Source organism: Salvia hispanica, chromosome 6 (assembly GCF_029641045.1).
Source record: "Salvia hispanica isolate PSC_SH4W2 chromosome 6, Shi_PSC_v1, whole genome shotgun sequence".
In the NCBI taxonomy this organism is placed as follows: Eukaryota; Viridiplantae; Streptophyta; class Magnoliopsida; order Lamiales; family Lamiaceae; genus Salvia; species Salvia hispanica.
In genome coordinates, this window is record NC_142697.1 from 16,304,185 (window position 1) to 16,413,921 (window position 109,737).

General features: G+C 37.3%; 10 protein-coding genes, 1 long non-coding RNA gene and 3 pseudogenes across 19 annotated transcripts; 8 read left to right on the forward strand and 6 right to left on the reverse strand.

Moving 5' to 3' along the window:
• Positions 1-2,471: 2,471 nt before the first annotated feature.
• LOC125204574 (small nuclear ribonucleoprotein SmD3b-like) lies at positions 2,472-4,696 on the forward strand. The gene is made up of 5 exons (XM_048103260.2): positions 2,472-2,912; positions 3,983-4,035; positions 4,112-4,178; positions 4,257-4,313; positions 4,412-4,696. The coding sequence occupies exons 1-5, from the start codon at positions 2,754-2,756 to the stop codon at positions 4,472-4,474; spliced, it is 399 nt and encodes a 132-aa protein (XP_047959217.1). The 5' UTR covers positions 2,472-2,753; the 3' UTR covers positions 4,475-4,696.
• Positions 4,697-8,652: 3,956 nt separating this feature from the next.
• On the forward strand, positions 8,653-10,490 carry LOC125207977 (transcription factor bHLH14-like). Its single transcript, XM_048107505.2, has one exon. It carries the CDS (start codon positions 9,403-9,405, stop codon positions 10,417-10,419), a length of 1,017 nt encoding a protein of 338 aa, XP_047963462.1. The 5' UTR covers positions 8,653-9,402; the 3' UTR covers positions 10,420-10,490.
• Positions 10,491-11,770: 1,280 nt separating this feature from the next.
• Positions 11,771-13,085, forward strand: LOC125204068 (uncharacterized; annotated as a pseudogene). Its single transcript, XR_016133010.1, has 2 exons — positions 11,771-12,129; positions 12,814-13,085. The product of XR_016133010.1 is annotated as an uncharacterized LOC125204068 (transcript).
• A 2,692-nt stretch (positions 13,086-15,777) lies between these two features.
• NTT (C2H2-type zinc finger family protein) lies at positions 15,778-17,549 on the forward strand. The gene is made up of 2 exons (XM_048107301.2): positions 15,778-16,333; positions 16,944-17,549. The coding sequence occupies exons 1-2, from the start codon at positions 15,833-15,835 to the stop codon at positions 17,373-17,375; spliced, it is 933 nt and encodes a 310-aa protein (XP_047963258.1). The 5' UTR covers positions 15,778-15,832; the 3' UTR covers positions 17,376-17,549.
• Positions 17,550-34,042: 16,493 nt separating this feature from the next.
• Positions 34,043-44,763, forward strand: LOC125203206 (uncharacterized). Of its 3 annotated transcripts, none has more exons than XR_007173309.2 (4): positions 34,043-34,998; positions 35,134-35,275; positions 44,334-44,405; positions 44,501-44,763. It is a non-coding gene; the product is annotated as an uncharacterized LOC125203206 (long non-coding RNA). The 3 variants fall into 3 exon arrangements; XR_007173311.2 differs by having other exon boundaries at positions 34,043-34,995; XR_007173310.2 differs by having other exon boundaries at positions 34,045-34,991.
• A 178-nt stretch (positions 44,764-44,941) lies between these two features.
• LOC125206290 (protein FAR1-RELATED SEQUENCE 5-like) lies at positions 44,942-46,980 on the reverse strand (annotated as a pseudogene).
• A 2,561-nt stretch (positions 46,981-49,541) lies between these two features.
• LOC125203965 (Peptidase S41 family protein) lies at positions 49,542-52,581 on the forward strand. Its single transcript, XM_048102495.2, has 12 exons — positions 49,542-49,989; positions 50,181-50,262; positions 50,347-50,477; positions 50,553-50,639; positions 50,794-50,872; positions 51,084-51,172; positions 51,285-51,317; positions 51,415-51,534; positions 51,607-51,693; positions 51,805-51,954; positions 52,032-52,139; positions 52,220-52,581. The coding sequence occupies exons 1-12, from the start codon at positions 49,648-49,650 to the stop codon at positions 52,466-52,468; spliced, it is 1,557 nt and encodes a 518-aa protein (XP_047958452.1). The 5' UTR covers positions 49,542-49,647; the 3' UTR covers positions 52,469-52,581.
• Positions 52,582-55,020: 2,439 nt separating this feature from the next.
• LOC125207634 (serine/threonine-protein kinase Nek6-like) lies at positions 55,021-59,440 on the reverse strand. Of its 2 annotated transcripts, XM_089061758.1 has the most exons (15): positions 59,058-59,440; positions 58,840-58,964; positions 58,244-58,310; positions 57,802-57,867; positions 57,662-57,705; positions 57,499-57,544; positions 57,329-57,409; positions 57,207-57,249; positions 57,069-57,118; positions 56,906-56,987; positions 56,772-56,821; positions 56,609-56,682; positions 56,471-56,522; positions 55,815-56,390; positions 55,021-55,727 (listed from the first exon to the last, which is right to left on the reverse strand). In XM_089061758.1, the coding sequence occupies exons 2-15, from the start codon at positions 58,956-58,958 to the stop codon at positions 55,302-55,304; spliced, it is 1,776 nt and encodes a 591-aa protein (XP_088917884.1). In that variant the 5' UTR covers positions 58,959-58,964; positions 59,058-59,440; the 3' UTR covers positions 55,021-55,301. The 2 variants fall into 2 exon arrangements, with proteins under 2 accessions (XP_088917884.1, XP_047963013.1); XM_048107056.2 differs by having other exon boundaries at positions 55,021-56,390; positions 59,058-59,435.
• Positions 59,441-71,718: 12,278 nt separating this feature from the next.
• LOC125203522 (zinc finger A20 and AN1 domain-containing stress-associated protein 8-like) lies at positions 71,719-73,984 on the forward strand. 2 transcript variants are annotated; one of them, XM_048101889.1, is made up of 2 exons: positions 71,719-71,855; positions 73,207-73,984. In XM_048101889.1, the coding sequence occupies exon 2, from the start codon at positions 73,228-73,230 to the stop codon at positions 73,726-73,728; it is 501 nt and encodes a 166-aa protein (XP_047957846.1). In that variant the 5' UTR covers positions 71,719-71,855; positions 73,207-73,227; the 3' UTR covers positions 73,729-73,984. The 2 variants fall into 2 exon arrangements, with proteins under 2 accessions (XP_047957846.1, XP_047957847.1); XM_048101890.2 differs by lacking the exon at positions 71,719-71,855 and adding an exon at positions 71,875-72,007.
• Positions 73,985-78,208: 4,224 nt separating this feature from the next.
• On the forward strand, positions 78,209-81,343 carry LOC125204133 (Leucine-rich repeat receptor-like protein kinase family protein). Its single transcript, XM_048102695.2, has 2 exons — positions 78,209-80,751; positions 80,829-81,343. The coding sequence occupies exons 1-2, from the start codon at positions 78,468-78,470 to the stop codon at positions 81,188-81,190; spliced, it is 2,646 nt and encodes an 881-aa protein (XP_047958652.1). The 5' UTR covers positions 78,209-78,467; the 3' UTR covers positions 81,191-81,343.
• On the reverse strand, positions 81,309-82,673 carry LOC125206291 (beta-D-glucosyl crocetin beta-1,6-glucosyltransferase pseudogene; annotated as a pseudogene).
• Positions 82,674-83,573: 900 nt separating this feature from the next.
• Positions 83,574-88,251, reverse strand: LOC125207171 (uncharacterized). Of its 3 annotated transcripts, none has more exons than XM_048106397.2 (8): positions 88,094-88,251; positions 86,142-87,193; positions 85,775-86,060; positions 85,297-85,506; positions 84,907-85,080; positions 84,580-84,777; positions 84,390-84,503; positions 83,574-84,057 (listed from the first exon to the last, which is right to left on the reverse strand). In XM_048106397.2, the coding sequence occupies exons 2-8, from the start codon at positions 87,167-87,169 to the stop codon at positions 83,710-83,712; spliced, it is 2,358 nt and encodes a 785-aa protein (XP_047962354.1). In that variant the 5' UTR covers positions 87,170-87,193; positions 88,094-88,251; the 3' UTR covers positions 83,574-83,709. The 3 variants fall into 3 exon arrangements, with proteins under 3 accessions (XP_047962354.1, XP_047962355.1, XP_088917865.1); XM_048106398.2 differs by lacking the exon at positions 88,094-88,251 and adding an exon at positions 87,678-87,971; XM_089061739.1 differs by lacking the exon at positions 88,094-88,251 and adding an exon at positions 87,361-87,605.
• Positions 88,252-92,666: 4,415 nt separating this feature from the next.
• Positions 92,667-93,252, reverse strand: LOC125208102 (uncharacterized). Its single transcript, XM_089060045.1, has one exon. The coding sequence runs from the start codon at positions 93,209-93,211 to the stop codon at positions 92,876-92,878; it is 336 nt and encodes a 111-aa protein (XP_088916171.1). The 5' UTR covers positions 93,212-93,252; the 3' UTR covers positions 92,667-92,875.
• A 5,068-nt stretch (positions 93,253-98,320) lies between these two features.
• On the reverse strand, positions 98,321-102,441 carry LOC125207434 (transcription factor bHLH48-like). 2 transcript variants are annotated; one of them, XM_048106774.2, is made up of 7 exons: positions 101,707-102,441; positions 101,511-101,633; positions 101,332-101,397; positions 99,670-99,738; positions 99,182-99,250; positions 98,675-98,888; positions 98,321-98,584 (listed from the first exon to the last, which is right to left on the reverse strand). In XM_048106774.2, exons 1-7 carry the CDS (start codon positions 102,127-102,129, stop codon positions 98,577-98,579), a joined length of 972 nt encoding a protein of 323 aa, XP_047962731.1. In that variant the 5' UTR covers positions 102,130-102,441; the 3' UTR covers positions 98,321-98,576. The 2 variants fall into 2 exon arrangements, with proteins under 2 accessions (XP_047962731.1, XP_047962730.1); XM_048106773.2 differs by having other exon boundaries at positions 98,321-98,888; positions 101,707-102,440.
• Positions 102,442-109,737: the final 7,296 nt, after the last annotated feature.

A 109,737-nucleotide genomic window follows, 5' to 3' on the forward strand; every position in this document is an offset into this window, starting at 1 on the left:
CCTACTCTCCACTACCACTACTTACCATATCCATCTCTTACTTTATCATCTTTTACCATTTTTTATTTCTTCTCTCTTAACTAAGAAATAACATCTCTAATAATTTATCCCATCCCTTAACTTTTCATGCTTCTTTATTTTATTTTTTCCAACAAATTTAATTTCAATTAAACAATATATTTAACTTATTAAAAGGACATTTATATTAGAAATAAAATTGAATAATTAAAATACTAAAATTACCACCTATTGAAAGCAATAAAATACTACATAATTTTCGTGGAATCGCCTATTTGTTGCCAATTCTTGCTCAAATGTGTTTGACTAGATATATTTGATGAACCGGAGGATAACAAAAAAAAATAACAAAGAAACAAATGGTAATAAACGGTATATCAATATTTTTCTATTTTTTTCAAATTTTGCTATTTTTATAAAAACAATAAAAATTTCAACGGTAAAAAAAATTCCCACTCGCGGGAGCGATTAGGCGACGCTGCCCTTTCCATAGCGCGCCATGTGTGCCGGGTGCTAAGTCTCCCCAGAGAATTTTCCGCGCCAGCGGCTCGTCCCGCTGCGACTAGCGATCTCGCTGCGGAGACCAAGGGGACACTTTTTTTTTTGGCAAATATTAAGGTCAAAACTACTTGGCCACTTGCGCATGACGTTCTAAGATAAATATAGTCATATTTATGATGATTGACTTAGTTGTATGTACTTACTAGTAGTGATAAAATCTTTTCGCCGTCTTTTAAATTTTATTTTAACCCCAAACTATTTTCGCAGTCCTTTAAACTTTATTTTAACCCCAAGTCAACCATTAAAGCAACGACTAATTATTCAAATTGAGGTAGTACATTGATTCCAGTTCAAATATCTTCATTCATTATTTTCGTTAATTACGTGGGAGTAGTACATTTCCTATTTTTCTTTATCGAACTCTATGATATTAAAAACTTAGCAATAAAATGGAAACTTAATTTATTTACTCTTGTAGCATCACTTGCGTATATCTTCTCAAATATCTTTATTCTTGTAGTATTATGTATTCTACCACATTATATACTCGTAGTGATCTAAATCAATATTCGTAACACTTGAATAAACCAAAAATACAATTTTTTATGAAATACTAATATCTAGTATTTGGGCTTTTATCTATTTAACTAATGAATAAATACTTCCAGTTAAGAATTGATAGTAGCGGTATACTTAGAGTATCTCTAAGAAGGAAAAGTAAATGAAAGAAATATATCATCTATTTACCTTCTCAAAAAGTGAAATATATCATTCTAAAAAAATAACACATTCATTTTCAATCAATGGAGAATTTTGTTGATCAACACTATTCGAAGCATAAAGCCGCAACAATAAGTTTAGCTACAACAATACTTATCTGGAAATTAAAAGACAAAAACAACAAAAACCGAAAGCTAGAGTTTAGCTAATTTATCATAAACGTAAAGTAAGGACAATAACATATGGCTCTTAATACCAATTGATGTGAACTTGACTTTTCCATTGCAAAATCGAGCCTCAAAAGAATTGTCTGAATTTGCTTTTGCTCTGATAAACCAAAAACTAAAAGGATACAAGAGGTTCACCCAAAAAAAATGAATCCAAAAATAAGAGGATGAAGACGGAAAAAGTCTTTAGAAGTATGGAATTTCTCAGGGGTCTTGGACCTTTTCCAAAAGATGAAGACCACCTATCAATTACTTCCGCCGTAACAACTCACCTACATTCGTTCAAGTACAACTAATAACACAAAACATACATTTACTCAATGCTATTATAAATAGTACAAGCAACCAAGTGATATTCACTAATAAGACAATATTGTTCATACAAGTCTTCTTGAAAAATGAAAATTCAAAAGTCCAATTTATGCATAGAAGTGTAAATGAGGTGAAAAGTCACAAAAGAAGGTAAAATCCACCCTCGGTGTGTCACACCCGGTTGGGTAGCTAGTGCGCAATGAGTCACCCGGTCAGGCAGAGCCCGCTGCAAAGTCCGTCTGCCATCCAATCGGGTTGCTTGGAGTCTCAAGCCACACCCGACCAAGTATACCCCACTAACGCCCCATTCTTCGCTACCTAGTCGGATCTTTCTCACTCGATCATCTGACGTCTCTTATGAACTTGATTCTTAGCATTTCCCTTTGCTTATTGGTCCGTAATCTATCTATGGATCTTTGATACAATGTGACACCCGGCGCCAATCACATGTGTTCGATCGTTGACGCTTTGATAGTATAATTATAGTACTCTCTCAGTCTCACTCAAAATATCTATCTTTTTGGCAAATCACCTTCAAGATTTGAATTTCAATTTCTATATTTGAAAATAAATTACTGTCTCCTCTATCCTTATTAACATAAGTTCAAATTTATCCCTTTAACTTCCAAAATTCGAATAAAAACCACAAACTTCCATTTTTTCCCCCCGAATATTTTCAAGATCTCATAGTTTTGAAATCGCTTGAATTCGAATACCAAAAACTCGAATAAAATATGCAATAGATAGAGTGCAAATTCACAAACAACAGGGGTGTGCCTGAAATTAACATAATTTAAAAAGGAAATTCATATAAATCTACCCGCCAGCCATCCTCCCCGATCTCCGCACCTCGCTTGCCCTAATTTGAGCGTAAAGAAATTCAAATTCATAAGGCCGATTTTCCTTTCCCCCCGTGGTGTGCGTGTTGGAAAATTTTGTAACTGTTTATAATTAAGAAAGAAAGCATAACGGAGAATGAGTCGGAGCTTAGGAATTCCGGTGAAGCTACTGCACGAGGCGTCGGGGCATGTGGTGACGGTGGAGCTGAAGAGCGGCGAGCTCTATCGAGGAAGCATGATTGAGTGCGAGGATAACTGGAATTGCCAGCTCGAAAACATTACCTACACTGCTAAGGTAACACTTATGAGCTCTCTGTGTTTTACCGCATTTTAGTGAATTTGTTGCTCGATCAGTTTACTTTTTCTGTTTTTTTTAAATTTCTGGAGGCTATAGCTCGTTGGTAATTGATATGATTGTGGTTTATGTTGTGCCTTCTCAAACCTTAGATAGTGATTAGTGTGCTAAACGCCTAAACCCCGATGAAGATTATATAAATGGAGGTGGTAACTGTTTTCCTCCTTCCTTCGTTTGCATTTGATTTTGTAGGAGCGGAGAAATATCTTGATCTTAAAACCTTGTTGGTTAATGGAGCTTGGAAAAAAAAATCTTACTATAGTTGTTATTTGGTTGGTTTGTCTGCTAAAAGTATGTTACAGTGTGTTTCTATTGCTAGATTTCAGTTTTAAGTTTGCCGTTGTAATGTGTTTGGTGAGTGGCAGTTTACTCTTGTAACTCTAGGCTTATTCCCAATAAGATTTTCAGTATAGATGCAGTTTTGATGCAATCTTAATTCTTAGGTGAATGTGAAAACTTGCAATGCTATGTTTTTCCTGTTTTGCCACAATGAATGTTGTTATTTGTTCGATTTTCTTATATTAGTTGCAGTTAATACGTACTACTAAAGCCCTGAGTCTATCTAATAGATGCACACTGTCGTTTCTGTTTGAGTTGATTGTTTTTCTTTATTCTCACTTTACCTGGAGACTCTTTTGGTTTCATATTTGGTGTTTGGTCACCTGGGAAAAACCTGCGAAGATGTCCTGAATCTCTTTTTATGAGTTTAATTTTGCTGGCAAAGGAAATAAAATTTTGTACTATAATATTCAGCCCCTTTTTTTATGAGTTAGGGAATGGGGGGAGGGGAGAGGGGGAGGATTCTTACACTAGTCTCAAAACTTGGTGCAGCATGCAGTGAATACACTATCTTCTGTCTTTATAAGGAAAAAAGACTGAAATATTTGTATCTAGCATTTGAAAGATTGAGGATGCAGTATGCTGTTTGAATCCCATCACCAAATTTGATGGCTAAAGTCATCCTTGCATGTATTATTAATATTTTTTGTATCTCGACTACCTTTTTACAGGATGGGAAGGTCTCACTGCTAGAGCATGTTTTCATCAGAGGCAGCAAAGTCAGGTATATGTCTATCTTGGAAGTGTTCGCTTGCATCAATTTGCGTGGTGATTACTAATCCTCAATCTTTTTCTGCTAGGTTCATGGTTATTCCGGATATGCTCAAGAATGCTCCGATGTTTAAACGCTTGGAAGCTAGGATCAAGGTACACTATCGACCTGACATGTTTATTCTGGTGTCTCCTGTCTAAATATTTACTCATCCATTCTATTTCCACCTACAGGGTAAGGGCTCAGCTCTTGGAGTCGGACGTGGTCGTGCAGTATTTATGCGAGCTAGAGTAAGTTACTTCTTGTTGTTGAATGACACGCTCTGAGAACTATGCTTGATGTATGCCTTAAAATTTCATATGGTTGAATCGCGAATTCTTTTTATCAGGCCCAGGCTGCTGGCCGTGGAGCTCCCCCTGGTAGAGGTGCTGCTCCACCTGTGCGGAGGTGATCATGTGTGGTAATTAGCATAACAGTGGCTCTATTACTATCTATTGGTCATACGATGCTTGATTTCAGTTTCTCTGTTTCCCTGCTTAGTAGTATTGTAGACTGGAATGATTGATATATGCTGGGAGGTGGCTGTTTTTCCAACGGCTGTAATTGCTGCTATTGCTCATGATTTGTGTAGATCGTAGATGCAATTCATGCCTTACTATGGCGCTTATGTCTATCTTTCTGCCCTCCCTCTCTCAAGAGTTTTATCACATTGGGTCCTGAAGAATGTGTTTCTGCAGGTAATAGTATGAAAAATCATTGAGTCTATATCTCTCTATAAAACTCTCTCCATCTCTATCGCTCTTCAAATCCATGCTAAATGGTCCATTATCTCGTCGACGACATCTATTTGAAGTGGCTCACCTCCGTGAACACTATTTTTGGTCCCAATAGGCCGAAAAAGTTCATTCGCCCTTAGAGCGTCTCCGGTGGCGCCCTTCCCACTAGGACTTCCCACAAAAACCTCCTGCCACGTCATCACTAGGACTTCCCATTCCACTGCTACATCACTAGGACTTCCCACTAGGACGTCCACTAGGACTTCCCGCAATAAAATTAAATTCACAATTGAAATTAAAATTTACGGAATTAAAATTCGACACGAATACGAACGGGGAAATGCGAATATTTCATTAAAAAAAAACATACATCATAAAAGGAAAAAAAAAATTACATAGTAGATAAAAAAAGCAACCACATCAACGAACCTTATTTATAGAGTTTTTTTTTTTTTTTAAATTTTTTTTAAAACTCGGACGTCCGACTGTCGCTACAGTGGCGGACGTCCTCCCGCCCGTGGGTCGGACGTCCAAGCCCATCCAACGGGCATATGGGACAGGCGTGTTCGCCCTTCGTCGCCACTACGGCGGACGTCCGGGACGTCCTACTGCGACGTCTGCCATTGGAGATACTCTTAGAATGCACAAAAACCAAAAAGCATTCAATATCTTATAAACCTAAAAAGTTATGGATGTTAACCTGGCTAACACGTTTGAGTTGTCAAGCTATCAGGCTCTCACTTGGGTTATACTCTCTCCGTCCATTAAAATTTGGCACCATTTGACCTAGCACGGGTTATAAGTAATGTAATAGAAAGTGGACTGAAAAAGTTGGTGGCATATGGTACCTACTTTCATATATTAGTTTTAAAATAAAATGTGAGTGGGGAATGAGTTAGTGGAATGTAGGGTCAACTACCAAAAATGGTAAAAGTGAAAGGTGACGAATTTTTAGGGATAGACCAAAAAGGAAATAAGTGACAAATTTTCAGGGACGAAGGGAGTAGTAATTTGTTTTGAGTTATAAATTGTCAACCTTAACCTCATGTTTGTGTTTGGGGCTAATCCATTGAGACAATCGAATTTAAAAAATTATTAGAGTATGAATTTTTAACTAATATACTTATGTTGATAATATAAGGGATGTATTCATATCTTTTTTTTCATCTTTTGTTCTATTCTCCTTCTCAATCTCGGTCCTCCACTATCAAGATCTGATGGCCGAAATTAGAGCTTGATTTATTCTATTTTATTCATTAAAAAAATCGATAAAGGCCTTTTTGGTATACACATTTGAGTAGGTTATGGTAAGTTGCTTGATTTTCTCCATCAAAAGATTGCGGCGGTTTTTTCCAACGCTTCTAGAAATCTTTTTTCTCTTTCATCGTTTATTCTCCTAACATTCTCCATTGAAGACAACTGTTGTTTTTCAATTTCTGGAGAAAATTTCATTGGTTCTTTCTTCTCGTGCAAAATCCTTTTATTGGAGCAGTCGTGTATCGTTTTCGTTTTCTTCAACAATGGATGAAGGTAATCTATGTGGTTTCTATATTGATTATTAATCTGATTTGTTGACTTGAAAATCGTTTTGGTGGTGGGGTTTTCATTCATTGTAATAAGGTTTTCTTAGCCTTTTTTGTTTATTTTTGTTATACAATCCTAGGGTTTTGTTTACGATTTGTCGTGTTTGATTATTTGGCGCACGTTTCATTTATTTCCCAAGGGTTTAGCAATCCTTGGGGCTAGGGTGTAGTTAGTACCACAACCGTTTCCAAAGTGAACGAGTTTAGATAAAGTCTCGCCTAGGGTTTAGATATCGTCTCTGATAGGGAGTAGTTTTAACTGATAAACATAATGTATATATAGTACTGTGTAATGGTTATTATTGACTAATTAATGAACGATTTCTGATCTATGATAAATATGTTTGCTGAGACGTTTTTGTTGTGATTTTATACAGTTTTGGTTTTACTTGATTGTTCTCCAGAATTGAAACCTGTCGTTGGTCAGAAGTTCCAATTCCTAGATTTTGCTTTCGCGTTTTACGATGTATATGCCCGCGCTGTTGGTTTTGATACGCGCAAACAAGGAATGAGGAAGACGGACGGTGTTACTACTTGATATTATGTTGTATGCAATAGGGAAGACAACAAGAAGTCGAACGAGGATGACCAAGTGAATGCACGTTCTGGTTTTTCTATGAAACGCAGACGGTTATCCAAGCGTTGTGGTTGTAAAGCGAGTATATCATTCAAGTTCTTCTCCGAAGGAGGACTTCCAGGTTATATTATTCAGGAGTTCAACGAGGTTCATAACCATTACATGGTTGAATCAATGCATCAGAAGTTTATGTCACTTAATCGAAAGTTGGATGATGTACATCACCAATTCATTCTTGATTGTTCTAAGGCTAATATAGGCCCCACACTTATGTTCAAGGTGTTGAAGGATATTCTCGGTGGATTTGATCTTGTTGATTATTTTCAAGGCTCCTCCTGATATCCCCAACATTGCAACCAATAAGATCAAATCCACCGAGAATTTCCTTCAACACCTTGAACGTAAGTGTGAGGCCTATATTAGCCTTAGAACAATCAAGAATGAATTGGTGATGTACATAATCTAATTTTTGATTAAGTGACATAAACTACTGATGCAGAGTCAACCATGTAATGGTTATGAACCTCGTTGAACTCCTGAATAATATAATATGGAAGTCCTACTTCGGAGAAGAACTTGAATGCTATACTCGCTTTACAACCACAACGCTTGGATAACCGTCTGTGTTTCATAGAAAAACCAGAACGTGCATTCACTTGGGCATATACATCGTAAAACGCAAAAGCTAAATCTAGGGATTGAAACTTCTGACCAATCAGGTACAACCAAAACTGTATAAAATCACAACAAAAAAAGTCTCAGCAAACATATTCATTATAGATAAAAAATCGTCCATTAACTAGTCAATAATAACCATTACACAGTACTATATGTACATTATGTTTATCAGTTAAAACTACTCTCTATCGGAGACGATATCTAAACCCTAGGTGAGACTCTATCTAAACTCGTTCACTTTGGAAACGGTTGTGGTACCAACTATGTACAACACCCTAGTCCCAAGGATTGCTAAACCCTTGGGGAATAAATGAAACGTGCACCAAATAATCAAACACGACAAATCGTAAACAAAACCTGTGATTGTATAACAAAAAGGCTAAGAAAACCTTATTGCAATGAACGAAAACTCCACCACCAAAACGGTTTTCAAGTCAACAAATCAGATTAATAATCAACATAAAAACCACTTAGATTACCTTCTTCCATTGTTGAAGAAAACGAAAACGATGCACGACTGCTCCAATAAAAGGGAATTTGTACGAGAAGAAAGAACCAATGAAATTTTCTCCATAAATTGTATAATAGCGGTTGTCTTCAATGGAGAATGTTAGGAGAATAAACGATGAAAGAGAAGAAAGACTTCTGGAATCGTTGAAAAAAACTGTTGTAATATTTTGATGGAGAAAATCAAGCAATTTACCATAACCAACTCAAATGTGTATACCAAAAAGGCCCTTATCGATTTTTTTAATGAATAAAATTGAGTAAATCAAGCTCTAATTTCGGCTATCAGATGTTGATAATGGAGGGCCGAGATTGAGAATAGAACAAAAGATGGAAAAATGATATGAATACATCTATATATATATATATATATTAAATATGGATTGTGATCAAATGCAAACTCTAAATATTGTACAAATTCCAAACTATGATTTGGACCGTTAGAAAATATCAACAGATGATAAAATAATAGCAACAAAAAATGTCACACAATATCAACGGTTGATGCCGTGTTGACATCAAAATCTTGAAATTTTACACTGTGTTGATATTGTGTAGAAAAGTTTGGAGCTTGTACAATATATGAGTTTGCATTTTATCACCACCCTATTAAATATACTCCATATTTTTTTTCGGTTTTTGAAGTTCGATTTTCAGTTTTTCGGATTCGGTTTGGATTTTGAACTAAATTCGATTTTTCAGTTCGATTTGGGCAAAAAACCGAACCGAAACCGGAATGCTCCCTCCTATTTTATACTACTACTATTTTAAACATATGTCATTACATATATAAAAGTTTAATTTTCATAGTTAAGATTGAATTTTATAATCCGTTAAAATTTTTGGGTCCCATAACCCATACTTGCAGGCTGAACATAAATGAATCAAGACTAGTGAAGTGGCTCCAATTTACTCGTACACATTTGGAATTTGATATCGTTCTCAACATCTTTTAGCTGTGTTGAATTCCTCTGTACTTTTGACAAATGTTAGTTAGGTTGCGTGTTGGCATGTGATTGGCTCACAAGCACATAACAGATAATCATCCGTCAACAATAATTGGTGTGGCCTTTTGACAATGCTGATAACTTGAAGTTCTTCCCCCTTTAATCGCTGCTCAATTTACACATGATAAATGTTTATATCTATCTCTAAAATCTTTGTACTTGCAACTCAACTCCAATACGGTCTTACGTCCTATATATATAACAGTAAATCAACCTACACACTAGTTTAAAATTTATAAAAATCAATCTTAATGGAACATAATTATCCGACTCCAGACTCTCTCCCGCTCCAAAGCCAGCTCCAGCGCATTCTCCAGAGCCAGAGTGAGCGGTGGGACTACGCCATCTTCTGGAGCGCATCGAGAGGCGTGGACGGCGTCTTCCTGTCGTGGGGCGCCGGCTACTTCACCCCTACAACCACCAAGCCTGAATCCGAGTGGTTCTTCATGGCCTCCATCACCAGACTATTCGCGGCCACCGAAGACCTCGTCTACCGAGCTCTCGCCACGGCCTCGAATATCTGGCTGGTCGGCCACCAGCAGCTCAGCCTCTGCGGCTCCGAGAGGGCCAAAGAAGCTGAGCTACATGGAGTCAGAACCCTCGCTCTCGTACCGACTTGTAACGGCGTTGTCGAATTAGGCTCCTCTGATTTGATCAAGGAGAACTGGTCGCTTATCTACATGGTTGCCAACTCTTTCGATCCTCAGATTCAATCCGCCTCATCAGGGTCGTCTGAGAAAGAACAGACTCCGGAGATTGACAGATCTCCAGCTGCCGAAAGCCGAAAGGCAAAGGTTCCGGTGAATCATCAGGCGGCGGAGAGGAAGCGCAGGGAGAAGCTGAACCAGCGATTCTACGCTCTGAGAAGCGTGGTTCCGAACGTGTCAAAGATGGACAAGGCCTCGCTGCTGGTTGACGCGGTCACCTACATCAACCACCTCAAATCATCGGTCGCTAGCTTGGAAGCAAAATGTGTCAAAATTAGGAACACAGCAGCATCATCCGCAGCCAGGAGCAGAGCCTACAAAATGGAGATTGAGGTGAAGATGTTAGGAGCGGAAGCGTTGATTCGAGTCCAATCCGACGATGTTGATCACCCCTGCGCGGGAGTTATGGACGTGCTGAGGGAGTTGGGGTTGAAAGTGAATCGAGCGAGCTCCTCAGCAGTTGGAAATGTTATGTTTCAAGAAATTGTTATTAGAGTTAGTGATGGTTTGTGTAGTGAGGAAGCTATTAAAGCAGCTATACTTGGGAAATTCTTACCCTAAAACCTAAAATCTACTGCACATCTTATGTAATTCAATGTTATATTATAGTACTATGACCTCATGTTTCATTCTATCGTTGGATTAATTACATGTACTAATACCGTCTTAATTAAAAGAATTGAAATTTTTGGTTATTAGCATCACTAATCACTATTACCATCATTTTCTAGTCAATTTCAGTAATATTAATATTGTGTGGACTTATTCTACTGTAAGCTTTTATAGAAGATTTTGTTAAAATAATATTGCAGTAGCTAGCCCATTCAAAAAATACGACCACGTATGATTTTACATTTAGGTTGAAAAGTATTTTTTCCATAAAAGTGGACTATTTTTGTTCCCAAAATTTTGTTGCATTTTTTAATACTTATCTTTTCACCTACAAAACAAGACACAAAATAACAAGAAATCAAAAACAGCAAAACAAAAAAAAAATTGAAAATGGAAAGATACAGAGTTGGATTGCCTCACAACAAGTAGTGTTAATTAAATAACAAGATATCAAAATCAGTAAAGCAAACAAAAAAATGAAAGGTACTAAGTTGGATTGCCTCCCAACAAGTAGTGTTAATTTAATTCAAGACATTAATTAAATCCAAACATCAAAATCAGCAAGGCAAACAAAAAAAATGAAAGGTACTGAGTTGAGTTGGATTGCCTCCCAATAAATATTACTCCTCAAAACAAAACACAAAATAACGAGCAATCAAAAACAGCAAACCAAGAAAAAATAAAAATAAAAAAAATACTAAGATAGTACTGAATAGCCTCCCAACAAGTACTACTAATTTTACGTTGTTTGTTAGCTTAACGAGTGCATGATCATGAAGACATACCAATGATGAGGTTTTGAGCCATCTTGGCTCTGCTTAAGTTCATATATAAGTCCTATAGGAATCAAGAATAAAACAATATTTAGCTTAATATAACTAATCGTATCACAATATCAAAAACATGAAAATAATCCTAGACAATGATATTGCCAAAAAAATGATACACTATTTATTACTACTAAGTTATAATTTTATTACAAGTGGAGAATACAACTACTCCATAATATAGCAATGATCACTAAAAGTTCATATCCACAACCTATTTATACTATCTAGATGACACATTCATTTTTAAGTCATTCCATATATATACTATGTTCACATTATTTTACATCAATTTTCAACTCACTAGTCACTAGTACCCTTTCCCAAGTCAAAGCTGATTTTCCGATTAAAATTGTTCGTACACAAAAAAATCTTGGGCTCAGGGCCCATTAATCAGCAACCAATGTGTGGGCCCAATAAAGAAAACTTGCTGAATACTTTGGCCCAATGAGGAGAGTGTTATACCCTTGTAGGTAGGGTTTTGGCAGCAAGAGAGGGAACCGGAGCGCGACGAACATTTTGCAGCGATTCCACCACAAGCAGCAGCAGCCATGGCGAGCACCAAAGTTCAACGTATTATGACCCAGCCAATTAACCTGATTTTCAGGTATCTTCAGAGCAAGGCGCGAATTCAGATTTGGTTGTTTGAGCAGAAGGATCTGAGGATCGAAGGCCGAATTATCGGGTTCGACGAGTACATGAATTTGGTGCTGGATGAAGCTGAGGAGGTCAACATCAAGAAGAACAGCAGGAAGCAGCTCGGGAGGATTTTGTTGAAAGGGGATAACATCACGCTCATGATGAATACTGGCAAGTGATGCTCAATCTCCAGGTACTGAGTGTAATTTGTTTTTTTGATTTATTTACTTTTATTTGTTCTGGTTTGACGCGGAATTGTTAGGGTTTATGATGGTTTCACGTGGCCTGTTTGGTACTGTCAAAGTGTTTGATGAAATGTCCCAATTGGGAATTGCAGTTACATGGTTATTGAACTGTACTTGAGTAATGGTTGTTTGTTAGAATGGCTTATTTATGGAATACCTCATAGTTGGCATGGTGCGTGCGAACTGTTAGTTGTGGTAAATTTGTTTTGGAGAACTGGAAACAGGGTTGTTTTGAGCATGTGGCACCCCAATGACAGTAGTTTTAAAATTGCCTGCATTAGAATTTAGATATGGGCGTGTAATTATAGCTAGTTTGTATAGGATGATATTGTGTTGGATCAGGGTGAGTTGTTTCTAAACAAAGATTAGAGAGATAGTCATGTCTTTGTGTTAATACTAAGCAACCAGTCCTAAGACATGATCATTTTTCATCATTTAACTATTTTGTCCACTAACTCATACTTCCATGCTTTGAAGGTCTTACTATGTTTGAGCTGTTAATGATTCTTACTATGTTTGAGCTGTTAATGATGCCATTTTCTTTTCCAACACACTTGGCTGATTCATCCCTAACATGGTTATTGGTTATTGTGATGAATATGACATAGGTTTTCACTCTCTTGAATTTGCAGGTTAAAAGACTAATGAAGGGGCTGGGTTCTTGTAGTTCTTTCAGAATGACTTCGTCTGGATTTGTCCCGTTAGGGTGTCTGTTTACTTATCCTGGATTTCACCCCACCTCGTGCATTATTTCTCTCGCTATCCTACTGTATGCTACTGTGTTTCTGTACCGAGATTTACTAGTATTTGAAGTTGGATATCCTGTAAAGAATAGAATTTGCTTGAATCTGGCATTGAAGAATCGGAAGTATTCATTCACATATTGGACCCTTGTCCAGTCTAATTTGTTGTTTTTTTCTCATAATATCCTTACCTTATTGAGATGATTCTTCATGTTATGCTCGTTGATGCTAACAGTATGCTGCCAATTTGATTGGAGCCATATGCTCATAATATGACTTGATAGTTGATATGTAAAGTTGCTACTAACCTCAGATAGCGATTATGTTCAGTTTTCCTAGATGTGAGACTGTTTGGTGGCCCTTGACCAGACTCCCTTGAATTTAGAATCACACTTTGCTGCTTATAGCAAATAGTGTGAATGATTATATCAGGGTGAGCATGGAATGTTTGTTTTTTTACTGCTATGCTACTTATTTGTTGTGAATGTTTTCTTCACTGTCCAAACATATCACACTACCAAAACTTATTTAATCCCTACATCTTCTCTTTTAGAGTCTTTCATCACATGGCATGTTCTGTCCATCACTAATGTGTTTCTTACCGAAGTCTGTATTTCATGAACGTGTACTGTCGATTATCCTAATCCCTAGGAAAGCCGTCTTTATTCTTGCAATCATGCTAATTTCGTCTACCTCGAACTGTTTCATACTCTTGCTTTGTGAAATTTACCATTTTAGGAACTGTTTATTAAGGGTCTTGTTACCCTTAGGTTTATCTGATTTGCAGTTTATACATGAATTTTTTGTGATTTTGCAAATTTAACCCCCTCCCTTATATTTTTCCAGCCCTAGTTTAGAATATAACGATGTTATACCTAGTTTTTGAGGTGGTGTTAATAATTTTATTCTGAGTTATCAAGCCTTGTTTACCTCGATTTAATATACTCTACGTTTTGATATTCAAGATGCTACTGACATTTTATAGAATGGTAAAAATTAAATTAGGCAATATTGAAATTTTACAGAATGGTAAAAATAAATTAGACCATGATATGATGCAAGTGTGGTTCCATATATGTTTTTTTCACAAAATTTATGATAGATATGGATTGATCGTTCTCGTTATAAACCATATGAGTACTTGATATGAGCGCTCTACGTGAGGCCAAAATTTAATGGTTAATGGAGTGAGATAATAGTAACTTTAGATCAATGAATCAATGGAAAGTCTATGATTAAAGAGAGGGTAGATAGCATTTATTCATGAGGTTGTTGGAAAGATTATCCTAACTTTATTTATTTTCATGTTAAATGGCTTTTTGTTTGACGTTACCCTTAGAAAATGACCATTATTCTTGGTTAGGATATGCAGGAAAACGTCAGGACTCGATATTTTAAGTATTCCCTCACACCAGATAATTTTATTCATTCTTGCACTCTTGCAGATTTTTTTAATATACTTTGTACATACACAAATTCACACGTAATTTGATTCCTCCTTAATAAGTTTATCAGTCGCTTACTTAGGAAAATATGAGGACAAGTTCAATTTGGAAATGAATAATGTAATGTTTTATTGTTGAATTATTTGGAGTGTTCATTTGTAAGGGCAGAAATGCGATTTTAAAAGAGTTTGACAAAATTATTACAAATTAAAGACTATGTACGAAAAGAAAAAACTTTGAAAAAGACTTATACTAGTTTGAATACAGACAAGTCAAATTTAAGAGGATATATTAAAAGCATCGTAAATGCTTGATTGAATTGAATTGTATTGTTACTATGTGTACTTAGTATTACGATAAAAAAAATCATTACAGAAGTATAGTGTGTATTAAATCCGACCTAAAAAATGAATGATGCATGGAAATTGCTGACAGCAGAATTTACCCTATAGTTCAGCAGACAATATTGGAAATGTTTGAAAAGACTTTCTTTTTTGGTTCTTACAATCGTATTATCTACAGTCAATGTTCACATTAATGAATAATACAAAATATAATATCTAGGTTAAAGAGAAATCAACTTATATCCAATGTCGTTGCCCAACAATTTGAATAGGTTTTGCAGACTTTTTAAATCAAACCAAGTTGCATGGACACATATACTAGTATAGTAACCCATCGTCCCGCAATATGAGTCATATTTGGTTGTAACACGAGATTCAAGAAATATAAAAAAAAATTGTTTGAATAAGTTAGTGGAATATGAGTCTCACTTTTATATATTAGTTTTGCAATAAAATGTGAGAGGCATAAATTAATAGAATGTGAAGCCTACTTACCCTTTATGGTAAAAGTAAAATAACACTTTTATCGTGGGACGGACCGAAATGATAAAATAAGACTCTTATTATGGGACAGAGGGAGTAGTATATTTCTATCACAAAACATAGTACTATAATATATTCTATTTATATGTTACTTCTATAGAAATGCATATTTTTTTTTACCATTTATGATTATATTTATACTAATATCTTTGTTTTTCTAAATTTTTAAAGATATTATAGTTATTTCATATGTATGTATATTTGTATAATGTTAACTTTTTTTTTTCCTCAAAAGGGTGATAGTTGTATGATTTATCCATTTCTTAATATATATGTATGAATTGTAGTAAAATTTTGTTGTGATCAAGTCACTGATCTTTTGGAATGATGCAACACTAATAATACAAAATGGGGATACATAAAGAAGGAAATCCAATGATTTTCCCCAGTTATGGGGTAGTAATAAAAAAGGTGCATCCTCAATACTCTTTTCTTAAATTTGATTCTTTAAATCTAATCATGTCCCAAACATCACCTTTAAATTACATTATATACAACATATCTCTTCTCTCTCTCTCTCTCTCTATAAAGGCAAGGTCCTCCAGCCCACCATTTTCCTCTCCCACCTTTTTCACAATGACTGATCCCCACTCAAATCTCTATGCTCAATGGCTCTTCAAATACAACCATTTCCCCACCTCCAATCCTCCCCACCACCACCACCACTCCTTCCTCCACAACTACGGCGCCGCCAATAACGAAACCCCTCCTCCCTCCCCTCCCCTCCGCGAGGCCCTCCCTCTCCTCTCCAGATATGAGGAGCAGCAGCAGCAAGAGCCCTCCTGCTCCGGCATGGATCTCGACAAGATCACCAAACCCATCCCAATTGATGATGATAATGGTGTCACCGTCGCCCTTCACATAGGCTTGCCAAACCCTAGCGCAGCTGATCTCGCCTCCATCTTGGTCTCCGCCGACAAGGATCAGGAGGAGGAGGAGGAGCCCTCCGCCACCGCCATCACCAGGCTCAACAAGGGCCAGTATTGGATCCCCACTCCCTCGCAAATTCTCATTGGCCCAACCCAGTTTTCATGCCCGGTTTGCTGCAAGACCTTCAACAGATACAACAACATGCAGGTTTTTTATTCAATTCTCACGTGCCTATCCATTCATTTCTCCTTTTTCTTTCCTCAATTTCTTTTAAGTTTTCACCTTTTTCGAATTTCTTGATTTCTATTAGTAGTATAGGAGTATTTTTTTTAAAAAAATACTAATAATATGTATATGTGAATGAATATGTGATATATTGGGGTTTATTTATTTAAAAGAGATTGGAAATTGAATTATATTGCATGGGTTAAGGTAGAAGAAAATTGAGTTTGTGAAGTGTGATGGTGATCAGACTTCATTTATGTGATTGAACAACTCAGGCAATGTTCCTTATGCTTTTTGCAAATTACCCCTTTGAAATCTGTGCTCTGGAAAATTGGTAACTGTGTTGAACTGAAACTTCAACAGTTTCTAGGGATTCAGATTTGATCACTCTCTCCTTCCACACAGTCACACTCACTCAACTGTGTGAATCTCAATCCCATACCTAAACATTGATACTACTCCTACTCCTCCTACTACTACTACTATCATCTCAAAATTAACAAGACTAGCCCAATAGTCTTGTTAATTACTTTGGGAATTGTTGCTACTCCTTTTTTCAACATTTTACTTAAATTAAAATTGATGATTACAGATGCACATGTGGGGCCACGGGTCTCAGTACCGGCGAGGCCCGGAGTCGCTGCGGGGGACGCAGCCAACGGGGATGCTGCGTCTCCCGTGCTACTGCTGCGCCCCCGGGTGCCGCAACAACATCGACCACCCGAGGGCGAAGCCGCTAAAGGATTTCCGAACCCTCCAAACGCACTACAAGAGGAAGCACGGGATCAAGCCCTTCATGTGCAGGAAATGCGGCAAGGCCTTCGCCGTCAGAGGCGATTGGCGCACTCACGAGAAGAACTGCGGCAAGCTCTGGTACTGCATTTGCGGCTCTGATTTCAAGCACAAGAGGTCCCTCAAGGACCACATCAAGGCCTTCGGCACCGGCCACGGCGCCTACGGCCTCGACGGCTTCGAGGAGGAAGACGATCCTGCCTCTGAGCTTGAGCAAGATGATGACTCTTGAATTAAGCAGTAATTTTTTTCTAGGGTTTTTTTTTTTTTTTTTTGGATTTGGATATGTTTGGAACTCTAATTTTTTTTTCTAAGATGGGTTTACACCAGCTAAGCTTATGTAATGATGTAAATCGTTGTTTTCTTTTCTAGCTAATGTATCTCAAAGAGAACCTTTGAATGATCATGCTAGTGTTTGATTAGTCCTAGAATATTCTACCATGATAATTAAGAGACAATTAATTATGATAATATTTTGATTGCACACACTTCTGGCTAAGTTTAGAGACAGTGGACATGGGAAACATAGCCCCATAAAGTGCGGGAAAGTATATGCATTAATTGCGGTCTAGGCAATTTGATCAGTGAGTTGTTTCAAGATACAAAAAAATCAGTAGAATTTAGGTTTTTTATTTTCAAGATTTTGTCACTAGATCATGAAAAATTGTTCATATATATATGAGTCAAGCTTTGATCGGATACGTACTAGCTAGTGGTTGAATCTTTGTTTTAGGGTTGAGGATATGTTTGTTTTATCATGAGAATCATGATCAGATAGTCATGGGGTTTCATTTCAATTCAAAAAGAGAAAGAGAGAGAGAGTGTGTGTGTGTGTGATGATGATGAGGTGTTTCCAGGTGTTATGTCTTTCAGTTATTCTGTTTGAGAGTCTTCACTAATCCAAAAAGAATCAAGGAAAGATGAAGAGAGAGATTATATATATGCCCTAGAAAAATGGCCATAATGTGGATAGGCTTTTCATTCTGCAAAACACACACCAGCTTTTGGGGTGCATATGAATATGATGCCCTTTTGATTTGGCTAGTGGGAGATATAGGTCTGGTCATGGATGGAACATATACCATTTCAGATTCACTTCCTTTAAAATAATGCAAACCAAATGATTAGCCAACTCTCTCTAGGTTTCTCTCTCTCTTTGTGAAGAAAGAGAGAGAGAGAGAGTCATGATTTAAATGTAGATGAAATTGATCAATAAGAGTGTTTGAGATGTGGATAGAAAGATTTAATGTACTACTACTAATGTTTAAAGTTTAGATGGAGTTAGAATGAGAAAGATAAGATGGAACAAGAAAACATATATACTTTGGGAAAAGTATATCAATCAATCAGTGTACATGAAATTCATAGTTACCCTAGCTAATTTGATAAAGAAAAACATAAATTTGTTTTGCAGTATACTACTTATAATAAAAGAGGGGCCATATACTGTTATATTCTTATACTATAACTTTCAACTGTAGTTGAGGGTATTTATTCAGAATGTAAGTCTATATGAGTATCAACTGTGCTACATTAATCAACAGTGCCATTAAATGGATATTGGTGGGAAGGTATGAAAGATGAGAGAGAAAGTGAGAGCATGGGCAAATTAAGGTGAAGAAAATAGCTAGTTCAGACAACTTTAAATACTGTGGAGCCAAAGCTTCTATTTGTTGAGGTTTTATGTAAAAGCCTCCAACAAAAACACTGTAGCCCCCAACAGATTGCCCATACAATATAAATTAAATTATAAAAATTGAACTGTAGATTGAAACGACATGTCAATGACTCTTTTGACCGCTCTCTCAATATCTCACACACAATCACAGTTGCATTTAAAAACAAAAATATTGGTGGGGAATAATACTCCCATGAAGTAGTACTAGTACTTACTAAAATGCATTTACACTTTCTCAAATTAATAACAGAAGATAAAAACAGCATCCCGGGTAAAGATATCATGCAAATTCAATTAATTTATTTTTCATGGTGTGATATGGAAATGGTTCGATCGATGATCACGATTGTGTTTTGAAGTTCGAAATTACGGTATGAGGAAAAAATAAAATATTAGTACTAATATTTTTTGAGATACAAGGGAAGGTACCATGGTGTAAAACCATTAACCCTTTTTGAACGCTGTGTGTACATCAATCGAGTTACTGCACCATAAATCAGCTGTAGTTTTTTTGTTATATTTGATTGTTATATATTTCTCTGATTGAAAATAGTTTCTCTATATGTAGCATATATTTTCACCTAAGTTAAAAGCACTAGCTATCCTTGCATTCCAGTCTTTATCTGAGCACTGTTTGGACCGACCCTTTTGTTCATTTGTCTTTATGTTGGGTCAAAAGAATTTCTCATGAAACAATTAATTTAGCTCACATTAATTATAATCATCTACCCAATAATTTGCATTTTCTTTTCCCATTTGCTCATCTTTTTTTTTTACTATTCAATCTTGAAGTAACAAAGTAAAGTCTTCCTCTTCATCTCTCAACCTAATAAATATTCTCAACGTCCTATTCATTTTGTATTTTCTCACAGTCTTAAAATCCCAATGAGCATTGCTCTATTTTCCTCATGGCCATGATCTTTTCCCATGTAAGATTGTGTGTGTATTTGTGTTGACATAAAAAAATGTACATGGGAATGAATGCAGGGAGACCAAGAATCCGAACAAGAAGGAATTATGCGTATATGTTTTATCCTATCTTTGTATTCATATTCCTCTACAAAGGAGACAGCTTTGTCCCCTCACACCCTCTAAAATATAATTATTCTATTATTTATTTTAACTCAATCCCAAGATATAGTATATAAAGCTCACCCCCCACAGAAAATATAATATACTAATACTAATGTATATTTATAGTACTAGTATTTATTTGTTTGTGTGTGTGTACTTACACACGAGTGGTGTGTTGGGTATGTGCCTTGATACACGCACGGGTGCATATATACAATATGACATTGAATTCCTTTTTCGATGTTTTGAATTTGATGTAACAAATATTGTTGTGTATGGATACACTACTATTTAAATAGCACAGGCAGGAAGTTAAATTGGTGCGTGTTCATATTATGTCGAACATATGTACTTATATAATATAGTTCGTATGATTTAATTAATTGAAACTTGGTCCTTCAATTTGTTCTTCAATTTGCATGGATGAAGTTCAATGGTTCACATTTTATGTCCTACTTTTATAGTAGTATACATCTTTTACTAATTTCACTTTTAAATTATAATCTTGTTTGTTTTAATTGGATTTTGTATATTGCACCATATTATGTAATTATTTTAAAATATTATAGTAGTAATTTATAGTAATAAATATTACTCCTATTAAAATAACTAATTTACTAATGAGAGGTAAATGAGACAATAAATAAAGAACACTAAATCACATTCGATAGTGCATGGATAAAGAGATCTCATAAATCAAATAATAACGCGTGTGTATAATTGGTGTCCTATCATCTAAAAAAACTAATAAAATTTTGTTCACTATTATATTTTTAGCTTATTTCTTTAATTTATTTTAACCTTAATTCTATTTGCCTTTGTGGTGGGAAATATGTAGTAGTTAAATAATCCCTGTTTGACGTCGGTGGTTATGATCATATATAAGTAATCATAATATTAATTAATTTTTTTTGGGGTATGCTTCGAATAAAAATTTATAACATCGTAAATACTATAACTAGACATTGGCTGGTTGACACGTAATAATAAATATAATAATTAAGGCATTAACTGTGCATGAAATATCAAAAATGCCCCGTAGCATAATTCATGAAAGACACCTTTAGTTCATAGGCCCCGTTGGAGAAAAGATAAAGAGGTAAAGAGAAAAAACATTTTTTTGACTCATGATTCACCTTTGAAAAAGAGAAATAATAATATAAGTATTAGTCGTATAAGTATTAATACCCATAACGACAATGCCATATTTGATGATCAACTGTTAATTAGAATTTAGAAAAGCACGGCATAATATAAATACATACTACATATTTATAAAAGAAGAAGAAAATATTTGTTTTATTGGACTAAATATCCCCCAAGATCTCCTTTCGCACTAATCATTATCCATGAAATATGCCTTGCATTGATTGATTGATAAAGCTATCTATCTTTGATGTTGTTTTGGAGATTCTCCAATATATATAATTTGTATTACATATTACATTATCTTTGTTGTAGGAATATTTATGCAGATAAAATCTTCATTGTGAAGATACACACACCCTTTTGTGTGTGTAGTGTAGAGATAGAGAGAGATGCAAAATCTAGGTTTTTCTTTCTGCATAACTATAAGGATATCTCATGGCGTAAGATAAATAAAAAAAAAACATGAAAAGAAGAAAGTGTGATTTTAGGTTTATTTTTTGTCTGTTTTATGATGTTACAACGCGAGAATATTAATTGTGCATTTATTCGGCTTGTATAATTGTATATATATCGACCGTAATTAGCAGGTCACTGCGTACCCTGATTTAACACCCCTCACAATACCGTCGGACCAAAATATGAGGGGGCCTTTAGGACTGGAGTTTCAAACTTTTTTTTTATGAGTATAATATTGTTCATAATCTATCTTACACATACTAATTAGTAATTACTACTTGCATTGATTATGGTTCCAGAAAAAAGTACTATAAATTAATTGATGAAATTTCATTTGTGACTTGGCATTATATTGTTTCTTTTGCAACAAAAGAATATATATATGTGGAGAAATTTAAAGGATGTGGTCGAGTGACATGAGACTCATTCATTTTTAATTAGATATTTAGGAGATTTTTGTCTTTGAGTATGAAGCAGCTTTAAACTCTTGGGTCAGCTATCCCATTCTCCGAGATATCCTTATCGAATAAAAAAGAAGCTAGACTATATGTAGTGTTAATTAGCTAGTCTCAATTAATTTGGAATGAAAACAATTGTTAAGGTATTATATAGTATGAACTTAATTATATGTTTTTCACCATGTCTTCAACAAAAGAATATCATATGTGGGCTTCATGTTGTATGTTATTTTACATAATCACACCTATCATTCCCATATAACCGGTCATCATTTTTGTACTCCAAAGAATTCTAAAGAGTAGTATAAGATTTAGCTATATATGGTGCTTCATAATTCATTGTTGTATTACTATCATTTGATAATATCTACAAAATATGATTAATGTTACAAAATACTATTAAATAAATCATTATGTTAGTCAACATAACCACTAGAGATAACAATAAAACAATCATTAAGAATTTTCTTTGTTATATATCGATCAAAATTACTTTCTTTAACTTATTAATGAAACTTTTGGTGGACCATGATATCTATCAGTATTACAGCTTTCTATGGGTTTTATAAATTATAAAGTATATGATTATAAAAAATAGAAAAATCACCAAAGTTTTAAAAAAAATTAAAGGGGAAACTTTTCCTTTTCACAAAAGAGCACTTTCATCAGTTTCTTAGTAGGATCCTCTTTTTCCTCCTTATACATCTAGTGGATGATGCATGTCACCTATAATTAAATAAGAAAAAGTTTATAAAAGTAATTTCATTCACATATATCTCGACATGTCGTGTATACTAATAAATGTATTTAATTGGAGATATAATTAATTGGAAACAATTTCTTCACAATCCTGATTGTGTATTACCTATATCAGTGGTTCTGGTGAAAACATTTTAAAACATAAAATAGCTTAGAAATATATATAAAGAAAAAAGGACCAGTTGATCCATAAATGGTGAGAGACAGTAATTAAAATTAAATGCATGAAGTTATGATCTTAAAATTTAGTTACTTGAGTTGTGAGATTCATCTCCTTCACATTCTTGGAAAAGGCTGTCTATTTTTATCGCCTTTATTCCATTCTGTTCATCATATAATTCCCCATGCAATGTGCCCATACTTAAATATTGAGAGAATTTCTATCATTTTTCTGCACATAAATCCCCTTTGTCAGTTGTACTGCTTAGACACTTTCAGATGCCACTTTTAATGCTAACATTCACAGGGTCAGAATCTTGATTCTTTGCCCACTATTCCCACCTTTTGGATTATTTTCATTTTCTTATTTTATTTTTACCAACAACATTAAATACGTACATTTTATGAGTGTGTGACGTATAGCGGTAAATCAATGGCAAAAAAAAATAAGAGGGGGGCTGGCCTAGCCTGGGGGTTAAGTTGTTTCATTCACAATTAATGGGCGAACCAAATTGCAATCACTTTGCAAATGACACGGTTATCTTCTCGACTGCTGATGCCAAGGTACTAAACAATTTGATGCCAGGGCTTAGAGTTGATCACTACAACTTGGCCCTCGTCCCTTTGAATTGTGAGAAAAATTGGATTGAAGATACTATGAGATCCTTGAGATGTGGAATGTCCAAGCTATCGATTACGTATCTAGGCATTCCCCTTGTTGCAAACCCAAGAAAGAGCTAGACACGGAAGCACATTATCGATTAGTAAAGAATTGACTGGCCCTTAAGAAAGCTAGGAATTTATCAGGAGTAAGAAGACTAGTCCTAACCAAAGCAATTCTTGTTAGAATCTTATGCTCGGTCAAAGGACTTTGACAAATAATAATTTCAACGAGACATTTAATTTTGTGAAAATTAAATGATATAGCGTCGATCTACATTCGGAGTAGATGACCGTGGTATATTCATTTTCTCAAATCCGATTTTCGGTGAGTGAGAAATAATGGATTAAAGTTGTGCAAAATTGCGAGCTATAAAAATGAGCCATACGAGAAACTATGAGATTAATTAAGAGAGTTAATTATCTCACATTGAAAGTAACAAGCTTATTAAACAAGTACTCCCTCCGTCCCATAAAAGTTGAGACAAAACTTTTGGGCACGAAGATTAAGAATTTATATTAAATAAATAGGAGATATGAAAAAAGTAGGAAAGATGAGAGAGTAAAGTAAATGATGGAATAAAGTAAGAGTGATTAGATGCTTTGTCTTTTGTTAAAAAAGGAAATGACTCAACTTTTATGGGACAGACTAAAAAGTAATAAGACTCAACTTTTATGGGATGGAGGGAGTATTTAATATGAAGGATTATTACATGTAATAATTCTAGTGGACTAAGATGGGCTGTAGAGCCCACACGCGCGAGCCCGTGCCCATGTCCTTGGACTATTCTTTGGGCCTAGTCGTGGGGCTCAGTGCTTGTGTTTGACCCGAGGCTGGTCTAGTTCTTTTTAGACCATTACCGTTTCCACGTCAGCGAGCCAAGCGGGATGACACCTTGTCAGTATGACGCGGTAAAGCCAACGTGGCTGACACGTGATGAAGTCCACGTCGTGAACGAACCTAGACGCGCAACGTGTCCCGATACATCATTCCAGGATCAGCCTCTCCAGCTCTGTAACAGTTTGTAACGCCTTGTAACGCTCGGCGGTTACTGACTCGCAATGATGACAACCATCATGGAGCTGGGGTTTGGTGCCACTTGCACATCGGAAGACATGTACAAAACAAATAAATCAGACACGGATCTATTTGACCGATTATGCGATTAATCAATTCACATGTTAAACATATAATTGCATGCTAGAACGCAAATAATTCATGCTCAAAGAAAGTAAATCCTAAAACATCAATACTACGGTTTAGAGTTACCGATTTGATTCTCCAAAGAATCGTCGATTGCTCGCGCCTTCTCCACGATGTTGATCTTCAATACTAGACCACGAATCTTCTCTCTGGTTCCCGAACTGTATCTCGATATCAGGGTGGACTGATCTTATCAAAATACTAGGACTCGAATGAAGAAGACAGAAAATTCCTCACGAAAGAGGAGCTGAAAATTTCGTCCTCCTTCCTAGAGAGAAGGGACGAAAATTTCATGTGAATGAAATAATGATGATTCTGTCTCATTTATTCTCCTATTTATATTAAATTCCTTTTGGGCCCAGGCAGGGATCTATGGAAGGTTTTGGATATGGGCTCCCCCAATTAGCTTTTTACTGATTAAATTGAATCCACAATTTAATACAAGCTTATATTGGAATATTACGAGCAGCCACTACAGAAGTAATATTGAACTCTCCCCATCCAAATCCGAAATTACAAGTAATCCGGGTTTCCACTTTGTTTATTATTTATTTCTCGCGCTTAAGATATAAATGTCCATTAATTAATTAATGTCTTCTATGGACTTAATTAATTAACGTCTTATTAATTCCAAGAGTGGACTTAGAAAGAAACATTTATTTATTATTCATAGAGCGATAAAACTCCAACTGACCAGTTTTTTGAATAATAAAACCTTGTTCGAGCTCCTCTTGAGGACATTATCAAACGAGACTCAATTCGCCCACGTTTCAACATAATAGCAATCCTAGCACCGCTAGATATTAATCACCACTACCTAATATATCATGATTATTGGGTTGCGAAAAACCCGCACCATTTTATAAGTCAAAGTAGTGCATAATCAATACCGTATGCTCAATGCTAACATATGTAGATTAAGAAATAGTATTTTTATCAAGACCTAGTCTTTCAGTAGATAGCATAAAGACACGTCTTGCTGTTAGATCCGTTCAGTGCTATACCACACCAATGTCATCTTATTTCAGTAAGGCTTAGAAATATGCGGACTGACATTGCAACCTTTCACGATAGGTAGTCTAAGAGCATCCCCATCCGTGCTCTTAGCTAAGAGCACGGAAGTGGGCCCGGACCCACTTTTACTGCTTGTCCTTAGCTAAGAGCACAACACCCACATCCGTAATTTTAAATTATTTTGTAATTTGTAATAGTATTTCTGGTATTTTTAATGCATTTTAATATTGTGGAAATGTTTTTATTTAAATTGAATAATAGAATGGTGGGACCCTTGAGCTTGTCCTTAGCTAAGAGCACAACACCCACATTCGTGCTCTTAGCTAAGAACAAACTCAAGGGTCCCACCATTCTATTATTCAATTTAAATAAAAACATTTCCACAATATTAAAATGCATTCAAAATACCCGAAATACTATTACAAATTACAAAATAATTAAAAATTACATAATTAAAATCCTAAAAATTAAAAATTGCATAATTAAAATCCTAAAAATTAAAAATTACGCAATTAAAATCCTAAGAATTTCGCTCAAATGTGATTGATTAGATCTTTTTGTAGCTCAGTGTGGGCTCTTGTATCGCACATTGTGTGTCTTCTTTCCATACTCTCGTTCACCGTCGTATGCACACCTCGGCGTGGGGGAGACCTCGCGGTTGAGCTTCCGGCTTCATCCTCGTCGTAAAAGTTAGCTGCCATCGATCCTTCGTCAGCTATAATCATGTTGTGCAAGATAATACACGTGTACATGATGTCAGTGATATTCTTAACGTACCAAAGCCGAGAAGGGGACTTCACAATGTTGAATCGGCCTTGAAGGACACCAAAAGCTCTTTCGACGTCTTTCCGAGCAGACTCTTGACGCTGCGCAAAAAGAATCCGTCTTTGCTCTTGTGGATTGCTGAACGACTTCACAAAAGTCGACCACCTTGGGTAGATACCATCAGCGAGATAGTAACCCATGTGGTATGCATTTCCGTTGACGGTGAAGTCGATCGCCGGTGCTACACCATTCAAAACATCATCGAAGAGTGGTGAAGAATATAACATGTTCAAGTCGTTGTTGGATCCGGCAACACCGAAATATGCATGCCAAATCCATAGGCGGTAGTCGGCGACCGCTTCAAGGATAAGCGTTGGGCCGCCTCCTTTGTGGCCGCTTAAGTGTTGCCCCCTCCAAGCAGTCGAGAAATTCTTCCACTTCCAATGCATGCAGTCAATGCTGCCTAGCATACCGGGAAAACCGTGGACTGTTTCGTGAAGACGAAGCAACCGTTGACAATCGTCGGTGGTGGGTGCCCGAAGGAATTCCTCGCCGAAAGCAGAACGAACGCCGTCGCAAAAACTCTTGAGGCATAGGATTCCAGTTGACTCACCGACATGCAAATACTCGTCTAAGAGGTCATCCGTTTTCCCAGTAGCAAGTTGTCGGATGGCACAAGTACACTTTTGCAACGCCGTGACACTTTGCCGACCGGTTGCGTCTGCACCTTCTTGAAAATAATCAACGCGGGTGGACAATGTGTTGACAATACGCATAAACAATCGTTTTGACATGCAAAAACGGCGCCGAAAGTAATCTTCTGGATACCGCGGCTGGTCAGAAATATAGTCGGCAACCAGCCTTTCATGGGCTCCCTCTCGATCACGAGGGATGTAGCGACGTTTTGCTCTAGTTGGTTGAGGAGGAGGGGCGGGGGTATTGGCGGCGACATAGGCTTCATAGACGACATGATATTGTTCATAATATTCTTGTTCTTCGCGCTCCACTTCCGCAATGAGATTGGTGAAATCCATTTTTGAATTTTTTAGAGAGAGTTTGGGTGAGAGAGGAAGATGTAGATGATTTAGTATGAAAAAGTATGAATGAGAGATAATTTGATGTGAAAAGTGGATGATGAATGTGTGTATTTATAGATGATTTTGGGATAAAAAAAAAATAAATTCACAAAAATCCAAAAAAAATGTCTATAAACGGCTCTATTTTTTTGGCTATCCAAAAATATTTTTATTTTTATTTTTTGGTATTATTTTGAATTATTTATGATTTTTTTTTTTTAAAAATCGAATTTGCCAACGGCATAGCCGTTGGCCAATAAGAAGATGCCACGTGACTGCTCAGCGGCACGGACGTGCTCTTAGCTAAGAGCAGCGCCGTGCCGCTGGCATGGACGTACAGCTCGCAGCGGCGGACAGACGAGCTCGTGCTCAGCAGCACGGACGGACGGACGACAAAACTCCACCGCTGCGGATGCTCTAAGCCTATCTAGGTTGTGAAATTCTTCTTTTTCTTTTGCAAAGCATTGCATAGATCTGACCGTATTACCTTGAAGTGGACGCCGCCCACAACCGGTCTACTAAGCAAAAGATTTAGACTCTGTTTGCTTCTTATACATTTAAATGTTTATAAAACATCTTATAAATGCACAAGTAAACACAATGTAATAATAATAGTGATTCTATTCGTGCGGAACTACTCGAATAATACTGAATCGGGTTAAAAATGGATTGTAGAGTTTTACGTATACAAGCAAGATTCTATTCCCGTGAAATTGCTCGAAACATGCTTTTCAGTATACCAAACCTAACACATGGTTGGTTGACCCCTGCAGTGGACTTAGCCTATAAATAGGCTAGCCATTCCATGCATTTCAACACACAATTCACAAGCCTACACAACATAAGCTCCCTCTCTGCATTGCCTTTTCTGTCGAAGCTCTGTCCTCTCCTCCATCCAGTTCGTCGAAGCTCTGCTGATAACGGTGTCGAAGCTCTGTCCTCTCCTCAATCCTAGAGCACTACCGGGACGTATCTCGTCTTGCGGAAAGAGGACTCCTCGACTCGGCTAGCTTCTATTTACGGTTTATTTGTTTCGATTTTTCGTTGTAATTTCGTTTCTGTTTCTCCACTTGTATTCCTTCTTTTAGGTTGTATTACGCCCGGTTTTTATTTTGTAATTCAGAAACCAACAGTTCTTAACAACCTGTTGATTGCCCAAGATGGTGTTGTCCACATTAGTTATTTTAGTTATTACAGAGAAATCTAATGTAGGAAATCTAATTTCATAAAAATTGATCCAAAATCTAATTATATAGCCGAGACCCATATAATTCCTAACAAGTATCCCATTCTAGTGATTCAGGAATCACTCTGGATGAATTGCACGGTTCAAAGTGGTTTAGTAAACTTGATATCTGTGCTAGCCTCTTTACAAATGAGGCATAAAAGCCTATTTGTACAAGAATCAGAAATAATATAAAAGCCCAAGAGTACGCTTGAAACAAGCACAAAAAATTGACCCAAAGTGATCCGATCGAGTTGATCATGGCTTCATCAATTTCCATTGGATCGGGTGGATGCTCCTGACTCCACCGAGAACTCACCCAACCACGTAAATGCGCGAGCAAGGTTGCTGGTCGGGTAGCCGAGTCTGTTTTCTAAGGAGCACCACCCAAGCAATTGATTCGACCTCCTTTTGTTGGTAATTGAAACTAAAAAAAATACTACTCCCTCTGTATCCAAATAAAATATGTGCCCTTTCCATTTTCGTCCGTCCCATAAAAATATGAGCATTTTCACTTATGGAAAGTTATCTCCAACTCATTATCCATATACATTAATTTATTTACAACTTGTACCATTGTGACCCACCATTACAATTCATTAAACAATAATAATATTATGAGTCAAAGTATTTTAACTACATTTAACCTTATCTCTCTTACTTTACCAATTGTGCATTAATTCTCGTGTCATTTTAAATGTCCATATTTTTATGGGATGGAGGGAGTAACATATAGAGATGCCCACGATTCTGGAATCGGCGGTTACGGTTCGGAACCGCCGGTTTCGGTTTTGGAAATTGTCGAACTGGAACTGAACCGTGAGGGTGTTTCGCGAGTACGGTTACGGTTCCCAAATTGGCGGTTTTTTATGGTTTCCGGCGGTTTTTTACAGTTTCGGCTCGGTATCACTGTTTACCGGTGTTTAATTATTTTTTTTTACAAACTCTATATATGCGGCTCGTTGAACTTCATTTCATTCGCACCACTTGTTTTAACAAGTTTCTCTCTCTACATTCATTTCTTTTGACGATAAATGGAGCACTACGATAGTGATTCCCCCACCACGAGCGAGTCACAAATGCTGAATATTCCCTCGCCGAATATTCCCTCTCGAGTTGGGGGAAATGCCAGCGGAAGTGCACCGATGTCCGGGATGATGCCCGGAATGACGGCGATGATGCAGCAACCCCAAATGGCAGGGATGATGCCTGAGTACTACAATATGCCCGAGATGATGCCCGGGACGAAGATGCCCCAGTTGCAACAAATGTCGGGGATATTGGGGTTTGGAGCCCCTTACACAGCGGAAGACTTGTACAAAACAAATAAATCAGATAATGATCTATTTGACCGATTATGCGATTAATCAATTCACATGTTAAATAGATAATTGCATGCTAAAACGCAAATAATTCATGTTTAGAAAATATAAATCCTAAACATGATTTCTACGGTTTATGGTTACCGATTTTGATTCTCCAAAGAATCGTCGATTGCTCGCGCCTTCTCCACGTGATGATCTTCAATACTAGACCACAGATCTTCTAACTGGTTCACGAACTGTATCTCGATATCATGGTGGACTGATCTTATCAAAATACTAGGACTCGAATAGAGAAGACAGAAAATTCCTCACGGAGAAGAGCTGAAGAATTTTCGAACTCCTCTACTAATTAGAGAGGGGGCGGAAATTTCCTCTACTAATAATTGTGTTTCTGTCTTTCCTTTATTCTCCTATTTATATTAAGTTTATATTGGGCCCAGTCAGGGATCTATGGAAGGTTTTGGATATGGGCTCCTGCAATTAGCTTTTTACTAATTAAATTGAACCCCAATTTAATATAAGCTTTTAATTGGAATATTACGAGCAGCCACTACAGAAGTAATATTGCACTCCCCATCCAAATCTGAAATTACAAGTAATCCGGGTTTCCGTTATTTATATTATTTATTTCCTGCGCTTAAGATATAAATGTCCATTAATTAATTAATGTCTGCTATGGACTTAATTAATTAACATCTTATTAATTCCAAGAGTGGACTTAGCAAGAAACACTTATTTATTATTCATAGAGTAATAAAACTCCAACTGGCCAGTTTCCCGAATAATAAAACCTTGTTCAAGCTCCTCTTGAGGATATTATCAAACGAGACTCACCTCGCGCACGATTCAACATAATAGCAATCCTAGCACCGCTAGATATTAATCACCACTACTCAATATATCATGATTATTGGGTTGCGTAAAACCCGGACCATTTAATAAGTCAAAGTAGTGCATAATCAATACCGTGTGCTCAATGCTAACATATGTAGATTAAGAAATAGTATTTTATCAATACCTAGTCTTTCAGTAGATAGCATAAAGACACGTCTTGCTGTTAGATCCATTCAGTGCTATACCACACCAATGTCATCTTATTTCAGTAAGGCTTAGAAATAATCGGACTGACATTGCAACCTTTCACGATAGGTAGTCTAAGCCTATCTGGGTTGTGAAATTCTTCCTTTTCTTTTGCAAAGCATTGCATAGAACTGACTGTGTTACCTTAAAGTGGACGACGCCCACAACCAGTCTACTAAGCAAAAGACCGGAGAGGATCACCTCCCCCACCTTATACACCATTTGATACCCCACCAATACAATAATGCCATGTGTCTATGCTTTAAAATGAAAAATCTCATACATCATTTGCTACCCCACCAATATAATAGTGCCATGTGTATATTCTTTAAAATATAATTTGAGTAATGAAGATAATACCAATTACTTGGCTTCGTAGGAGAAACTTAAAACGGATATGAGACCGATTCTTGGCTTCGTAGAACAGTACCATACAGTTATTTGTTACACGATTAATTCAAACAGCTTGCGCATATATTGGAGGCCATTATGATCCTAAACTCTAATCCAATTCTTTTGAAGCTGTGATTCTGGCACAGAACAAAACGCAGTCAAACAAACATTCCACTGCATTCAGATAATTCAACCAAAGACCATAATCACTAAACTAGGTTGGGTAAACATAGCAAATCAACCACTAATCAAATGGTCAAAATTTACAACTATACATAAGTAAAAGGCTCAGCACATGAGCAATCTCAGTGCACCTTTCCACATAATATTTGAGCAATTATATTTAAATACGCAAGCACAACTAAAATAACCTTATCCTCATCAAGAAGTGGGAGATGAAGAAGAATCTCAAGGGGCTCGGTGTTAGCAGCCATAACAACGAACTCAGAAATCACTCAGAAATCTTGGCTTTGTAGATACATAGATATATGAAACAATGATGGTTCACAATGTCAAAGAGATATAAAATCAGCAATTCTCATCACCATATAGTCAAGAGTGACTTTTTTTTCATCCAGTTACAGAAAGAAAAGTAGTATCAAAGCTGCTAGCAAGACTCATTTTACACATCTGCAATCCCAAGACATGATAACTACAACAACTCAGTAGCATGAAAGTTTGAGCAGTGTGATTTATGATAAGGAAAAATTAAATAAGTAGAAAAAAAGAGTTCTCATTATCTGTTGAATAAACTAGTCAAAAATCAAGCAAAAATATATAGTATCTAGCTTACACAAACAAAGGTAATTGAGAAAAGAAAACAAAGGATACAATTGTGATAAGTGGAGAAGACTAGCTCTGGACAACATGGTTCATGTCATGAATCATGATGTACTTTGATTATCAAAAGCAGTATACGTCAAGTTCCAATACTCATCATTAATGAGTGAAGTCCCTTCGGATTCCTGTGTAGAAGAAACATGTTTTAAACCACTCTTTGCTGCTTTTGGTTTCCGTTTTCTACTAATAGCATGTTCCAAAGCATTCTTGGGTCTCTTACTTGATTGGTGTCACGACCACAACTCCCTAGTGCTAGTGAGCGTAGCTATTTCGTGACTAAACAATTCTCAATAATCACGGGACAACATAAAAAGGATGAAATTTCTTAAATCAATAGTATCAAAGGCATATGGGTACATAGTCAAAACGTGTTCAGAGTATCAAGACTAAGTTCATAGCTTTCTAGCACATAACTCTAGATTTCAGCGGAAGAGTCCAAGACAAAATAGCACGTATGAAGACATGCTACTTTGGGCTACCTAACTACTTATTTAAAATTCTTGTCCCAACACCTTCGCCTGCTCGTCCACGTTCAACCTGCACATTTGAAAAATAACATGCAGGGCTGAGTATTTGATATACTCAGTGGGCACATTGCCAAAATAGTTCTATCTTTAATTGCCAATGCCACAGTTGAGTGATCACGGGGTTTTACTTAAAAGACCCGAGTCACTAAAATACTTTTCCTTGAGTAAAGATTTGATTGCGCAATCACATAACATAGATATACCATATCTGAACCTTGTGTGAACCGGGAATGTGGCCACATTCCACGACGGTCACTGGACCGGCCAACCCCTTTTGTTAGCTCGCGGTCCCCTTATGTGTACACTAGTCCGAGTAGGGTTTGCGGCCCTACTGGGACCCGAATTCGATTTAACTAAATTGGCATAGCCAAGCAAATAGGTAATCATAAAACAAAACATGGCATGACAATATACTTGAGCAAAGATTCACATTTTCATACTGAAATCACGTTTTGAAAGAATGCCCACCTCAAAAACTTAAAGCTCCTTCCGTAATTTCCTTAACTTGGCCTTAGACGACGTTCGTAGACGCCCCTTTAGTAAACGACATAATATTTAATTAGACTTTGATAAAAGTCATATAAGCTTAAACGTGAATGCAACCTAAGTGCATGATCAATTTTATTTTTTCCTTATTTTTCAAGAAACAATTTCTAGGATCCTCAAACATTAATTAAATCAGGAGATTTAATTTATTGTGGAGGTTTAAGAATAAATCGTTCAACTTAGGGAGTATTATTTTCCATGTATTTTTTTTAGCACTAAATAAATATGAAAATTAATTATCATCTCGGGATTTCAAATAGTAAACTCTCTCTCTCATCGAAACCATTACTTGGTCGTTTGTCTTTAACGAGTCCAAAATTTAACTTAGCAAACTAGTCCATTCCATCCTTTAAGGATTCTAGGGCCAGCCAAACTTCTTATATCATAAAAAAAATTAGCCAACTTCTCTATTTAAATCTTTAAGCTCACACTTTTTAATTAAAGAGGCCCAATAAAACAATAAATCAGGCCCAATCACTATACTCCTCACCCCATCGGTCTCCCTCTCTCATTTTTCATGAATTCCCCCAAATTGAAGAAGAACAATCCCTAGATCCTTCTCCCTCCTTTCTCTCGGCTACATCGCCGCTCCATCTGGGTCACCGGAGCATCGCCGGCTCTAGTTCCTCGGCGTCATAGGGTCGCCGGCACCCTCCGTCTCCGTCCATCTCTGTCTCTCTCTCTCGTCTGCTACACAGTGGTGCAACACCGTTGTGACCTCGCCGGCAGCCTCCTGACCGCCAGCAACCGTCCAGCTCCCGTCGCCACCTCAAGATCGGGAACCCAAATTCTATTTCGGAACTCCCTTCTCACCCCGAAGTTAAGTTCTTTACCCTCCATTACTTAGTGTAGTTTACTTGAGTTTTTGGGGCAGCAACTATGTGGAATCAGAGTTCTTGAAAATTTTTGTGTTCACTTACTGGAATAGGTTCATCATCTTTAGTTCCTCCTTGGGCAGTAGCTTTGTATTTGATCACAGTGGTGAGGTTTCATATAGTTTTACTACTGTTTTTGGTCTATGAGACAGACTATGGTTTTCCTTGCACTAATTTGTTATGATGTGAAAATCCTGAAGCTCTAAGTTCTTGAGCCTAAACATGAGGTTCCAATAAGATGCAGAGGTATTGATCTGATTTAGGACTTAACATGCTATTTGCAAATTTCTAATTTTTGGTGCTTCTACATGATGATATGAAATATTATTTGGAAGACGGATGGAAGTGTATTACCTCTTGAAAGTAGCTACTGTTTTCTTTTGTTCCTCTGCTCTTAGCACTCAAACTCTCTCACTCTCAAAACTTGCTATTCTAACTCACAATTTCTGATTGAAGTGTTTGGGGTGAAGAAGTGAGACTAAGTGGAGACACACATATTTATGGGGCGAAAAGTTGGGTCAAGGATTTGTTAGCTGCAAAGTCTGGAACTCCTTGCTTCTCTACCAAGATCTGTATTGGCCTCTTGTGTGTGGTGCTACTCTTCTTTATTCCCTTGTTGCAGGGGATCCTCCTTTTTAAGATCTTCACTAAGCTTTTAATTAATACTTTCGTCTCTTTCTTGAAGCACAAGTACTCCCTTCATAAAATCTCTTGTTTGTATATGTAGGGAGAGCAGGTGGTTGCTCGATTCAGGCCGATTTGGTGCAGCTGGAGGGAGGCATTTTGGGTCAGCTGCTTGACAAGGAGTTGGTCAAAGGGTGAGTTGCCACTCCTAGAAAGGCAAGTCCCCAATTTGGTAGCATTGAAAGGTAAACCCTATTTGTTTTATCTTAGTATTGTTAGAGTTTGTATACTAGAAATCACGTTTCGAGTGATTGAATACTGTAAAACTCTTATTTTATTTTCCAATGAATAAAACAGATTATTTTTGTCATAATGTTGTTATGTTTTACATTTAATGGATGTTAATGCATGTTTAAATGTATAAGTTAACTTAACAAAGTCTAAGTCTTTGTTTTAGTAGACCGGTTGTGGGCGTCGTCCACTTTAAGGTAATACGGTCAGTTCTAAACAAAGAAAAATATGAATTTCACAACCTAGATGGAATTAGACTACCCATCGAGAAAGGTTGCAATGTCAGTCCGTATATTTCTAAGCCTTACTGAAATAAGATGACATTGGTGTGGTATAGCACTGAACGGATCTAACAGCAAGACTTGCCTTGGGCTATCTACTGAAAGGCGAGGTCTTGATAAATATTTATTTCTTAATCAATGTAGGTTAGCATTGAGCATACGGTATTGATTATGCATTGCTTTGACTTATCAAATGGTGCGGGTTTTTCGTAGCCCAATTATCCTGATATATTGGGCAGTGGTGATCGATATCTAGCGGTGCTAGGATTGCTATTATATTGAATCGTGCACGAGGTGAGTCTCGTTTGATAATGTCCTCAAGAGGAGCGCGAAACTAAGTTTTATTATTCGGAACCTAGCTAGTTGGAGTATGATTACTCTATGAATAATAAATGAGTGTTTCATGCTAAGTCCACTCTTGGAATTAATAAGAAGTTAATTAATTAAGTCAATAGCAGACATTAATTAATTAATGGACATATTAATCTTAAGCACGGGAAATGAAAGATAAACGGAAACCCGGATTACTTATAATTTCGGATTTGGATGGGGAGAGTTCAATATTACTTCTGTAGTGGCTGCTCGTAATATTCCAATTATAACTTATATTAAATTGTGGGTTCAATTTAATTAGTAAAAAGTAAATTGGATGAGCCCATATCCAAAGCCTTCCATAGATCCCTGTCTGGGCCCAAAAGGAACTTAATATAAATAGGAGAATAAAGGAGACAGAAAATACACAATATCTCATATTGCAATTTTCGAAAATTTCGATCTCTCCCAGCTGTAGGAGATTTCGAATTTGAGTCCTATTCCAAAAAGGATTTCTTCTGTCTTCTTTATTTAAGTCCTAGTATTCTAGTAAGATCAGCCCACACTGATATTAGAGTACAGTTCGGGAACCAGAGAGAAGATTTGTGGTCTAGTACTTAAAGCTACACGTGGAGAAGTCGCTAGCCATCTTCAATTCTTTGGAGAATTAATTAGGTATTATTCTACTCCGTAGAAAAGCATGTTTTAGGTTTTCAATATTCTTAAAGCATGATTAATTCAAGTTATGAGCATGATACATGTGATAATTACGCGAATAGATTTTGTCTAAATAATCTGCTAAATAGATCTGATTATTATGTGATTTATTTACATGCTCTTCCGCTGCGTGCACCAACAATTGGTATCAGAGCCAGTCTTTGGCTCTGATTATTTGGATTTAAATTTCGCGAAATTCATGTATGCATGTCTTGATTGATTACGAAGCATGTTCTTGTGTTTTTATTATTTATGTTTATGCATGTTGAACTCAAGAACATTCGAATCATAGAACTTGAATTATTCGAACGAACTAGATGTGCGATTCGTCGGCGCTTGCGCCGGGATGAATCGCGCTATGATCGATCGAAGAGGGTTGTCAATCGAGTGGGAGCCGAGGATGACGGGCAAGGGGCGACGCGCCGGCGAGCGAGGGCTCGCGCGCGCCACTAGCCGTACCCGTCAAACCCTAGCCGGGACCGATTCAGACTCGACGCGACGCGACGCGACAGGAGCCGATGGTAAGCGATCACGCGGCGACGCGCATGCGAGCACGGGCTCGCGCGCGCCGCCGGTCGAGACCGCGAACTCTGGGCGGCGATCTGCTGCGTCGCGCGGAGCAGACAGCACGGTGGCTCGTCCGAGAGCCGCCGAGGCACTGGTCTACTTCGCCGGAACCCTAACCCTAACCCTAATCCCTGGACGCCCGCGACCGGTGGCACGTGACCGAGAGCAGCCGCGCCTTGCGCAGCGGCTGCTGGTTCGTGCAGAGCTCGCCGGTGCAGTGGGAGAACGCCGGAAACACGGCGGCTAAGCCGCGCGACTGGCCGGTGCGACGGGGAATGATGCGGCGATGCCGCGGAAGGAGGGAGGAAGCGTTGCGCCGATCGGCGCAAACCGCCGGCGGTAGTCGGGCGGCGAACACGCCGTCCCGGCGAGAATCTCCGGTAGAAACGTTCATATCTTCGTTGTGTGGATTTGTGCCAACCTCGAATCGCAAGATAATGACGAAAGATTATTTTAATGATTATTTAATTCTCTAATTAATAGATATCATTAAAAATAATATTATTTAATGAAATAAAACATTTTGGGAAGATTTCCCTAGATTTTAGGAATATTTGGATTATTTTCTATATCTATGAATATTTTATATCCTAGATGATATAGATAAGAATAATTTAATAGTTTCCTAATTATAATATATATCTAGAATCTATTATAAGATATGATATATATAAGAATACATTAAATAATATAATTGATATTCTTCCTAATCTTGAACTTGGAAATTATATGAATTTGATTTTTCATGTCTAATTAAGATTATAAATAATGTATTTTATTTTAGATATATCTTATAGTAAGACATGAATGAGAATTAAATTCTAGATTAATAGTTTCTATATTAAGATATTAAAGATTATAAAAGATTTAATTATCCAGTAAATTAAATACCAACAGAATTTAATTAGTCTTAATCTGCCTTAAGGCTAAAGGATAATTAATTAAAACCATAACCCAAATATCTAAGCGATAATTATGAACTAATAGTTTATATATGGTCTCCATCGGTTGGACTGCCAAATTTTGTGAAGCTGATTTTCTAATATTATCGCCACCTACAGAGTAGGGACAATAATCCTACGAAAACAGTAAGTTCATAAGGGCGGACTTCTCAAATAATAAATAGAATGAACTAGAAAGTGATTCCTAATATTATCGCCACCTACAGAGTAGGGACAATAATCCTAAGGAATTGCGAGTTTCAGGGTTCAATCAGAATTTATGAGATAGCTTGATTTTGTTATCAACACATGAACATTGTTATGGGAGTGTGTTGTAGAAATAAAATACTGTAATGCTAAACCAGATGGTCGTGCTTAGGCAGCATTAGATATGTCGACCTCCAGAGGAGGAAGCTATTGATATGTCGGTGTTGTGACCAGTAAATTGTCGAAATTTTAATGCGTATTAACCTCCAGAGGAGGATACAATTTATTAATTTTGCTGTTGTAAGATTTTGAAAAGTTTTATGGTTAATCTACTCAATTTCCTTACATAAGTTTATGACAAATAGTAAAATCTTCTGTTTGCAGTGCAATAAAATCCGTCAAGATGTCTTTTAATCCTCTTTCTGCCATTCTCAAAGAAAACAAACTCGAAGGCCAAAATTACATCGAATGGAAACAAAACTTGGATATCGTTCTCACAGCAGAAGAGTACAAGTTCGTACTCACTACTCCACGCCCAGCTGTGCCGGCTGCTAGTGCCAGCCAAGCATTGCGAGATGCGCATAGACGGTGGCATAAGGCGAATGAGATGGCTAAGTGCTACATGTTGGCTTCTATGTCATCAGTACTCAAGCATCAGCATTCTGCCATGGAAACTGCCGCCGAGATCATGACAAATCTCGCAAATCTTTTTGGTACTCAGAATCGAACGGCTAAGTCTCAAGCCTTTCGGAGTATCATGACGAAGTCTATGAAGGAAGGCTCGTCTGTGAGGCAACACGTCCTCGAGATGATGAGTCACCTCAACCAGATTGAGGTATTGGGAGGGACGATCGATCCCGAGTCCCAGGTTACTATAATCCTTCAGAGTCTTCCCCCTAGCTTCCAGCAGTTCAAGCTCAACTTTGAGATGAACAAGCGGAATTATACTTTGGCAGAGTTGCTGACTGAACTTCAGTCGGCGGAGGACCTTATGGTTCAAGCTAAAGTAGCTATGTTGAGTTTGGCGCCTAATTCCTCTGGCTCTAAGGCTAGAAGAGGAAAGAAAAAGGCACCGAACCAAGTAGCAGTCAACAATGCTAAGGGAAAGAAGAAACAGCGGGGTGACAAGAAGCAAACTGGAAAATGCTTCAAGTGTGGAGAGAAAGGTCATTGGAAGCCAGATTGTCCTAAAAAGGGCAAGGCTACAGGTATGCACCATGCTCTAGTAGTCGAGTCATGTTTGGCTTTGACATCTACTCATACTTGGGTTATTGATACTGGAGCAACTGATCATATATGTTTTGATCCTGACTTAATGCAGGTGACAAGACGGCTACATGATCGTGAGATAGAGGTCCAGCTGGGCGATGCTACGAAAGTGGCGGCCGTTGCAGTGGGAGACGTTTATTTACGTTTTTCTAGTGATAGATTTTTGATTTTGAAGAATGTTTTGTTGATACCCTCTTTTAGAAGAAATTTAATTTCAGTTTCTAAATTGTCTTATGATGGATATTCGATTTCTTTTAATGACAATTGCGTTATTAAGAAAGATGGTTCTTATATCTGTCGCGGTATCATGGAAAACAATCTGTACACGATCACTTCTACACAATTTAATCAACGTAAATCAGAACTCAATGCTACATCGAAAATTTCTAAGAAAAGAAAAGAACCTTCAACTTCAATGAATGAAACGTACTTATGGCACCTTAGACTTGGTCATGCCAACGAAAGAAGGATTCATGCGATGGTTGATCAAGATCTTATTAAAGGTCTTGAGAAGGAACCGTTTTCGAAGTGTGAGTCCTGTCTCGAAGGCAAGATGACTAAGAGATCTTTTAGATCAAAGGGGAATAGGGCCAAAGAAGTACTTGAGCTCATTCATACTGATGTGTGTGGACCAATGTCAACCGAGGCAAGGGGCGGTTTTCGATATTTCGTCACCTTTACAGATGACTACTCGAAAATCGGATACATCTATTTGATGCGCTACAAGTCTGAAACTTTTGACAAGTTCAAGGAGTTTAAGGCTAAAGTAGAGACGCAACATGGTAAGAGTATCAAATGCCTGCGATCTGATCGCGGAGGCGAATACCTAAGTGCCGAGTTTTTGGACTATTTATCGGTAGCTGGGATTGAATCCCAAACGACTGCGCCGGGCACACCCCAGCAGAATGGCGTGGCTGAAAGAAGGAATAGGACCTTATTAAATATGGTCAGATCGATGATGAGTTATGCACGGTTACCTGTTTCGTTTTGGGGTCATGCTTTGCTTTCTGCAAACTATCTCTTAGACGTCTTACCTTCTAAATCTGTTCCTACTACCCCATATGAGTTGTGGAATGGGCGTAAGCCCAATCTAGAACATCTCAGAGTATGGGGGTGTCCGGCTCATGTATTGGAAAAGGATCCAACTAAGCTGGAATCTAGGACTGAGGTTTGCGTGTTTATAGGATACCCTAGAGGAACGAAAGCTTATGAATTCTATAGTCTCAGAGATCAGAAAGTGATTGTGAGCACTCATGCCACATTCTTAGAGGAAGACTATGTAATGAATCATAAGTCCAGCAGTGAGATTGCTCTAGAAGAGCTAACTCAAGTTTCAACTTCCATTAACCAAGAACAATTACCAAGTGTAACAACAATTCCAGAAACTTCAACTAATACTCCAGATATTGTAGTGCCGCGCCGCAGTGGGAGGGTCTCTCATGAGCCCGATAGATACATTGGTTTGGGTGAGTGTATGGATCACTCCTCGGACAGCAATGTACTGGATCCCTGGAATTTTGCAGAGGCGCAGGCTGATGTCGATCATTGCGAATGGGTGAAAGCAATGGATTCGGAACTACAATCTATGTTAGACAAAGACGTCTACGATTTGTCTGTCCTACCCGAAGGCTGTACTGCCATTGGGAGCAAGTGGATATACAAACGTAAACGTGGACCCGATGGACGAGTTAAAGTCTTCAAGGCAAGACTAGTGGCTAAGGGGTATACCCAAAAGGAAGGTATCGATTACGATGAGACCTTCTCCCCAGTGGCCATGCTCAAATCGATCCGTATACTTTTGTCTATAGCAGCTTACATGGATTGGGAAGTATGGCAGATGGACGTTAAGACTGCGTTTCTAAACGGGAGTCTTGAGGAGACCATCTACATGGAACAACCCGAAGGCTATGTAGTGAAGGGCAAGGAACACATGGTTTGGAAGCTTAAGAAGGCCATTTATGGTCTCAAGCAAGCATCTAGATCATGGAACCAGTGTTTCGATCAAACTGTTCAAAAGTTTGGATTCGAAAAATGCCCTAATGAAAGCTGCGTGTATAAGAAGGTTGAAAAAGGAAATGTTGTGTTCTTAGTTTTGTATGTAGATGACATTCTTCTAATTGGAAACAATAAAAAGATGTTGTCATCAGTGCGAACTTGGTTGTCCAGCCAGTTCGAGATGAAAGATATGGGTGATGCGGGACACATTCTCGGTATCAAGGTTCTTAGGAACCGAGGTAAGAAAATGTTGTGCTTATCCCAAGAATCTTACATCGAAACGGTACTTAGACGCTTTAGCATGCAAGATGCCAAGAAAGGTTTCCTACCTTTTAGACATGGCATCCAGTTGTCTCAAGAGATGTGTCCTAAGACAGCATCTGAGATAGCAGAGATGAGAAGAATACCATATGCCTCGGCAGTTGGTAGTCTCATGTATGCTATGCTTTGTACTAGACCCGATATCTGCTTTGCTGTTGGCATGGTAGCAAGATATCAATCAAATCCCGGCCAAGGACATTGGACTGCCGTAAAGAACATACTCAAGTACCTTAATCGGACTAAGGACTATGTTCTAGTTTACAATGCAGCCGAGCTCTGTCCTTTAGGATATACAGATTCAGACTTTCAGGCTGATCTGGATTCGAGAAAATCAACTTCCGGATATGTGTTTACCTTAGGAGGTGGAGCTATAGTTTGGAAGAGTGTAAAGCAGAAATGCATTGCAGACTCTACCATGGAAGCCGAGTATGTAGCCGCTTCGGAGGCTGCAAAGGAGGCTGTATGGCTTAAGAACTTCCTTCTGGACTTAGGTGTGGTTACGAATATGCCCAAGCGCATCACCGTTTATTGTGATAACTCTGGTGCTGTGGCAAATTCGAGGGAACCACGGGCTCATAAGGCGAGCAAGCACATAGAGAGGAAGTATCATATCATTCGAGATATAGTGCAGAGAGGAGACATACAAGTGGTCAAGATTGAGTCAGAAAACAACCTGGCAGATCCTTTCACGAAGGCGTTAGCGGTAAAGCCGTATGAAAGCCATGTTGAAGGAATGGGAGTTCGACTAATTCAAGACCTCAATCCGCTTTCAGTATAAGTGGGAGATTTAGACGTTAGCACATTTTGTATACTCGAAAGTGTTTTGAGTATAAGTGGGAGATTGTTAGAGTTTGTATACTAGAAATCACGTTTCGAGTGATTGAATACTGTAAAACTCTTATTTTATTTTCCAATGAATAAAACAGATTATTTTTGTCATAATGTTGTTATGTTTTACATTTAATGGATGTTAATGCATGTTTAAATGTATAAGTTAACTTAACAAAGTCTAAGTCTTTGTTTTAGTAGACCGGTTGTGGGCGTCGTCCACTTTAAGGTAATACGGTCAGTTCTAAACAAAGAAAAATATGAATTTCACAACCTAGATGGAATTAGACTACCCATCGAGAAAGGTTGCAATGTCAGTCCGTATATTTCTAAGCCTTACTGAAATAAGATGACATTGGTGTGGTATAGCACTGAACGGATCTAACAGCAAGACTTGCCTTGGGCTATCTACTGAAAGGCGAGGTCTTGATAAATATTTATTTCTTAATCAATGTAGGTTAGCATTGAGCATACGGTATTGATTATGCATTGCTTTGACTTATCAAATGGTGCGGGTTTTTCGTAGCCCAATTATCCTGATATATTGGGCAGTGGTGATCGATATCTAGCGGTGCTAGGATTGCTATTATATTGAATCGTGCACGAGGTGAGTCTCGTTTGATAATGTCCTCAAGAGGAGCGCGAAACTAAGTTTTATTATTCGGAACCTAGCTAGTTGGAGTATGATTACTCTATGAATAATAAATGAGTGTTTCATGCTAAGTCCACTCTTGGAATTAATAAGAAGTTAATTAATTAAGTCAATAGCAGACATTAATTAATTAATGGACATATTAATCTTAAGCACGGGAAATGAAAGATAAACGGAAACCCGGATTACTTATAATTTCGGATTTGGATGGGGAGAGTTCAATATTACTTCTGTAGTGGCTGCTCGTAATATTCCAATTATAACTTATATTAAATTGTGGGTTCAATTTAATTAGTAAAAAGTAAATTGGATGAGCCCATATCCAAAGCCTTCCATAGATCCCTGTCTGGGCCCAAAAGGAACTTAATATAAATAGGAGAATAAAGGAGACAGAAAATACACAATATCTCATATTGCAATTTTCGAAAATTTCGATCTCTCCCAGCTGTAGGAGATTTCGAATTTGAGTCCTATTCCAAAAAGGATTTCTTCTGTCTTCTTTATTTAAGTCCTAGTATTCTAGTAAGATCAGCCCACACTGATATTAGAGTACAGTTCGGGAACCAGAGAGAAGATTTGTGGTCTAGTACTTAAAGCTACACGTGGAGAAGTCGCTAGCCATCTTCAATTCTTTGGAGAATTAATTAGGTATTATTCTACTCCGTAGAAAAGCATGTTTTAGGTTTTCAATATTCTTAAAGCATGATTAATTCAAGTTATGAGCATGATACATGTGATAATTACGCGAATAGATTTTGTCTAAATAATCTGCTAAATAGATCTGATTATTATGTGATTTATTTACATGCTCTTCCGCTGCGTGCACCAACAAGTATGTCCCTCCTTTCATTTATTGCTTAGTACACAGGTTTGTAGCCTTGTACTCCTAAGTCTTTAAGAACTTTTGTTTTTCTCATTGCAGCTCTCGATTGGTGCAATGGAAGTGTAGGAGTGTACCTGCCATTTTGGGGTCATTTTGACCTCCTTTGATAAAGTAAGGATGACTTCTTCCCTTGCTTGGTTTGATGTTGAAAAAGGTACCTTACAATATTTATTAGTATTGTTTGTTCATTGCAAGTTTGATGGCAGATAAGGGAAAGGGTTTTGAAATTTGGGGATGTGGTCTTGGATGGAGACAAGGCAGTCGGGCTGGCTGCATGGGCCATTGGGCTGCCCTTCAAGTCATTGGGCTGAAAGAATCTTGAGTTCGAGAAGAGAGGCCCAACATTTTGTATATTTGTATTCTTAAATTCTTTCTCATCAACTCGTGTGTAATTTATTTTGTAACTAGAGAGGCTCGATATGTATTCGAACTTTCTAGATCAGCAAAGTAACATCATATTCTTTCTTGACGTTTATTGTATTTAATACGTATATACGAAATATGTTTTAGTCCGATCGATACTCTTCAATTAGCAAACAAGCAAAGTCATCGACTAATATTTCCGAATTGAAAGTAAATAGAAACAACAAACATTTCTTTAGTTCGACATTAATCTTAAAGAAAAAAAGGTAATAAAAGAGCGGGTATTACATTTGGTATGTAACCCTTCCTTTGGGTTTCACGCCTTTAATTTGACTTTCATTGACATCACCATCAGTTGAAATGTCTCCAACCTTATTTGCCTCAACTGTCACATTATTTGCCTCAGCTGTCACATTATTCGCCTTCCCCGCCATTCCATCAATGCCATTTCCCATTTTCAAGAGACAATCTATGACATAAGTATAACTATCTTCACTCTTAGCTGCTTTTCCAGTTAATTGCATGAAAGAGTTACATAACTCTTTATATCGTCGTTTCTTTCTCAGTTTTTCATCAACAATGACAACCCCTTCATCGCAACTTCCTGCCATCCCATTCTTAGCATGCTTGGTCCACCGCTTTAAGATATATTCATCAGGTATTCGACTGATATTCATGCATGTTAAGATTCTTAAACTATGTGAGCATAAAATACCTGAAAATTCAAACTTCCTGCAACTGCAAGAAATAGATACTTCAATAGAATCATATGAGACTGTATGTTCAGTAGCTTGATGGCATGGTCTGACCTTATAAATTCTTGAACTTCCAAGTTGATTCTCACTCTCGATCTTGCTTTCAAATGCCTTCCTCAACTCCTCATTGAACAATGCAAACATCGTGTATATACTGTAGCAGCATGCTTTAAAATTTCTAATGGAAGTGTCATAACAGGAGAACTTTGAGCAATTTTGAAATCTTCTATTGATTCCTTCTCTCGGCGATCATCTATCAACCTTTGAAAATGATGGAACACCTCAACAATGTTGTTTTTGTAATTTACATAATGCTTCACGACAGCATTCATGCACTCACTTCGTTGAGTTGTTATGATGTCTGCACAAAATGTGCTTCTTCCATAGATTAATGCCCATTTTTCCTTTAGAGAAAACATTCTTGCCAACCACTGATTATCTTTCAAGTCGTATTTCTCTAACATTTCGTTCCATGCATCAAGAAATTCTGATTCTTCTTCAAAGTCGTACACACAACGACTAAAATCAGTTTCAAATGTGTTCTTGAAGCTCGAAAAAACACTAGAAAGATGAATGGCTGCATTCTGAAAAATATGCCAAACACATAAGCGATGGTAAGTTGATGGCCACTTGGAAGCTAAAGCAACACTCATTTCTTGGTCTTGGTCTGTTAAGATGGTTTTTGGTCTCTTTCCCATCATGGCATCTTCAAATGCACCAAACAACCACTCAAAGGTTTCAATGGTTTCATCGTACAATAAAACTGCACCAAATACAGTTGTTTGTTTATGATGATTTACGCCGACAAACAAGGCAATTGGTCTACCATCTCGATGTTTTCTGTATGTAGTATCGAAACAAACGACATCACCAAAATGACCAAAATCTTGTATCATTCTACCATCTGTCCAAAATATATTTGTAATCAGATCTTCCACGTCCAACTGTATTGCATAGTAAAAGTGTGGATCTTCACTTATCATCCTTTGTAAATATTGTAAAACACCCCCACTATCACCTTGTTTGATCTCCAAAGTCCTCTTTGTTCTCAAATAATTCTTCAAATCAATATGAGTGAAACCAGGATGTTGAATTCCGCCAACTTCCTTTGCCATTACATCGATAATTTTCTTTGGAGGCAACCCACAACTTTGAGCCACATCAACTTGAGTTTGTTGAACATCTGACATTTGTCTAAAACATCTAAACATGTAAGATTTTTCAGGATCACACAATTCATGATTGTGCTCTTCAACAAACTTCACAATTCGAAACCTTCCCCCATATCTACCATTAATTTTCATCATAGCCTTACACCCGCACCTTATTTCAGGACGCGGATTATTTACTGTAACACCTCTGTTATTTGTTGCTCTAAAACCTTCTCTACAGCAACAAAAACTAACGTCAAGGATGTTACCTGTAATTGGATCTTTATGAGCAGTCTTTTTTCGTGTTCCGAAACCAGTTGCCTTAGCATATTTCATATGGGCATCATATGCTTCAACTTCAGTTTCGAACTCCATTCCTATCTTAGGAATAATGCCTTCTGATATAGTCTCATACATACCTACAAATGACGTGAGCAAGAAAGATTCTTATTTTTTTAAATATAGATACCAAACTGCAGCAGTAAAAATATCTCTTCTACCACTCATTTAATTTATTTTCAGTATATAATCTCCTTTCATGCATATGCTTTCAATAAAGATCATTCAATTAAAATAAATTCAACTTAATATTACAAATTAGATAATATAATGATTCATAATAACTTCTACTCAATTAACTTACCTGTGCTAACGTGATGTCCTTTGAAATCGTTGAGTTAGAGAATCAAATTGGAGCAATTTTCATATTTAGCTGCGCCGTAAAGATAAAGGTTTTTGGTGTTGAGTTTTTAGATGTGGATGATAAATAAATGACTTTAGGGTTTAATATTTAAGGTATTGTTTTTATTATCTTTTTATTTATATTCTCTACATGGAATTATTGTATTAGTATAGTAAAAGATATATTTAATAGAAATTTTAATCATTAATTTTATATTTTAAAGAATATACACATGGCACTATTATATTGGTGGGGTAGCAAATGATGTATGAGATTTTTCATTTTAAAGCATAGACACATGGCATTATTGTATTGGTGGGGTATCAAATGGTGTTTAAGGTGGGGGAGGTGATCCTCTTCGGCAAAAGACTTAGACTTTGTTTGCTTCTTATACATTTAAATGTTTATAAAAATCTTATAAATGCACAAGCAAACACAATGTAATAATATATTGATTCTATTCGTGCGAAACTGCTCGAATAATACTGAATCGAGTTAAAAGTGGATTATAGAGTTTTACGTATACAATCAAGATTCTATTCGAGCGAAACCTGCTCGAAACATGCTTTTCAGTATACCAAACCTAACAGGGGATGTCTGCCGCGATGCCGTGGTTGATGCCCCAAATGCAAAAAATGTCGGGGATGATGCCCCAAATGAAACCGGGGATGACGATGCCCTAGATGCAACAGGGATCCCCTGCCGCTGCGGGATGGAGCAGGCAGGGGGTCCCCCAATCACCTGGGGACAATGTCTATCGCCCCTATATGGATTTATTGTGTAGTGATTCTCCCCAGCGTACTCCACTGGAGACTCGTATTCCCTTGGAGACTCAGTTCCCTGGCATCGAGATGTTCTCTTTTGAGGAGTTGGGGATATCTCCGAGGACGTCGCCAGCCACGCAGCCAGCAACGCCACCGATGAGGACGCGGAGGCCGGGGAAGAGCAAGGCCACTAGCTCACGTGCGGCGACCGGTGGTGGGGCGGGAGAGGAGGAAGGCGGCAGGAGAAAGAGGACCGTCTGGAGCATTCAGGAGTGCGTCGAGCTGGCAAAGGCATGGATCAGTGTAGTCAAGGATCCATACGTCTCGGCCAACCAGCATATCGACATAATGTTGTGGCGCATTAGCCAAAGCTAACTCGAATTCAAACCGGCCGATGGGAAGCCTCACGATGGAGAGCAATGCTGTAAACAGTGGGAGCGGCTGAGGAGGCAACTCAGCCGATTTGCTGGCCTCTACCAAAACAACATCCGCTCTGCAACCAACGGCATGATCTCCGAAGATGTGAAGCTTATGTCTCACCAGCAGTTCCCCGACAGTGAAAAGGGGTTCGGGGAGTTCAAATATTGGCAGGTTTTTCTTGAGGTGGAGAATTCCCCCAAGTTTATGGCGGGTGTTGAAGCTGGCTGGGCGAAGCGGACGAAGATCAACGCCTCCGGCGAGTACAGCAGCAGTGCCGGTTCTCACGAACTCCCCGAAGCCGAGGCCGAGATCCCGACACCTCAATTGTCTTCCCGCCGCCGTCGCCCGATTGGGCAAAAGGCCGCGCTGCGGATGTCTAGGGGAAGTGCCAACAGGTCCCAAGAGGTCCAATCGGAAGCTCCTTCCCTGGTCACTCCCGAGCTCAGCAATCTCGCCGAACTGCAGATGACGCAGGTCATGATCAAAACAACAGACAAGTGGCATGCAGCGACGGATCCCTTGTACAAGCGGATGTTGAAGGATGGGATCGACACTCTGAGGAGACAGTTTAGGCTGCCACCCCTGCCCGTTGATGGCGCTGCCACCGGCGACGAGGAATGAGACGGGGGGCGCATTTGTCGAAGCTTGGGGTTGTTTTTTTTGTTCGTTAAGTTTGTTTTTTTAAAATAATTATGTACTTTTTTTTTAATAAAGTGGTTGCAATTTCTCCGTATTCGTGTCGAAAGTTTAATACCGTAAATTGTTTAATTCTGTAAATTGTTTAATTTGGTGAATTTGTGGATTTTTTTTACTGCGGGAAGTCCATGGGGATGTCCACCACTGTGCAGTGGGATGTCCTTATGACGTGGCAGTGCTGTGGGATGTCCTTATGACGTGGCAGGAGGTGTTTTTGGGAAGTCCGTCGAGAAGGGCGACAGGACATCCGCACTAGTGGAGATGCTTTAAGAATGCAAAATGAAAATTTAGAAATATTCATTTGCCAAAATAAATAAAGAAATAAAAACGATTAATTGTGAGTTTGTGGGAAGATTCTGGGAGACACGCAACTAACTTAACCACCACAAGACTCAAGATTCATGTGGCGCCACTCCCTTGTTGAATAAAGAAACCAAAATTAAAACCATCTCCCTCCAATATTTCCAACTCCTTTTGAATCTTCTCATCACAGCGAGAAATTCTTGCAAATCTCCCACGAAAATGGAGGCCCTCAACTCTAATCTTGACTCTACTCTCTCCACTCTCTCCACTCTCTCCAAATTTACATCAAAACCCACCTCCAAACCCTTCTTCTCTTGCCGATCTCCGAGATTGAGCTGTCGGAAGCCCAAGAAATTTACGGTGAGCAGCGTTCGATGTTCGGACAATAAAAGAGGCAGTTTGGAATCGCAGAATGGCAATTTTTTAGCAGAAAATGAGGATTTGATGAAAAGGGTTGGAAGAGGAGTGGTAGGTTTCGCCGCTGCAGCGTCCTTGTGCTGGGATTCGTCAGCGTCGGCGGAGTCTCTGACGGTTGCGTTTCCTGTTTCTCACACTCGCGAGGTGATCGAGTTCTTGGAGTCTATTGTTTTGAATTTTTGATAGGTGTTTATAAGTCTTAATGTTTCTATTTTGGACTGATTAATTAAGCTATTGCAAAATTTTATATGATGCTTAGAGAAGATTTATGATTTGTCGTTTGCGGAAAATGTTGGTGTAGATTGGTTCTTAGTTGGTTGAGGTTGTTTGAGCAGGTAAATACAGTTCAGAGAACTCTTGTTGAGGCATGGGGCTTGATTAGAGAGACCTTCATAGATCCAACTTTCAATCATCAAGGTAAGTGTAGGCAAATTCCCTTTTCAATTTCTTTGGTAGAATTTGGAAGATATGTAGTGCTGAAGTTGTTAGAATTATTTGCAGATTGGGACTTGAAATTGCAGCAAACGATGGTGGAAATGTTTCCACTGAGGTCAGAAGATGCTGCGTACAACAAAATCAAAGGCATGCTTTCGACTCTGGGCGATCCCTTCACACGCATCATCAGTCCTAAGGTATTCAAAACTTGGCTGCAACATTAAACTGAATGGCTACATTACTACTCTTAATGTTGGCATGATGATGTGCAGGAATATCAAAGTTTTAGAATAGGGAGTGATGGAAATTTGCAGGGCGTTGGCTTATTCATCAATGCTGAGCCAAAGACCGGGCACCTGGTGGGTTAAGATCACACACGAGTTCAGTTGATTATATGCATGTGCACGGATTTGAAGCAAATATTATCTTTTTATGATAAATTGCCTCTGTGATTAGGCTAGTAACTGAGACATACATTTGTTGCTCTAATCTATGTTGTGTCTCTGTTTAAAGGTTGTTCTGTCATGCATTGAGAATAGCCCGGCTGCACGTGCTGGCATACACGAAGGAGACGAGCTAATGGAAATAAATGGTACTGAACCCCTCACTCTCCAATATGTAAAAATGTTGTGTTTTTCTCCTTTTTCACGATCCATGACGTGTGAGCTCAAAACACACGACACATAAAAGAAATAACCCATACACGAAAACACATTCAGTTTTGATAGATTATGTCACACATTAAAATATAAATTACATGTACGACATGTTTCATATTTTCTTCATTGTGGTATATTATTCAGGTGAAAGACTTGACGGGGTGGCCAGCGAAGCAGCTGCACAGAAACTAAGGGGGCGCGTTGGAACAACTGTCACATTAAAAGTTCACAGTGTGAGCACTCCACACCAAGAAAATTTGTTCATGTTCTACAATAGAAGTTTCATAAGTCTGTAATTACAGATAATCTAAATGCGATTCTGTTCCTCTTGGTGTTTTTTTCCAGTTTGACGAGTTGGGGAGTCCCTGTATTAGAGAGGTATACTTCCAGTGTAGGTATTCCAGAATACCAACACCGAATATGCAACTTGTTGGCAAGCATTCGCTTATGGCTAATACCACGTGAACTTTGATAGGTTAGGATGCCTCGCGAAGTAATCAACCTTTCACCCGTTTCTAGCACCATCATTCTCCACAGAGCACCTGATGGTCATGTATCAAAAACTGGATATGTAAAACTGTCTACTTTTTCACAGGTATTCTTAAGCATGGTGTTTCTCTTTACCCTTTTTTTCCTTTGGTTTATTAATTTTTCAAGGAAATGATAGACTGCTGCGATGGAGATGGAAAACACTGTTTCTGATATGGAGAATCAAGGTGTGCAATCATACATTTTGGATCTAAGGAACAATCCAGTAAGTCTTATTTTCTTGTTTAAGCCTTCCTTTTTTCATGGTTTTGTAGATAGTTAGGAGTAATGATGCTCATCTATGTCTCTCTCTCTCTCTCTCTCTGTGTGTATAAAGGGTGGATTGGTGAAAGCAGGACTTGATGTTGCACAGATATGGCTAGAGGGGACCGAGACGCTGGTGAACACAATCGACAGAGAGGGGAACATGCTGCCTATCAACATGATAAATGGCCATGCCATAACACGTGATCCCCTCGTTGTCCTTGTAAGTTCAAGTTCATTCACATCGCCTCGCGTTTCCAATATTAACTCACAATTAAATCCCTCTTTCTTTATACAAAGGTGAATGAAGGGAGTGCGAGTGCTAGTGAGATTCTTGCAGGAGCGCTCCACGACAACGGGCGAGCCACCCTCATTGGACACAGAACCTTCGGCAAAGGAAAAATACAAGTAAAACATTACTACTCTACAAAATAATTTGTTGCCTTACTTATGGTCAGCCGAATAACTCGAAAAAATATTTGATGCAGAGTGTGACAGAGCTGCATGATGGATCAGCCCTTTTCATTACAGTAGCCAAGTATTTATCTCCTTCACTTCATGACATAGATGAGGTTGGAATCGCACCAGATGTGCAGTGCTCAACTGACATGCTAAATGCACCGAGATCCGACCCTCTTAAGGTCCGGAGCTCCGGATCCAACTTGGAGAGAGATTCTTGCATACTGGTTGCGGAGCATCAGCTTGATATTCAAGAATCTAAAGGCTCTGCTTCTTGATAGACAAGCCTTGTTTTTGTGCTTGTTTTATTATCCTTGAATACTGTGTATAAACTTGGTTTTATAGATATGCTTCTTAAAGTTATTACATAAAATAAATAAGTATTGGTTTAGGTAAGAATTCTCACTACAACTGTCGATTGATAGAGTACAATTGAACATGTAGAGAAGGGATTTTATTAACACATGACAATATAATGTACAAAGCACACTCATAAGAAATATGTATACAAGCCTTATATCAAAATCACACTGATTTACGCAAGCAATATAGTGAAAAAGTAAAATAACATTGGAGAAAATGTAAGTAAATTGGAAATTACAGGTTGAAAGCCATTCCCTGCAACCGCATCCGGTATCGGTGCCGGTGCAGCATCTTGCGCTACCGCCACCGACACCGACAAAAATGCAGCGACGACGGACAAAAATAGAGCCATGTAGAGGAAGGTGGAGTTACCGAAATTTGCCATTGTATATATCAGTATAAATTTCTAATGGAAGATTACAATGTCTTCACTATGGATGGTGGTATGAATATGTTGCGGAATTGTCCCAATTTATATAGTGGTGTTTATAAGTCCATTTCTTGCCTTCTATTTTAAGGTTACTATAATTAATATTGTTGTTATTATTAGTAGTAGTATAATGGGATCCACATGAATGTGAAAGAAAAAAATAGGTTGTATAACTCAATCATGGTTCAATTGCGATAAGTATATATTGTTTTAATGACGATGATAATCCACCCAATGTACAAATTAAATTCTCTATAGTGTTTTGTATTTTGTTAAGGAAAAAAAATGTATTGATATGCATATCTATATTAAAATGGTCTATGAGTGAGTAGACAATATTATCAGCATATACATTAGCATACATTAATTTATCAGCATGCACTTAAATTGAAATCATTTTAAATCCAAAACTATTTCAGCACATCAATTATATCCCGAATTTGAAATCATTTTTAAATTGGGAGCGGCTCCAAAAGAATTGAAGCTGTTCATTGAATTGTTGCAGTGTGTTTATTTATTTTTTTAACTTAAATTAAAATTAAATGGTGGAATTTAATTATGAGTGGGCGCATAGCACAATTTGTTGAAGATCTCTACTCACAACTTTTAGCCAAAATTATAGACTTAAATCTTATAGGTGGATTTCTTACAAATTTTAACTTTTTTCCAAATTGAAACCAAACTTGTAGAAAACTATTACAAGGCCTAAGTTTATAACTTTTGCGATGAAATTTAAATTCATGAAAAATATTAAATTTGACACAAGTTTGTAATGTTAAGATCCAATAACCTTCATTATGTTTGCTAAGGTAATAATTAGTTTATTATAGTTTAATGTTTATATTTATTCACTTTCATAAAACTAATTTTGTAGAATTTATACAAATACAAACAATCAACAATGATTTTTTCTTTATATACAAACATCAAACGTATCTCATTCGTAGTATGAGAATCCTCGTAGTAGATTTTCCAAGACATGCTGTTTCAATTTGGGGAAATCGAATTTTTGAAAAATTCTCTATATATAATGCTTAAATTCATGATTTCTGCAATTAAAATTTAAATTCATGAAAAATATGAACTTGGGTATGGTGTGAATAGTTCATTTTCTAAAAAAAAACTAATTTTGATAATGTAGGAGTAATTGATAGTGTATTAATAGTAATGATCTTAAAGTGATTAATTTCCAATATACTAGTAATATTTATTAAAAATCGAAATGGCAAAAGAAATAGGTAGATTGCAATTGTCCGGATGGGACGCCTTGCCTTATCATTTATAGTAGGGAATTGGTAAGACATCAACTTTCATATCTTATGATTAATAATGATTTTGATAGTTTATCTCAGAAAATAACCCTCATAATATTCTCACCACATACTGATCATCAGTCATCACTCATGTCGATTGTTGATCAATCCCTATTATATACTGCTATGAAGGTAACTCAATATTATTTAATCTAAATTAATTACATAAGTTTCTACTTATTCGTAGAAATATGGCGTGGAGGACCTGAATTGTGTATTGGATATGCAGATCAACGCTAGCCAATAATATATACCACCAAAATTGTTAGTATATCAAAATTTCGGTATGAATAAAAACCATATCTTTATCTTATTCCAACTTTTCGGTATATCTTATTTTTGGTATAATCAATTTTTATTTTGATACTACACTGTATTTTAATATGCCATAATGAAATTTGATATATCAAAAGTTACAAATTGGATTTTAGTTTATGTATATTAATATCTGTAAATTTTTTTCATACTACATGTTTATATATTATGAAGTATATAAAATTCTTATGAATTAAAAAGTCACAATATAATTTTTGTGTATTTAGCTTTTAGTCCGATTAGCACACTGAGCTAGGTCAAAATGCGAAGGTTTAAAGCTGATTAGTCCGCTTCCGATTATTAACAATTTGAGTTGAGCTGACCCAAAATTTGTGAAGGCAAATACCCCAACTAATCGACCCATAACCATTTGGAATCAATAAAACTGCCCCAATAATAAAGAAAACTCTTGTCATCATCCTCAAGCTTGAATTAAAAAGTAAAAAATTACAATATTTTGATGGTTTCTTATTTCAATACACTAAACACCATTTATGACTTGAATAAAGGGAGAAAAGGCAAAATCAAACTAACTTTAGTTTCCTCTACAGATTCCACCTCAACACTCAATCACACTAGCTTTTAGCTAACAAATTATACACGCACCCCACAAAAAAGCACAAACTTGACCTTTACAATAAATAAATCACTACAAATTGAACACTAATAAATCATGTCCAAATTCTTGAACTAGGAGTTCTCAGCCTGATTCTGAGCCTTCATTAAGCTTTTCGTGAGCCAGATTGCTGTCTCTCGTGAAGAGACGGCGTCCTCCCCGAAGGCCTTTAGCACGCCCGCGAGCTCATCGAACTTACGCTCTTTGAGCAAACGTGCACACAGTTCAAGGAGTGATTCTAAAGCATGAGCTCTGTGTTCACCTGGATTTGCATGCTTGCTTTCGCCAACATCGCTGCTCGCTGCAGTCCGCGTGATCAGGAGTAGATTGTCACCCGTGGATTTCTTCGTTGATCTTGGGGTAGTCAAGAGATCGTCTCTGATCTTCATGGCATCCTCATCAACTTTATCTTCATGGCTATTCAACGCCAGCCCATCTTTTGTATCTTTCTCTGTTTGCCTCGATTCAACTGCGACATCATCTTTGATCTCCATGCGATCCTTATTGGACGACAACACAGAACACTCACTTATGCTTTTATCTACATGGGATGAGCTTCTTGGTTCTTCGTCAGCTTTAGATCTTACCTTTTCATCGGTTGAGGGGCCATTTTCATCAGTGGAAGATATCCCCACCTTCGTTTTCGCACTCCCTCTTTCTTCGTTAGCTTCCCCTAACTTCGTATTCTTTCTGAGAGCATATTCCTCTTGCTCCTCACGCAACGCGTTTGCCAGTCTTTCCAAAGCGTCCATCATGTAGATGCTCTCTTGATGCGATGAAGACTTATGATTGTCATGATCGGTCGTCTCACTCATGTCCCCGCTCTTCGAGTCCTCACTGTCGTGAGACATCTTTCCCGAGTAGCTCGTAGGATCAACCCTCTTGGTCTCAAGTAGATCTTCGATCAAGGCATCATCATCTAGTAAAGTCGGATGTTGCGTATTATTACTCTCTGTGAACAAAGGAAGCAGATCCCTCTGTTTCAGCTTCACCTCTCTTTCTCGGTGGCTTTTCCGACCCTCGGAGCTACGGGGTGATGACCTATTTGATCTCCCGTTTGCAGCGTCGGGAGAGGGAGACTTCACAGGGAGGAAAACAGCAGGCAGGTTCTGACAGCGAAGGAGAAATGGCTGCAAATGTGGGTGTCTTAACAGCTCTGCAGCCTATGATGCCCATATAAATCAGATTAATACGATACTTACCATTGCGAGCAAAAGAAGTAAGCAAAAAATCGTGAACTTACCGTCGGCCTGTGTTCGGGGCTCGTCCTCAGCATACTCTTTATAATTTGTTTCCTTAAGCCCAAAAAATTAAATTGTATTTAGCAGAGTATTAATTTATGCCAGCGAATAAATATTTACAAATTTTGAGAAAAACTTACAGAGTTGAAGAGTATATGATGGGCATTGGTGAGATCAAAGATCTGTTAATCTTGTTGATGAGTCCATTCATATCCTATTTCATTCATTTTTCTAATTCAGAATGTATCTACTTGTGTATATATAATTATATATTTACTACAATGCGAAACTATTAGAACTTACAGGTGCTTTGAATGCTTGTTGGTGTGCAGCAATCTCAAACATACAGCAACCTGTAACAAGAAACACCACACTTTAACAAAATGAAAAAAAAAAGTGAAATGGATGTTATATTCTTGTGATTTAACTCTGTTTACCTAGAGACCATATGTCTGATTTATACCCATACGGTGTATTGGCAAGAAGCTCGGGACACATATAGTTTGGCGTTCCAGCGACCTAGTTTGCCGGAAAGAGATCATTAGCTGACAATTGTGCATAATAGAGTGATAATATCTTTAATATGTTGTGTAATCATACCGATGAAGCTACGCTTTCCACATTCAGAAGTTTAGCTAATCCAAATTCACCTGTGAATTACATCACTGGAAACATTACATCATTGAAATGAGCAAAAGATGGTTCTAGGTGAGAGTACAACTTGCTTGGCATTCTTACCAAGACAAATGTTATTGTCCTTTGTCAAAAATATGTTTGATAACTGAAACGAGAAAAGTATGTGTGTAAGAAATCAATCAAGACAATACACGCCAACTGAAAACTATGAGTATGTGTTGAACCTTGAGGTTCCTGTGAAGGACACGATTGGAATGAAGATAGTCGATAGCTAATAACAACTGAGTCATCCATTTGCAAATTTTCTGAGCATAAGCAAGAAAATCAGAAACTCGGCATGAATTAGCTAAGTAGATAAACGAGAAACTTCTGACGATGATACCGATCAGATTACCTCCTCCGGGAAATACGCCTTTCTTGCCTTCCTCATTACATCAGATCTGCAAAATGAATTAGTAAAGATAAGAGAATACTGGGAAAGGCATAATAAATTATTTCTAGTTGCAGGAATGGTATTCGGGGAGGACTTAGTTCGAGTTTTCAGCTAAAGCACTTACATATTTCCTGATTCACAATAATTGGTCAGGATGCAGATATTCCCCTGCAAAGAATGAAAACATAAGTTCACCTTTAGCATTGGTTTTCAAGCCATTCGTATGAGCTTTCGATATGGAAATCAAATTAATATGCACCATACTTTTTCCACCCAAGCATCTTTGCACTCAACTATGTATGGATGGCTTAGATTTGCAATTAATTCCATCTGCAACAGACACAGGCATACATTACAATATGGTGTACAAATTGATGAAAATTGTTGTTCTCTTCAAAGTTATTCGACAATCTAATTTGCCAAAAACCAACAATACTGAAGCCAGAATTTACAAATATAAGGCTTCACCAAAACAAAAATAGTTACATGACTCGTGGAAACAGTGGAAAAGAACTTCAGCTGCTTAGAGTGTTTTTATCAGTAATGCATAATGATAATCAGAGTTGCTTCTCTGGAGAACATATAGGAACTAACAGGATGAGGAATACAGTTTTCTAATTCATAGAGGTAATTAAAAGACAAGGAGATTCAGTAACAATACGAATATTCTCAAGACAGCCAATGACACAGATAGTTAAATTATAACCTCCTGAAATGCTTTGTTCTTGACCTTCTCCGACTGCTTAGAGAGACGAATTTTCTTCAGAACATACCTGATGACACGTACAGTAGATACAAAATTAATTACTAGTACATCACAACGCCAGTATATTTACAACTTATAAGAGTATTATTCAGAACTAAACATCATATATATGTGAAGTTATATCAGCAAGCATTGTCAAAATAGTTATGTTCCAGAATACTTGGCAACTCAGAAGGATCCATACAGGCTAGTATCCTCTATCATTAAATGAGCTAGTACATCCCAAGTGGAGTATTCAGTAACTTTTTCCTACAGGTACCAATCAAGAGCTCAATAACGAATGCAAGCATAAACGCCATATATTTCTTGTTTCACTGAGCCACTCCAAAAAATCATGGATGCTAATTTCGAACAAAATTCACTTTGTGATTTCCACCTAATCTCGTTCACACAAACTGACATTGCTACATTACACAAATTATTCTATTTTGTAAGCCGTGTTAGCATAATAGCATCCCTTGAGCTAAATTTGCAAACAATTTGAGAAATATTGAAAAATTAATTGCATGCACCGACTTAGAAAAATAAATTCTTACTTCTGATTCTCAGTTTTATGCAGCACAAGAAATGCAGCTCCAAAAGCACCCTTCCCAATCTGCTCAATGGCTTCATAATCTTCCATCTTCGGCTTCGAAATGCCGTTCTCTTTCTCCATCAAGACCTTCAAAACCCAGAATCTCCAAATGGGTCACCCTATTTTCAGATAAAAAAAAGATTCAATCTTTAACCAAAATCCATCCGTTAATAAACTCACCTAATTCGTCAGAGCAAAACCTCCACAGCCAAAAAAAAACAAATCTTGGGTGCTCAAGAACAGCAGCTTCAAGAAGAAGACCCCTCCACAAAAATTGGTTCTTGAATTTATTGGGTGTAAGTATAGCTATCTCAGAAGTTGTGGCGTTATACAAAAAGAATTATGATACCAGGCTTCAAGAGTGTGTGTGAGAGAAAGAGAGAATGTGGGAAGGGGCGGTTTCAAGACACAAATGTGAAAATTAAAGAATTGATTGTGAGGAAAAGCGGCTTAATTAAAGCTGAAAAAGCATAGTGTGGATGAGGAGAGATTGTTGAATTAAAGTAGACAAGCGAGATTAACAAGCGAGATTAAATTATTAAACGAAACGAAGGGTCAGAATCCATAGATCACCATCTTAAACACAGTACCTACCACTAATCAAGGGGGGAAAGAAAGAAAATAGTGGAGTACTAGTAAAAGTTTACTTCTTCTAGAAATACGTGTTAGTACTAATGGTACTATATTTTACCATTGAATCGCCTTTAAATTTTATTTTTTAAAGTTTAAATCTGAAAATTGATCAAATATATTTGTATCATTCATTCATATTTTTTTTAGTTAAACGCACTGTCAAATGAAATTTCATTATTTTTGTCGACTGTTATCATTCAAAAGCCAATATAGGTTTGGAAATATTTGGAATTTAGGACACCCAATTTGAGTTTGGTAGGCTCCAACATCATAAAAATATGATTGTTTTTGTTGACTAGCACTATATATAATGTTCAAAGACTATAAATTAACCATCCCGTGAAGCTTTATATGCTTTTCTTATCATCATTTATATGGTTTTCTTATCATCCAATAAGTTATTTTGTCGTCAAACACGACTTCACTTTTATTTTATGGTTTGTCATCATTCTATATTGCAGACTTTGGGGCCATTCTGAATAAGCTACCGTCAATAATTTCGAATATTTAATTTTCTAACTATCGAAAATTAAACAAGACCCAAAATTCCAAATTGTCGTACCTGTATAGACCCCATAATTCTTTCAATTATATTACACAACCTCCTCAATAATTCTGTCTAATTTGTTGAGCAAGCTATAATAATTATATCCGCTTGATGTTTTAATCATATAATTTCCTTAATTAATATTTTAATTACGCAACATCCTCAATTAATGTTTTGTATACATTGTGTGCCACACATAAAACACACACACGTGTGTGTAGCCGTAGGGAGAGAGCATGTGTGAGGTAGAAGAAACATAGAATCATAAGAACAATGATCATGTTTTATGCAATGCTAAATAATAGAGAGATCCCAAATACAGTTATGATGTCACTATCTCTACCTAAAAATAAATTTCAAATTTCAGCCAAGTTTGGACATTTAAACCCATTCTATATTAATACAATCACGCTATTCTCATTTTCATTTATGATTTTTTATTGCCAAAAAAATACTCAATAGATTTAGTATTTCAAATAGAGTAATGATAAATTGACATGAGTTGTATAACCATAATTAGATATTTTAGGTATTTTACAGCTAAAACAAATTTATGATTATTAATCTATTTAATATATGACATATTTGTCCTTCAGTGAATATTTAGGAAAAGATTCCATTTTTCAAATGAAATATTTGCAAATTTAGGAAAAAATTAATCATTCTATGGGATTCTATATGATTATAGCTAATTAAAATTTAAAAGATGAATTCTTATACTCTTTATTACTATAAAATGCCGAACATATTAGGTAGGCATTTGAAGATCATTAATATAGTATCTGGAAATGCCAATTAAGAGGACATTTTTATTACCCGCGAGAGTTCATCGGTCTAATTCTATCTATTATCTTGATCGTGAAAGGGTCAAAGTTTTTATTTTTACTTTGAATTCTTGTGATTTTTATTTTAAAAAAAAAAGAAAAGTAAAACTACCTTGTGTCTCATACCCTCAATAAAGAATGTGTATCAAACATCTTTAATATACTAAGGGCACTATTGGTAGGGGTTAAAAGCCCATAAAAGGCCACCTTCTACCTTCTTCTCCCTCGTTTGGTACATGTCAAAATTATCGGAGAACCCGAAAGAAAACAGCCGGATCTGGCAGAAATTTAGATTACAGTCGGCGATTAAGGCATTTCACTATCAGCGAAAATTGGTGGTATTAATTTTTCACCAGATCTCCGACAACCTGATTTGCATCTTTATACCTAATTTGCCCTCCCACTATTCCACATCTACAAGCAACTACCCATAACAATTCGACCAGAAGGCCCTCATTCGCGGCTCCGAATTCAGCCTTCCGACCACCACAGGTATGCAGGTATAGGCGTCGCTTATATGAATCTCTCATTTTTCCATAACCTAAATTTTGGGGTTATACACTAGTATATCCTGTTGACGGTGCTGCATCCACTACAATTGAATTATGAAATGTTATGGTATCGATTATTGCTGAGATCTCTATTCAATTTTTGTGTTGTGTTTGATATGTATAAGGATTAGGTGCGGTTGATTTCACTAGTACTGCCCAGGTGATCGAGTATCATTTGGAAGGTACTATGAGTTACTCACCCCTTCTTTGATGCTCAACTATGTTTCATACCATCCTTTTGTGATGCTCTGGCATGAACACAATGAATTGTGTTCGTTGATTTGTACATTTTTTGTTGTGAGCATGTCGTGTAGAACTGGCGTCGAGGTTGTTTATATGTTGCCCCTGCTGTTCTGATGTCGGATTAGATATAATGGGAATGAGGAGAAGATGGCGCCAAATAGAAAAAGTAAGGCGCCATTTTGCAGGTATGTCGAGGACGATGGAGGGTTATGTGGATATTTTCATTTCAAAAAGTAGGGAGATATTTGTCAATCACAAAATTTAAACAAATGTTGGGATGGAACATGTAATGCTTACTGAACAAAGGATTCAGTTATCATCTTTTACAAAACGTGAGTTTTCAAAGGAATTGTTATCACTAGATTCACTACTCATGAGAAAAACGTGTATCAATACATAACATATTTTACACACATATCATGTCCATAGGGTTTTGATCTATAAAAACTAGATTTAAATACAGAAACGCAAAACAAAGTCATGCGTAGGGCATTTTTAGGTCATAGTTAGTTTATTTTTAGGTCATTCTAACGAACCATGACCTAAGATGATCTTATCATGACATTAAACTCAAATCTTATAATATGACCTAAAACTGCTTAATTATGATCTTACGTATTTTTGATTAATTATTGACCATTAGATCATCTAATCTTTGGGCTTATATTTGGGTTGCATTTCTTGATATAAATGCATACTTGTTTTGATCATCTTCCCATGTCCATAAGTTGTAAAAAGTCGTGATTCTCGTCCAAAAAATAACTCACATTTATTTTACACAAATCAAAAGATTATATATCATGCATTGATTTTTTTTTAACATATGTTGGTTATCTTATCACAGTGCATTTAATGTTGATATGTTGCCTAACTATGCCAAATTAAATTATAGATTATGACAGCGTGGAAAAATTAGGTTACGAATTGAAGATAAATTTTTGGGACCCACATACTTAAATAAGGCAAATTCCATGTCAAAATATTGAATTTAGACATCACGAATTTGTTGACTGCACGTCTTAGTATCTTACCTAACTATATTTGTACTGTCTTTTCATTAAATTCATTGGGTATTTATTTCTCATAAAAAAACTTAAATTCTGAGCCACGAGAAATTATTTTGCTATCTCATTTCTAAGTTCCGACAAACATTAGGGCAAATTCCTACTCCTGCTAATAGATGTCCTTTAAGATATTGTTTGAAATTAAAAAAAAAAAGTGAATTACAATGGTACCTGATCTTTTATTTTCGCATATAAATAGTATTACATAAAGTGTGAATTTTATATCGTTTTTAGTACCTTATGACAAAAATAATTCTAGGTATCAAACATGTGATTTTTTGGTCATGAAGAATATTTTTTGAAATTTCAATTAAATAGTACTCCAAATATGTGATTTTTTTTTCTTCCTTTCTTATTTCTTTTTTTTATTTTTTAGTTTCTTCTTCTTTCTTTTTTCTTCATTTTCTTCTTTCTTTTTAGTATTTTATCTTCCTTTCTTCTTTCTTTTTTCTCCTTAGTTTATGTTTCATCTTTTTTTTGTTCTCTTCTTTTTCTTCTTTCTTTTTAGTGTTTTATATATACATTTAATTGCATTCATAATATAAATTAAGAACAAAACACCTAATTAAATTACTTATCTAAAGTAATTAAATCACATTAATACTATTTTTTATTAAATTATTTTATACTTATTTTAGGGTTGAAACCCCTGATTAAAAAATATTCAACTCTTTATATCATTATGAATACAATTCATAATTTTAATTTTTTATTAAGACTATATTGATTAATTATTAACTTAATATAAATTAATAATAATTAATAATTATTATATAATATTATATGATTCATAATTTAAATAATTATACTATAATTATTTATTAATTACTACTCCTAGTTTTTAGTAATATAATAATATTATTATTTTATATTTAAATATAATTATAACTATAATTAAGTAGTATGTTTGAGTGATATTAAAATATAAATTAACTATTAATTTATAATATTAAAATAATAATATTAATATTGATTAATAATAATAGTATAAAGAGTGAGGAGAATGAGAGAAGATATTATAATCACTTTTGGTACTAGTTTTGTGTATGCCCAAAATATCCTCTATGGCACAAATGGGAAAATGTATTTGTTTATATGACATTTTGGAATGAAAATTGCATCAAGTACCAAAAATGTGATTTATAGGTACCAAAAACGATATAAAATAAAGATCATGTACCATTTATGTGTGAAAGTGAAAGATTAGACACTCCCTCCGTCCCATAGTAGATGTCACACTTTCCTTTTTAGTTTGTCCCACAAAAGATGTCACATTTCCTTTTATGGAAAAAGCTCCCTCTAATATGAATATACTATTTTCTCTCTCCATCTATTACACAAAACAACATCTCCTAAAATCTCGTGTTATTCCCTAAGTGTGCCATCTATTATAGAACGGAGGGAGTGAGTACTATTCATATAGTTCAAAAAGTACTACTAAAAAGGTTAATGAAATATAATCTTATTTGATAAAGTGATTGTATAATAAAATGTGAGTGTTGTGAATTACAAGTAAAATATGAATTTACTTATTAATATTAATAGTGAAATAACATACAGTATTTATCAACATGCGAATGGAAAAAGAAAAATGGGACTTTGAAGATCAAAGTAATTACTTCTTTCTTCAATCAAGAAAGTGAGGGGGGGGGGGGGGGTTGTCTTTTTCAGCGTGAATGTGTAGGGATCAAACTTCTGCATCTCCCAAATCAAATCAAATCAAATAATAAATCTATGATCAATAATAATTTTGAATTAAATAGTAAGTCTGTATAAAAATTATATTATTCAACGTAAAATCTGGTTTTTTTAAGGATCAATAATACTATTCTAGTTGTATTAAATTGAAGTGGTATTTTGTATTTTTTGAATTTGGTCCATTTTGAAATACTACAGTTATAATATTCAAAAATATAATGAATGGACGAGGGAATCCAATCCAGCCCAGCCTACCATATCAATTGAGGTAAAATGTCACATTCTCAAGAAAACAAATCATCATATATATTAATGTTAAGTGGGGGCACAAGGAAAACAAGTCTTGCTCCCCTTTTTATTTCTCTTTTTTCCACCAGCACTCCTAATTATAATTGAGTAGGTTAGCTTATCTTATCTTAATAACAAATAAATCCCAATTGTTTTTTCACGCAAATGTGGTCTTATTGCATAAACATAATACAGACAAAATATAAAGATGATGGGTGAAATGATTTATTTGCCATGGAAGATTGGAACATAGTACTACTATTTAACTAGTGAAATGGAATATGGTCGTTATTCGATTTGTCCAAAATTGAATATGGGTTTATTTTCTGCGGTCGCATTCATACTTATTCAAATTGGCAAATTCTGATATGCATGTTTTCTGAAGGAATCTATCTTTAACTTGTGAAATTTTGGTACATATAGATATATCTTTCAATGCTACAAATCCCAAATAAACCCATAATATTATTTTTACTAAAATACATATATAGATATCTACCATTCTTTAATTGCCACATATATTTCTATTTTATCTAATTCAGTTTGCCTAATTCCACGTAGGTATCAATTTAAAACATAACAATATGTAAGTGCAGCAAAGAGGCTGCCCAGTCAATTTTGCAATCTTTTATCACTCATAAATACAACTGAGTAATAAAGAGAAACTAGAAATGTAAATGCTCAATAAAAGATGGGAAGCAACAAGATAGGGAGAAATTGTGCGAAAAAATGTTTTACTGTGAAAAAAAATGTGGGTTGATTGAGATCTTTATAGATGAGTATCGAATGTATCTCAACGAAAAAAAAAATAAGAGGGAACATCTTTTTTTAGTACATCAACTATCCTAAATGAGCAAATTTGATCCGTAACATTTCATAATATCTTTTGAGGTCCATCAATTATAAGTTAATATCAATTCAACTACTTTTTGGCTATTTTAAATATTTTCATGACCAAAGTACGTACCCTTAAGACCTTGAGGGCAATCAACTATAAGTTAATATTTTCATTTTTATTTCAATGTAGTATATATTTTTTATTATGATTAACTTAAATTTTCAGTTTAATACAATTATGAGATTCATTAAAAATAATGTTTACCTTAATTTTATCTAAATACTTGAGAATGTAACCATGTAAAAGTATTAACTAGCACTAGAAAGTAATATCAAAATATTAAATAAGGTATGGTATATATTAATAATAATAGTATAAGAAACTATTAAACTTAATCCCAATAAATTAGAAGAAAGAAGAAAGTGGATGAATAAAGAAAGAAAAATAAATTACATACTTTAATGAAAATGAGAGAGTAAATAGATTGAATTGCCCTTCATGGCCTTAAGGGTACTTTGGTCATGAAAATATTGGAAATTGCAAAAAAGTAGTACAATTGATATTAACTTATAGTTGATGGACCTCAAAGGTATTATGAAATGTTACGCACTAAATTTGCTCATTTAGGATAGTTGATGTACTAAAAAAATGTTCCCTCAAAAAATAAAAAAGGCGAAATTTCCGTTGGATGATACTCCCTCCTTCCCAAAAAATAATGACCCCTTCCTTAAGCGCCATGGGATTTTATGAATTTTTAATTTGTGTGTTAGGTGGAGAGAATAAAGTAAAAGAAAGGCTATAAAATAGAGATAAATGAGCTTCTATTTTTAGTGATAGCCCATCTTGGATGGGGCAAACCAAAAATGAAAGTGTGTCATCTTCGATGGGACGAAGGAAGTACTATATTGATATGTTTTGAATAGTGTGATAAATTTTGAATTTAAAAGTCATTTTTATTTGAAAAATAGAAAAGGGCAACACCAAGCCTACGCGCATGCCTGCGAGTGGGCTTCATCATCACTCCGTGACATCGTTGGACGAGAGGGGCCAGACGGGAGGAGGAACCACCGCCTCACCCCTCCATCGCGGAACCTGCCAAGACAGGACACACCACGCACGCAACATGTACAACTGTTGATGCTATTCCATTTTCCGGATCGGAACACAGCGACGCAGTTACATATGCTTTTATAAACTCTCAAAAACGTGAGTGGTGGAAATAAGTTCAAAACATTTTTAAGCTATTCAAAAAATAAATTATTCAACCCAAATTTATTTTACATAATATGGAGTAGTAAGCAACAACCATTTATAGAATTAAATTTAACGTAAATTATCATTTTCCTACCCTTCCAACATCATCTCTCAAATATAGCTAATTTTAAAACTTACACTTTTCACTCAAAATTCTCTCTGTAGTATATAGGCTATATTATCTAAATTTTTTTGATAGCTCATCAACCCTTTTAAGATATTAGTTCTTATAAGATATTATAATAAGTATAAAAATAAGTTATAATTAGTCATTGGAGTTGATAACCTCATTAAAATGAAGTTAGATAAAACTGTTATTGGAGTTGATAACCTCATTAAAATAAAGTTAGATAAAACTGTTATTGGAGTTGATAACCTAATTAAAATAAGGTTAGATAAAACTGTAATTTCGAAAAAATTTCTTATCCATGGGTATCACCACAAAAATGAAGGGAGCAGGCTAGATAACTTATGATACGACATAGCTTACAAATAAGTTTAGATACGTTTGCATAGTTCTATCTCCGTATTTAAAAAATAAAAACATTTGAAACGACACAGATTTTAATACACAAATGATAAAGTAAGAGAAAAGAATTAGTAAAACAAGAGAGATGAAAATAAAAGTGAGTTACATAAGAGAGAGGACGTAAAAAGTAATTGAACTAGTATTAATGGATTGGAGGGTCTATTTCCTAAAATAGAAAGAACGTACCAAAATGAAAATAATTTTTACTTTCTATTTGTAAGAGACGGAGGTAGTATAACAATATTCATATTATATTAAGCCCAAGATTGGGAAGAGCCCAAACTGATAATTGTACTTATTTTATAACCGGATTACTACCAACATCGGGCTTTTATATCTTGGGCCGAGGAACTACAAAAATTATAGTAGTACTATTACGTAGATTATTGAAATTATAAAACAATAACTTTAGCTACGGAAAAAAAATGAAATAAGTAACACATTAGTAGGTGAGAATTTTAAATATTACTATTACTAGTATAACTTTTCGTTGGTTTGATTTAATCTCACTTATTTGTTTCCATGTCATACATCTTAAGTTGTCATTGCTTATCTGACAGAAAATATGTTTAATTTAATTTTATGAAATTGTGATGGCACATAAGAAAAGAAATTGTGATGCATGCCTGCATAAAAGGAGAAAAAGTTTCTCATAGTCCATGAACACCACATGACAATCTTATTTGATATACCTCACTAATAAGATCTTGCTAAATGAAAATGTATAGCTTACATGACCAAATAATTACAATGACATAATATGATGTTTTAAGGAAAATTTTATAATTTCCATATATAATATACAGCTATATATACACACGATACATTAAATTATTAATTGTTTATTTTGTTAAAAAATTCACGTGTACTATTGCTTTAATATGCACACCTTTTTTTTATTATGCTTTTTTTTTCTCTATCTTTTTAGTTGAGTACATATTTATTCATTTTTTATACTTTATCACATAATTTTCTAGAATGTATCAAAATTTGGTCTTTTTTTATTCAAGTAAATATATTCTTAACTATATTTATACTTTATTGATTATATCTTTAGGAACATGTTAGGGTGCCACCACCTCTTAAAATAATATTATACCACCATTTCTAGCCAATCATTTGTACACGTGGACGAATAAGCCACGTTGCAAAAAAAATTCTTAAAAAGACGGCCAGCAATATGTTGTACACTATACAACAATTTTTCTTGGTCAGCAATAGTTTATAATATTGCTGAGTAGCGTTTATAATATTGATGTGTAGCGTTTATAATATTGTTGTATAAGTGGTGTCACGGTGTCACTTTAAGAGGGGTTGTCATTTTAACACAAACCTATATTTTTATTTTTTACAGTTAAATAACTATAAACTAAAGACCACATATTTATGCCTACTAAAGTTTTATCTTCTTTAAATTTATAGTTGATGTTTCTTATTAAGATAAATAAGATTATAATCCTTAATTTGAATACCCTATTGAATAGTAGTAGTATTTTAATTTCTTTAGATTCATATTTTGTCTATTGTATACAATTCATCAGATCATTTTATTATTATTAACTATTTTAATCAATATTTTAACTTAACATATCAACAATGATGAATTTTAAAAAAAAAATAGAACGTCATTGTAGGGTCATTCATATATTAAACTTATTGTGTGCAATGATAAATATAATAATTTATGTATATATCAATAAAAAAAGATAAATATCCCATAAAATAAATTAATAATATTTATATTTTACATATCAATAAAAAGAATAGCACTCGATTAATAAATTTGGTGGTGCAATATGATAATTATTTTAGTGCAATATGATAATCATTTTATATATGGGAATTATAAAAATTTCCTTCAAATATCATATTATGCCATTATAATCATTTGGCCATGTAAGTTATACATTTCCATTCGGCAAGATCTTATTAGAGCATCTCTGATAGCGCCACTAGGACTTCTCACAAAAAATTCCTGCCACGTCATCACTAGGACTTCACATTTCACTAGGACTTCCCACTAGGACTTTCCGCAATAAAATTAAATTCACAATTATTCAATTTATGGAATTAATAAAATTTACGGAAATAAAATGTCGACACGGAATACGGGAAAATTCGAATACTTCATTAAAAAAAATTACATAATACTTAAAGGAGATACAAATTAAAAAAAAAATTACATAATACTTAAATAAACATAAATAAGTTAAAAATTACAACCCTCGGCTCTCACTCCTCCTCGTCCTCGTCCTCGTCCCCGTCGCCCGTGCCGCTGCCGCCTCCGACGTCCCCGCCCCCAACCTCGACGCCATAATCATCAATAGGTGGCATTCCTAACTCGCGCCGACAAGTGTCGACCACATCCTTGCACATCCTTTTGTACACAGGATCGCGCGTGCTATACCACCTATGCATGGTCTGACTCAGGGTCTTCGTTAGCTGCGCACGGGTGAGACGAGCGTACTCATCTGGGGCTTCAAGGGCCTCCGATTCTACCTCGAAGGACCCGCTGCGGCTGCCGCTTCCCCTCGCCATCCGCTGTGCAGCCTTTTGCCCCATCGGGCGGCGGCGACGGCGGGAGTCTGATCGTGGTAGCGGGGCCACTTCCTCGGCTTCGGGGAGCTCGTGCGAACCAGTACTGTTGTTGTACTCACCGGAAGAGTTGATCTTCGTCCGCTTCCAGCCCGAGTCGACACCCGCACCAAACTTTTGCGAATCTCTGACCACGAGAAAGGCCTCCCATTGGTCAAACTCTTTGAACTTCAATTCTTTGTCGGGATACTGGGCCAAGGCCCAGTTCTTCACATCCTCCTCAGACATGCCGCTGGTCGCCATGCGCAGGTTGTTTTGGTAGAGGGCGGCAAAACGACTGAGCTTAGGCCTCAACCGATCCCACTATTTCCGGGATTGCTCGGCAGTGTGAGGCCTCGCCCCAGCCGGTTTGTGTGTTAGGTAGGCCTCACTAATGCGCTTCCACAATCGATCAATATACTGGTTCGCCCCGATATAGGGATCCTCGACTACACCGACCCAGGCCTTCGCAAGCGCGGCGTTTTCCCACACGGTCCAGATCGACCTCTTCTCACCCTCCTCCTCTGCCCCCAATTGCGAGGAAGAGCTCGGGGCTTTCCAGTTGCCCTTGCCCTTACCCCCGCCCCTAGCCTTGGCCTTGCCTTTGCCCCTGCCCCTTGCAGCTGCTTCGCCTCATCGGGAGTCTCACGGATCGGCGATAACCCCAACTCCTGCCCCAACTGCTCAAAGGAGAAAGTCTCGATGCCGGCGTACTGAGTCTCCGGAACACTACTAGGGGAATCATCGGCCAACAAATCTATATATGGGCGATAGACAGATTCCCTAGGTGTCTGAGGGCTCCTGTGCTGCATCGACCCACCCACCCCCGCCATATTTGGCGGCGTACTCCCCATCCCCACTGCCCCTGGCATCATCCCACCCACCCCCACCATATTAGGCGACGTACCGCCCATCCCCGCTGCCCCGGGCATCATCCCACCCATCTGACTCATCCAATTGTACATATTTAAGAACATTTGGGGAGTAATCCCTGCCATCCCTGCCATTTGGGGATTCATCCCCGCATTAAAGTTTCCCTCCGTTTCCGGCGGGAAACATGGATGTGTTTCCTCCGCTCGTGTTGGAGGAGTTCCTATTGTACTCCATTTAGAAATGAAATTGTAGATTTTAGAGAGAGAAACTTGTCAACACAAGTGGTGTGAATGAAATGAAGTTTAACGAGCCCTATTTATAGAGTTTTTTTAAAAAAAATTAAAATTAAAATCGGGACGTCCGACCTACGCCACAGCGGCGGACGTCCGGTCGGACGTGGGGCGGACGTCCGAGCCCATCCTACGGGCGCACGGGACGAGCGTGTCCTACCTTTTTCTTCACTACGGCAGACGCTCGGTCGGACTTCCGTGACGTTCGCCGTTGGAGATGCTCTTAGTGAGGTATACCAAATAAGATTGGCATGTGGTGTTCATGGACTAGGGATTTTTTTCTCGCATAAAAGGGATTAAAAACTTAATATCGTACTCCCTCCGTCCATAATAGATGACACATTTAGGAATTGACACGAGATTTTAGTTGATGTTGTTTTGTGTATTAGGTGAAGAGAGAAAATAATACGGTGTATATTTTTATTAATGTGAGATGGAGTTTTTTTTCCAAAAAAGAAAATGTGACATCTTTTATGAGACAAACTAAAAAGGAAAGTATGACATCTATTACGGGACCTGAGGAGTATTGGGAGACTGGGAGTATTATTTTGGATTAAATTAAATGAAACATTTAATATGAAATCCCTGTCTTCTCAATTCAAAATCTAATATATTCATATTTAATGTTTATAAATAAAAAATCTACTTTAATTACCGAGGGGTACAAACAAGGGCAGAGTATCGCCTGATCAAAGATCAAACCCGAGTCTCTTTCTCCTCTTTTTTAGCCCCTACGCCACTGCAATCTTGATCATACAATCCATCATACCAGGTATTTTTCGTCTTTTTTCTTACCCAATTCTTAGTTTCGTGTAAAATTCGTTTACGGTGTTGTGATCTGCTTGTGGGTTTTGTTTCTTTCGGGGAAAAATTGAATCTTGCGGTTTCTTGTTAGAGGGGAAATATAGTCTACGCGAATTCAAGGTCATCTGGAAACTTACTTTCTTATGCGATCCAAGTCTGGGAATTTCTTTCCCTTTTTCATTTTATTGTAATTATGACTTGCAAGACTTCATTATTTGGCTCATGGGCTGAGTTATTATGATAGAAGTGGAAAGATTTACTCTAGTTTTTATCATTGTTGGGGTTGAGTTGTTCATTAATATGGGCTATTTCTTAAGTTTTTGTTATCTTGGTGCCCTGATAATTTTTTAAAAATTTGCTGAAAGCCAAATCTGTGTGATTTTCCTTGTTTTTTGAAATCAAGCATGGCTTTCCTTTAACTTAGGGAGTATCTTTTAGATGATTGTTTTGTTTTTCAATTTTAAACCGAGGAATTTTGATTAAAGAAGAAATTTGAGAATTTTGGAACGTTTTTTTGTGGAAAATTCTCAATTTTTAGGTGTTATTATCTTTTAGTTTCTTTATTTAAGAGTATTTGGGTTTTAGTAATTTGGCAAGCTTACTATAATAGTGTGATCCCTGCGGTATTTTGTTTCGGTTTGTACTTATAAAGTCTTCATGAGTTTTAGTATATACTCTATTTTGTTTGACTGTTTGTGCTACGGATGAGTCATATATCAACAAACATGGCTCAAACACAGATAGTAAACCAGTTTTTTTGTATTGTAATGAGATGAATGGCATGCTTGGGTAACTGAATGATTAAGCACAGTCCTTCAATTATCAAGTAGATTAGATCTTCATTGCCTGCATCCTATTCCTTTTGTGCTGTTACACTTTTTGGTCTGTTGCTGCTACATCGATGTTAGTGGTCCAATTTTAGACACCTCTTTTTTGTTACTCTTATTGTTGAAGTTTGTTGAAGTGGACTGGTGGTTGGATGTTCTGTAGTGTGATACTGTTTACCTAAAAATGTTTCGGATTTCTACTCCTATTAGTTAAATTTGATTATTTGATCTAACTACTTGTTAAAAAAAAATTCTTGTTATTGTTTCCTTTTGGAGACTTTGAGATTACAATTATGCATAATATTGATTCCTTATGCTCGCATTCTCGATAACCGAGTGTAGATGAACAGGTTAAGATTAATTCATAATCGTCCAAGTGTGGAACATATGTTATTTTTTGTGGAATTTCATTGTTTTCATGATTATTTTATTGTGAAATTGCATGAGCATGTTACTCTTATAACCTCCCCGGCTACTTGTCATTCATTGTAGATTGACAGGATTCTTGCACATATGGAGTCCTCCAAAGAGAATGATGGTTGCCAACCTGCAGAAGGTCCTATTTTATGCATCAACAACTGTGGCTTCTATGGGAGTTCTACGACAATGAATATGTGCTCCAAGTGTCACAAGGACATGATACTGAAACAATCGCACGCCCAGCTTGCATCATCGTCCATTGAGAATGTTGTAAACGGTGGATCAAGTAGCAATTGGAAAGCACTTGTTTCCGATGATGCAGCCAGTGCGGAAGCAGGATCAGTCGAGTTGGAGGCAGCACCCCAGCAATCATCCAATGCAGAGCCTAAGGCGAAGCAGGGGCCGAACAGATGCACAATCTGTTGTAAGCGAGTAGGTTTGACACCATTCAAGTGCAAGTGTGGGGACCTCTTCTGCTCAGTTCATCGCTATGCAGACAAACACGCCTGCCCATTTGATTATCAGGCTGCTGCTCGGGATGCCATAGCAAAAGCAAATCCTCTTGTTAAAGCTGAAAAGGTGGATAAGATCTAGTAGCAGTCATGAAGAGAAACATGATGCTCACTTTGTACATCTTTGTGTAAGTTGGCCTGGCCATTATCTTCAAAGCTGTCTAGTTCATCTTGGATGGCTGGGGTAAGTAAGGCGGTGGTATTTGGGGTTTCGTTTTCTTGCATTCTACGAACCTTTCAGTTGTTGCACATTTACTACATCATCTTGGTTCATCCAATGTGTAAGTTGTTATTTGCTGACTCAAAATCAAGTTATTATAAAATTCATGACTTGGCAATCTTGTTACTATGCATTTTATGCCCCTTGGCTCATTGCATTCGCATCTCTTCCACACTGTATTCGTCTTAAAAAACTACTCAAACTCGCATATTGATCATCATGCTCTGTGTTGCGAAAAGAGCAAGTGTTTCTGCATCAAACCACCACATGATGCAGATGGAGTCGAAGCAAGCATATGTTTGGCCTTTCACCATTTCTCACCCGATGATACATGCTGCTGGTTGGCTTCTTTGCAAGTGTTGGTCTTCATCTTCTGTGAAATCTTCTTTGAGTGTGAATCTCACTAATATCTTACATATATCTTAATATTTAAATGAAATGAAATGAGCTTGAACCTTATATATAACAAATGTGCATTTTGAGGTTGCCCTAATTTCTATTAATTTGTTGTTTTCTTATAAAATATTGGGGCTTTCTGGGCTACAATTCAGTACGTAGTAATTTCCAATACTCAATTTTATTGTTCCGAGGTATTATTGGGTATTAAGTTGGATAATCAATGTATCATATTGGTTTCCTGCAATAGTCTTGACCGTGAATTGTTGAGAAAATATGTACTTTCTCTCTCTGAACTAGCATTGTTTTAATTAATAAAACATACTCCTATTTACTTTATATTCTATAAGTAATTCTTCAATTAAAAGACTATAAACATCCTTTCTTGTAATAGGCTTCGTAAAAATAAATTATAAATTGTGAATACCATCTATACCAGCAAGTTACACATGTATACGAATTACACACAAAATTGTGGACAGTGCGTGCTATTACTTTTTTTTCTTTAATGTTTTTGTTTTAATTAAAAGTTGTGTTTTGTTGTTTTTTTTGGGTATGTTAAATATTATCATAGCACAAAAGCATCCGTAAAGATATGACAAAAATAGACTTTGCATATATGTTGAAGGTAAGGTCATGTGAGCAAGAATATATTGGATGCTGTAAACTTTTTGGCATTTAGATCCTCACCCCAAAAAGCTGCAATATTAACATTTCAATGTAAAAAAGAATACCTAATTTTCGATGAAAGTCAGCTTGCAATTTAGCCAAAAAGATGAAAAAAAAGGTGCCCTTCTTTTACACTACAGTAGTAGTACTATATTTTTATTGTTTAATTGTTCAATAATACTACTCCATCATCTTCTAGAGTCTTTCCCACAATAATATTATTTTCAATAGTATTATGATCTCTAGAGTTTTTTTGCTAATACTAACACTAATTTGAGGCTTTGAACACGAAGATTCACTTATTCAACTTTGGTTGCTTAGTTTCGTGTCATATACTCCCTTCTTTGTCAATTAAAATAGTGTCATGTTTCCAATTCAATTAAGCCACTAAAATTAGTCTCATGTCAAAAAATACAAAGTTTTTCATAATTAATTATAATACTTTTACCTATTTTTATCTTCATATCATCTACTTACCTATCTTTTTTTTCTTTTCTTTTTTTTTCCTACTTTGCTCTCTTTCTCTAATCTAATTTTATTAATTTTATATTAAAACTGATGTTGTCAGTCAAATGAATATTTAATATGGAAAAATGGATACATGACTTTAACGAATTCACATTCCAGTAACTAAATGATTTCAATGAGACATAAAAAGGAACGCAAAAAATAACTTTTTCTAAATTGAATATTGCTAGTTTATTTTGTAACAATCACAAGAGAATCAAATGCCCTGTAGTTATTTTATTCACGGTGAAACAAAAAGAACTTTTGATTCTTTCTTTTAAAAACATGTACTATTCCATTATCATTGTTCAACTTCTTAATTACACGTGTTGTTATATAAATGGATTGACATAAAATAAGGTTTAGATTTTACAAATATGTTCTGCTGATATTGTTGCAAAAACAATAATGATATTTGTAAGTAATTATTTGCCAGATTTTCATGTGGAATCAATCATAGGGTGCGATAATGCTACTAAATGAAAGTAGTCAGAAAATTAATGATAAAAAAAGCAAATCATAAAATTCACTGCATCTTTCTTAATTATGAATTTTGTTGCTACATATAAGTTGCACTACCCTACATATATGCAGTGTTCAATTAATTCATAATTGTACCCTATAACGCATGGCATTGTAAATCAAGATAGCAATATTAAAGTTACGTGTTTTTTTGTCTTTTCCGTAATGAATTCATTTTTCTTTTGTTTGTTCTATAGATAACATTCATTTATGTTACATAAATAAAACTATTATATTTCATTCACTCGTCAATAATAGTAATTTCGTATTGTTTGACTTTTGTGTCTCTAAATAAAGGGATGATATAATATAGTATGGCATAAAATTATCGGTAAAGTGAAGAGTGTATTTGTCTGGATAATAGTAGATTTATCTATATCTTCATAATATACTCCTGTCATATTCACTCTATATGAAACTTGTGGATAAAATATGATAAATCAAAATTATGATTATATATTTTGTGTATTGCACATTTACCTTCAAATTGGGTGTAATATGTCTTGGTCTTGGGTAAAAGTAGGAAATTATCATCGGTGATATGGACAAGGAGCAACTCCTAAAGAGTGAACGTTGGTGTATAGGCACAAACAATTGGATACTTCTACTACTAATGGAAGGGTGTATGAATGAATTGAAACACACTAGAAAAAGAGAGGAACTCCGAGAATGTATAGGTATATGTAAATGCATATTTGATTATAGTCTAGGATATTTGATAGGTGCTACATATACTAACAAGATACCATCTTCTTTTTTGCCATTCATCTCGTAAGAACTCTAGGATTAAGCGTGTAACTTGATGCAAGTCTAAAATGAGTGACCCCGAGAAGTTTTTTTTTGAAAACATGTGAGAGAGGGAGGGACTTCCAAAGAGAGTGTTTGTGAGGATGAAACACACTGGAAAGACTTGTGTTGGTATGTTGAATTACAACTGTCAATTTAAGGATCGAATTATTACATTGAGGGTATAAAAGTTTTTTAATTGAAGAGAAATGTTGCAAGTATGAAATTATAAAAATCTACCTCAAGTACAAGGTTATACCATGCCCAAGTGAATTTTCATAACTACCTGAATTTTTTAAGTATTACGTCAAAGCAAACATGGTATAAGGTGATAAATGATGCTTATCTCTTTTTTTTTTATAGTAACTCAAAGCAAACACATTCCTAGAACATAACTGCATCAATGTATAATTAGTAGTACTATTATGAATTTCACTTGGTGGTAAGGTTTGTAGATTTGTTGTCGCGTTCGTTGCAAATATATCATTTTGCATCGGATATATTTATTTCTTATCATGTTAATTAATTTTTGATATCTTTGTGTTTTACATTATTACATACTATATGTAGTTATTAAGTTACTGTCAAACAAATTAAAGTTACTATTATAAATAAATAAATCAATCAAATGAATGTTATCTTTACGTGAAGAAGCTGTCTAGCCTAGAGAAATTGACGGATACGCAATAATATAATATAACTCGTCTTTTAATCACACCTGTTAATTATTTTATTTTATTTTTACTTTATTTTTTGATCCGTTTTTTATTACTACTATTAGTAAGCATTTCGTAATTTTCTTGCTTATTCACAAACTATTCTTTGAGCATAATCAAGTACTCCTATTTCTTGAAATCATTCAAAGTATACATTCTTTGTATAAAATTAACAACTATGCTTATATCATTATATGTCCTTGACATAGATGCAAATTGCGTAAAACTTGTAGTAGAAAGTTCGTTTCTGAAAGTCAAAAAAATCACGGATGTTTCATGAAATAAATCAATAATAGTGTTACTACTATTATAGGTTGGTGTAAGGTCAAATCCTATAGACACAGAAAAAGAACAAAATCCCTAAATTTGTATGATTAGATGTCGCATTGGATTCCTTATTTTGAGAAAAAATATAATGTCAAAGTAAAACTCCATTTATTTCTGCAAAATAACATAGCTTCCTTTCTGAAATCCAAACCTCTATTTATGAAAGTTCTCTTTCTCACACACACATCCTTGGATGCTCGACCATTTTTTGATAGTTTGAGCTGTCATCCTCATTAAATTGGTCATGATTTCAAAACCTTTGAAATTTACTTAATTTTTGTTGATACGCTTGTTTTTCAACTAATGCAGTTACAATATGATGATTGTAGTTATATCTAGTACTAGTATTTAACAATTCGTCAAACAAAAGAAGTTAAATTTGCTAATCTCTTTTTTCTTGTCACCATTGACTTCGTTGCCATCAAAAAGGGTCCAACTCTATACAGTACTGTATTAGCTTTATGTTGACTAGGTGAGGTTGAAAACAACAATTCATGTGTTCTCAAATCTCAATATTCCCATCTCCATATATTAATTGCATTCTCTCCCGCAAATCTCTATACCAACATTGAAACATTCCAAACGCCACTGTTAAACTGTAATGCAAAAAAATTCTGAAATCCCTTTAACAAAGTAGCACCAAACCCTCACTCATCACTCTCTCCCCTCCAAATTTCAATGGCCACCGCCTGCACTCACTATCTCTTTCTCTCACTGTCATTCTCACTTCTTCTTCTCACCTCAGCAGTTTCTGAGCCAGAAATCTTGCTCCAGTTCAAGAACTCCATTGATGACCCTTTGAACATTCTATCTGGCTGGTCCAACGCTTCATCACTTCACCATTGTAACTGGACTGGGGTTTCTTGCACAAATGCCTCTCCATTTCTGGTTACTTCTCTCAATCTTCAAAGCTCGAATCTTTCTGGTGAAATCTCTGCTTCCATATGCAACCTTCCTAGCCTTGCTCATCTCAATCTTGCTAATAACTTCTTTAACCAGCCTATCCCACTCCACCTCTCTCAATGTGAGTCTTTGGTGACTTTGAATGTCAGTGACAATCTCATATGGGGCACAATCCCAGAGCAAATTTCTCAGTTTAAGACTTTGGAGATTCTGGATTTCAGCACGAATCACATTGAGGGAGAAATCCCGGAGAATATTGGCTTGCTGCAACAGCTTAGAGTTCTTGACTTGGGCAGCAACTTGCTCTCAGGTAGTGTTCCTGTTGTTTTTGAGAATTTTAGTGAGCTTGTGGTTCTTGATTTGTCACATAATACATTCTTGGTTAGTCAAATTCCTGTTGATATTGGTGGGCTAAGTAAACTTGAGCAGCTTTTGTTGCAAAGCTCTGGTTTTTATGGTGAAATACCAGATCTTTTTAGTGGGTTGAAGAGTTTGATGGTTTTAGACCTTTCTCAAAATAATCTCACTGGTGTTTTGCCTCAGATTGAGTTGTTACTCCCAAATTTAGTTTCTTTTGATGTTTCACAAAACAAGCTTTCTGGGCCATTTCCTGATGGGGTTTGTGAAGCTAAGGGTCTCGTGAGTTTGAGTTTGCACACAAATTTCTTTAATGGATTGGTGCCAAATGATTTGATCAGTGAATGCAAGAATCTTGAGAGGTTTGAGGTTCATAACAATGGTTTTAGTGGAAACTTTCCTTCTTGGTTGTGGTCACTGCCTAAAATCAAGCTCATCAGAGCTGAAAACAATATGTTTAGTGGTGAAATCCCTGATTCGATCTCAGAAGCTGCTCAGCTTGAGCATGTTCAGATTGATAACAACAGTTTTACCAGCCGGTTTCCTCAGGGCATTGGCAGAGTTCGAAACTTGTACAGATTCTCTGCCTCATTGAATCGTTTGTATGGAGATCTCCCTCCGAATTTCTGTGATTCGCCTGTCATGAGCATCATCAACCTCTCCCACAACTCTCTCTCCGGGAGGATTCCAGAGGTGAAGAACTGTAGGAAGCTGGTGTCGTTGTCTTTGGCGAGCAACAGTTTTGTAGGTGAGATCCCTGAATCTCTGGCTGATCTGCCTGTGCTAACCTACCTGGATCTTTCTGAAAACAATCTGACTGGTTTAATTCCACATGAGCTTGAAAAGCTCAAGCTTGCTCTCTTTAATGTCTCTTTCAACAAGCTATCGGGCAGAGTTCCTGCTTCGTTGGTTTCAGGCCTTCCAGCCTCGTATTTAGAGGGAAACGCCGGGTTATGTGGGCCGGGGCTTCCCCATGGTTGTTTAGGTGATGACAAGCCAAAGGTCAAACCATCCAGCTTCGCTAAACTGACCTGTGCTTTAGTTATCATAACCCTCGCTTTTGCCCTTTTAGTCTTGGCGTTTGGATTCTATCTAATGAGGTCTCACAAGCAGAGAGCTCAGTCAGGGATGTGGAGATCAGTGTTCTTTTATCCCCTTAGAGTCACTGAGCACGACTTGCTTATGTCGATGGATGAGAAGACAGCCCGTGGTGGTGGTGGGGATATCGGGAGGGTCTATGTTGTCACCTTACCAAGTGGTGAGCTTGTTGCTGTGAAGAAGATACTGAATTTTACCAGCCAGTCTTCAAAGGTTCTACAAAATGAGGTCAAGACTCTAGCAAAGATCAGACACAAAAACATTGTGAAGATTCTTGGTTTCTGCCACTCTGATGATTCCATATTCTTGATATATGAGTACCTGCCAAAGGGAAGCCTTGGTGATCTTCTTGGCAAACCCGACCTCGATTTGCCATGGAGTTTGAGGCTCAAGATCGCCATCGGCATTGCTCAAGGACTGGTTTATCTTCACAAGGATTACCTCCCACATTTGTTGCATAGAAATTTGAAGTCGAACAACGTGCTTCTTGATGCTGATTTCCAGCCAAAGCTCACTGATTTTTCCTTGGACCGGATCATCGGAGAGAAGGTATTTCAGTCAGTAGTTTCGTCAGAATCTGCAACATCCTGCTATTTGGCACCAGGTATTAAGCTATGCTCTTAGATGCTGCCTTTTGTTTTTAAGTTGTCGGCTGATTTTTTCTCATATTGTATTGTGCAGAATATGGTCTCACAAAGAAGGCCACGGAACAGATTGACACATACAGCTTTGGCGTCGTCCTGTTAGAGCTCCTAACTGGTCGACTAGCAGTAGAAACGGAACCGGAGGATCCTACACTTGACGTTGTGAAGTGGGTAAGAAGAAAGATCAACATAACCAATGGCTCCCTCAAAGTTCTTGATCCCAATATCTCAAGATCCTCCCAGCATTTGCAGCAGATGCTCGAAGCCCTAGAAATTGGGCTACGTTGCACTTGTGTGATGCCGGAGAAGAGGCCATCAATGGCTGAAGTTGTCAAAGCACTTCAGTCACTTGAAACCACTACTTTTCAAGGTTTGGAGTTGTCTGCTGATGTTGCTTAGTTCAGTTCCTGTCTGAACCTACCTGTGTTCACATCCTCATTCTGTCAATGTTTTGAAACAAGGGAAACTTGTATTTTGGTTTGATCTTTTCTGATCAATGTAATATAATCTTGTCTGCCTATGCATATTTATATATAAAGAACTTTGACATAACTTTAACATCAATATTTACTACTCAACTTATTAGTGTTTCTCTGCATTAAATAGACAGAGCAACACAATAAGCAAAACACCGCTACAACCAATATGCTAATGTAGTATGATCAAATAGCTATATATTGGTTGAGCTCTTTCTGCAAATGCTCATGAGTTCTTGAGCAACTTCATCGATCTCTTGATCGACCTTCCAGGCAAGCTTCGTTTTAATATCATCAGCCTTCCCCCTCACTTGCCACCACCATCTTCCACCACGACATGATTGATGACTGCAGCAACGGTTTCTGCATTCAGCCTCCCGTTCTGTCTCTCAACACCTCCATCCCTACACCAACCTCCTCGACTAGCCTAGCATTAATGGGCTGGTCCAGATGCATTGGAACCGCGAAGATAGGAACTCCATACTCCAAGCTCTCCTTCACAGAGTTCCAACCGCAGTGGCTCACAAAGCCTCCTACATTTGCATGTACTAGGAATTTTGTCTGTGGCGCCCAACCTTCTATAATCTTACCCCTATCACCAACCTTGTCAAGAAATCCTTCTGGAAACTTCTTTTCAAGACAATCATTGTGCACGACACCTTCCGGAAACCTCACAACCCAAATAAAGTTAACTTTGGATAGCAGCAATCCAAGAGCAATCCCATCCATGTCTTCCTTACTAAGGAAGTTCTCACTCCCGTACGAGACAAAGACAGTCGATTTCGCCTCTTTCTTGTCCAGCCACGAGAGCACCTCTGAGTTCCCAGCATCATCTATAGAGGGCCCTTGAACGAGAGGGCCAACAGGAACAAACCTCTTTCCAGTCAAACCAGACACACAATCAATGTATCTCCCTTCAATCTCTTTAAAACCCTTGATTAGAACAATCTTGCAAGACTTGTTAACTCCTACAGAGCCCTTCTCTCTCTCTTTACAGTCCCTTGCATTCGCCAACAACTCATCCATGAAACGAGACTCATAGTCATGAAACCTGATGTTCTTGTAAGGGAACTCAGTGTCTGGATTCTTAAAGTAGTGGAACATGAAACTGGTAATGACCGAGCTAATAGTGATGAATATAACAGATGGGATGTTTTCAGCTTCGGTAAGAAAATGGGCCCATGGCTGAAGGAATCGAAGATGGGGTGGGAGGCCATTGGTGGTGTGCAACTTCTCAGGGAGCTCGGATGAAATTGTATGGAGTTTGAGAAGTTCTGAGTGATTTTGTTATGGATGGAAGTGAGTGGAGCACAAGTATATGAAGAAGCCTTTTGCTGTGAGTTTTTTGGCTAGGGTGTTCATGGGAACATCATAATACGGGGGCTTTCGGTTTTGGTGGAATTCATTTCTGAAAAAAAATACAGACTTGAAGCAGTTGTCATGAGTTGTAGAAGATGATCGAAACAGGGACATATCTATGTATTTATGCATTTCTCTCTGTCTTGTTTGTTAGTGAATAGTATTATTCTCCATGCATTGGTGCAAAAGATAGCATTTTCCATAATGTTTGTGAAAAGAAAACGAAAAGAGAAGTTTTTCGGATGTAGGCCTCACAGTTTTGGGAGTTGAATTTACATTTCCTTACGTTGTTCCATGGGAATTGGGATATTATAAATGGGATCCTTCAAAATAAATGGTTATTATACTCTTAAGTTAAATTTTTTTAAATATTTTCTTGATATGTATAATTTTCTTGATAGAAGAAACTGTATCAAAATTATACTATAAGGGGTATACGATTTGCAAGATAGTATCTCGTGATTAAATATTTAGTGAGTTTGGTTTATAAGATTCAATTCCACAACCTAATCCTAAATGAATAATCATGAAAAAATTAGTCATAGCTAACCCCTTCCAACTAAAATAATCTCAAATCCTAGACTATATCTTAGTAGTACTATTTTATTTAAGAAGCCAAATATCACCTAAACATATGGATTATATTTTGATTTTGCCACCAACTAAAAGAGGTAAATATGATTTAGAATTGGGGTTTCAATCTTACGTGGGGTAGTTTGGCCCATTCATAAATTTTGTGTGAGAAATAATAAGAAAAAAGAAGACAAAAAACAAAAATCACTTGTTCCAAAAAATTTGCATATTTCGATCTCGTATTCTAAAAGGCCAGCGAATTTAATCCCAAGTTATAAAAGGTTTAGCGAATTTAATCTTTTTTCTAAATTAAAAAAAAAAAAAAAAGTGGTCCATTTATAATGTGAGAAAAGGGGCGTAATATACATATGGAATCGATGAATTATGTTTTTTTGCTATAGTAAAATTTTTCACTCAGTTCTTTCAGTATTTACCTGTTTCTCATAATAAAGAAAAAACATAAAGAAAATACATACACAATTCTTGCAAGTAAGCATATCCCATCCGTCTCTATGTGGATTGCCAGACCTCACGAAGAAGATCATACCTAGCGTTGGCTCCATCATCGCCACCTACTTCACTGCCGCTACCTTTGCCATTTCCCCGTACGGCAGTGGGAGATGGAGGAAGCGTGTCGACGACAGAAGACAAACACGATTCCATTTCATCCAGCTCCTCGTCGCTGGTGTACCCTTTTCTCTGTACGGATGATGCACTTCTGTAGAACTTAGTGCTTGCACCGGCCTCGGCGACTTTCTCTGCCACATCGGAAGAGGAGGGAGGCGTGTACACCGTCGGAGCAGCAGTGTAAGGGAAGCTAGTGGCGGACTCCCCTGATATTCTACGCTCTATGATTGACTGTAAAATGCAAATCAACTCTTTAAAATAGAGACCTCAGTAACATAGTCAAAATATTGAAATCTCAATCACCAGAAAGGAGGGAATAGTTTCCAAAGGCTTGATTGATGTCTAAAGCATAGAAAACATGCAAATTATCGCGCCTTTATCTGAACAAATAATTTGTCAAATGATACTTGTTCACAAAACTCAAACTGTATTCAGGAAGTTCCCTTTTCCCATCGTTTCTACAAGAATGCAACTGCCGTGGATAGTGTGCTCACAGAGAATACTTTATTTGGACAAGAAGATAGAGAGAGCTGCTAAAGACTGTGATGCAAATAATAGCATACCTCAGCATTTAGCGCCTCTAGCACAGAACCTGGGACAGGATCGGGACAGAACTCATCAGGAGAGAAGTTGCAGAGAACTCGCTTAACCAATGCGAGACTGATTTCAGGACAGACCTATAATGAGACAATGGATGAGATGATGATAAACATAACATGGAGATATGACAAAGCAAGATTTAGTTCGGCTGACCTCCATTCTTATTGTACGGTCCATGAGCATATCTTTCGGGAGCATTAGAAGATCACTCAAGGCGTGAAGAAGTGGGAAGCTCTTTGGTTTATTGGTACCTTGCTTATCATCGTTCTCCAGCGTAGCATTTACATCTTGCGCAGAACTATCAGTATCCATGCCAAGAAAATCAGATAACCATCTTCCCCAATTGCCAACCTGAGGAAGTGTGCAGTCAGCATAATACTTTAAGGAAATAATACAGTATGCGATTAAGCTCTTGACCTTACTCAAGCAACTCTACTATTCATATGATAATGATTGCCTAGAATAAAGCAAGGCACTTACAGAATTTTTAAGTTGTGCACCAGAACCAAAGCTCAAATCTCCGGCGGGAATAGGCAAAACCTTGGAGTCCACAATTGGATCAGATACAGGGTCAGTAGGGATCTCATGGGCCGACTCACGAAGAATAGCATTAAACATGGCTATATCAAGCCTGCCAATACATAGCTCCATCACCTAATAAAATGCATATATCCGGTTAGTTATTTTCAGTGGTATCACCATGCAGCCAAAATATTGATTAAAAGAAAAGAAACTCATGCTTCAGCTTAAATATCATATACAACATGATAATCACCCCCTCCCCATCTCCTAAAAAGAAACAGAAAAATACACTATACACGGACATGGGTAGAATGATGGAAAAAAAGAGTAGCACGAAGCGCAATGCACCTTCCTAGCCAAAACTGGCAAGCAACCACACTCATGTCCCCCAGCTCGAACAGGGCAAAGTCTTCTGAAAGCATCCTGAAAGGCATTTTTCCATAGGTTGATGGAAAAGCTACCTTGTTTCTGGTCACCAAGGGCTGGACCAAGTAACCTATCCGAACCTTTGGGTGTGGTAGAATCATCAACAGGTGATTGCATGTTAGGTGTCAGTGTCTGAACCAATAGAAACAGTACTTTAGAATCAGATGAGAGAGTTTAAATGGACTATAGAAATGTGGATAATAATCAAAATAGCCGAAATTATATGAAAGCAAAATTTGATGCATTAAATTTTAGATGAAAGAGTACATATGGAGAAACAAACTGAATTGGAGCATGGCAGCAATCCAGTGAGATGATTAATGTTCAATCCTTCAATTGATTATCTCAAGTAATCAAAATACTAGCATAGTTTTCTGTGTGAAGGTTATAGAGAAATAACCTGCCACCAGATTGACTCAACAATCCTTGAGAAAATCCAGGACTCAACTTTCTCCAAGGCAGCAGTGAAGGTTCTTGTTTCTTGCCAATCATCCACAAACTGCAAGAAACCCTTCTTATTCAATTGTCTGTTTCCACCACTATTCTTCCAGTTATTTGTAGATGACTTTGTGTCATCTCCATTGGACTTGAATAATTTTGCAGAAGCATTAGATTGACATGAACTCCCAAATGCGTGAGATATAATTTCCCTTAGAACAACAGTGTTCGATAGCCAAAATGTCAACCTAAATAAGACAGTCTATATGAGATATTGGATTTCCTTATGTACATGCTTACTAGCCAGAAGAATTTCATGTTATACTAACCTGGAAACATCATTGCCGCAGGATTTAGAAACTAAAACAAGCCCAGACACTGTGTTTCGAGCCACAGTAGCTCGTCTATCTTGAGACCAGTGTTTGCAAGCATAAATATATAGCCTAGAAAGGCGTCTTGCAGGTGTATGCACCTTGTGTGCGGAGCTACCATGCTCGGGAACCACAGAATATAGTGCAATTTCAAGAGCAGCAACTTCTCTAAGTTCGCTCTCAAGATTCTTGATCCTTGTTTCCATTTCCTCAATCTTTTGATCTTGATCAATGTTGTCTTCTCGCTTGCGATTTTCCTCAGTATTGACTGCTTCATCGTCACTACACACAGTAAGAGCACCACTGGAAGCCTCATCCAGGGGATCCACTCCATTGTCCTGTTCAAGTGGTTGGCTATCAGCCCCTTCGGAGGAATCAGAAAGAGCCTTTGGATGGACCTTCATATTTTTCAAACTATCAGATGAACTCTTGGCAGATTTTAATAACCCATTTTCAGGCCCTTTCCTTGGAGTTTGCTTAGATGCTTTAGTCTGTAGGTTATTTGCTCCCCTATCAGATTTCAATCTCTGTGCTTGGGCAGAGCCAGATGAAAGATTTCTAACCCGGGTAACTTTTTCTGCTTTACCCTCATCTGCTGTTTGTGGATCCCCTTGAGATGAAACTGAATCATTAGTAGTCTCAGCATCGGATTCATCCACAATATCCATATCACTAGAAATATCACTCAATTTTTCATTGCCTCGTCTCTCATCCGTTTTGAGATTTCTGGTACTATGCAGTGATTCCTCTGACCTGCACTCATCATCGACATAATCTATCACCACATTCTCGAAAGCTTCTGATGGCTCGACACCACTTCCTAAATTTCTGTTCTGTTTATCAGACGAAGACTTGGCCTCAACCTCTCTTTCTTTCAAGTTTCTACCAGCATTCTTTCCTGGCAGCTTCCGATCTCTCGTTTCAGGTCTTGCAGGACGGGTTTTCTCTTTGTTGTTTAGGCCCTTTCTCCTGTCAGTCTCCTTCATGCTGTATATATTTCTTCTTTATCTCTGAACCATAACAAAAATGGAAACCACATAAGAAATCAAGGCTAGAGATTATTTTTTTCGGGCTAGACTTGTTCACCGAACTAAACTGCTTTAAATCGGCAATTTTTACTCTTTTATCCACATTCCGATTAAGAAATAAAAGAATCATCTTTATGCTACTAATTAACCTCCAATTCAACGATGAGAGAGAGAGACTTCCAGCTTGATCAGACGAACAATAAGAAATCACACACTCCAATTTAATGCTTATCACTTTTCAGATTCACAAAGAGAAGGAGAGAAACAACCGCTACGCTTAATAGGTCACCGCCAGAGTTGAACTAAAATGTGAATATCTTAATCAAACGAGTACCATACAACAAGAAATCATCAAAATAAAGGGAAGAAAAAAAATCAAATGATTTAGCATAGAACATAACATCTGCTGCACAATTCGTTTAAGCAAAAACACACAAAACTACGGCGAAGCCAAGAATTTTACTACCGTATCCAGAAATCTGCAATTCCGATAGTAAAATGATGAATGCAGGCGGTTACACTGCCGCAGAAGAAGTGATAGTAACTGCCATGGCGGTTTCCGCGAATAGATTAAACCGCCAAAGAAGAAAAATTCTGGGACAATATAATAACAACACCACAGAATATAATTTCTACGCAATCTAGAACCTAATGCCGCTTCAATCGGATTTAAAAGGAGAAGAGATAAAAACTACAGTCCCATACAAAAAATTGAGGATAAAATAATATGGCAAGCAAAGTGATCAGATTCCAAAACGACAAGATCTAAGAATTGAAACAATTGAGAAAAAATGTACATCGAGAGTAGCGAAAGCGATTTCTTTTTGCTCCAAACCATCCAAAAAAAATGGGTTAAAAGGTGTAATTCAGATGGTAATTTACCGTAGCTTTTAGGAATAGCAACATCGAACTTCACAAGCTTTTTCCACTGTCACCAACCAAGCTCCTCGCTGCTCTCTCTCTCTCTCTCTCTCTCTCTCTCTCTCTCTCTCTCTTGGCTGGAAACTAGTAATGCAGGACCATGTGAATATGTGTGTGTGTTTTAGAGGTGGTGGAGTGAGGTGAGAAGGGAGTTACAGAGGAGTGCGGAGGAGGGCCCCACGGCAAGCCTATTTTATTTTAATATAGTAATTGGATGTTTACACATGTGAGAGATGCGGGCCGGGCCGGGCCGGGGTGTCGGTGGAGGAAAGTGACCTAAACTCCCGGTTGCGTTACGTTACACCAACAAAATATTTTTTCAGAATAATTTTTTTGGGTTCAAAATCGGTTATGCAACTCAAATTATTTTGTTGGAAATAAATTAGGTACGATGTTCATGGAAAATATCAAATTGGGCTAAACTTTCTGATTTTAGGTACTAATTATCTAATATTTAATATATTTGCTACTCATACTTATTATGTGGATAATACTAGTTAAATTAATGAATTTGATCACTTGGATTTGAAATCTTATGGTAACACACATAAAATATTTAATTGTACATATTTGATGTAACAATATTTAGACATAAGCAAAGTAGAATATTTGGAAAAGCATCATTCCCTAAATTAGACAAGCAAAATATAAGAATAATAAAAGGCAGGGAAGAGGAGAAGAGAATAGAATAAATACAATGATCTGAAAATAATATTTTAGGGGTGATAATGACAATGTATATATGATTGTTATGTGTGTGGTCAACAATGTAAGCGTCACCTGTGATTCGTCGGTTTCCACATGAACCATCACCGACAACGACACTCTACTATCCAACGTTTTAATCAGAGCTGGCACAATGCACTGCAGCCTATTTTTATAATTATACATATATCTTTTTAGTTTCAAAAGATATTTGTTATTTTTGGGTGGGGTGTATGGATCAAAGACCAACCGATGTGATTAGTCTTGTACACAATTATGATTTGCCCTACTTTGGTGGACCAGATGGACTATTGTCTTTGTCCATAAAAAATGGTAGAATACTTTTTCTTGGACTTGCAGTTGCATGGAGTGAATTAATTAGTGCTACGATTGTCGCTAAGATATTTTATATTTACAAATTTTATACTAAGACTTTTTAGATTGATCCCGTCACATTATTTGTATGACAAGATATGTAGGTTAATGGTCACGAATTAAAGAAATGGAAATATTGAGACAATTTTTAATTTATTTATGAGATTGCGCGTAGGTCTAATTGTGCGCTCCACTTCATTTATTGGCGTTTTCTAATAAATAGAGGATTGGAGGGAGACAGGAACTGATTATTTCTGTATATCCCTATTCATATAATTCTATATAGGTCATTCCATAATTTTATAAATAATTTTACTCCTAACCTACAATAGTACAATACAATTTCAAAATGTGAAACATTTTAATTGATTTATTTATTCCAAGTTGAACGATAATTAATCACAGTGAGTGAAGACTTAACTAACGTTCTTTAAGTTTGAATGTATAAAATTAAAGTATAAAATCCCAATCCCAAGCTTGACATTTATAATATAAAAAATACTCAGTAGGAAGCATCCACATTCGCATGCAGATTCTCAAGGAAGCTACGGCATGCTTGCTGGCTTTATAGCAGTAAATATATAATTGAGAGGCTTAATATAATGAGGATCTGACAACTCCTTGTGATCTTCATTATATCAAATCTAATGCATTGAATTCTAATATGAATATAACTATATAGATATCAAATCCAATCACGGTTAATCACAAAAAAAAATGAAATTGTATGACCCGATCCACAATATCAAATTGCACAGCTAGCAAGTACTGAAAAACTAATGCATATATTGGCACTAATTCGTTGAGCAGAAAACAATGTGTCTACACACCACGACACCAACTAACTCTTTGCCAGCCAAAACAATGTGTCTACTGAAACACTTATAGAATGCTGCAAGTTTCCCAACCAGACCCAACTAACTCTTTGCCAGCCAAATCAAAGCTGACTTGGCAAGCGCCTTATCTTCGTATACTCACCAGATTTTAACTAAAGCGATGTCCTTTTTAGAGGCTCTAAACGACGTCATTTTTTTTATGAATTCTCCTTTAATCCCAGCTCCTTCCTTCGTCTTCTCGCTTCTCCCCCTATCCCGCCCACAACATCAATGGAAAGCTATTCACTAAACATTATTGACTTCCGTCCCACCAAATTCTGTGGTTATGACAACCTTAGGAGAATATTGACAGAAAGCGTTGTTGTTGGTGGAGGACTTTGCCATTGCCCCTCTGCCGCCAAATAAATGAAAAAGAGATCTTGAATGCAAATTAGACAAAAGTGAGAGTCAATAGGGCTTCCAGTGATCGAGTTTCGTGGGTCATTCCTAGGGATGACAATTTAATACTCCCCATAAAAATAGTGGACCATTTTTGGAACGATATAAATTTTAATGCACAATTGATAAAATATAAGAAAGATAGAAAAAGTAAAGTATTGCTAGGGAAGAATGAGACCAACACTTAATTCACATAAACATAAAGTTGAAAATTTGTAGTAGCACAAAAGTTGGACACTTCATAATTATCTCACATCATTTGCAACCCTACCCTACTTCACGGCACTCTTCCATCCCTGATGCTCTTATCCCAGCTTCCAAGTCACTAAAGAGAGATACCATAGCAAGTGATACTACAATTTGAATCTTGTGAATTCTAAGATGATGTCATTCTAAGAGCAGAATGGTGAAAAATCAACCCACTTCCTAAGTTTAAACTACTACTACTTCACTTTGCGTATTCGGTTTTCATCATTCCACACAACGACAATACTAGCAAGCATCAGATAGAAGCAATCTTTGAACAACAACAATGACTGTCCAAAAAATGAGTGGCAAATGAAGATGTTAAAGACCAAAGCACAAGCAACCTAGAGATGAATGCATGACCCTGGATGTTTTTATGCATAAACGTAGACCATAAAAATTCACCAACCAAATCCTATTAGTTTCATAACTGAAAACATTATAATGTAGACAAATCAAAACTTAATGAGTAAATTTAGGTAAACCGCTCCAAAAAAAAAGAAACATATTACTACTTGTTCCTTTTCTTTCCGTCAAATTTGTGTAGAAGGCTCTTATATGATCCTCGGATCAACATTAGTTCAAGTACCCAACATGTCTTCAACATTCACGGAAACTGAGCAAGTTCTGCAATTGACACCAACGACAGACCTGAACCTGAATCTTAGAGTCACTTTTGATCAAACCTTTGCAACTAAGTTATGAGGCCCAATTCATGCCCAACTCCTCCGATGCTTAGCTACCAAACGTGGATACAGACCCAACCCAATCGATTTGAAAACAAGAACAGCGATAGAAGTTGTGCGTTTAGGTTCCGAAACATGTTGCGGTCGTAGCTAAAGGTCTTCCTTCGGCGTCTTGATCAATTGGAATTCCTTAGACGCAATCAGCATAGGTTCAGCAAGCGAGGGCAAAGTTGACATGAGCAGCAGAGATCCGGGCAGTGGTGAAGATGTCAATTTTATCAGGCATAAACCGAGGTGAGTACGATGGCTATGGTCCCCACAAAGAAGACAGGATACGACGGCCAACCACAAGAGGCAGGTGGTCAAGTGGGCAGGCAACAAAAAAGATTACTTCTTTTTTTTAGAAGAATGTTGACCCATGCCATTTGAATGAAACAGAAAGTGGAGCTAGTAACAAATGCAGTTGCATGGAACAGAAGAAAGAGAGTGAGCCATAAGAAGAGAACAAGGAGTTGTTGCAGCGCTCATTCTTGCAGAACAGCAGCACGTGCATGAGTCACATAGAGAGACCAAGGGTTAGACGCCATACTCAGTTGTCTTCTTCTTCAAATTTAGAGTTGCTCCTTGGGTTATATGGGCTCAAGTATTCCTTCTTGCCTATGGTTTTACTATGGTCTAATCGAGGGTGTCAGTTTCCTCCCTTTTATTGATATCTTCTGGCTAGTGTCTGCGGAGTTCCTTGGCTCCTAAATATCTCAAAATAACAAGAAGTAGTATTCAGAAACGAAGATAAATCCTTCATTGTGCCTTCCCTAACCTTAATCAGATTGCTCAAAGCAATTCACATTACTATATAAATTACTTTAAAAAGCTAGTGTTCATCTATACATTCTAAGTTCTAACTTACAAGGATTGAACCTAAACCCATATTATTCACACTCGGTAAAGAAAATGATGGATCCTAATCAGAGTATACACATTGTAACAGAAGAGATATAAATTATCACAAAGACACCATCGAACTGGAATCAACTGACCAGAGGCATTCATTACACAATTTACACAAATAAACAAACTTAGATTTCTAATACCAATCATAAAGGCCTCCATTTGGCATTAGAATGGAAAAAAAAAAAAAAAAGTATCAAATAATAGCAACGCCAAATTTCAAAATCATCACAAAGATTAGTTGGAACTCTGCAACATATGAAATATAAATACCACAAACTTCCAGCAGCAACAAAATGATAACACTGAAAATCCCTTATATTGATAGCATCCGAAAACAACAAAGTCTAAAACACCAACAGCAAAGCCAGTCAGTCAATTACATTTATTTCTCCAAACAGTTCAGCTGCACAAAATCTTATAATTCACGAAGATCCCTCCGTCGCCACATCCCTCATTAAGAAGAGGGGGGAAAGAAAAGCGAAAGCAAATAGAAGATACCTTCTTCGTCAATCAGAGTTAGCGCGCTGCGACGCTTCCGATTCGAGCCGTTCTAGGGCTTTCTGGTGGGCCCAGGTCTCGATCGTGAGATCGGGCTTCGCGCTGAGGCCCACTCCGAGGATGACGACGGTTAGGAAACTGGTGAGATAGCACGGCAGCTCCCAATCCTCCCACTTCCGCGATTGCCCAGCCGGCTCCGGCGTCCGGTTGAAGGCAAAACCCTTGGGTCGCTCTTCGTGGCCCGGAGTGGTCCAGCGGCTTGGACCGCCTCCTCCGCCACGAGTACGAAGCGACGGGGTCAGGCGAGCCCGGAGAGTGTTTGCGGCGGTCGCGAACGGCGGCATTATGGTGAGAGAGGAGTATAATGGTGTTCTGTGATTCAAATGGTCACCGAACCTGTTTTGGGGACGTATATACGACGTCGTATGTAAACTGCTATATTCACTTTTAGTCCTTATAGTTAGAGGATATTCAGCTGAGGAATTATAATTTGTAAACATTTTAGTTTCGACCCGCAGTACTTTTATAAATATTCATTACAGTCTACGCTGTAGTAATATCTCAAATTCTACATGTAATTTATTAATGAATTAGGTTTTAAGCACATCCCCAATCACAATGTTAATTACCAGTACAATTTATTAACTCAATTAAAATTTATTTCAATTAATTTATTAACCACACTTAATACTAGAGTGTACTCTCTTCGTCCGCCATTAGGAGGCTCACTTTTTGGTGGCACGAGTTTTAATAAAAATGCTAAGAAATAAACTGAGATTCCTATTCGCGAACAGATGGAGTATTTTATTACTCCTTTTTAGAATCTACAACACTAGTGTCAAAATCTCGATGAAAGTGAGTTCATAGAAGAATGTTACATATTATATGTCCAACATCGGTCGTAAGATTAACTGGTGTAGGATTTATAGACTAAATGAGTCCTCTCTTTCCTAAGAGACTCATCTTTTGAGATGAGTTTTCATGTTTGATTTATAAAATTGGTGATTTCATTGAAAGGCCAAATGGATTGTAATGCTGGTTATGCAGAGAACTCCATATAAGAGCAATTAATGTATGATTTATATAATAAATAGACTCTCTTAGTACAGACAAGTATCTTGGGAGGAGTCATGCTTAGCCTGTAACAAAGAATTGCATTTACTCTGTGTGATTTGGTCAATGTTTTACTATTTTAGTCCATAAAAAAAACGTCCCATTTTGTCATTTGATTCGTCCACCAACAAATGTCTCATTTGTTTTTTTACTATTTTTATAATGGAACTCACATTCCACTGACTTTATTTAATTCACATTTCACTATAAAACTAATGAATTAATGTAGGACCCATCTTTCCACTAATATTTTCCACTCACATTCTACTACATATCTTAAAATTTGTGCACGATCAAAATTAGTCTTACGTTGGTGGACGGAGGAAGTAGTACTTTATCCAGATACATAATAGAGATTTCACATATCATAAACAATGATAAAGTACCACACAGAAAATGAAAACTTGATGCAAGCAAAAAACGCAACTTACCACGCCCATCGAAGCTGACATTTTGTATCCTCACGTCCTCGCAACTAAAAATCCCTACCAACCACAGACTACACACGCTCCAGTCGATTCCAGCTCAATGTCACATTCTTTCTCGCATCGAATTTGTTCACGAACTTCAAACTTTGGACATTGATTTATGTTGATGTTGATCCCCACATCCACCGCATTATCTTTCAAACACCGCTTACCAATTTTCCCGCTTCCCTGGGACTAACAAATAGGAGTAATACTATTCTCTTCATTCCGTAAAAGTAAGACTCTTTATGTTTTAGTTCGTCCCAAAAAAATAATCCACTTTTATTTTTGATAACTCTTTTCTATCTAATAAAGTGGACCACATTTTCTACTAACAATACTATAATTACATTTTATTTTTATTTTTCTCCTACTTTCTTTTAAACTCATGTCACCCCAAAAATTTCTATTTCCATGCGACGGTGATAGTTTTCCACTAGCTTAAGTCTAAGGATACGACTTAATCATGAAAAAACACAAGAAAGTGTCATAAATAATTGTAATTTCCCTTCCAATTATTTATAAATTATATTATACTATAATTCATGTTATAATGTTTATTTAATGGTGGCTGCCATCTTTACCATAATTAAGTCATGTGTCGACAAATTCAAACGAAAGTAGCATGAAGCTCACCCATGAGTCACAAAGCGGCAAAGAAGAAGGTGAAAGGGAAGGCTCTGACAACGGAGAGTGGTGGATCTACAGTCCATACAAGTTTCTCGACCTAACTGAAAAAATAAGCTTGATTGGTGAGACAATGTTAATCAAGCATTGTGTCCACACTAGACATTTATCCGAAGCCAATAACTTGATGCCTTAGTTTAGCTACTTGCATGTGAGATGTGATTAATACATTGTACTATTATTTTTAATTAATTAACCTTGGAGAATTAAAATTATGAAAATTTTGGCATTTAAATTAATTTTAGTTATTCAAATATAATTTTATAAACGAGTTAAAATGTTATTAAATTTTAAATCATTCATATTTAATTTACAAATAGCATAATTAAACAAGCATGTGAAATTAAAAAGTAATTTTAATGAGATATTTTTGGGAATCATTTTAGTGCAAGTAAAGGATAAGTGATTTTTCTGAAAAATGTTATAATTAGGGGTTGGAATCCTTAGTTCCCTCCATTCGCAAATATAGTTCATTTTGACTCGACATAAATTTTAAGAAGTTGTTTGACATTATGAAGAAAAAAGAAAAAAAATAAGCTAGTAAATGTGAACATCACTTTTATATATTAATTTTATAGTAGGATGTAAGTTTAATGATTTAGGTGAACGAATGGGTCTATTTACTTAAAATGAAAAAAAGTAAGAATTTAAATCGTAGATTCATCGAAATGGCAAAGCATGGCATTTTTTCCATTTTGCCATGGACGATCCATCCCAATATATATGAAATATTTGTTTTCAACACGAGATTTTATATTGTGTTGTGTTATGAGTTAAGAGCATCCGCAGCGGTCATTTGTCCATCCGTGCCGCTGAGTAGCCTTACGTGGCGCCATGCGATTGACCAATGGTATATCCGTTGGCAAATTTGATTTTTTCTCTTTTTTTTAAAAAAAAAAATTGAAATTAATATTAAAAATTAAAAAATATATTTTTGGATTCCCAAAAAATAGAGCCGTTTAAGGACGTTTTTTTGGAATTTTTTGAATTTTTTTTATCCCAAAATCATCTATAAATACACACATTCATAATCCACTTTTCACATCAAATTATCTCTCATTCATATTTTTTCATACTAATCATCTACATCATCCTATCTCACTCAAACCATCTCTAAAAAAATTCAAAAATGGATTTCACCGATCTCATTGTGGAAGCGGAGCGCGAAGAACAAGAATACCAAGAACAATATCGTGCCGCCTATGAAGCCTATGTCGCCGCCAATACCCCCCCTCCTCCTTGACCAACTAGATCAACTCGCCGCCGCTAACATCCATCGTGATTGGTAGGGAGCCAACGAAAGGCTCGTTGCCGACTATTTTTCCGACTAGCCGCGGTTTCCAGAAGAATACTTTCGACGCCGTTTTCATATGTCAAAACGGTTGTTTATGCGTATTGTCAACACATTGTCCGCCTGTGTTAAATACTTTCAATCAGGTGTAGACGCAACCGGTCGGCAAAGTCTCTCGGCATTGCAAAAGTGTACTTGTGTCATCCGACAACTTGCTACTGGGCAAACGGCTGACCTCTTCGACGAGTATTTGCAAGTGGGTGAGTCAACTGGAATCCTATGCCTCAAAAATTTTTGCGACGATGTTAGTTCTGTTTTCGGCGAGGAATTCCTTCGGGCACCCACCACTGAAGATTGTCAACGGTCGCTTCATTTTCACGAAACAGTCCACAGTTTTCCCGGTATGCTAGGCGCATTGACTGCATGCACTAGAAGTGGAAGAATTGCTCGACTGCTTGGAGGGGGCAATACTTAAGCGGCCACATAGGCGGCGGCCCAACGCTTATCCTTGACGCGGTCACCGACTACAGTCTATGGATTTGGCATGCATATTTCGGTGTTGCCGGATCCAACAACGACTTGAACGTGCTCTATTCTTCACCACTCTTCGATGATGTTTTGAATGGTGTAGCACCGGCGATCGACTTCACCGTCAACGGAAATGCATTCCACATGGGTTACTATCTCGCCGATGGTATCTACCCAAGGTGGTCGATTTTGGTGAAGACGTTCAACAATCCGCAAGAGCCGAGACAGATTCTTTTTGCGCAGCGTTGAGTCTGATCGGGTCGAAAGAGCTTTTGAGGTCCTTCAAGTCCGATTCAACGTTGTTAAGGCCCCGTCTCGGCTATGGTACGTTAAGAATATCGCCGACATCATGTACACGTGTATTATCTTGCACAACATGATTATAGCTGACGAAAGACCGATGGCGGCTAATTTTTACGACGAGGATGAAGCCGGAAGCTCAACCGCGAGATCTCCCCCACGCCGAGGTGTGCATACGACGATGAATGAGAGGATCAAAACAAGACACACAATGCGCGATACAATAACCCACATTAAGCTACAAAAAGACCTAATCAAACACATTTGGGCGAAATTCAGCAATGAGTAGTGGGTCTTTTTAATTTTATATATTTAATTATGTATTTTTTTATTTTCTAGGATTTTAATTATGTATTTTTATTTTTTAAGATTTTAATTATGTAATTTTTATTTTTTAATGTATTTTTATAATGGAAAAATGTTTTTAGTAATTGAAGTATTTAAATTGAATAATAGAATGGGGGACCCTTGAACTTGTCCTTGCGAAAGAACACGGATGTGGGTGTTATGCTCTTATCTAAGGGCAGGGAGTAAAAATTGGTCCGGACCCACCTCCGTGCTCTTAAATAAGAGCACGAATAAGAATACTCTAATGAAGAGAAAGTAAAGTAAGAACGTGGAAAATGTAGAAAAAGTGTTGTTTCTATTATAAGAAATACTTTATTTTTAATCGAACAACTCGAAACAGAACACATTGCATTTTTAACCGGACATAAGGAGTATAAATTAAGGATCTTCCCTGATCGCGTCTCTGTTTCTGTTATGTAGTTCGAGGAATAATTGGAAATGGGAGTGACACTAATTTTTTTTTCTCAATTTATTTATGTTATCGCAAGTTGCTACTGATATAATAGTGTCAATTTTCTTGGATGGAAAAGTTCACTTTCATTATCCAAGAAAGTTAAATATCTTCGTGTAATAAACTCGACCAGTGCCATAGCCTTTCAGTACACAATAATACAACACATCAACAAAAAAAATACTATCTCCTAAAACAAGAGCGGAAGGGTTCTAAATTATTTAAAAAATAATGGAAGACAGCAAATGACCAATCAAAAAGCTGAGGGTGTAATAAGTTGAAATATTCTCATTAAATGAAGCACCTCATAAATGTGATGACTTTTTTCAGTTAGTAGCAATGGCCTTCTTATCTACTAGTATAACATAAAACTAGAATTCTTACTTAGTAATCCAAGCTTGATGCTGCTGAGATCTTAACTATATTTCTCAACTATATATCTACTAAATTACAATACCTCCACATATATATACAAACCACATCCTCGCATAATTCACAGCTCCATTTTCAGGTGGCTGGACTGCTTAGAAGGCTGTGGGGTCACAACAAGGTAAAAACTCACAAGTTCATCTTAAGAATTAGAGTCTCTAAGAAGTGGTACATCGTGGAGCAACTTGTTTACCTGAATTCGCGGAGGTAGAGTCGTAACTCAATAGAGAATTTGCAGGAGCAATGAAATTAGAGGTGTCAGTTTCTCTGGCCCAGACAGACTGATGAAGCTCATCACAATGCCACAGCTGTTGGAGCTGTAATTGTCTGGCCCCATCGAGTTGTCCCTCAGTGCAGATGGGTGGAGCGAAAATGCCACTGTAGCTGTTATCGTTTGAAGATCCATTCTACATGTAAAAATTCAAGATATTTGCACGAAAGTTAAATCAAATTTACAGCAGATTTTTTAAGGCCTCTTTCTATATGCATAACCATATAGCATCAAAAGGCATAAGAAATAACAAGGGATGCATCATCCATGAGAATGCAAGCAGAACGTAGTCTTTTTCCAAGATTGCAATTTTAAAAGTATGTTTATTTTTTTTTATGAAAATCTGGCATACACATAAATTAGAAGTAAATTTTGACAAACTACTTCACGGCCATAGTGAAAAAAATTTATAAGCCAAATACTACTTACCACAGTGAATAGGGAATCGAGGTCAAAATCAATTCCTGGGCTAACAGCAGCAAGCCTCATGGATAAAAACTGGTGCGAGAAAAGTAGACTGAATAAGCTAAAGCAATAAGAGAAAAGAAACTGAAAGATGACAACCTACTCTAAGTGAATATACACTCTATTTCAGGTTCTCCCATTTATAAATCTATTTGTGTAAGAAATCTAGTAGTACATTGATTAATTTGGATGTTAGAATCTGGAATAACAAGTGGTTTTGTCACCTCAACAGTCATCAAGTTTTTAACATCATGTGAAATATTTTTCAGACTGGTAGTATTTTGTAAACATCTATTTAAATGCATTATACCAATTCTGGCGAGATATGTTCGAGTTTCATACTTGTTTAAATGAGTCCCAAATAATCTGCATAATATCTAGTCAAACTGCAACGCCGAACAAGATATGGATCGATCACTATATATAAAAGGCAATGAAGTACTAAGTCTGACCTCCACTTGGCGTTGAAGAGCTTGGACATGATTAATTATCTCATCCAACACCATTGCAGTTCCTGAAATCTATAGCCAAAAAAAGGTAAATCCACTGCTCTCTATACATGCAGGATAGTATCCTAGCGAAGAAATAGCTAATAGAAAAATAAAAATCACATCATGAACTTTCTTGGATCACTAAAGAAAAATCAAGACAAACCACCTCACACCTTCAACCAACTGTATATTTCAAGACCTTGATGAAAATAATTGCAGCATTTACATGGATGATCTGGGATAAAGATGATCGATTTATCTAAAGATATACTCCCTCTGTCCCATAGAAACAGGCCATATTTTCTTTTTCGTCCGTCCCATAGAAATAGTCCATATTCACTATTGGCAACCTTGCTCCTTCTATTTTACTTTACTGTTATCACATCAAAGGATGATTTTTTTTAAATGCAGCTGTGTTTCACTGGCTGATGGGGCCATACAGTAGTTGTTGGTTATTAAGAGGTGTTCTAATAATGCAAAACACAAATGTCAGAATGGAGACTTTAAAATGCATGTATATCAACCCAACCCAGATCAATAATATCAAGATAACTTTGGTAACTATACAAACGTCGTGCATTGGAGTGAGAACCATATACAGGTGATCTTATAACAGACGACCATGAACAACTGCTTGGACAGATGATATCAATTCTGACACCATTATTTCACGAGTCCTTTTCACTGAAAGTTATTGCCAGGCAACATTAACCCCATGGCCTGTACAGATGATGAGGAAAATAGCTTCTTCCAGTTCCACCCACAATGATCTAGTGCTCCAATTGTCTGCCTATTTTCTCACGACTGATTATGATAAAATACTAACATGTGATTTTACATCACATAAATTGCGCACTCGACACCCAACAATTACTACAGTGACTGGCAGAAATAATGTAAATACAATCACTTTTGGCACCATATTATAATTTTATCCAAATAGATCCGAAGAAAAATTTATTCGTCTTAATTCTTCAATTAATTAGCATATTGTGCAGGTTAGTAATCAGCCTTGACCAATTACTTATCTTCCTAGATTGATTGCTACCCAAATATGCTTCCAGTTGTAGACCAATAACATAGCAGGAACTCCAACCAAAATCTCCAAACACCTTAATCATAACCCTGAATAACACACCTACAAATGCACTTGGTTAAAGGAGCCAAAAGCAAAGGCACAAAAGGTATTTTAAGAATGGCCTGAAAATATCAATCCTAGCTGAGGAGGAAGAAAGCACAACGTTGCTTAGCAAATGACAGCAAGGGCCTAACAAGGACCGCTAACGAACCGATTTAAAAAGGCCGAAAAGATTAAACACAAAACAAGAATTAAGAGGGGTGAGAGTGACAATTCAGAAGAACCCCACCACTTCTCTTGATGCAAAAGCCATCACTTTTTCCTTTCTTTTTCCCAATTAAAAAAGTTGAAAGTGACACGCTTATGCAATTATCAATAATTATCTAATTAACAAACAATCTACAAGCCAAAATTATAATCAGCCCATCATTAGCAAAAAGGCTGTCATATTCAAGTAAGAAATGATGCTGCTCCCTCACATAATCCCCACAATTAGACCCCATTGAACTAACAATAATGGATAACAGACAGTTGTGACAGCTAACCTTGTTGCATCCGGGTACTAGCTCCTGTAACAGCTTCATTCTGGCATTAATCTTCTCCCTCCTTGCCTGCATACGACAGCAATTAAACATTAATTACAACTTAATTGCAGTTCTCAAGGTTACCTAATCAAGATTAGCGAGATGCGTAGAGGTCAACAATGGGATCCAGAGATATTTACTCTTTCAGCTAAGCTATGGCTGTCCGTGGCTTGGCCGCGGCGAGCTCTGACGTGAACGTAAGGCAGCTCCTCGCCGTCGTCGTTTGCTGCCTTACTTTTGCTCTTTTTATTCGATTCTTTCAACTGCAGAAGAAAAACAATTTCAAATGAATTAATAAATTCCACAGGTTTCATGTGCTACAGAGTGTGAATTTACCTTTTTCTCCCTCTCCTTTCGCTTGCCGGACTTGAGACTCTGATCCGAACCCGCCGGAGAAGAGGAATTTCGGCGGGAGTCGGCGTCCAGCTCCTCCTGCTTCACCGGAATCGAGTTTGAGACCGAGAGAATCGTATTGCTCTCCATAGAATTATCAGCCGAAGCAAAGACGGAGAACTTTGAGGCGCGGTGGATGAGACCGATATCAGTAGGAAAAATTGGCGGCGGCGGAGGTTGTTTAGCCGGAAAATCTTCCGTGACCAGGAGCTCCACCGCTTGCGGCGGGGCAAGCTCGAGCAGCGCCGTGAAGGAGCTGCCACCGGTGACCTGTGGAGTGGAGATGAGTCCGTGAAAGTCGTCGAACGCGCACCCCATTTCAGCGGATCTAAATTGCAGCTGAGGTGGTTCGAGTTCGGGCTCCATAAAAAAATTGAGAAATGTGGGAATTAACTCAAAATTCAAAAAATTATGGAGTCAATGTTGATTGATGAGATGAGAAAGCAGTTGTAGAACAAAACTTTATTCTCTTTTCCTCCTCCTCCTCTTCCTTTTTTTCAGGTTTTTCTTTTCCCAGGGTGGCAGGAGGTTGGGCAGAGTGAGAAAGCTTCGTATCAATGGCGGTCAAAATCGGAGTCCTCTCTCACTCTATCTGTGGAGCGTAATGGATTTGGCTTTTGAAAATTTTGTCAGTGCTAAAAATCAGAAATCAGAAGCCCAAACTGTACCCACCAGAGCTGCGGTTGCACAGGGCCCCACTCTTTCTTCTCTATTCTTTGCTTTTTTTGGTGGGGTCGCTACCGCACGAAATTTTCTTTCACAAATTCTTGTTTTTCTTCTTCGTGTAAGAGCATTCCCAATGGAGGTGGCGAATTCTCGGCGATAAATCGCCGGTTATCGCCGAATTATCGCCGGCCATTGTGGCGAAGTCGGCGATAATTCGGCGATAATGTTGCCGTTGCTTCGCCGAGTGGCGTTCTAACGCCGGATTATCGCCGAGCGATCGCCGGCCACTGTGGCGACGCTCGGCGATAATCGGCGATAATTAAAATTTTTTTTTTTTTTTTTTGAACCCAACGGCTATTTTACATTCCACCCCTATAAATATTTCCTCCACTTCCTCCATTCATCACCCACAATCTTCATTCTCTCCATTTTCAATCTCTTCTCCCAATCTTCAATTTTCATCAAAATTATGAGCTTTTGGAAGAAAAGTTCCCGATCGGGTAAGGATAAGGGTAAGGGGAAAGAGTCGAGTTCACAAATTCCCAACACGGATGAAGCAAACGAGCAGTGGATGCAGTCGTTGTTGGCGATGGGTTCTCCTCCCGGCCAACTTCCATACGGGGGTCCGTCTCCTTTGCAGACTCCTCCGGCGCGGAGACTTTCTCCGTACTTCAACTCTGCCGGCAGAATGCCCTTTCCAGCCGACGATGTGTATCGGCCCCAGTTCGACACCCCCGGATCAACCCCAGGCGACCAAGAATCTCAGGCCGCGACACTGAGCGCGGAGGACTTCGAGGTGGAAGAAACGCCCACCGAGCCGCCTTCTAGGAGCGGGAGGGGGAAGGCGCCGGCGTCGTCGGCTGCGACTGATACGGGTTCCGATGAGAGGCCGAAGCGGGTAAGGACTACTTACACTCTGCAAGAGTCCGAGCTGATAGCCGACTGCTGGGCGGACACGTCACAGGACGCGGAGCGCAGCAACTACCAGACTGAGATCATATTCTGGGAGCGGATTGCCGCGAAGTACAGGAGCCACAAGACTGCCTCAATGAAGGACCATGGCAGCGAGGCGATCCGTCGGCATTGGGAGCGCCTCATGAGGGACTGCGGGCACTTCAACGGTATTTATTCTAACTTGATGACTCACATGACGAGTGGCCAGAACGAGCACATGGTCCGAGATGAGGCCATCCGGATGTATAGTAGCCAGTACTTGTCGACGAAGGGCTTCAAGTATTGGAACATCTACGATAAGCTGAAGGATCTCCCCAAATTCCGGACGGGAATGCACGACGCGCTGCACGGGAAATCGGTGCGCTCGCGACTTAGCGTTTCGGAGAGCGAGGGGAGCGCGGCCCACATCGACTTGAGTGGGGATGGTCCGCACGAGCGCCCGGAGGGAGTGAAGAAGGCGAAGGGGAGGCGGAAGGGGAAGGGCGCAACGTCGGAAGTCGCGTCGGAATCCGTCATCGACTTAGAAAAAGCCACTTATTCGAGCAATGTCGCCAATCTGACCCAGATGTACACGCTGTACTTCACCGGCGGCGGGACCCCTGAAGAAAAGGCGGCCCTCTGGAAATGCATCCAACACCTGCAGAGTACGCTGGGGCTCGATCCCGACGCCCCTCCGGCCCCTCCGTCTTAGATTTTTTTTTTTTAAATCTTTGTTTATTTGCGTTTTTTATTTGTAGTTTTTTTTTTCTCGTTGTATTATATTTTCCAATGATTAATACAACGATGAATTGTTCATTATTAGTCTATTTATTAAATACATTTGTAGGGAAAATTAAATAATATAAAAAATAATGATGTAAAAATGAAATGTTGAGTTAGGGAGAAATAAGGGAGAAATAAGGGAGAAACCAATGTAGCACTTGGCTAAAAACTGGGGATAAATTTTGGTGCTGATGTGGCGCTGATGTGGCAGGAGTTAGGGAGAAATAAGGGAGTTTTTAGGGAACTCCATTGGGAGTGCTCTAATCATTTATAGCATTTAATATTTTTTAATACATTATTAGATCTAAGAAATTACCGGTTGATAACCATGCGATTGTTTTTGCAGCTGACACTTTTAAGTATAGTAGTACTCCATGCTGTAAGCCGTCCCAAAGTTACTTGAAGATATTTATTTTGAACACGAGATTAAAAAATTAATGTGTTCAAAATTAAAGTTAAGAAAATAAAATAAGAGAGATGTTGAAGAGTGAATTATGATATAGAATAAAAATTTTGCTACAAAAAGAAATGACTCTGATAAGATCATGAACTAGACCCCATTGGAGCTAGGATGAGATCGGGAATTGCAGAGAAGAGAAATGGGAGAAGATATTTTCCCTTTCGATTTAATAAATGAAACAGTACAAACAGTTCACCATATATACCGTGGTGTATCAATGTACAAAAAGAGATGAAACACGGAATCAAAACTCAACAATAACTAACTAATACTCCTTCCTTCATGAGCTTAATATACACAAGTCTAATAGGCCTCCACAAGATGGACCGTAGATAGTAATGAAGTCCATCTTGGAGAGTAAAGTTGCAAAAGGATTGGCTGATCGATGACGAATCCAGAAATTTTAGTTGGAAGTACGATTAATAATTACATTAACTTAGAAATTTAATATTCAATTTATATTTTTCTACTATATAAATAATTTTTTGCATTTTGTTATTTGAAATTTTTCACTATATAAAATAGAGATTATTATTATTATTATATAATAGAGAATTTATTTTAGTAGTTCAGAAGGACTTTTTAAAAATTTTAATACAGAATATATGATATTTACTAGTAGTATAAATAATAAAATATGATCATAATTAAAAAACATAAATAACTTTGATTATAGCCTATAATATATATTCATACGTAACAAAATTGAAACAAATGAAAAACATATAATAGTATATTATTATATTAATGATACATTAATTAGAAACATAACTAATGGAGTACTTAAATGATTTTAGCCAAATATACAAGCCAAAATATAGGTAGAATGGCCAAAATCGCGCTTAAGGGGAATCGAACCCGGGTCTAGCGCTAGGAATGGGGGATGCAATTGTACCCCCTTGTACTTAATTGGATACGTCACTGTGGCTGATAATGGCTTGGTGAAGATACCTGCTAGCTGGTGAGAATTGTGAACATGAACTGGCCTAATCACTCCTTCAATGAGTTTATCACGAACTGTGTGACAATCAATTTCAATATGCTTCGTTCGTTCATGAAAAACAGGATATGTACTTATGTGGACGGCTGTCTGACTATCACAGTAGAGGGAAATTGGCAGCTGCACTGATATACCAAAATCCTTCAATAAGGCTATTATCCAGACCACTTCACAGCAGGCTAGAGCCATGGCTCTATGTTCAGCCTCAGCGGATGATCGTGAGACGGTGTGTTGTTTCTTAGAGCGCCAAGATATCAATGAGCTACCAAGAAACATACAAAAACCAGAGATGGACCTCCCAGTGTCCGGGCATGCAGCCCAATCGGCATCAGAAAAAATGCTGATTGTAGGTGAAGTCTTGGCAGAGTAAAACAAACCGTGGCCTAAAGTGCCCTTTAGATATTTCGCTTGCATATGGCCGGTACAAGGCTAGAGCATCTCCAATGCTATTAGGTCAGTCATAGGCCAGCCACTTTCTCTCCCTGCCACGTCAGCAGCACTAAAAATCCACCTGCCACATCAGATTTAGACCAGCCGCAAAAAAAATAATTTAAAATATACTACATTTACGGAATTAAAATTACGATTAAATTACAGAATTAAATTTACGAGACATATACGGGAAAATTCATTAATTGCATTTAAAAAGGTACATAGATAAAAAAAATTACATTTAAAAAGGTACATAATAAAGAAAAAAAACTATCGCCGTGCAGTCCTCCGTGCCCACAACTCTTCAATTATATCCTTTTGGAGTTGAATATGAGCATCCACTTGGCGCATGTCGGCAAATTCCTTGAGGTGGTCGGCTTCATCGAGAGGTACCCCACGTCGTACGCTAGGGGTGGCCGTTCCGTGGCTTGGACCGGCTTCATCGCCATTGGCCCAACTAGTCAGTTGTACGCCTTCGTCTTCGACGATCATGTTGTGCAGGATAATGCAGGCATACATTATTTGGGATACGCATGTGACATCCCACAAACGCGTTGGACCCTTAATTGCCGCCCATCGAGACTGGATCACACCAAATGCGCGCTCCACGTCCTTGCGCGCCGACTCCTGTCGTTCCGCAAAGTAGGCCTTCCTTTCATCACTTGTGTGCCTGATCGTCTTCACAAAGACAGGCCACCTAGGGTATATCCAATCCGCCAAGTAGTAGCCCATATCATGCCGGTTGCGTTGGCCATAAACGAGACGGCTGGACCGACGCCCTGGCACTTCTCGTTGAAGAGGGGAGACGAGTTCAGGACGTTGAGGTCGTTGTTCGACCCGGCTACCCCAAAATACGCGTGCCAGATCCACAGCCGGTAATCAGCTACGGCCTCGAGGATCATCGTGGGATTCTTTGACTTGTAGCTGGTCGTGTAGGCCCCCTTCCAGGCAGTCGGACAGTTCTTCCACTCCCAATGCATACAGTCTATGCTGCCTAACATCCCGGGGAACCCATGCTTCTCCCCGTGCATCTGCATCAAATTCTGACAATCTTCGGGAGTAGGGCTTCGAAGGTACTGCTCACCGAAAACGTTCATCACACCCTCACAGAAATACTTCAGACATTCCAGGGTTGTCGACTCACCGATGTGGAGGTACTCATCCCACATGTCTGCCGCGCCTCCGTAGGCCAACTGCCTGATTGCCGCCGTGCACTTTTGAATAGGGGTGTGGCCGGGTCTGCCAACCGCATCGTGCCTGAAGCGGAAACACAGATATCGACGCTCTAATGCGCCAACGATACGCATAAACAACTCCCTGCGCATTCTAAAACGCCGCCGAAACATGTGTGCGGGAAACCGCGGGTTCTCCGAAAAGTAGTCGTCGTACAACCGCTGATGTGCAGCGGCGTGATCCCGATCAATCACTGCTCGGCAGTGGATAACCCGTGGAGGGCGAGGTATCGCCTGCTGTTCCACCCTACGCATGTACCGCTCCATCTCGCGGTTCATGTAGGTATTCATAGCCTCGTTCATCCTCCGTTCGTACTCCTCAGCATCCCCACCACTACCACCACTGCTACCACCCGCGTTACTCATCGCTCGATGATGCTCTTGTACAGAAAGTTAGAGAGAGAGAGAAAACTCGTTAAAACAAGCGGTGCAAATGAAAATAAAACTAAAATCGCGTTTATATAGGTATTAAAACAATTAAAATTAAAAATCGTCGCTGGCCGATCGGGCCGCCACAATGGCGGCCAGCGCATCGGCCAGCCACACGCAATCGGCTAGCCTTGGCCGGTTTTTTCGCCGAAATTCGGCTAGCCTACTCCAATGGTTCGGCTAGCCGACCGGCTAGCCACGTCAATCGGCTAGCCGGTCACTAGCCTACCATTGGAGATGCTCTTAGAGAAGAATTGGCTTAGTTTGTTTACTGCAAAGGTAATATCAGGGCGGGTGAGACAAAGATACATCAGACGCCCAATAAGCCTTCTATATGGAGTTGAGTCAAGTAGCAAATCTCCAGCATCTGAATGTAAAGAATTCACTGCATCCATAGGGGTAGAAGCAGGTTTGCACCCCAGCAAGCCAGCATCAGAAACCAAATCAAGAGCATATTTGTGTTGAGACACAAAAATGCCACTCTCATTTCTTGCAATTTCTATATAAGGAAGTATTTTGGAGAACCAAGATCTTTCAACTTGAAATGGCCTGAGAGGAAATCTCTGAAGCTAGATATCGTGTGCTCATCACTACTTGCCACAAGAATGTCATCCACATAAATCACAACCCCAAAATATAAGCCATCAACATAATATTTATAATAATACGAGTGATCTGATTGTGATTGAAGCAAACCAAATCCAGAAAGAACTTGGGAGAATTTTAGATACCATTGCCTAGAGGCTTGCTTGAGGCCATATAGGGACTTCTTTAGTTTGCATACCAACTAACCAAAGCCTACAGGTACATCTTTCACAACTAGACCAGGAGGGAGAGACATGGGAGAAGATATTTTCCCTTTCGATTTAATGAATAAAACAGTACACAAAGTTCACCATATATACCGTGGTGTAGCTCTGTACAAAAAGAGATGAAACACGGAATCAAAACTCAACAATATCTAACTAATACTCCTTCCTTCATGAGCTGAATATACACAAGTCTAATAATTCAATTACTTGAGGCAACCTAAGAGTGTCTCCAAGAAGAGAGGTAATAGAAAGGTAAAGTCTTATAGTAGTAACTATCATATTTACCTTTTTTCATGAAAAATCTTTCTCGAAGAAGAAAGTATAATTTTTTGTCATTTTATGAGTAAAGCATGTTTTTCCACATACAAATACCAATATTACATACTCCCTCCGTCCAAAAAAATAGGGCACATTTACCATTTTTTACCGTATAAAAAAATAGAGCACATTTATTTATGAAAATTTTTCAACAAAATAATAAACCTACTCATAATTTTATTTACCACTTATGCCATTAGCAGTAAAATTTATCTCTTGCACTAACACTCTTTCTCTCTTACTTTTTTTTTCTCTTCTTTCTTATTGTTTTTTCCTTCTCTCTTACTTTATCAATTCTACATTAAAACTCGTGCCATACACCAATTGCCCTATTTTTTGTGGACGGATGAAGTATATAATACGTAGCATATGTATTTTATTAATATATACAGTGGCATATGCTACACACACATGTGCATTATACATCCAGTAGCTAAGTAGCATATACATGTACTTACTAAATTGTGGATGTTCAATGTCTAATGATTTGTGGACTTTTTTTTAGGATACATCAAAATACTAAGTAACATAATTACGGATGACGATCAACAAGTTTGAGTATAATGCAAATAATAATAAAAATAATTTCATAACAAAAAAAATTCAGATCGGGTCTGGTACCTGTCGTGTCGGGTGCGGGATATCCGACTTGGGTATCGGGTAATACTCGACACAGTGCGGGGCGGGTATCGAGACCACAATTTTGGCCAAAATCGGGTGCGGGTACCCGTTCGACACCCCTACCCCTAATTGACATTTTTTGTGCATTGTATTAATACTCATGAATAGATGATATGATCTTGTGCCTTGATTTCATGATCCAATGTCTATTATTTAGTTGTAGTTAGCAATTTAAGGATGAATTAGCAATATAACACTATCCTAATAAATAATATCTCATGTATTTAA

What these genes read in the sequence shown, in the direction of transcription:
- LOC125208102 (XM_089060045.1), bottom strand. Translation starts at nt 93,211, where the DNA reads ATGCCGCCGTTCGCGACCGCCGCAAACACTCTCCGGGCTCGCCTGACC.
- LOC125207977 (XM_048107505.2), top strand. Translation starts at nt 9,403, where the DNA reads ATGGAACATAATTATCCGACTCCAGACTCTCTCCCGCTCCAAAGCCAG.
- LOC125204574 (XM_048103260.2), top strand. Translation starts at nt 2,754, where the DNA reads ATGAGTCGGAGCTTAGGAATTCCGGTGAAGCTACTGCACGAGGCGTCG. An exon ending in ATCAGAGGCAGCAAAGTCAG is followed by an intron (nt 4,036 to 4,111) that starts GTATATGTCTAT and finishes TTTTTCTGCTAG; the next exon opens with GTTCATGGTTATTCCGGATA. An exon ending in CAGTATTTATGCGAGCTAGA is followed by an intron (nt 4,314 to 4,411) that starts GTAAGTTACTTC and finishes TCTTTTTATCAG; the next exon opens with GCCCAGGCTGCTGGCCGTGG.
- LOC125203965 (XM_048102495.2), top strand. Translation starts at nt 49,648, where the DNA reads ATGGAGGCCCTCAACTCTAATCTTGACTCTACTCTCTCCACTCTCTCC. An exon ending in CTGTTTCTCACACTCGCGAG is followed by an intron (nt 49,990 to 50,180) that starts GTGATCGAGTTC and finishes TTGTTTGAGCAG; the next exon opens with GTAAATACAGTTCAGAGAAC. An exon ending in TGGATCTAAGGAACAATCCA is followed by an intron (nt 51,694 to 51,804) that starts GTAAGTCTTATT and finishes GTGTGTATAAAG; the next exon opens with GGTGGATTGGTGAAAGCAGG.
- LOC125203522 (XM_048101889.1), top strand. Translation starts at nt 73,228, where the DNA reads ATGGAGTCCTCCAAAGAGAATGATGGTTGCCAACCTGCAGAAGGTCCT.
- LOC125207171 (XM_048106397.2), bottom strand. Translation starts at nt 87,169, where the DNA reads ATGAAGGAGACTGACAGGAGAAAGGGCCTAAACAACAAAGAGAAAACC. An exon ending in ACCGTACAATAAGAATGGAG is followed by an intron (nt 84,504 to 84,579) that starts GTCAGCCGAACT and finishes GTCTCATTATAG; the next exon opens with GTCTGTCCTGAAATCAGTCT. An exon ending in TAGAGGCGCTAAATGCTGAG is followed by an intron (nt 84,058 to 84,389) that starts GTATGCTATTAT and finishes TGCATTTTACAG; the next exon opens with TCAATCATAGAGCGTAGAAT.
- LOC125204133 (XM_048102695.2), top strand. Translation starts at nt 78,468, where the DNA reads ATGGCCACCGCCTGCACTCACTATCTCTTTCTCTCACTGTCATTCTCA. An exon ending in ATCCTGCTATTTGGCACCAG is followed by an intron (nt 80,752 to 80,828) that starts GTATTAAGCTAT and finishes TGTATTGTGCAG; the next exon opens with AATATGGTCTCACAAAGAAG.
- LOC125207434 (XM_048106773.2), bottom strand. Translation starts at nt 102,129, where the DNA reads ATGGAGCCCGAACTCGAACCACCTCAGCTGCAATTTAGATCCGCTGAA. An exon ending in GCCATAGCTTAGCTGAAAGA is followed by an intron (nt 101,398 to 101,510) that starts GTAAATATCTCT and finishes TGTCGTATGCAG; the next exon opens with GCAAGGAGGGAGAAGATTAA. An exon ending in CTCTTCAACGCCAAGTGGAG is followed by an intron (nt 99,251 to 99,669) that starts GTCAGACTTAGT and finishes TTCTCGCACCAG; the next exon opens with TTTTTATCCATGAGGCTTGC.
- NTT (XM_048107301.2), top strand. Translation starts at nt 15,833, where the DNA reads ATGACTGATCCCCACTCAAATCTCTATGCTCAATGGCTCTTCAAATAC. An exon ending in ACAGATACAACAACATGCAG is followed by an intron (nt 16,334 to 16,943) that starts GTTTTTTATTCA and finishes TGATGATTACAG; the next exon opens with ATGCACATGTGGGGCCACGG.
- LOC125207634 (XM_048107056.2), bottom strand. Translation starts at nt 58,958, where the DNA reads ATGGAGAAAGAGAACGGCATTTCGAAGCCGAAGATGGAAGATTATGAA. An exon ending in TGGAAAGCGTAGCTTCATCG is followed by an intron (nt 56,988 to 57,068) that starts GTATGATTACAC and finishes CCGGCAAACTAG; the next exon opens with GTCGCTGGAACGCCAAACTA. An exon ending in GCCCCGAACACAGGCCGACG is followed by an intron (nt 56,391 to 56,470) that starts GTAAGTTCACGA and finishes TGGGCATCATAG; the next exon opens with GCTGCAGAGCTGTTAAGACA.